The 124,809-nt window shown below is 40.4% G+C and overlaps 1 protein-coding gene across 3 annotated transcripts; it reads right to left on the bottom strand.

Annotated features, from left to right (window-relative positions):
* Nucleotides 1–32,670: 32,670 nt before the first annotated feature.
* Nucleotides 32,671–120,564, bottom strand: LOC124114830 (allene oxide synthase-lipoxygenase protein-like). 3 transcript variants are annotated; one of them, XM_046475612.2, is made up of 16 exons: nt 120,349–120,564; nt 92,297–92,939; nt 60,261–60,305; nt 57,037–57,165; nt 54,465–54,562; nt 53,697–53,829; nt 52,684–52,779; nt 48,501–48,597; nt 45,915–46,032; nt 43,365–43,457; nt 41,430–41,490; nt 40,637–40,742; nt 40,222–40,313; nt 38,502–38,675; nt 36,397–36,560; nt 32,671–35,763 (listed from the first exon to the last, which is right to left on the bottom strand). In XM_046475612.2, exons 2-16 carry the CDS (start codon nt 92,768–92,770, stop codon nt 35,649–35,651), a joined length of 1,995 nt encoding a protein of 664 aa, XP_046331568.2. In that variant the 5' UTR covers nt 92,771–92,939; nt 120,349–120,564; the 3' UTR covers nt 32,671–35,648. The 3 variants fall into 3 exon arrangements, with proteins under 3 accessions (XP_046331568.2, XP_048243254.1, XP_046331567.2); XM_048387297.1 differs by lacking the exon at nt 120,349–120,564 and adding an exon at nt 98,261–98,280; XM_046475611.2 differs by lacking the exons at nt 92,297–92,939; nt 120,349–120,564 and adding an exon at nt 82,220–82,807.
* Between the last annotated feature and the right edge of the window lie 4,245 nt (nt 120,565–124,809).

Here is a 124,809-nt window from a genome sequence, read left to right as displayed (position 1 = left end):
TAATTGTACTGGGCGCCGTGCTCCGCCAGCAGCAAATGGCGGTAGTAGCTTCTCTGCTGTAACGCATTCAGTGATCACAATTTGTCTGTTCCTTGCGTTTTGAGATAGAATGTATGCTTTTTCGCCAATGATCTTTAAGTCGTGTCAGTGCGTTAGATGATTCACCTATAAAGTCGTTAGTAGCGGAAAAACGCCTATCTTTTATGTATGTACATATAGATGTTCCATGTGCTCAATCAGTACAGGGGTGGTCGGGTAGCCCAGTAGTTAACGCTTTCGCTCGTCACACCGAAGACCAGGGTTGGATTCCCGATATGGGTACAATGTGTGAAGCAGATTTCTGGTATTCTGCGACGTGATATTGCTGGAATATTGCTAAAAGTGGAGTAAAACCAAACTCACTCACACACTCAAGTGATTGACGCCTTTGTTTAAAACGCCGACGTCTAGATTTCAATGCCCCAAGGGGGAACAATGAGCTGACTGGTGAGTGAGTTGGGTTTAACGCCGCTTACAACAATATTCCAGTTATATCACGGCGTGTCAGCTTAATGTGGGAGGCAAGCCCGAAGTAATGCAGGTCTCAAACGTTCACCACTTCGGTGAAACCCACGAGCACGGGTATGGCGCTGACAAACCTAGAAACATAATCGGGGAGAAAAGGGATTCGAACCCACAACCATAGGTTTCTAGCATGCCCAAGGGACGCAACTCTGCACAGCGAACCGCGGCGCCTGAGACAACTGGGCTCCCCCATGAGATTATGAAGGTATAAGATAAGTCCAGATTAGTCAAAGGTCAAGGTTAGCTGTGCACATCCCACCGCATATGAGTGTTGGTTCTGTGTCGATCAAAGGTCAAGGTCAAACATAGCTGTATCATTTATTGCCAGTTATATTGTTGTGCGTCTAATTGTACAATCTGAGACTTTGGAGCATGAACAGTTGTCTTCATGCAGGTCAAGGTCTGGAAATAATGTTTCTGTTGGTTGTACAATAAAAGTTAAATTTTGAGGGAATTGAGGCCATGCGGCCGCTACTGTCTGTGTAAGTACATTGTACATGCATCGGCCTCTAGTTGATAATGTATCACATTTCTGCACTAAGGTCATCACCGTACATTGTGTGATGTAAAGTTCTAAACATTGAAATAAAACAATAATCTCTGTCACAAATATCGTGTTTATTATTTCTAGACGTACCAACACGAAAATAGGATACAATCCCTTCCAAGTCGTTGACGAAAGTGTATCAACGTCTGTAATTGAGGCTCCTGGCTTATCACGCAGCCCTCAAAAGGTCACACTTGTTCTTGTTTTACAGATCCACCATGGTTAAGTGGTGCTGAGGTTGGGTCGGGGGGGGGGGGGGGGGGGGGTGTGTGTTTGGGTCGGGGGGGGGGGGGGGGGGAGGTGGAGAGATAATCTGGATTTGCTTGATTTGCCAACCATCAAGTATTTTCCGTAAAGCAAGTTAGAAAAAGTGTGGCCGAACTATATCCACTGCCACCACACTAGTGGTAAGAGCCATGTGGACCAAGGAAAGAAGTGTTTTCTCATGTCTGGTGTGGGATAGTTGAAAAGTCACGTTGTTTGTTTGTTTGTTTGTTGTTTAACGCCGCACTCAGCAATATTCCAGCTATATGACGGCGGTCTGTAAGTAATCGAGCCTGGAACAGACAATCCATTGATTGACGTCATGAGCATCGATCTACCCAACTGGTATACGATGATATGCATCAACCAAGTCAGCGAGTCCCGTTAGTCGCCTCTTACGACAGGCATAGTCGCCTTTTACAGCAAGCATGGGTTGCTGAAGCACTATTCTACCCCGGATCTTCACGGGTTGAATCACGTTTTGAATGAATTGAACTGAATTTACAAAGAAGTCATTGAGAAGCCACATGCTTTTGTTTCAATTTAATTTTTGAATACAGCAAAGTGAGGTGCAATGGTGTTTAATTTCACATCACATTATTCCCATATAAGATGCAAAGATACTGTATCTCAGTAACTATGGTATCAGGGCAGAGAGCTTCATGTGCAGGACTGTAGGGAAAGTCATACACATTTCCAGGAACACCTTTATGGTACTGGTCGATCACCGATGAGAATAGATCAGCAGATCCTGGCAATTAAGGGACTTAACTCTGTGATTTTGGAGAAAGACCTATAGACAGTATACCAGTTTAATGAAGCCCCGGAGGATGGATATGTTGTATTTCACTCAACAATATTCCATCTATGTAACAACCTATACATTATCGAGTCTGGACCAGGACATACCAAGGATTCGTGATTTAACGAGCAATGATTCTCATTGCTGGGGTAGACATGCAATCATCTAGTCTCCACACCTGACCACCCAATCCACTAAGTTGCCTCTTACCAGCATAAGCTGGTGGTGCCCTGTTCTAACCTGGAAACCCCAAACAAATACAATGGATGACAGTTACTAAGGAAATCTTCCCAACACAATATTTAAAAAGAATAAAACTTGTCCCAGTTAGTATTTAATAATCACATTTTTTTATTTTCAAAATCCTATTTTATAAAGATTGTAATCAAGAAGAAATATGCACATGACCTTAAAACACCAAAGGTGTACACTGTTGCTTTAAGAGATTTAGCCAAAGTGTTAATTGTAACATTACAAACCCCTGAAAACATCTCCATCACAAATGTAGTTGGAAGGAGCATAGGGAATTAATTTTTTTTAAATAGTCTTATGATGAAATGTCTCAGAAGTATTAAATATCGTTGAAGTGGGAAAACATGAGAAACTATGTCTTTATACTGCTAAATGTGGACTACTGTTGTAATATGCATATATTGGATAACCCACCGCCTCCGTGGTCTAGTGGTAGAGCGTCCGCCCGGAAAGCGGAAGGTTCGGGATTCGATCATTTAAAGATGGTACTTGTTGTTACCATGCCTGACGCTCGGCATTAATGGGGCTAAAATAAGGACCGGTCGGCTCGGAGTCAGTATACTGTGCCTAAGTGGGGTATTCACGTTAAACTGCGGCATGGTATCTCAGTGGGCTAGCACTATAAATCGGCATCAGTCCGAACAAGTACAAGCAACCACACACAGACTCACTCACACACGTGCAATCTTAATGATTTTGTATCAGCATATGTCAGATTTGCAAATTTTAGAATAGTGCCAACAATCGTTTACACTATCATGTAGTTAATTTCTCTTCACAGTCGACAAATTACTTTCATACAAAATAACTACCTTATCATAACCATCTTTCTAAAAGAAACATGTTTCAAGCAGATGTTTTAGCTGATAATACAGATTAGTGGACATCATTATCGGCTCAACGTGTACACCGCCGACCTGTAATTGTCTCATTATCGAGATCTGTAGTCGATGAATAGCATTCAAGACAGTAATGCCTTCAGCTGACACTGTTCGTGTTCCTGAGTTGCCTCATTCTCCTGCCCACATGTATCTTAGCTGTGTCTTGTGTGCTGGCCTGGTCAGTCTGTTTGTGTTGACAAGTTCTTTTTCTTCACTGAATGACACCTATACTTGCACATCGTGGTCCTGTAATTTGTATGATGCAAAAATACTTAAAGGAAACAGATATGTCTACAAGATGGGATGTTTTTGTGATGATCTGTGTGGTTTCTATGGCGACTGCTGCCACGACGCCAATTTGACGACGCAGAAAGACCTGAATGTTTCCATGCACAATTACATCAGCTGTATCCACGACTGTGACGTATCTACTGATTTGTACTTTCATGCTGTCACAGAGTGTCCACGTGAGTATTTCAAGCTGGACATAATCAGGTTATGCAAGATGGAGACATCACAGGACCTATTTTACGGAATTCCTGCGACTGGGTTGAAAACGGGTGGCCGAACTATATCCCCTGTCACCACACTAGTGGCAAGAGCCATATGTGGACCAAGGAAAGAAGTGTTTTCTCATGTCTGGTGTGTGATAGTTGAAAAAAATCTGTTTGTTTGTTTGTTTGTTTGTTTGTTTGTTGTTTAACGCCGCACTCGGCAATATTCCAGCTATACCACCCGAGCCTGAACACCCGAGCTCGTTAGTCGCCTCTTACGACAGGCATAGTCGCCTTTTACAGCAAGCATGGGTTGCTGAAGATCTATTCTACTCCGGATCTTCACGGGTCAAGTCACAGTCTCCACACCTGACCACCCAATCCACTAAGTTGCCTCTTACCAGCACAAGCTGGTGGTGCCCTGTACTAACCTGGAAACCCAAAACAAATACAATGGATGACAATTATTGAGGAGTGAGTGAGTGAGTGAGTGAGTGAGTTGGGTTTAACGCCGCTTTTAACAGTATTCCAGTCATATCACGGCGTGCAATTATTAAGGAAATATTCCCAACACAATAATATAAAAAGAATAACACTTGTCCCAGTTAGTTTTCATAATCATATTTGTTTATATTCAAAATCCTCTTTGATAAAGATTGTAAGCAAGGAGAAATATACACATGAGCTGGAAAACACCAAAGGTGAACACAGTTGCTTTAAGAGATTATGCCAAAGTTTCAATTGTTACATTACAAACCCCAGAAAACATACATTAGATCATTTCAAGATTTTTTTCAGTTCAAATCTTGTATTTATTCTTTGATAAATTCCTGGCCATATCGGATTGAACTCTAAATTAAATGTAAATTATATAGCACTTGCAGTGTGTGTTGATGAATATTTATATCTCTCAAATGACACTGACTTGAATGCTATATATAGCAAGATCAATTGCGTGCAAAAAGAGACAAATAGGGTGCATCACGTGCACATTACCTACCAATTCATTAACACAGATCAAAGAAAAGAGATAAGATACTTAGTTTAACGACCAGCCAAAGTTAGTTCCAAAAAAGGTATATCAATATTGACATCAAACAAGAGATCGAGCTATGATCTCAAAATACACTTAAAGCACGGACTGGGTGACCTCCTCTGCCATAGATGTCTTAGCATTTTGACTTAACCTAGTCTGAAATATACCATTAGAACTCATGAAAGGTATCTTAGCCAGGCCACGTTAACTCTAATAGTCTGGCATGTACAAATGAAAGTCCTCAATACAGACTTAGCACTTTGACCTTAATAGCTTGGCCTAAACCAATAAAAAAGACAAAAGCAATATTAATACGATGACTTTAAATCCAGTAAAAATTCATAAAGTAATCTAAGCAGTATGACATGAGATCCAGTTGTCTGGTATAAACTGAGGGAGTATTCATTTCATTTGTATGGGTTGTTTTTTCAGAACAATCTATTTTTTTTTCCCTAGTTATATCCAACAAACTATTTATTCACTGAGCACCAACAAACAATCTATTTATTTTCTCTATTAACACAAAACATTTGACATTTGGTTATTTTCAAAAAAACATGTTGTACCTACCAACATATCACATAGACACAGTGATATATAGGGTTAATGTAGGGTTATAGTCTATATATTAATAATTTGATTTTTAAAAATATAACTATTATAGACTGAAATTTAGAATTCAAACGAATTTTGTTTACCAAAAATATTATTCCTTTAGGGCACAAAGCTGAACACACTATTCATTTATATAATCTTCCAAACACCCCCCTCCCCACCAACCCCCAATAGAAATGAAATGGATACTCCATTATGGAAGTCATAAAAGCTGTCTCGACCTTCAGAATATATGAGGCCAGGCTTTTTTTATTTTTAGGATTACGGACTTTCAGCCCAAAGTCAAGGGTTGGAGGAAGGGGGAAAAAACCAGATGCATTTTTTTAATGCAGAAAGCCTCTGGCATACTTTATGAGCATATTCTGTGCTCAAAAGACCTTGTGGCGATAAGGCCCCTTGTAACAATAACAACTCTACCACTTACAACACGGACAAATGTCAAGGGAGGTTATTCATGTTCGGCTTCTTTACTAGTTTACAATGGTAAATTCAGATACTTTTTATTAAAAGGTGATGATATCAAATGAAATAATTGACCACGCGGCTATCAGCGGGGAGACAAAAATGGAAATCTGATTTATATTTCTTTACACTTTCTCAAAAATTAGAGTCGGGTCAGAAGGGTCATAATAGTAAAAAAGTCTCTCTGAATACATGTCAGTAAGTCAATAGTATATATTATATAAAACTTCAAAACATGTGCGGGTGGCCCAGTCGTCTAAGGCGCCGCGATTCGCTGTGCAAAGGTGCGTCCCTTGGGCACGCCAGAAACCTATGATTGTAGGTTCGAATCCCGGTTCGCCCCGATTATGTTTCTAGACTCGTGGGTTTCACCGAAGTGATAAACGTCCGAGACCTGCATCATTTCGGGCTTTCCTCCCACATTAAGCTGACACGCCGCGATATAACTGGAATACTTTTAAAAGCGGCATTAAACCCAACTCACTCAATCAATCACTAGCTTCACATACTGGGTTTGATTCTTCCCTTACTTGTATAGACAGTGTACAGCATTATCTCTGTCCTGTCTCTCCTAGGAGTCAATGGTTTAAGGTACCAAAAGTGTTGCCTCCCTTAGCCATGGCAATTAAAGTCATTCGTGTCAAAGATTATTCCTGCTACACCATCACTTGGATACATGAAATTGTGTTTGTGTTGCTTAATACGTATCATACTGTGTTGGACGCAGGTAAAACCAAAGGGAGGTAATTCTCAAAAGTTACCAAAAAACATAAACTTGCTCTTCAGGAGAAGCTTAAATTAAAATGAAAAATGATTCCACTTATTATCAACATCAGCCTTGAAAGGTCTATAAATATACATGTCATGTTTGTCATGTAATGTAATTTTATCATCCAAAACTGGCTCCAACAGGAGATATCGCTTGGATGAGATCAAGCGATATCTAGGGCGCGTTGCAAGCCACGAATCGCTAAGAGAAAGCAAATTAATCGCTCATCCCGGGGTCTGCAACAGTTGGAAGCGCATGCGCACTCTTCCAAAATGGTGGCGCAACTACCGCTTGGTTGCCTTGACGTAGAAGAACGTAATAAAAGAGGCTCGATGACGAGTTGATGAAATTTATGACTACTTTGAAGATGTGGAGCAGACTGAGGATGATGGGGTGTTAGCTACCTTTGCTCATTTTCTCGTTGATCCAGTGAAGAATTCCTTGTTCCGCTGTCAAAGTAAGCCGCCATTTTGGTTTGAGAAGGAAGCGACCTCAGTCAGCGATTGTTTTGCTTGCAAGCGGCTGAAAGTTAGCGCACTGTACATCGCTTACAAGCGATTGGCGCTTTGCAACGCACCAATATACTGTAGATATCGCTGCAATGAAATTACATCACAATGCTTTGCAGACCATTGTGACGTCACTGGTTACCATGATCGCGTATTCGAGGACACCTGGTGTCATCCCTTTTGGGTAGTGATTCATAAACACATGCTCATGATATAGCCGGAATCGACACTGCTTCAACAGAAATTTCTTATGATAATGGAGATGGTTGTGGTCGCTTTGATGCACACACTCCGGGGGTTCCAGCTCAATTCTGTTTAATCAATACAATACACATTTTAGATAGACAACTTAATGGTACAAAATCTTTGCGTTTATTCATTTTTATAATGACATCGGTAATACATATTTTACATGAATGTTAGTCACATGTTGTTCAACATCTAACAAGGATTAGTCTCTGTATAGCGTATTATATATTTTGAGACAAGTGGAATTTTTACCAGGTGGATTCTAAAAACCTCAAAGGATTTGCTTGACGTTTTGCAATTTCAGAAAAGAACCAGGTTCAATTCTGTCAAAACATTTGGGTTTTTTCCAACTTTGTACACTATTATTCCACATAAAAAATGTAAAGTAAAACTTCCTTTCTAGATCCATTGGGATTTTGTTAAAAATCGTGGTGAGTGTTTTAGGTGGGTTTTACGCCGCTTTTGGCACTATGCCCGCATTATTACGGCGGGGGACACCAGAAATTGTCCCCCCCCCCCCCCCCCCCCCCCCCCCCATATCTATCTTTCAGAGGTTCAGGTAAAAAATGAAAGCATATGCCATCTGAAGCCTACTGAGAAAACAATATGGGAAATGCTGGAGTTCTTCGTTTATAACATCTTCGTACAATTTAGGGGTAGGCATCCCCATGAACACCAACCCCCCCCCCCCCCCCCCACACACACACACACACACACACACACACACGTGCATGTACGTCGCTATATAAGTGCAATTATCTCGGACGCGACGTTAAACCCAATTTCACCTCCCCTACATTGATTTTCATGTTCCGGCGCCTCTGTAATCTGTCTGTCCGTCCGTCTGTAATCATTTCGTTACCAGACCGTAACTCGAAAACCGTTCAATATCTCTCACGAAAACTTGGCAGATATATCAAACAGACCCTGAAGTGGTTCCTTCTGCTTGTTGCGCATTTTTCTTTTTCTCGATTCCAACGGATACAATTTGGACTCGGTCTTAAAAGGGTAAGGGTAGGTCCCGTTTCCGGAGCACAACTTGAAATCTGGGAAAGGCTTTTGATCCAAACCTGGTACATGTGTTAACAAAGGGCTGAAGTGTCTTTTGCCATTAGGAATTTCTCAGTTAGACTTAGCTGAATAGGAGGTTGGTGTCTTTCCGGAGCAGTACTAAAAAACTGTTCAACCATTTTCTTCGAAACTTGGTATATGTACTAATGACGGGCTGAAGTGGTGCCTTTTGCTATTTCGGAAATTAAAAAGATTATTAATTTTTCCAGTTTCCATGGCAACAAGTTTGACTTTGACTCTACATAGTGTTAAAGTGCAAACCATTTCAATACTTATTTAACATTTCATTTATCTGGTTCAATATGTTTCCAAGTGCACCGAAATTCTATGCCCTTTCTTTAATATATTCAGCAAACATTCGGCGTATCCCCTCTTATCCTAAGCCCCTCCGGGGACCCTTAATCTCCAGCGCTATCTATAAGTTTTAATTAACACCTCCTAACGTCGCCGGATCTTACGTGGTTCACTCCCAAAACTTCTACATGCCAAAACATCTACAGAGAGTTGTGATGGCTGATTGAGTTTACCTTTTGTTATAATGGTATAGTCTTCCTGTAATTAAGAAGACTCATTATCTTCTTTACGATGTTGAAGAACATCCCAGCACTCCCACAGACAAGAGCTGAAGTCCAACTTGAAGGAAACTGGACTGAAACAACAGACAGCTGCCCATTCCTGCTTTTCACTGATGGAGATGCCAACAATTGCAAGATTGTTGTATTTTCTACAAATGACCAACTCCAAGCTTTGCAGTCTGCAGACACAGTGTACATGGACGGAACATTTATATCTTGCCCAGATCTGTGGAACCAGGTATACATCATACATGCAAGAAGTGGTTCCTGTATGTACCCACTTGTCTTCGCCCTCCTGCCTGACAGACAGACCACAACTTACACCAGACTGTTCAGAAGTCCAACAGAGATTCAACCGTCCCCTCGCTCCTGCCACTGTCCAGACGGATTTTGAGAAGGCTGCCATTCGTGCCGTCACCATTTCACCATCGCCTTAACAGAACCTTACCCCACCGCCACCCGAATATCTACCGATTTGTAGAAGTGATTAAGAAGCATGAGTGTACAGACAGGACAAAAATCGCACAGTTAGAATTTGGTGCCGCCCCACCCAGCAGGAAGCGAGTTTACAGTGCGACTGAAAATCGCCTGAGACGTCTTAAGGACATGTTGACTCAAGGACAGAAAACCCCTATCGAGTTCCTTGATGCTGTTGGTCATCTTCTCAAACTTGGTTAAGAGACTTGAAATATAGTAATTTTAGTGCTGTATGTGACAGAGTGAGGCAAGTTGTGACATTAAATTAGTTACTTACTTACTTATACTAGGAGATTTTACGTGCGCTTTCCGACTGAAGCGTATTTCGCACACGGGCCCGGCCAGGCCATTTAGTGGTTTGAAAGGGAAAACGAAAGGTTTTGCAACCAGAGAGGGCGGTTTAGTGGTTGCTTATATAAGATTTTGAAATTAGTGTGTGTACTATTTATTTATTCCAGTGCTATATGGGTAAATGGTCTTCATTGTCTTCAAATTGTTTTGTTTTGTTGTATGTTCCTGGGACTGTTCCAATCAATGCCCAACAGGTAATAGCAAGGAGATTAGTGGTGCAGTGGACCATAAACTTTGTTGTTTTAAGCTGTAGAAGTTTTGGCATGTAGAGGACACCTCTTACGTATATACATACACGTGGGACAATGACCTTGCCACACGTTACGTAATACCTCGCTCAACAAAACCCGACTGACATGGTCAGTCAGGGAGGCGTCCTCCCATTAGTTAGACGTCCCAATAGTTAGACAGCTTATAACAACACTTTAAACGGTTAAGTGCTTACTAATGCTTATGCTTGTTACCTCAGACTATAAAATGGAATAGTCCAGATAAGATCTGACAAACAAAGCAAAGCAGCTTTAAATAGATACTTTAATATTATACTTAACATTTAATGACACTTTACATTTAATAAATTTTATACAGTTTGTAACAACACTTTGTGACAGTTTTTGGTAATGTACACTTTACATTTAATAACTGTTACAGTTTATTTATCACCGACAATCGTACATTTCCCATTGCATGTCTTGACGACACATCTCCAATGTGTGCAGGTTTGCCTCTCGCGGTTTCTGTTGTAAATATATCCATCTAATATCAACTGCTTACTTCCACGCTGAGAGGTGATTTACTCTACTTTCCTTAAACCAGCCATATCGATACTGATAATGATACGTACCCCAATATCATATTTTTTTGTTTGATAAGTAGATAATCTAAACTCAACTCCTTCAACTGATCATACAGTAAGACAATTAAGCTACTCCATAGTTTATATAGTTAATCTCATGCCTATTGAACCTGTGCTTCACTTTACTTTATTCTCCGGAGAACCACGCATGGTGGTATTAGAGAACATTTTACATGTCAATCATTATATACAAGCAGTCAAAATGGCGGCGGACTAAAACAATATATTGTAGGTAAACAGTGGTAGATATAATAAGAATGTCTATTATCTAAGTTTTGATATTACAGAGAAGATAACATTTATAAACTTTGCTAAGTTTCTTAAAACAGTGAAATCTGATGATGGAAACAACTGTCTATAAGATGCCATATTTGAAAATTTGGTTAGTTTTGTTGAAATAAATCTTTTTCTATTTTCATCAAAAGCAGGACAACGAAATATATAATGAAACTCGTCTGCAATTGTCGAATAGTCACAAAATTTACAAGTATTAAACAACACCCTGTATCAATAGGTAAACAATGATTTGATGTTCTAAATTTTAATATTGGGTAGTAAATATATTTGGGCAATAAGATAAAGGCATCAAGTGATGGTAGGGTCTTAATGTGTTTATAATATTGCCCCTTGGGACTTACTTCTATTGCATTCCTCCACACTTGCTGAGAGTAAGGTAATTTTGGTTAATTAAACGAAATTGTAACATATATACTCCCTAAACTGTGAGTCCCCTATCCCTACGCAGTACTTTAATCTAATTAGGACTGATCCATTACACCTGTAGGTATACTCCCTCTTTGCCCAAATAAAAATGTCTAACAATTGGGACGACTAACTAATCGGATATAACCGTCAGGGAGACAGCCTGGAGACACCCAGAAGATCGACTCGTGTAAGTGACAGAACGGTTCTCCCACCCGGGACGATTGGCCACTTGGTCCCGGTGTGCGTTCTGTCACGTTATTATCAACATGTACCCTTTCGACTCATTTTAACCTGCATCAATAAATATGGCTGCTGTCGTCTAAACTTCACCCCTGAGTTTTGTCTTCCGTCATCACCCTGAGCTACCATCCGAGGTCCGAAGCATACGCCCTTGGACAGATGATGGAGAATTATCCGGGTAGCGTGAGTTTGCTGTGACTCAAGCACGATCCCCCTACCCTAACTCGCAGCAAAGTAAATGGTGGTTCAGAGGTGATGGGATACAAAAGCAGCGTCAAGCCAGCCGCCATCGTGACGGGAAAACGAAGAAGACGACAGACAGCACCCCAGCCAACCCGATCGTCAGCAACAGACAGCAGCCCAGCCTACCCCATCGTCAGCAACAAAGACATCCAGACAATATTCATGTAACTATCGTTTTAACTCTCATGTTGTTAATTTCTCTTCAGAGTCGACAAATTGCTTTCATACAAAATAACTACCTTATTATAACCATCTTTTTAAAAGAAACATGTTTAAAGCAGAACGTGTTTAGCTGATAATACAGATTAGTGGACATCATTATCGGCTCAACGTGTACACCGCCGACCTGTAATTGTCTCATTATCGAGATCTGTAGTCGATGAATAGTATCAAGACAGTAATGCCTTCTTATTACGACTTGTTTACACCTGTCCGCGCTCTGATATTCTAAAATCACCTTTGTTAATCCGTGTGTGAATACATTGTATATATATAATGCGTGGACGACAGGGATGTTTGTTCGTGTTGTGATTGGTTATTATACGCTCATAGATTCCTTACTGCACGATTTTCAGTTAATCACAAACAGATTTTCATTTTCTCCACGTTGACACAGGACTCTTGATTGTGAATTGGACTTCAGCTGACACTGTTCGTGTTCCTGAGTTGCCTCATTCTCCTGCCAACATGTATCTAAGCTGTGTCTTGTGTGCTGGCCTGGTCGGTCTGTTTGTGTTGACAGGTGCTTTTTCTTCACTGAATGACACCTTTACTTGCACTTCTTGGTCCTGTAATTTGTATGATGCAAAAAAACTTAGAGGAAACAGATATTTCTACACAATGGGATGTTTTTGTGATGATCTGTGCGGCTTCTATGGCGACTGCTGCCACGACGCCAATTTGACGACGCAGAAAGACCTGAATGTCTCCATGCACAATTACATCAGCTGCATCCACGACTGTGACGTATCTACTTATATGTACTTTCATGCTGTCACAGAGTGTCCAAGTGAGTATTCCAAGCTGGACATAATCAGGTTATGCAAGATGGACACATCACAGGACCTATTCTACGGAATTCCTGCGACTGGGTTGAAAACGGGTCTAACCTACCGGAACATCTACTGTGCCCAGTGCCATGACGAGGACGCCATTCTTTGGCAAGCTCATGGTGTTTGTTTTGTTGACGAATCCTTTATTATAAATGATACAACGAAATTGTCAGATTTGCCTGTAAACAAACACGGATATTTGAACTTTCTTCCGTCAAGAAATGACAGGTTTCGCGCATGCCACCCCAACCTTATTACAACCTGCCCGGACTCTGATAGTCCCTATGCTGATGCATGTGTAAACGCCACTGGGTTTCAACTCGCCTACAACATAGATGGCAAGGCGTACAGGAACCCCCACTGTGCAGCATGTAATAGGGATGAAGCCTTGGTGTGCAGGAAACCAAGCACACCACCATGTAACGCCATATCTAGGGCACGTTTGCCAAACGTTCTCATATTTTCATATGACATGTACACCAGACAAGGCAACATGACTCTGTATGGCAGTAGGAGGGCCAAGGTACAGCTTTCGTTTAATAGTTCATGTTTTCCTTTCGAGATGTTTGACCCATTCAATGATGTCTGCCGGGCTGTTCGCTGTGAAGCTGAGAAGACGTTGTTTAATGGAAGGTGCCTCAACATCACCGGCTCCCCATTAACCGGTCTGCCCATGAGAGTTAATAACTCCACAACAGTATGTGGTAATTGTACTGGGCGCCGTGCTCCGCCAGCAGCAAATGGCGGTAGTAGCTTCTCTGCTGTAACGCATTCAGTGGTCACGATTTTTATGTTCCTTGCGTTTTGAGACAGAATGTATGCTTTTTCGCCTATGCCCTTTAAGTCGTGTCAGTGTGTTAGATGATTCACCTATAATTTTGTTAGTTGTGGAAAAACGCCTGTATCTTTTATGTATGTACATATAGATGTTCCATGTGTTCAATCAGTACGGGGTGGTCGGGTAGCCTAGTGGTAAAAGCTTTCGCTCGTCACACCGAAGACCAGGGTTGGATTCCCGATATGGGTACAATGTGTGAAGCAGATTTCTGGTATTCTGTGACGTGATATTGCTGGAATATTGCTAAAAGTGGCGTAAAACCAAACTCACTCATACACTCAAGTGATTGACGCCTTTGTTTACAACGCCGACGTCTAGATTTCAATGCCCCATGGGGTACAATATGCATGAAATCCATGAGCTCATGAGTGAGTTAGTGAGTGAGTTGGGTTTAACCCCGCTTTTAACAGTATTCCAGTTATATCACGGCATGTCAGCTTAATGTGGGAGGAAAGCCCGAAGTAATGCAGATCTCAAACGTTTACCACTTCGGTGAAACCCACGAGAATGGGTATGGTGCTGACAAACCTTGAAACATAATCGGGGCGAACCAGGATTCGAACACTCAATCATAGGTTTCTGGTGTGCCCAAGGGACGCAACTCTGCACAGCGAACCGCGGCGCCTTAGACAACTGGGCTCCCCCCATGAGATTATGAAGGTATAAGATAAGTCAAGATTAGTCAAAGGTCAAGGTTAGCTGTGCACATCCCACCGCATATGAGTGTTGGTTCTATGTCGATCAAAGGTCAAGGTCAAACATAACTGTATCATTTATTGCCAGTTCTATTGTTGTGCGTTTACTTGTACAATCTGAGACTCTGGAGCACGAACAGTTGTCTTCATGCAAGTCAAGGTCTGGAAATAATGTTTCTGTTGGTTATACAATAAAAGTTTAAACTTGGTGTAAAATTGAGGCCATGTGGCCGCTACTGTTTGTGTAAGTACATTGTACATGCATCCGTCTCGACTTGATGATGTATTACATTTCTGCACTGCATTGTGTGATGTGAAGTTCTAAACATTGAAATAAAACCATAATCTCTGTCAGAAATATCGTGTTTATTATTTCTAGACGTACCAACACGAAAATAGGATACAATCCCTTCCAAGTCGTTGACGAAAGTGTGTCAATGTCTGTCAATGAGGCTCCTGGCTTATCAAGCAACCCTCAAAAGGCCACACTTGTTCTTGTTTTACAGATCCACCATGGTTAAATTGTGTTGAAGTGGGGTTGGGAGATAATCCGGATTTGCTTGATTTGCCACCGACCATCAAGTTTTTTCCGTAAAGCAAGTTAGAAAAAGTGTGGCCTAACAATTTCCACTGTCACCACACTAGTGGTAAGAGCCCTGTGGGTCAATGAAAGAAGTGTTTTCTAATGTCTGGTGTGAGATAGTTGAAAAATCCCGTTGTTTGTTTGTTTGTTGTTTAACGCCGCACTCGGCAATATTCCAGCTATACCACCCGAGCCTGACCACCCGAGCCCGTTAGTCGCCTCTTACGACAAGCATAGTCGCCTTTTACAGCAAGCATGGGTTGCTGAAGACCTATTCTACTCCGGATCTTCACGGGTCAAGTCACAGTCTCCACACCTGACCACCCAATCCACTAAGTTGCCTCTTACCAGCATAAGCTGGTGGTGCCCTGTTCTAACCTGGAAACCCAAAACAAATACAATGGATGACAGTTATTAAGGAAATAAAGTATGTACACTGTTACTTTAAGAGATTAAGCCAACGTTTCAAGTGTAACATTACAGACCCATGAAAACATCTCCAACACGAATGTAGTTTGAAGGAACAAAGTGAATAAGTTTTTAAAAAATAGTCTCATGATAAAATGTCTCAGAAGTTTTAAATATCGTTTAAGTGGGAGAGCATACGACAAGCATAGTCGCCTTTTACAGCAAGCAAGTTTTGTAAACTCTGTTATATGACCATTGTTTTGCAAAGACTGATTTTGTTTTTAAAAATTATTTAGGCTAAAAGTTTTGATTTAAATAGAATCTGGTTTTGCAGCTGTAGCTGAAAATATCATCAAGCTCCAAACACCCCGCCCGCAGAAAAATCAAACGATCGGTCCCTTAAAGAAGAAGAGTTACGACCACCTTTACGCTAAGATCGCTTTGTAGGTTTGTACTTAGGCGGTTTGTACTAGCAAGTTAAATTTAATCCAAACGAGACTGAATCTATCCATTTCACCCGTAAAATAGCGTTTAATCCTGAACCATTACTCAAATAAATGACACTATTATCAAGGAAGTTTAATTTGCACAAATTGTTTGAGTTGTTCTCCCACACGAATGTAGTTGGAAGGAGCATACTGAATTAGGTTTTTTTAAAATAGTCTTGTGATAAAATGTCTCAGAAGTTTTAATATTGTTGAAGTGGGAAAACATGAGAAACTATGTCTTTTATACTGCTAAATGTGGACTACTGTTGTCATATATGGGATAACCCACCGCCTCCGTGGTCTAGTGGTAGAGCGTCCGTCCGGAGAGCGGAAGGTTCGGTATTCGATCATTTAAAGAGGGATACCGTTTAAGTGGGAAAACATACGACAAGCATAGTCGCCTTTTACAGCAAGCATAGTCGCCTTTTACAGCAAGCATGGGTTGATGAAGCCCAATTCTACTCCGGATTTTCACGGGTCTTCTGTAATTCGACCAGTGCCTATATAGTGTTATATGACCATTGTTTTGCAAAGACTGATATTTTATTTTTAAATCATTTAGGCTAAAAGTTTTGATTTAAAAAGAATCTGGTTTTGCAGCTGTAGCTGAAAATATTATCAAGCTCCAAACACCCCGCCCGCAGAAAAATCAAATGATCGGTCCCTTAAGGGGGATGAGTTACAACCACCTTTACGCTAAGATCGCTTTGTAGGTTTGTAATTAGGCGGACAACTAGCAAGTTAAATTTAATCCAAACGAGACTGAATCTATCCATTTCACCCGTAAAACCATAACTTAAATAAATAACACTATTATCAAGGAAGTTTAGTTTGCACAAATCGTTTGTGTTGTTGTCAACACGAATCTAGTTGGAAGGAGCATAGTGAATTAGTTTTTTTTTAAAGTTTTTAAGGGAAAATGTCTCAGAAGTTTTAAATATCGTTGATGTGGGAAAACATGAGAAACTATGTCCTTTATACTGCTAAATGTGGTCTTCTGTTGTCATATATGGGATAACCCACCGCCTCCGTTGTCTAGTGGTAGAGCGTCCGCCCGGAAAGCGGAAGGTTCGGGATTCGATCGTTTAAAGATGGTACTTGTTGTTACCATGTCTAACGCTCGGCATTAAGGGGCTAAAACAAGGACTGGTCGGCTCGGAGTCAGTATACTGTGTCTGAGTGGGGTATTCATGTTTAACTGCGGCATGGCATCTCAGTGGGCTAGCACTATAAATCGGCATCAGTCCGAACTAGTACAAGCAGCTACACACACTCACACACACGTGCATGCACGTCGCAATATGATCTTAATGATTTTATATCAGCATATGGCAGATTTGCAAATGTTATAACAGTGCAAACTATCGTTTAAACTCTCATGTTGTTAATTTCTCTTCAGAGTCGACAAATTAGTTTTATACAAAATACCTTATTATAACCATCTTTCTAAAAGAAACATGTTTAAAGCAGAACGTGTTTAGCTGATAATACAGATTAGTGGACATCATTTTCGGCTCAACGTGTAAATGTCTCATTATCGAGATCTGTAGTCAATGAATAGCAATTCAAGACAGCAATGTCCTTTTATTACGACTAGTCTGGTGTGGGATAGTTGAACGTTGTTTAACGCCGCAATCAGCAATATTCCAGCTATATGACGGCGATCTGTAAATAATTGAGCCTGGAACAGACAATCTAGTGATTGACATCATGAGCATCGATCTACCCAACTGGGATACGAAGATGTGCATCAACCAAGTCAGCGAGCCTGACCACCCGATCCCGTTAGTCGCCTCTTACGACAAGCATAGTCGCCTTTTACAGCAAGCATGGGTTGCTGAAGACCTATTCTACTCCGGATCTTCACGGGTCAAGCCACAGTCTCCACACCTGACCACCCAATCCACTAAGTTGCCTCTTACCAGCATAAGCTGGTGGTGCCCTGTTCTAACCTGGAAACCCAAAACAAATACAATGGATGACAATTATTAAGGAAATAAAAAATATTTGGATATAAAGGTGTACACTGTTGCTTTAAGAGATTAAGCCAAAGTTTCAAGTGTAACATTACAGACCCATGAAAACATATCCAACACGAATGTAGATTGAAGGAACAAAGTGAATTAGTTTTTAAAAAATAGTCTTATGATAAAATGTCTCTGAAGTTTTAAATATCGTTTAAGAGGGAATACATACGACAAGCATAGCCGCCTTTAACAGAAAGCATGGGTTGCTGAAGACCGATTCTACTCCAGGTCTTCACGGGTCTTCTGTAATTCTGTAATTCGACCAGTGCCTATATGACCATTGTTTTGCAAAGACTGATATTTAAAAAGTTTTTATTTAGGCTAAAAGTTTAGACAAATTGCTTTCATACAAAATAACTACCTTATTATAACCATGTTTCTAAAAGAAACATGTTTAAAGCAGATGTTTTAACTGATAATACAGATTAGTGGACATCATTATCGTCTCAACGTGTACACGGCCGACCTGTACTTGTCTCATTATCGAGATCTGTAGTCGATGAATAGCATTCAAGACAGTAATGCCTTCTTATTACGACTTGTTTACACCTGTCCGCGCTCTGATATTCTAAAATCACCTTTGTTAATCCGTGTGTGAATACATTGTATATATATAATGCGTGGAGGACAGGGATGTTTGTTCGTGTTGTGATTGGTTATTATACGCTCATAGATTCCTTACTGCACGATTTTCAGTTAATCACAAACAGATTTTCATTTTCTCCACGTTGACACCGGACTCTTGATTGTGAATTGGACTTCAGCTGACACTGTTCGTGTTCCTGAGTTGCCTCATTCTCCTGCCCACATGTATCTTAGCTGTGTCTTGTTTGCTGGCCTGGTCGGTCTGTTTGTGTTGACAGGTGCTTTTTCTTCACTGAATGACACCTATACTTGCACTTCTTTGTCCTGTAATTTTTATAATGCAAAAAGACTTAAAGGAAACAGATATTTCTACACAATGGGATGTTTTTGTGATGATCTGTGCGGCTTCTATGGCGACTGCTGCCACGACGCCAATTTGACGACGAAGAAGGACCTGAATGTCTCCATGCATAATTACATCAGCTGCATCAACGACTGTGACGTATCTACTTATATGTACTTTCATGCTGTCACAGAGTGTCCAAGTGAGTATTCCAAGCTGGACATAATCAGGTTATGCAAGATGGACACATCACAGGACTTATTCTACGGAATTCCTGCGACTGGGTTGAAAACGGGTCTTACCTACCGGAACATCTACTGTGCCCAGTGCCATGACGAGGACGCCATTCTTTGGCAAGCTCATGGTGTTTGTTTTGTTGACGAATCCTTTATTATAAATGATACAACGAAATTGTCAGATTTGCCTGTAAACAAACACGGATATTTGAACTTTCTTCCGTCAAGAAATGACAGGTTTCGGGCATGCCACCCCAACCTTATTACAACCTGCCCGGACTCTGATAGTCCCTATGCTGATGCATGTGTAAACGCCACTGGGTTTCAACTCGCCTACAACATAGATGGCAAGGCGTACAGGAACCCCCACTGTGCAGCATGTAATAGGGATGAAGCCTTGGTGTGCAGGAAACCAAGCACACCACCATGTAACGCCATATCTAGGGCACATTTGCCAAACGTTCTCATATTTTCATATGACATGTACACCAGACAAGGCAACATGACTCTGTATGGCAGTGAGATGACCAAGGTACAGCTTTCGTTTAATAGTTCATGTTTTCCTTTCGAGATGTTTGACCCATTCAATGATGTCTGCCGGGCTGTTCGCTGTGAAGCTGAGAAGACGTTGTTTAATGGAAGGTGCCTCAACATCACCGGCTCCCCATTAACCGGTCTGCCCATGAGAGTTAATAACTCCACAACAGTATGTGGTGATTGTACTGGGCGCCGTGCTCCGCCAGCAGCAAATGGCGGTAGTAGCTTCTCTGCTGTAACGCATTCAGTGGTCACGATTTTTATGTTCCTTGCGTTTTGAGACAGAATGTATGCTTTTTCGCCTATGCCCTTTAAGTCGTGTCAGTGTGTTAGATGATTCACCTATAATTTTGTTAGTTGTGGAAAAACGCCTGTATCTTTTATGTATGTACATATAGATGTTCCATGTGTTCAATCAGTACGGGGTGGTCGGGTAGCCTAGTGGTAAAAGCTTTCGCTCGTCACCGAAGACCAGGGTTGGATTCCCGATATGGGTACAATGTGTGAAGCAGATTTCTGGTATTCTGTGACGTGATATTGCTGGAATATTGCTAAAAGTGGCGTAAAACCAAACTCACTCATACACTCAAGTGATTGACGCCTTTGTTTACAACGCCGACGTCTAGATTTCAATGCCCCATGGGGTACAATATGCATGAAATCCATGAGCTCATGAGTGAGTTAGTGAGTGAGTTGGGTTTAACCCCGCTTTTAACAGTATTCCAGTTATATCACGGCATGTCAGCTTAATGTGGGAGGAAAGCCCGAAGTAATGCAGATCTCAAACGTTTACCACTTCGGTGAAACCCACGAGAATGGGTATGGTGCTGACAAACCTAGAAACATAATCGGGGCGAACCAGGATTCGAACACTCAATCATAGGTTTCTGGTGTGCCCAAGGGACGCAACTCTGCACAGCGAACCGCGGCGCCTTAGACAACTGGGCTCCCCCCATGAGATTATGAAGGTATAAGATAAGTCAAGATTAGTCAAAGGTCAAGGTTAGCTGTGCACATCCCACCGCATATGAGTGTTGGTTCTATGTCGATCAAAGGTCAAGGTCAAACATAACTGTATCATTTATTGCCAGTTCTATTGTTGTGCGTTTACTTGTACAATCTGAGACTCTGGAGCACGAACAGTTGTCTACATGCAAGTCAAGGTCTGGAAATAATGTTTCTGTTGGTTATACAATAAAAGTTTAAACTTGGTGTAAAATTGAGGCCATGTGGCCGCTACTGTTTGTGTAAGTACATTGTACATGCATCCGTCTCGACTTGATGATGTATTACATTTCTGCACTGCATTGTGTGATGTGAAGTTCTAAACATTGAAATAAAACCATAATCTCTGTCAGAAATATGGTGTTTATTATTTCTAGACGTACCAACACGAAAATAGGATACAATCCCTTCCAAGTCGTTGACGAAAGTGTGTCAATGTCTGTCAATGAGGCTCCTGGCTTATCAAGCAACCCTCAAAAGGCCATACTTGTTCTTGTTTTACAGATCCACCATGGTTAAATTGTGTTGAAGTGGGGTTGGGAGATAATCCGGATTTGCTTGATTTGCCACAGACCATCAAGTATTTTCCGTAAAGCAAGTTAGAAAAAGTGTGGCCTAACAATTTCCACTGTCACCACACTAGTGGTAAGAGCCCTGTGGGTCAATGAAAGAAGTGTTTTCTAATGTCTGGTTTGAGATAGTTGAAAAATCCCGTTGTTTGTTTGTTTGTTGTTTAACGCCGCACTCGGCAATATTCCAGCTATACCACCCGAGCCTGACCACCCGAGCCCGTTAGTCGCCTCTTACGACAAGCATAGTCGCCTTTTACAGCAAGCATGGGTTGCTGAAGACCTATTCTACTCCGGATCTTCACGGGTCAAGTCACAGTCTCCACACCTGACAACCCAATCCACTAAGTTGCCTCTTACCAGCATAAGCTGGTGGTGCCCTGTTCTAACCTGGAAACCCAAAACAAATACAATGGATGACAATTATTAAGGAAATAAAGTATGTACACTGTTGCTTTAAGAGATTAAGCCAACGTTTCAAGTGTAACATTACAGACCCATGAAAACATCTCCAACACGAATGTAGTTTGAAGGAACAAAGTGAATAAGTTTTTAAAAAATAGTCTCATGATAAAATGTCTCTGAAGTTTTAAATATCGTTTAAGTGGGAGAGCATACGACAAGCATAGCCGCCTTTTACAGCAAGCAAGTTTTGTAAACTCTGTTATATGACCATTGTTTTGCAAAGACTGATTTTGTTTTTAAAAATTATTTAGGCTAAAAGTTTTGATTTAAATAGAATCTGGTTTTGCAGCTGTAGCTGAAAATATCATCAAGCTCCAAACACCCCGCCCGCAGAAAAATCAAACGATCGGTCCCTTAAAGAAGAAGAGTTACGACCACCTTTACGCTTGGATCGCTTTGTAGGTTTGTACTTAGGCGGACAACTAGCAAGTTAAATTTAATCCAAACGAGACTGAATCTATCCATTTCACCCGTAAAATAGCGTTTAATCCTGAACCATTACTCAAATAAATGACACTATTATCAAGGAAGTTTAATTTGCACAAATTGTTTGAGTTGTTCTCCAACACGAATGTAGTTGGAAGGAGCATACTGAATTAGGTTTTTTTTAAATAGTCTTGTGATAAAATGTCTCAAAAGTTTTAATATTGTTGAAGTGGGAAAACATGAGAAACTATGTCTTTTATACTGCTAAATGTGGACTACTGTTGTCATATATGGGATAACCCACCGCCTCCGTGGTCTAGTGGTAGAGCGTCCGTCCGGAGAGCGGAAGGTTCGGTATTCGATCATTTAAAGAGGGATACCGTTTAAGTGGGAAAACATACGACAAGCATAGTCGCCTTTTACAGCAAGCATAGTCGCCTTTTACAGCAAGCATGGGTTGATGAAGCCCAATTCTACTCCGGATTTTCACGGGTCTTCTGTAATTCGACCAGTGCCTATATAGTGTTATATGACCATTGTTTTGCAAAGACTGATATTTTATTTTTAAATCATTTAGGCTAAAAGTTTTGATTTAAAAAGAATCTGGTTTTGCAGCTGTAGCTGAAAATATTATCAAGCTCCAAACACCCCGCCCGCAGAAAAATCAAATGATCGGTCCCTTAAGGGGGATGAGTTACAACCACCTTTACGCTAAGATCGCTTTGTAGGTTTGTAATTAGGCGGACAACTAGCAAGTTAAATTTAATCCAAACGAGACTGAATCTATCCATTTCACCCGTAAAACCATAACTTAAATAAATAACACTATTATCAAGGAAGTTTAGTTTGCACAAATCGTTTGTGTTGTTGTCAACACGAATCTAGTTGGAAGGAGCATAGTGAATTAGTTGGTTTTTTTAAGTTTTTAAGGGAAAATGTCTCAGAAGTTTTAAATATCGTTGATGTGGGAAAACATGAGAAACTATGTCCTTTATACTGCTAAATGTGGTCTTCTGTTGTCATATATGGGATAACCCACCGCCTCCGTTGTCTAGTGGTAGAGCGTCCGCCCGGAAAGCGGAAGGTTCGGGATTCGATCGTTTAAAGATGGTACTTGTTGTTACCATGTCTAACGCTCGGCATTAAGGGGCTAAAACAAGGACTGGTCGGCTCGGAGTCAGTATACTGTGTCTGAGTGGGGTATTCATGTTTAACTGCGGCATGGCATCTCAGTGGGCTAGCACTATAAATCGGCATCAGTCCGAACTAGTACAAGCAGCTACACACACTCACACACACGTGCATGCACGTCGCTATATGATCTTAATGATTTTATATCAGCATATGGCAGATTTGCAAATGTTATAACAGTGCAAACTATCGTTTAAACTCTCATGTTGTTAATTTCTCTTCAGAGTCGACAAATTAGTTTTATACAAAATACCTTATTATAACCATCTTTCTAAAAGAAACATGTTTAAAGCAGAACGTGTTTAGCTGATTATACAGATTAGTGGACATCATTTTCGGCTCAACGTGTAAATGTCTCATTATCGAGATCTGTAGTCAATGAATAGCAATTCAAGACAGCAATGTCCTTTTATTACGACTAGTCTGGTGTGGGATAGTTGAACGTTGTTTAACGCCGCAATCAGCAATATTCCAGCTATATGACGGCGATCTGTAAATAATTGAGCCTGGAACAGACAATCTAGTGATTGACATCATGAGCATCGATCTACCCAACTGGGATACGAAGATGTGCATCAACCAAGTCAGCGAGCCTGACCACCCGAGCCCGTTAGTCGCCTCTTACGACAAGCATAGTCGCCTTTTACAGCAAGCATGGGTTGCTGAAGACCTATTCTACTCCGGATCTTCACGGGTCAAGCCACAGTCTCCACACCTGACCACCCAATCCACTAAGTTGCCTCTTACTAGCATAAGCTGGTGGTGCCCTGTTCTAACCTGGAAACCCAAAACAAATACAATGGATGACAATTATTAAGGAAATAAAAAATATTTGGATATAAAGGTGTACACTGTTGCTTTAAGAGATTAAGCCAAAGTTTCAAGTGTAACATTACAGACCCATGAAAACATATCCAACACGAATGTAGATTGAAGGAACAAAGTGAATTAGTTTTTAAAAAATAGTCTTATGATAAAATGTCTCTGAAGTTTTAAATATCGTTTAAGAGGGAATACATACGACAAGCATAGCCGCCTTTAACAGAAAGCATGGGTTGCTGAAGACCGATTCTACTCCAGGTCTTCACGGGTCTTCTGTAATTCTGTAATTCGACCAGTGCCTATATGACCATTGTTTTGCAAAGACTGATATTTAAAAAGTTTTTATTTAGGCTAAAAGTTTAGACAAATTGCTTTCATACAAAATAACTACCTTATTATAACCATGTTTCTAAAAGAAACATGTTTAAAGCAGATGTTTTAACTGATAATACAGATTAGTGGACATCATTATCGGGTCAACGTGTACACCGCCGACCTGTAATTGTCTCATTATCGAGATCTGTAGTCGATGAATAGCATTCAAGACAGTAATGCCTTCTTATTACGACTTGTTTACACCTGTCCGCGCTCTGATATTCTAAAATCACCTTTGTTAATCCGTGTGTGAATACATTGTATATATATAATGCGTGGAGGACAGGGATGTTTGTTCGTGTTGTGATGGTTATTATACGCTCATAGATTCCTTACTGCACGATTTTCAGTTAATCACAAACAGATTTTCATTTTCTCCACGTTGACACCGGACTCTTGATTGTGAATTGGACTTCAGCTGACACTGTTCGTGTTCCTGAGTTGCCTCATTCTCCTGCCCACATGTATCTTAGCTGTGTCTTGTTTGCTGGCCTGGTCGGTCTGTTTGTGTTGACAGGTGCTTTTTCTTCACTGAATGACACCTATACTTGCACTTCTTTGTCCTGTAATTTTTATAATGCAAAAAGACTTAAAGGAAACAGATATTTCTACACAATGGGATGTTTTTGTGATGATCTGTGCGGCTTCTATGGCGACTGCTGCCACGACGCCAATTTGACGACGAAGAAGGACCTGAATGTCTCAATGCATAATTACATCAGCTGCATCAACGACTGTGACGTATCTACTTATATGTACTTTCATGCTGTCACAGAGTGTCCAAGTGAGTATTCCAAGCTGGACATAATCAGGTTATGCAAGATGGACACTTCACAGGACCTATTCTACGGAATTCCTGCGACTGGGTTGAAAACGGGTCTTACCTACCGGAACATCTACTGTGCCCAGTGCCATGACGAGGACGCCATTCTTTGGCAAGCTCATGGTGTTTGTTTTGTTGACGAATCCTTTATTATAAATGATACAACGAAATTGTCAGATTTGCCTGTAAACAAACACGGATATTTGAACTTTCTTCCGTCAAGAAATGACAGGTTTCGCGCATGCCACCCCAACCTTATTACAACCTGCCCGGACTCTGATAGTCCCTATGCTGATGCATGTGTAAACGCCACTGGGTTTCAACTCGCCTACACCATAGATGGCAAGGCGTACAGGAACCCCCACTGTGCAGCATGTAATAGGGATGAAGCCTTGGTGTGCAGGAAACCAAGCACACCACCATGTAACGCCATATCTAGGGCACGTTTGCCAAACGTTCTCATATTTTCATATGACATGTACACCAGACAAGGCAACATGACTCTGTATGGCAGTGAGATGACCAAGGTACAGCTTTCGTTTAATAGTTCATGTTTTCCTTTCGAGATGTTTGACCCATTCAATGATGTCTGCCGGGCTGTTCGCTGTGAAGCTGAGAAGACGTTGTTTAATGGAAGGTGCCTCAACATCACCGGCTCCCCATTAACCGGTCTGACCATGAGAGTTAATAACTCCACAACAGTATGTAGTAATTGTACTGGGCGCCGTGCTCCGCCAGCAGCAAATGGCGGTAGTAGCTTCTCTGCTGTAACGCATTCAGTGGTCACGATTTTTATGTTCCTTGCGTTTTGAGACAGAATGTATGCTTTTTCGCCTATGCCCTTTAAGTCGTGTCAGTGTGTTAGATGATTCACCTATAATTTTGTTAGTTGTGGAAAAACGCCTGTATCTTTTATGTATGTACATATAGATGTTCCATGTGTTCAATCAGTACGGGGTGGTCGGGTAGCCTAGTGGTAAAAGCTTTCGCTCGTCACACCGAAGACCAGGGTTGGATTCCCGATATGGGTACAATGTGTGAAGCAGATTTCTGGTATTCTGTGACGTGATATTGCTGGAATATTGCTAAAAGTGGCGTAAAACCAAACTCACTCATACACTCAAGTGATTGACGCCTTTGTTTACAACGCCGACGTCTAGATTTCAATGCCCCATGGGGTACAATATGCATGAAATCCATGAGCTCATGAGTGAGTTAGTGAGTGAGTTGGGTTTAACCCCGCTTTTAACAGTATTCTAGTTATATCACGGCATGTCAGCTTAATGTGGGAGGAAAGCCCGAAGTAATGCAGATCTCAAACGTTTACCACTTCGGTGAAACCCACGAGAATGGGTATGGTGCTGACAAACCTAGAAACATAATCGGGGCGAACCAGGATTCGAACACTCAATCATAGGTTTCTGGTGTGCCCAAGGGACGCAACTCTGCACAGCGAACCGCGGCGCCTTAGACAACTGGGCTCCCCCCATGAGATTATGAAGGTATAAGATAAGTCAAGATTAGTCAAAGGTCAAGGTTAGCTGTGCACATCCCACCGCATATGAGTGTTGGTTCTATGTCGATCAAAGGTCAAGGTCAAACATAACTGTATCATTTATTGCCAGTTCTATTGTTGTGCGTTTACTTGTACAATCTGAGACTCTGGAGCACGAACAGTTGTCTTCATGCAAGTCAAGGTCTGGAAATAATGTTTCTGTTGGTTATACAATAAAAGTTTAAACTTGGTGTAAAATTGAGGCCATGTGGCCGCTACTGTTTGTGTAAGTACATTGTACATGCATCCGTCTCGACTTGATGATGTATTACATTACTGCACTGCATTGTGTGATGTGAAGTTCTAAACATTGAAATAAAACCATAATCTCTGTCAGAAATATCGTGTTTATTATTTCTAGACGTACCAACACGAAAAGAGGATACAATCCCTTCCAAGTCGTTGACGAATGTGTGTCAATGTCTGTCAGTGAGGCTCCTGGCCACACCTGTGCTCAAAGGCTGAGGCTGAGGCTGAGGCTCAAAAGGCCACACCTGTACTTGTTTTACGGATCCACTATGGTTAAATTGTGTTGAAGTGTGTGTGTGTGTGTGTGTGGGGGGGGGGGGGGGGGGGGGGGGATAATCTGGATTTGCTTAATTTGCCCTCGACCATCAAGTATTTTCCGTAAAGCAAGTTAGAAAAAATGTGTCCTTACTATATCAACTGTCACCACACTAGTGGTAAGAGCCCTGTGGGTCAAGGAAAGAAGTGTTTTCTCATGTCTGGTGTGAGATAGTTGAAAAATCCCGTTGTTTGTTTGTTTGTTTGTTGTTTAACGCCGAACTCGGCAATATTCCAGCTATACCACCCGAGCCTGAACACCCGATCCCGTTAGTCGCCTCTTACGACAGGCATAGTCGCCTTTTACAGCAAGCATGGGTTGCTGAAGACCTATTCTACTCCGGATCTTCACGGGTCAAGTCACAGTCTCCACACCTGACCACCCAATCCACTAAGTTGCCTCTTACCAGCATAAGCTGGTGGTGCCCTGTTCTAACCTGGAAACCCAAAACAAATACAATGGATGACAATTATTAAGGAAATCTTCCCAACACAAAAATTTAAAAAGAATAACACTTGTCCCAGTTAGTATTTAATAATCATATTTGTTTATTTTCAAAATCCTGTTTGATAAAGATTGTAAGCAAGGAGAAATATACACATGAGCTATAAAACACCAAAGATGAACACAGTTGCTTTAAGAGATTATGCCAAAGTTTCAATTGTTACATTTCAAACTCCAGAAAACATACATTAGATCATTTCAAGATTTTTTTCAGTTCAAATCTTGTATTTAATCTTTGATAAATTCCTGGCCTTATCGGATGGAACTCTAAATTAAATGTAAATGATATGGCACTTGCAGTGTGTGTTGATGAATATTTATATCTCTCAAAGGACACTGATTGGAATGCTTATAGAGACAAATAGAGACAATAGGGTGCATCACATGCATATTACCTACCAATTCATTAACACAGATCAAAGAAAAGAGTCACAGTTTATATAAAAGTTTTAAAAGGTTTTAAGATACTTAGTTTAACGACCAGTCAAAGTCAGTTCAAAAAAAGGTGTATCAATATTGACATCAAACAAAAGATCGAGCTTTGATCTCAAAATACACTTAAAGCACGGACTGGGTGACCTCTGCCGAAGATGTCTTAGCATTTTGACTTAACCTAGTCTGAAATATACCATTAGAACTCATGAAAGGTATCTAAGCCAGGCCACGTTAAATCTAATAGTCTGGCATGTTCAAATGAAAGTCCTAAACACAGTGTTAGTACTTTGACCTTAATAGCTTGGCCTAAACCAATAAAAAATACAAAAGCAATATTAATACGATGACTTTAAATCTAATAAAATTCATAAAGTAATCTAAGCAGTATGACATGAGATCCAGTTGTCTGGTATAAACTGAGGGAGTATTCATTTCATTTGTATGGGTTTTTTTTCAGAACAATCTATTTTTTTCCTAGTCTCTATTAACACAAAACCTTTGACATTTGGTTATTTTCCACAAAATAGTTTTTACCTACCAACATATCACAAAGACACAGTGATATATAGGGTTAATGTAGGGTTATAGTCTATATATCAATAATTTGATTTTTAAAAATATAACTATTATAGACTGAAATTTAAAATTCAAACGAACTTTGTTCACCAAAAATATTATTCCATAAGGGCACAAAGCTGAACAAACTATTCATTTATATCATCTTCCAAACACCCCCCTCCCCACCAACCCCCAATAGAAATGAAATGGATACTCCATTATGGAAGTCATAAAAGCTGTCTCGACCTTCAGAATATATGAGGCCAGGCTTTTTTTATTTTTAGGATTACGGACTTTCAGCCCAAAGTCAAGGGTTGGAGGAAGGGGAAAAAAACAAGATGCATTTTTTTAATGCAGAAAGCCTCTGGCATACTTTATGAGCATATTCTGTGCTCAAAAGACCTTGTGGCGATAAGGCCCCTTGTAACAATAACAATTCTACCACTTACAACACGGACAAATGTCAAGGGAGGTTATTCATCTTCGGCTTCTTTACTAGTTTACAATGGTAAATTCATATACTTTTTATTAAAAGGTGATGATATCAAATAAAATAACTGACCACGCGGCTATCGGCGGGGAGACAAAAATGGAAATCTGATTTATATTTCTTTACATTTTTTAAAAATGTTGGTCGGGTCAGAAGGGTCATAATAGTAAAAAAGTCTCTCTGAATACGTAAGTCAGTAAGTCAATAGTATATATTATATAAAACTTCAAAACATGTGCGGGTGGCCCAGTCGTCTAAGGCGCCGCGATTCGCTGTGCAGAGTTTCGTCCCTTGGTCACGCCAGAAACCTATGATTGTAGGTTCGAATCCCGGTTCGCCCCGATTATGTTTCTAGGTTTGTCAGCACCATACCCGTGCTCGTGGGTTTCACCGAAGTGATAAACGTCCGAGACCTGCATCACTTCGGGCTTTCCTCCCACATTAAGCTGACACGCCGCGACATAACTGGAATACTGTTGAAAGCGGCATCAAACCCAACTCACTCAATCAATCACTAGCTTCACATACTATGTTTGATTCTTCCCTTACTTGTATAGACAGTGTACAGCATTATCTCTGTCCTGTCTCTCCTAGGAGTCAATGGTTTAAGGTACCAAAAGTGTTGCCTCCCTTAGCCATGGCAATTAAAGTCATTTGTGTCAAAGATTATTCCTGCTACACCATCACTTGGATACATGAAATTGTGTTTGTGTTGCTTAATACGTATCATACTGTGTTGGACGCAGGTAAAACCAAAGGGAGGTAATTCTCAAAAGTTACCAAAAAACATAAAATTGCTCTTCAGTAGAAGCTTAAATTAAAATGAAAAATGATTCCACTTATTATCAACATCAGCCTTGAAAGGTTTATAAATATACGTCATGTTTGTCATGTAATGTAATGTAATTTTATTATATTCCTTACTTGAAACATAATGTCATATCGATATCCACGTGTCTAGAAATCAGGATAAACTGACATTTCCAATTGTTCTCCACCTTCTTTGAGTGAGTATGGTTTTAGGGCGCGTTTAGCAGTATTCCAGCAATAACAAGGCAGAATTGGGCTTCCCACACTGTACCCATGTCGGGAATCGAACCCGGGTCTTCAGCATGACGAGCGAACGCTTTAACCACGAGGCTACCACATCGCCCCCACCACCTTCAGGCTAATGAATGGGTCTTAAATTTACTGTGAATCTTGAAATACTGCCTCTCTGGTATCATTGGATGGTGTTTCACAATATCCTGACATTGGTTGATAATGTTGATACTGAGATCTGTTACCAATGACAGCCCCAGGATAATCCACTAACCTCAACTGCCTGGAATCACAAATACCAAAATAATTCCTAAATTTAGTCAGACCTAATGAGCCATTTCTTAATGACATGTGACATTTACACACAATGAAAATAGTTCGACATGAACTTCAGACCAGATGTACAAGTGAGAGTTACTTCCCTTTGATTTTGATTCACGGGTGAAGGCAATTTTTCATTGATGGTACTTCACACACAAAAATGGTCTGTCTCCTAACATAAACTGTATCAGTTTTGTAATACCAATAGGACCTACAATACATTTTCAGAATGATTGTCAAAAAGGAACTGTTGGTTGCGACAGAGACCTTATAATCTATTATATGGTCTCTGGTTGCGATCATAGCTAGGTACAATTCTCAAGATGTCTCTCATAAAGGGGCTAACCATTTGCTATCCATTGGGGAGCCTGACTTTTATTTTTTTAAATAATAATTTGTTTCTCAAATTGTTGAAACAAATAATTTGTCCACTGGTTTGACATACAAAAATAACCGGACACTCTGAAAGATATAAACAAAAATGTCTTGTGGGTTCCCGTACAAAAGTTTGGCTACTCCTTCCCAGGAAAAATAATTGTATGTTTTGAAAAACTGAAAAAGTATATGGTCTCGAACAAACATCAGGCCCCCACTAAAATATGAAATGGTCAGTTCCTAATAACACATACTACTCAACTGTCGATAGGGAGAATCAGATATGTCACTCCAGTTAAATATACATGTGACATATTAAGTAATACCCCACTCAAACGTGGAGTTGCATATAATCACGATTCATTCATTGAGTCCATCTCTCATCTGTTTCCAACTTCTGCATAAGAGTCATCGGAACATGACACCCCCACCCCATCCCAACAATAACAAAGCACCCCTTCAGCCCCTGGATGATATTTGTACCAAGTTTGGATGAAAATTCTTTTACAGTTTTCAAGTTGTGCTCTGGAAACAAAATAGTCAGACAGACAGACAGACCAGAAGATGACAATATCCCACTGCATTATATGCTGTGGGGAAAATAGTTACGACTGCAGACTGACCCCTGAATATTGTGAAACTTTCATTTCATATTCCTCTCTCAGTTTCTAAAATTACATCCCAAACTGTAATTTTCAAAAATATTTGAAATGGTCATTTGTAACTTCGCTCTTACATTTGTGATCTATACTACTCAAAATAAGATAAGAACCATCCGATTCTTTCCTATTACTATAGTTAATCTGTCATGACTGTACCAATAAGAAAGAATCTGGGGGTCTTCAGCTCTTTTTAAGTGGTATAGAAGAGTCACTACCAGACTTCCTTTGTCTGCTAAAGGTAGTCATCAAGCACTGATTTCATTCGCTGCTTAATTCCACAACGAAGCTTACATTATCATTCTGTTACTAGGATCAATGGTTTTTTTATACACAAAAGTCCTGACTGGTAGTTATATAACACAGCTGTTGTGCACAGATAAGGCATTCCATTGTGACAGTTTGGTCACATGTTACGTTAGGTCTTCCAGCCTCTTGGTATCAATCGATGGCTTTCTTTAATGTGTGTGTGAGACAGCATACAATAATTTGCCTGACAGTGGAACTCAGGAATATAACTAAAGTACATGAATAGAAATAATCTGACAGTTTTCACTGTTGTATAGTACGAAAGTAATCAATTCCAACATTTACAGAAATTAATAAATTTATTTTACATAATGTTTGTATTTTCAATAACAAAAACAATGTAATGAGATGTCAAAATATACATAAAAGTGTCACTTGTCATTCAAAATAATAATAAGCTCAAACAAATGCAGCAATGTTATAAAAAAAACATTACTATAAAAAATGCATCTACATTCGACATAAACAAGAATATGACATATTTCAAAATAGCAGAAATCAAAAGAATTAATGAAAGAATTGAACACACATTATGAGGCTAATATCATTAGTTATGGTGTCTTCCTCGCACAATATTTTTCTGCTAACCTAATATGACACCATATACAGCAACTAAAGACACCATAACAAATTTATTATGCCGAAAAGTTGACACTTTCTGGTATCCATATATCGCACATTTTGCCTTTTATCAGAGATTTCCTCATCGGTGCTACTAACAAAGCATCTGACAGCCATTGCTGATGTCAAAGGGAGACCACTCTTCAAACCTTAGAGGCCAAACCTTGTTGAAAATTTCAACTATAGTCTTTATCAATAAAGTCACGAATGTGATCGAAAAAACGGATTAATGTCCTTGCACATAACAATTAATGATAGTAAAACACAAAACAAATAAGGAATTTCGGTACCAGCATTTCCATGTGAAATAAGTGAGGTGGGTGTTGGAAAATCCAAGATGGCTGTTACTGACAGTATATTATGTCAGTATCAACCATCTTGGATTTTTACTGACGATATACAGGCTCATGTGGTCAGTAGTCCTGCTCTCTGATTGGTGAATCTCATTTATTATGGTGTGGCATAATAAATAGATATATTAAGTTCTAGAAACAGTTTATGAAACTTCGTATTTGTCCATGGAACAAAGACGGGAGAGCTTTAGCTTTGAAAGGCTTTCTTCAAGTCCATACAAAGTGATAGGTAAAGAATAAAAATATAAAAGAATGAATAAATGAAAACATGTACATTACATCTCATTAACATGTAAAACACAAAAGATTATTAATATATACACGACCATGAAAACATATCTTTAACGAATAAAATAAAATAAAATTGAACAAATTGTCATGGCAGCAGTAGCCAGGGAAACTGCCAGGTTTCATTACAAGTTGTAAAATATGGGAAATGAACTATCTGAATAAAATGACAAAGTATATGAAATTCATGACAAGGAACAATGATTATCACAATAAATATAGAAAATCTACATGTCTTAGACAATTATTGAATGACTTATGAAAAAGATTTATGCTATGATTTAATCAATATTTACAACAGGGCTATAGAGAACTTGATGTCATAATCAAAGAAATGTTTGATGTAACTGAAAAAAATATTTAGCAATTCAGTAGCAACATATTAATAGCGTAACACCTCAACATCAAATTATTTACCAGTACACTTGGTATACCTGGATCATGAAGCAAGAATGTAGCAGACATTGCAAAAATTGTCTGTTTTTTAATGCAATGACAATGTCAAACTTCTATATTTCCTTATTTATTTATATATAATATAATGTACACATATGCTGGCTATAACTTATTGTTTCATATTTCCATGGATCTTGACTATATTAAAACACATTTTGCAACCATAAATATTGTTTTACTATCATTTGATACATAAACGGAATTTAGTCAAAATTATATATATCTGATTAGTGTTATTGTTGAAAACAGTATAGGAAAGGCAATGCACATTGATGTAAAGCCGATCTACTCAATTGCATGTACAATTTCCAAATCAATTACCATTCTACCATGAATATGACAAATATTTGATTTGGATGGGTTAATCAGAGATTTCAAATCACAACAACCATATCTGTATTCAATATTAATAGAAAATTAAATTTAATATTGACAGAATAGTTCTTCCCTCAATCATTGTTGGTTGGCATTTTGAAATCATATGTACAATTATAGGTTACAAAATACAAAGTTGTGGTTACTACAATATTTAAAGTGCCAATACATTTTGCGCAAAAAGCTCAATAAAAATCGACTTAGAATGTATATCATGTTTTATCGACAACAGAGAGCTTGAAAGCTGCCATATCTGGCAGCATGTTCAGTTTCAAATTCTATTACGTAAAAACTACAGGTAACCTAGCTTTACATAAAAAACACAGTACGTTAATCTCTAATCTCCTAATCCGTAATCATTGCCCTTACACGTCTGTGGTACAAGGCAGGACCTGACATCCAGCATGGTCCATCAGCACTAGGAGATCGCAGGTGACGTAATGGTGGGAATGGCAGAGGCATGTGCAATGGGATGAAATATAATATATGACAAAATGGTGATAAATGCTTACTAAAGACAGTAATGATCATTATTACAATCACAAGCCTCAATGCTTAGATCAGATGCTACAAATATACACAGTTTAACCTTCATAATCAGGAATTCATTAATCCAAAACCCTACTTTCCTTACAACTTAATGGTAATTATCAGTATGTACCAAGGTCATACTTTTTTGACAATTTGGATTTTTTAATTGATTGTTTTTTTTACTGAGAATGGTACTGTCCAGATTAACAAGGCGCAACTATATCCAGTAATGATCAAATGCTGGGACAACAATGTCAAATATTTGCTGTGTAGACATCCACAAAATGTGAACAGGACAAGTGCTACTAGTATAACAACCACTTCAATGGTCATATAGCTCTAAAAACCCTCACAAGGATACTGAGGAAATATTCTTGTGGAAAAATTCAAAGAAAGTAGTGCTGAAGTAAATTGTCCCTTTTCATCAGACTTTGTAAAAGTGAAATGTAAATTCTTAGCTGTACTCAGCTACATTGTATTGGGCTCAACATGAAGGGTTAGCTGTGGCCAGCTGTTGGGCACAACATGAATGTTAGCTGTGGCCAGCTGTTTGGCACAACATCAACGGTTAGGTGTGGCCAGCTGTTGGGCACAACATGAAGGGGTAGCTGTGGCCAGCTGTTGGGCACAACATGAATGTTAGCTGTGGCCAGCTGTTTGGCACAACATCAACGGTTAGCTGTGGCCAGCTGTTGGGCACAACATCAACGGTTAGCTGTGGCCAGCTGTTGGGCACAACATGATAGTAAGCTGTGTCGTTAAAGAGTATGAAGAGTCTGTGATTAGATGCTGATGGAGTTTGGCACAATGTCAGGGTCCAGATAGATGTAGGGGGGATTCCTTGTCTCATTCCGGTCTTTCACTTCCTTGCTAACTCCTTTCAAGTCTTGACGGAAACTGATGGAAAGAAGAATGTAGTCAGTAATCTTTTCACAAAATGGAAAAGGAGAGAATGAAAAAGAATTTGAGTGAGTTGAAGTATAAAAAGGATATAATTTATGAACCATTACAACAAACTTCATCCTGCATGGGCATTCTCATTGGTTCTCTGTGTTTGAAGAGTTGTCTCCCTTTGCTGTCAGGATCTGCTTGTGATGGGTTCGAATCCCGGATTTGCTAGATTATGATCCTTGGTTTGTCAGACCTTACCCTTGCTTGTGGGTTTCACTTATGTGGTGAACAATCTGTGCATTTCAGCACTTTCCCACATCAGTCTGACATGCTCTGACATACCACAAAGAGTCTTCGAAGCAGTGTTTAACCCATCTCACTCCACTCTGAGCTCAACACTTGTCCAGTTGTCTAAGGCGCCACAATTCGCTGTGCAGAGTTGCGTCCCTTGGGTACACCAGTAACCTATAATTGTGGGTTAGAATCCCGGTTCGCCCCGATTATGTTTCTAGGTTTGTCAGCACCATACCCGTGTTCTTGGGTTTCACCGAAGTGGTAAATGTCTGAGACCTGCATCACTTCAGGCTTTCCGCCCACATTAAGCTGACATGCCGGGATGTAACTGGACTCAACACTTACGCATCAACAATGTCCCTGGCCTTGGGATCAAAGATGTATTGGACCTCAAAGTCCCCGAGATTCTTGGTGCCCCTCTGACTGAGGATCTTGGTGACAGTCATGATGTCCAGGGTCGTGGGCTTGTCAGGCAGAGCCGCGATGATGTCACTCTCCTCCTTCGGAGACTGAAACATAAAACATTAGTCCCTGGTCACACATGAGTTATTCAACAGCTATAAGGTGACAGCAGATTCATAATATTGGGCATAACCAATATTTGTCATAAATATTTGCTACTGTGCTTAAACTATCTGCTTGAGATAGGGTTACCCTTAGGACTTGTTCGGATAGCTGACTGTCAAAAGGTCATCTGTTGAAAAATCTAAAGATTTTATTAAGTGATGGCAAACAAAATACAGGATTTGTGGCTATGATGTAAAAGAGGTAGTGTAATCAAAGGAAGAATCATTTTAAACAAATCTAAATGGTTGCCAAACCAGTTTCTTGTATACAACTCAAAACAAGCTATGGTGAGGCAAGGTAAATGGGGTTTAACATGGCCTCAAGATTTTGGCACTACATATCGCAACATGCATGCATATGAGTGTGGGTGGCTTCTTGTACTAATCCGGACTAATGCTAGAACACTGAGATACCAGTAAGTTAACATTACATGAATACCCCACTCAGACATAGTATACTGATTCCGAGCCGATAAGTCCCTGTTTTAGCTCCTTAATGCCGAGCGCCAGACAGGGTAACAACAAGTACCATCTTTAAATGACTTTTGGTATGACGCAGCTTGGGATCGACCCCCAACCTTCCGCTCTCGGGGCAGATGCTTTATCCACTAGACCACAGAGGTGGTCAAAAACAAGTAATGGCTACAATTGGACGGCTGCGTGTTGCAAAACCCACCACCCATGACAGATTAACTGTATTCATATTAAAAAACAGGTGTTCTTTAACTTCTTTTGAGTAGCATATATCAGCACTTATTATGTCCTAAATAATAATTCCTTCTCAAACTTTCAAGAAATGGTATTTAACTGTTTGTTACATCACAATAATAACAAAAACAGGTGCAAGTTTACATCCATGTGAATATGTCCTAACTTTGACTTGTATTCCTGGCAACAATAGGCACACTTGTGACAGAAATATGGCTATGTGTGTTTAATGTTCTTGTTTCTAGTGGTGCTCCTAAGGCAGGATAGGTCCCTGGTATGCCATGCTTTGATAGCTGATGAGGTAACATGTGACATGGCATCCGACCTTTTGATCATCCAGAGTCAACCCTCTGCATGCTTTTGTAAACTGGTGATGCTCATGTATATTTTATAAATGCTTCAGTCAATCTAACCACCACTCTCTTTCCCCTCCATGTCAGTGGCAAGATAGTATCCAGTATTGTGCAACAGTGTATTTAGTATTGTGCAATAGTGTATTTGGTATTGTGGAACAGTGTATTTAGTATTGTGGAACAGTGTATTTGGTATTGCTGAACAGTGTATTTAGTATTGTGGAACAGTGTATTTGGTATTGATGAACAGTGTATTTACTATTGTGCAACAGAGTACCTAGTATTGTGCAAGTCGGTCCAGTATTGTGTAACAGTCTATCGAGTATTGTGTCACAGTCTATCCAGTATTGTGTAACAGTCTATCCAGTATTGTGTAACAGTCTATCCAGTATTGTGTCACAGTCTATCCAATTTTGTGTAACAGTCTATCCAGTATCGTGTAACAGTCTATCCAGTATTGTGTAACAGTCTATCCAGTATTGTGTCACAGTCTATCCAATTTTGTGTAACAGTCTATCCAGTATCGTGTAACAGTCTATCCAGTATCTTGTAACAGTCTATCCAGTATTTTGTAACAGTCTATCCAGTATTGTCTAACAGTCTATCCAGTATTGTGTAACAGTCTATCGAGTATTGTGTAACAGTCTATCCAGTATTGTGTAACAGTCTATCCAGTATCGTGTAACAGTCTATCCAGTATCGTGTAACAGTCTATCGAGTATTGTGTAACAGTCTATCCAGTATTGTCTAACAGTCTATCCAGTATCGTGTAACAGTCTATCCAGTATCGTGTAGCAGTCTATCCAGTACTTTGCCTCCTCACCTTGTCAACCGGAGGCACGCCCCTCATGAGACCGGGGTAGTTCGGGGGGAAGGCATACTCCTCGTACTGGGGAAAGTTGGTCGACGCGTGAGACACGCTGCACGTGTAGATGATAGTTGTTAGCACCATAATCAGCTGATCTACCGTTGTGAACTTCCCATTGCCAGGAACTCCCTGGAAACAATGCAATTTTCTCATGAAAAGTGAAAACATGAAATAGATACATCTGTAATTCAAGTCAGAGCACGTTAAACAGAGACCTTGGCCTCAGGTCAGGTGCCCAAGTTCAGTATTGGTCCAGACAAGTCTTTGGTCTTAGGATGAGATTGAAACAATGAAATAATTTTGGTCACCACCACTAGGGTGGTTTACTCTATAGTGTGGAGTGTGATGTCATCGTATCTGGCAGTGTGAGACATTGTTCATAATATCAATCACTGTAGGGCTGGGACGAGTAACTCGGGTACCCAGGTCGGGTGGGTACTGAGTAGGACCTGGGTACCCACTAACCACTGGTTAGTCATTTGATTTATAGTTTAATGACAAAAATTATCCAGAACTCTATGGTTACACTACCAGTCATGTTCGCATTTCTTTCTGACTATGCACCCATTCCTTCTCACTTTTCATGTGGTTGAATAAAGATATAGCTTACGTCAACTTCAGTGTATACATGATCAGATCGTTTAATACATGTATCTAAATACATTTTGCAAGTGCTGTGGTAAAAAAAAATTCCACTCAGACATTTTGTATCTCTTGAGACCTACAGTGGGTACCCCATCTTCCCGAGGCAAGAGAGTTAACTGACTTTAAAAGTCCAGTTTCCACCCTTGCCAAACTAGGCTGGTATTATGGAGTTACATTTTGGCTGGACTAACGATTCTATGCATAGTCCAATCAAACTCGCGCACCGAAATCGAAATCCGGTTCGTAAACTGTCCTGCAGATTTCGGTCGATTGCAGGATTTGCAAAGCATGTGCACCACCAACTCGTTGTCAGCAGATATTTTCCAAATTTTTTCATGTTTTTAATCAATGTGCTCACGTGATTTGATACATTTCGCGATGTAAGACCCGTTTTATTACAATATAGATCTTGATTATCGATCAGATCGTCCTGACTGGGCGCCACCATTTTGTGTGAAGCAAACGCAAGTGATACGAGTGGTGGAATCTGATTGGTCCATAGGAGAGGCATAGAAGGGACATAGCTGGTAATAGCCACTGGTGGCGCTACGGTCGAGCCCAGTAATCCCAGCCTAGTTCGGCAAGGGTGTCTTTTAAAGTCAGTTAACTCTCTTGCCTCGGGAAGATGTGGGTACCCGGGTAGGGTTGGGTAATAGGGAGGTGGGTACCTGGGTAGTAAATTTGGACTTGTCCCAGCCCTAAATCACTGGTTTGCTATTCCTGTTTCCATTGTAATCCCCTGTGGAGGTCCTACCAGTAATGACCCGTGAAGATCCGGGGTAGAATAGGTCTTCAGCAACCCATGCTTGCCGTAAAAGGCGACTATGCCTGTCGTAAAAGGCGACTAACGGGATCGGGTGGTCAGGCTCGCTGACTTGGTTGATGCATGTCATCGATCCCAATTGCGTGGATCGATGCTCATGATGTCAATTACTGGATTGTCTGGTCCAGACTCGATTATTTACAGACCGCCGTCATATGGCTGGAATATTGCTGAGTGCAGTGTTAAACAACAAACCAAGCAACCTACCAGTAATCCGACGCCGCCTTCCTCGCGAGCGTTTGTCAGTTCATGGCCCCAGTTCTGTAGTTCCCAGTCTCCACTGATTTTCTCTGGAGAATCTACAACATCAAAACAATATCACATGCAAATATAATTCAAATATCTGACTTCAAAATAACACAGCCCACTGAATATGGATTTTCTGGCTTTTCCAAAACTAATCAAATAACACGCCTATAATGAACTGACAGATAATACAAACTGAATTTTGGTCCCGTGCATATGCTTTATATGTGCTCTTAATGAACTATGGTTATAATGAACTAAAATTAGTGGTCCCCTTGAGTTCGTTATAACTGTATAAACTACATGTACATGTATAACTTTTTAAGTATTTCTTATTCAATGGGTTTATTGTTTCTACTGGGTACTTAGCACTGACCATAGTACAGCTTGATATATTTGCCCGCGTAAGTGTTGATGGCCTTGTACAGCAACAGAGCATCGTCACGGAAATGGTAGCCAGGCAAAACACTTTGATCATCAAGCTGAAAACAAAACATTGCAGAATTCCAATTGCATAACTATAATTATGATTAATATTATGATTATTATTATCATCACCATCATTCGTTTTATTGTTTATAAGGGACTTCTTTTTTTTTCAATCTGAAAATACTGGAACAGAGTAATTTTGCAACATTGTGGATGACCTGAAAAAATGTTATTTGTTTAATAATTGTTCAGCTCCTACTTCCATAGAAAACAATATTAGATCTTGAAGCCGTTTTCGTTTCTTAAACAAGCGTATAGTCGACGAAGTCATCTATATCCCCCGCAATTTTAACACGTTATGGTCCCAAACCAGGTAACTGACCCAACATTTCTCTAAGGCCATGTCAAAATAGCTGCAATGGAAATTCTAAAATAAACATTTATAAAACTCCTTAATATCAAATGGCACCAGTTCAGTATGTGCCTAGTAGACATGCCATTTTCGTTTCTTAACAAAATCGCAGGGTCCCAGAATATTAAATGGCCAGACCCTTACCAACTCTTAACTGTTTACTGCAGAGCTACTGCAACAAGGGCGGATACAGCTATTTTTTATAAAAGGTTTAGATTCTCGCGATCCACATATGCACAAGAATCTCCTGCTCAGATGAGTATATACATGTAATACTTCAAAAAGCTGATCATAAACATCGATTCTAAGAATAACCCAGTATACTGACCCCTCTGCGTCGTAGATCCTCAGGGAGTGTTCCATCAACGTCCAGCCTCCACTGCTCCAGGCTGGGGACACAAGGGAGACAACTCTTGCATTACTATAGTAAATATGGTTGATATTCAAACTACTATTATCTAGTGGTGACAAAATATGCAAAGGCCATTTATTTTTTACTAGATGGTTTACAAACCGATGTAAATTTTAAAAAAGTATATAGATACTTTCATCCAACTGTTTCTCAAGTAGGTGTTGTCTTAAAAGATACAAGGGTTTAACCTATAGCAGCATAGGCTCCTCAAAGTACCTTGAAACCCTATCACTACACTGGTTAATGTTCTCTTTGACTTTCACTGCAAATGTCAGTGGGTGTTCACGAAGATTCTGGAACTTGTGTCAAATAACTGACTACCAACACTAAACATAGGTTCTGCCAATTACCACAAAACTTGTTAGTTTTCATTGTTTAAAGGAAAATTAATTTTGATGTTGAAATATACAACGACAAGCAGTCAACCAAGTCACTGAGGCCTTCCAGTCTTTTTTAACCTATGACAACAGGAAGCAGGGTACCTATTCTAACCTTGAACCCTCATGGAGACTAAACATAACATGGCCATAAAAAGTTGTAAAAAGACACCAAAGGGCCCTAAAATGTTTTTAAAAGAAGGCACCTGCTGGAGACAATCTGCTTCATTTTAAAAGTACCCGAGTTACAGAGGCTGGCAATAATTCAGTGATACAAAGACATGAGGGGTGAGAATGTGATACTACCCCTTAAGATAACAAGGTGAGCTAACCACATGCACAGACAGGAAATATTTACTTTATTTCAATCAGACATACCAAAGAAACTCTGCAGACTGAATTATGGAATATTGTTAATAGAAAAATTGGTTGATTTGTTGTTCAACGCCGCACTCAGCAATATTCCAGCTATATGCACGGTCTGTAAATAATCGAGTCTGGACCAGACAATCCAGTGATTCATATCATGAGCATCGATCCGCGCAATTGAGATCGATGAACTGCATCAACCAAGTCAGCGAGCCTGACCACCCGATCCCGTTAGTCGCCTTGTACGACAGGCATAGTCACCTTTTACGGCAAGCATGGGTTGCTGAAGACCTATTCTACCCCGAAATCTTCACGGGTCGTTAAAAGAAAAAGACACACAAATTACAAACATGACACATTCCTCAGAAAGTGTGCATCGTAGTGATTAAAACCCTGCCACATTTCCACTGGAACCAAACACAGGAAACCACACAGGCCACAAGCTGAGCATGCACAACCTCGGTTTGTTGCAGTCTCCATAGAGTGAGTGAGTGAGAGAGTATGGTTTTACGCCGCTTTTAGCAATATTCCAGCAATATCACAGCAGGGGACACCAGAAATGGGCTTCACACATTGTACCCATGTCGGGAATCGAACCCGGGTCTTCGGCCTGATGTGCGAACACTTTAACCACTAGGCGACCCGACCATCCCCGGTCTCCATAGAAGATGTGGCAGGTTTTAATCACTACGATGCACACTTTATGAGGATTGTGTCCTGTTTGTAATTTGTTATGGGCTTCACACATTGTACCCATGTCGGAAATCGAACCCAGGTCTCTGGCGTGACGAGCCGAAAGAACGCTTTAACCACTAGGCTACCCGACCACCCCCGGTTTCCATAGAAGATGTGGCAGGTTTTAATCACTACGATGCACACTTTATGAGGATTGTGTCCTGTTTGTAATTTGTGGGGTTTTTTCTACTCAAAGGGTGTACAGATTCCATAGTTTGGTTGCTCTCTGCTGCTTTATTTGGTCTGTTAATGAAAGGCACTGAATATTTTGTTATCAAAACACATGGGGGTGACAAGTGAACAGAGAGATAAATACATGGAAGACAGTATCTCCTGCACAACACCCACGACGACACATGCCTATACATACCCTCTCTTAATCAGCTCAAACATTCCAGCAATGCCAGCGTTCATTGTTTTGTCCACCCAGCCTCCTTCAGAAACCAGCATCTCAAGGCCACGTCTGAAACAAACCAGACACATCTATAACATCAAGTCAGCCTGCTACATACATTTATAACCAGTCAGCTGATTGTTATAACTTTCCAATGTATATCTCACCCAGGCATTCTTCCCCCACACATCACACACACTTGTCACCAAGCCACCTTATCTCAAAGTGTGGAGGGACTTGGTGCTGGTTCCCAGACAATGGCTTTTGATGGTCAATGTTGATGGCCTCATTTTATGGCGTAGGCAGTTTGTGTAAGAATTGTTGTCTTCATATTAATTAGGGGTATAGGTGTCCTTGGTGTAAGGTCAAGGATTCTGTATGCAGAGATGCCTCCCTTAGGTGCTAAGATCCAGTAGTCGTGGATACTGGATGATCATGGAGTTGTGATCGTGATCATGATTATCTATCTGCTTCATCTGCCCTAACAAGTTCATCTGTGAATAAACTAGTATTCTTTTTACCAAAAAAGTAACTTTTTGCACCTTTTACATGGAGAGCACAAATATAATTTGCTATTACCAATTTGACTTTCTTCGTATTCAACTAGGGCGTTTCGCCATATATTTGTATATTCATACATTAATATATTGACATAAACATACGTTCAACAAGAATCTTACTTCTAAAATGACCGAAAACATTAAAATCAAATAACATGAATTTGTGAGTGGATAAATAATTTATTGAAGGCTATATTGTATGTACGTGACAAGTCACTAGAGCTGGCAGAAGTAATGCGCAACATGACACGTTCCCACATCAGACAGTCGTCCATGTTAAATGTCAGTCTCCATACTTCATCATAAATCACAGATTTATGAATACATGTGTCAAACAGCCTCATATAGTGTTAATACCACAACAAGAATAATTGCTCCACACAAAACAAACAACGATAACTGTCAGCATAGCCTGAGGTGTTACAGCACTCGGTGTAAAGTCATTTCCAGAACTGGCCAAATGCTGAATCAACAGAGATACATTCCCTGAACCACGCCAATATCCGGATCTAATTGGTCGATTGATCCCACACAGGATGAAACAGACTTATACCACCCTTGAGATTTACTGCTTTTGACAAAGCATGAAAAGTTGCTGTGGGTTATTTGTCTACTAACAATTAGCTCCTGATAAGTAGCAATTTGTAGGGGGATATCGTTTTCATGTGCACACAAATGTAGTCATGCAATATTTCATTTCTGTTGAGCAATTTTTTTTATGAGGTGTGGACTGTTCTCTTAGTGCTATCTGCCTCGTCCTTGTTTGATCTGCAGAGTGACTGTTGCCAGTGTATGTTCATGCATTATGAGGATGTATTCATTACCATATTTAACACAGTAAGCCCTGTCTCAACAAGGCCAAGACTTTTTTATTTCCTGGTTTACATAATTTTCAACATTTAAAACCCTGTTTCAACAATTCCAAGACTTTTTTATTTCTTGGTTTACATAATTTTCAACATTTAAAACCCTGTTTCAGGGAGGCCAAGACTTTTTATTTCGTGGTTAACAGAACTTTTAACATATTAAGCCCTGCCTCAATGAGGCCAAGACTAATTATTATATTTAGTGCTGTTTCAACAAGGCCAAGTCTTTTATATTTCCTGGTCTACAGAATTTGCAGACTGTTTCATTTCATGGTTTACAAAATTTTCAACATACGAACCCCGGTTTCAGCAAGGCCAAGACTTATTTCACGGTTTACAGAATTTTCAACAGATTCAAAACAAGTAAACTGAAAAAATGATATTTGAATCAAATCAAATATTAAAATCAAATCAATTTGTTTACTAGTAACTGTTAACCAAACAATTAAGCTGCCTATTTTTCTCACACTGCATGTCAAAACATAAACTTGTCTATATTCCTGAGCACAATCAGTACGGCAGTATCATCCCAGTCAAGAGTTAAGGGGTTAAAAGATATGGCCCAGCAGTATAAAGTGCTGCAATTCCCTTGCCTTGAACTGACCAAGGGTTCAAATCCAACATGATGATCCCATGGCAAATACCGTATTCGACGTAATAAGCGCCCCACTCTAATAAGCGCCCACGGCGATATTTGCTAATATAATGACTAGTGAACAATCCCAATTAGCAACCCCTTACGATTGATCAATGTAAACAAGACTTATTTATTCGCGTATAATACGCATTAGTGTGTTATATGCTTTCTTAATTATGGGCAATATAAATGCATATAAATATTTCAGTGTGTCAGCATAAGCCACGAAATTTATCTTTCAACTCTCTTTTTTCCACCAAAATAATATTCTAATAAGAGCCGCCTATTTCTAATTTTGAGAGCGCCCCGGACGCTTATTACGTCAAGTACGGTATGTTTATGACTTTGTGCTTTCCTCATTCATAGAGCTGACATGCCATGATATATACTGGTATACTGGTTAAAGGGGATTTAACTTAAATCTCTATAGACCACTGTCAGGAGCGGCAAGTGGGATACTCACGTGTTTATAGCTATCAAGTAGAGGAAGTGTGGTGCAAGGAGCTTGAAGAGAGGATGAGACTGAGACAGGTTCCGATGTGTTGCCACGGTGACACCTTCCATCAGCAAATGCGTGTACCCTGCAACCATTCAAAAGAAAAATATTGCATTTCTTTCCTCTAAACATCAATAAAAGTATTAACAGAACATATTGCAAGGAAATGCGTCAATCTCATCAGTCGAAAAGACACAATTCGTCTGGAACTGGGACACATATGGATAATATACTTAACAAAAAAGGTTATATTTATTTATATTTATTAAATTGTGTGCTCAGTTTTCACTACAAAAAAATATGCCCAAACATGTTCATGATCCCTAACCTTTTTTATTGAGTATAGGTGGTCTGGCAGTGAGGGAACTAAAAAACAAACATTAAAAAATAATTCGGCCTTATGAAATCTAACTTAACACTTAACAGCATAACATGCATAACTAGTTAGGGATGGGTTATGCATTGTTTACCTATGATTAAGCCATAATGTTCGTGATTTCAAAACCCAATGAGCCATTGACCAAGTACCAGGAATTCAACAATAACTCTAGCACTGCCTTCACACAATCGTTGATCAAATTAAGGTGACAATACCCTCAGGACAATAACCGCCTGTCAATACTCCCCACCATCCCTGCTCAATACACATGAACAGCATTACGGCTACCTTCCGTTACAACCCGGCCCACCTGAAAACACCCAGCCATCAATGATACACTCTCGCTCAGTCACGTACACTTCAGATATGCCATGCCCCAAAATGATTAATTTTTGAATAGACACAACTTCAACGCATCAGAAATCAATGCCAACAAATATCCTGTCAATGATCAAAATTTTAACAGCTTAATGTATTGACCGTGCTTAATGGGCCCTGGGAATTGTGGATTCCTGGAGTTGTTGTTGTATTTGAATAAAATAAAACAACTGCAAGACTGATTAATGTCAACTGGGTTCAAATTAGAGTTAGAATGCCTTTACAATGCATGTCCAGAGCAAAACCTATTAACAAGTCATGCTGGCCGCGATACTCTGGCTCCAGGATCAATAATGGCTAGGATTGGTTCCAAGGGACATTAACCAAAGTTTGTAAAGGGCATAACGTTGAGCATGTGCTGAAAATTCTATGAACTTTATATATATTGATGAAATTCATATAAAGGAATTACAATGAAACAGTTGACACAACAAGGGAAATATCTCCCAGGCTCAATTATTCCAAATGCTAAGCCATGATCATCGTCAGATTCGTAGCTATTGCAACCGAAGGTCATACAGCCAATTCTGACACATCCCCGTTTATTCAGTGTATCATTGCTCCATTGCATGTCGATAAATACCCAGCACCATTCACTAACATGGCTTTGTTTGGAGTCCAATGCAAATGACACCCATTAAAATTATCCATCCATTTAAATTACACCAATGTGAGAGAGAAAATCTGGGAGTTGCAAAAAGAGATTGAGATTTCACATTTCTATGGTAACAGATCCAACCTGGGTACTTTGGTAAAAAGAATAGATATATTATACCCTGGATTATTGAAGATGGTTTGGACAATGTGAAACCCTCCAGAAAACCACTTAACAAAAACAGTAATGAACTCTCTGAACATATGACACGACATCCTAGTTTCACAGAAGCGGATGTGCTGGGTACGTTTGATAGTCACAAGAAATGGGTTTCCTTCATTGTCTGTCCACAGCTTCCTTGTTGCAACATGCTAGGAAGTGGAAACATGCCAGAAACCTTCTCATGCAATAGTCTCTGCAGTAGATACATGTCCTTCCCTGTTCCTGACAAATGTTTCCGATGCATAGACACACACTATCAGGCAGTCCAAGCCTGCACCACGAACACCAGTATTCATCAAGAGAACAATGCTTCAGAAGAACCATCACAACACATAACTAAACACAACCAGGCAGTCCGAGACAGCACCAAGAACACCAGCCTGCATTTAGAAAACTATGCTTCAGCAGAACCAATAAAAGGCATAAATGGTCTCTGGCACTATTGTCTAGGCCCAAACACTAGATGGGTGAGACTGATGACTTACCTAGATGGGTGAGACTGATGAATTACCTGGATGGGTGAGACTGATGAATTACCAAGATGGGTGAGACTGATGACTTACCAAGATGGGTGAGGCCGATGACTTACCTAGATAGGTGGGACTGATGACTTACCATGATGGGTGAGACAGATGACTTACCGTGATGGGTGAGACAGATGACTTACCTAGATGGGTGAGACAGATGACTTACCTAGATGGGTGAGACTGATGACTTACCTAGATGGGTGAGACAGATGACTTACCTAGATGGGTGAGACCGATGACTTACCTAGATGGGTGAGACCAATGACTTACCTAGATGGGTGAGACCGATGACTTACCTAGATGGGTGAGACCGATGACTTACCTAGATGGGTGAGACCAATGACTTACCTAGATGGGTGAGACCGATGACTTATCTAGATGGGTGAGACAGATGACTTACCTAGATGGGTGAGACCGATGACTTACCTAGATGGGTGAGACCGATGACTTACCTAGATGGGTGAGAGACTGATGATACATTGCATCGCTGTTGTTGTACCACATCTTAACAAATGCCCATGTGTTGGGGGGGTCTGTGGGGAGGAATACCTACAAACAGACAACATGCTCCTGTAAAATATATACTTAATGAAACTAATTGAAGTTCTCATGGTTATGCTACCAGCAACTTTTTCAACAAGTTCACAAAAACTTGAATTTCCCAGCAAATACCTAGCGGACCGTCTACGCCAGAGGATGACCCCAACCTTGGCATCAAGGCTGACGTTACTTCACAGCTTCAGTTTCTTAAAGGGACACTCCACTCTGCCCGGATGGCATTCCTGGTCAGATCATTGGACTTTGGCGCGCGACCATGGAGGATATATTCAAACTTATTATTCAAGAGTTAATCAACTTTGACAGTTCTGGCAAGCATCTATTAATAATACCTCAACATTACATAAAGAAACATGGCATTTCTTACTCTACATCTATCCAACATGACAAGAAAGAATCAAATAAAATCCACATTTTCTTTAAAAAGCAACAAATTTACATATATCTTACTCTGGTGAATAACCAGATATCTCCCTTATAACTCAGAACCACTGGCCTGTATCCACAAACCCCAATAGAGCTTGTACCGGCTGAATGAGGAGGAACTGCACCATGGGGCAAGGCAGGCAATTGAAGAAGTAAAACTATTGTCACCAACCACCATAGAGGCCTTTCATGTCGGTACATACTGTCTATGATTGCCCAGATCAAAGTCACATACCAATAAAAGTGTCTGATGGAAGAGATTTCAATGAAGGCGTTATGATCCCCATCCAGCTGATGGGGGGTTAATATAATATCAATCTACACAGTGGCAGTCAGTCTATTATGCTAGGTGACATTAACCCTTACACCTGTAACCATGACCTCTATTCAGTACTGTCAACGTCACATCTTCATTGATTAAAAAACAAGTGTCATACCTGACGGATGCTTCTGTTTGGGTAATGGCCATATAAGGTTATTACCTTCATTCAAATTTAAAGGAAAAAGAAATGTTTCTATTGATACTTAGTTGTAACAATGTTTTGATTCCAATTATGGCCAAAAATAACACAACTCATGTCAAATTTCTCTGCTTATTTCATATACTTTTTTCTATAGTTTTGCAGAATGAAATGATATTCTCATCCTATATTACCTATTAAATTAACACTATTATTTTTTATTTTTTTATTAGATTAATAAGTGCTGTATCCTATTTTGTTAATAAAGTATGTGTATTAAATACTGCTCTGTTAAAGTGTTTGTATGTATTGGCTCATTTATAAAGCAGATTAATGGTTATCAAAATGGTACTAATACCTGACAAAATATCTATATTTTTGCCACATTGAATTAAAAACCACTATATTCTATATTTCTTCTGTTTTCAATCAGTTTGCCCCAAGTAAGTTACAAGGTTTGTAAGAACCATACAGTATTCCTGGGTTCACCAAACTGGTAAATGTCTGACACCTGCATCACTTCGGTCTTTCCTCCCACATCAAGCTGGCACACCATGATATAACTGGAATATTGTTGAAAGTGGCATTAAACCCAGCTCACTCACTCACTCTGTGTTTAATACCATTCTTATGCTACAGGTCTGTTTTTACTAACCATCAGTATAATCCTAAATATATCCTACTCAAAAAAAGTTAAAGAACATCCGATTCTTTCATATTGCTGTGTCTGCTGTATTTCAACACTGAAAGGCATCAAACTTGAAAAGGCAGACTTAAGACATTTTCACCTAGAATGCAGGCCATTCACCCTAACAGTTTTATCAAGCACAGTTCCTGGAATACACGACATGATTTATATATTTGAGAATGCCGAACAAACAATTAGAGGGTGTGGTGTAATATTGGGTTATATCGCTGACCTAGGCATAACAACTGCAAATTATACACCACTATGTCAACAGTTCTGCAACACCTCAAGTGCACAATGGTCACAGAACATAACAGAAAATGTCTGGTGTCACAGTTACAACAGCTTAGATACCTGTTTCTAATAGCTCAAAATGAAATATAACTCTCTGTTTCGCCAGTTGGTTATGCAAATCGGCCAGTAAGGTGGGAGAGGTGTCACCAGTTCATTTCCAGAAAAATTATATTCATGAGTTGACTTGTAACATCATAAATAGACTATTAGCCAACTGTTTCCATATCGTAAATAATATATTTTTTCCCAAAATTATCTTCACGACTTATAATGATAAATAGAGATTGTTTTATATCATTAATAACACAATTTTTTTTTTTTTATTCCTACCACATGATATTTACAATATGGAAACACAAACATTCATAATCATTTAATGACTAATAAATAATTGAGGTTCAAGGCACTTTAGAAACTGCAATGCCTGAGTTAACTCCCTAGAGTATTGTATAGTGCGATATGATTTCTATCCTTGTTTGTGTACAAAAGCAAACACACATTGACAAACCCTTATCTAAACTATATGGGAACATAGATTACAGGTTATCAAGCAAGTATGCATACAATGTATCAATATATGGCATCTATTAAAAGTATTTCCTGTTTGGTGACCTCATTTGCATATATATCAGATGTTGATACCAAGTATATCGCACAGGTATATCGCACAGGTATGTCGCATTGATAACACAGTCAGTCCATTACTTGTATCATACCTGTCTGTACACCCTGCAACTTCACTTGTGTATGTACATAACCCTGTTAAAACACCATCAACTCACATTAACAATCACACCGACACCAATCCCTCAAGGATTTATATAGGCTTTTAAACAAAGTGCCCATGGCAGGCAACTTGGGAAAAATCATTCTTTTCTTTCAAATTGGGATCTTTAAAGTTCCTTTTTTCCTAAATTCAGTGGTATTTTAAAATTGAATTTTAACACTGCATGAATGCAATAATGTTAAACTAAGCATTAAAGCCTGTTCGTCTATATTGGTCCTGTTATTTGTCAAATACAAGTCCCCTCCATAAAGCCTCAACATTAGTTACGACATTAACAACATGAATCTGGAAATGTTTAATTCTAGTTTGGGAATCGGCCACTATGCAGATGTAGATATAACCCAGTCCCTATTCCTGGATGGAGGAAAAAACATGTGAAAATGCCCATAATTAAAACAGCAACTCATCAAAATGGCTGTTTAAGTGTAATTGTTGAAGAACGTAACTCATAAATATCTACCACTGCATCGGGATAAAAACAGATGTTAAGTAATTTATTTTTTTAACGACATTGTCAATAAATTCTGACCTTAAATGATTTGTTTTTATGTTTTTTATTAAACTGTGAATCAGCTGCAGTAGGTAAACTGTATTTATTTTACATGATTCCAAGAAAGCGAAACCACAATCACAAGGTTATCACAGTTATCCGTCAAATGACAGGTGTGTAAGGTTTGGTCAGTTTCAATACTGGAACCTTAGAGAGCGGAATTCACACCAGAAGCCACTGTTCATGTTAGTTTCTGTTATCTCTGAATATATACTCGACATACATGCTGGGGTTACTATTTCTCTTCAATTTATCTTTCATTTTTACACTGAAATGTCTGTTTCCATTTCTTGTAACTCACAGAGTCAAGTCATGGTGGGGCAGTTCCAATGTCAACTAGTGCAACATTCCATTGAATGAACCCACATGTTAGTTTTAATGCTGGCTGTAGCAACAAGAATAGGCTCCACATTTTGGAATCAAACCATACCTGTCGGACAAGTGCATGCATTGCCTACTGGACCACCCTGTAAACTGTAACACTGCCTTGACAGTTTTATCATAACAAATCCGTAATTGTTGTTGCTATCACACATTTCATTATATTTTCACATCTTTTCATCACATCTTTTTTTAAAGAGAGGGCTTGAATGGTCTCAGGCGCTTCAATCGCAGCTCATGGCTGCCACCCATAGCTTCCAGGAACCAATGGCCATGGTAAAGTCTCAGATTTGCCCCAAAATAATCTCAGAAGTGCCAGCAGTATAGCGATGCTATTTAGTTTAATCAAAGTTCGAAGTGGTCACATTTGTTGTATTTGTTTCATATCATGGCCAATGGTCTACACTATTCAAATAAAGAAATAAATATTGAAGCCGTCAATGTCTGAATTCGGTATCTGTTCTCCTACAAAGGCACTTTGTCAACTTACAGGATTGTCTGGTGCCGGTTGCTGGAACAGTTGTATAGCTATGGGAACGAGACGTTTGTTGCTGTTGATGAAGAACAGGCCAATGGGAGCACACAGCTGCAAGTAGAATATAGTATTGTCAAGAGCGGACTCATCACTAAACGACATCTCTGACCCAGCCCACTCTTAGTCATACAACACTTCAAAGCATAAGGAAATAAAAAAAAGCAGCAAATGAAAACAAATTAATCAACAATAAATTCACTGTCACAAGGAGATGTATTCCTGGATTACTCTTATCCCCCAGCGGTTCAGCTGCTGCGAGCCATTATGTACACAAACAATATGACATTCAACTCTGCCAGACAAATATACCCTGGAGAGAACACTTAATTGACATCAAGTGGCACATACAGCGTACAAATCCCTGACTATTAATATTGAACAATAGGCAAGATGACACAATAGAGACTTTAACTTTCTAATGCAATAAACGCAAATACATGTATTGCTAAAAGAACTGAAAAATGTCATCAAATGTTATAGAATTATGTATTTGTATATTCATCATATATTTTCGTAACCTAAATGTCAACTTTTATATCCGATTGTCATAAAAACCTGTTCTGCCTCAAACTGCCATAGTGACCTGTTCTGCTTCAAACTGTCATGACAACCTGTTCTGCTTCAAACTGTCATGACAACCTGTTTTGCTTCAAACTGTCATGAGAACCTGTTTTGCTTCAAACTATCATGCTACCCTGTTCTGCTTCAAACGGTCATTGACAACCTGTTTTGCTTCAGAACATTCACGACAACCTGTTCTGCTTCAAACTGTCATGAGAACCTGTTCTGTTTCATTTCAAACTATCATGGTAATCTATTCTGCTTCAAACTGTCATGAGAACCTGTTTTAGACCTGATTTTCCATGAGTATCTATTATAATAAATTATTTTCACTCTCTCACAATAACGTGTTTTACTAAACCCAACTCATTCACTCCTATGTTGCTTTGTGAATGTTAAATACTTACTACCAAGTTTGGTCGATGAGGAAGATCCTTCAAAATTTCATAATCACAGATAAATAAGCGTTTCTTGCGGAGTGCTGTTTCTATCGTCTCTCCTTCCATCAATGGCTTGAGCATTTCATCATCTACAGCTAATCTGGAAGAGATGAACGTTAACATTTACATCAGAAGAGCCATGCTAAATCATGAGAAATCTAAAAAAATAATGTGTTCTCAATTCATTATCTCTACATTATTAAAATTTAAATTTTTCTGAAAATTATATGTAATGATCAGTAGGGTTGAGAAAATAAAAAATGCCCCAAATTCAAGAACATACTCATGTGCTTTTTAAAGATTTCAATGATTTCTCTTCACTAGGCCAGATCAATTAAATTACTTGTTTTACTATTGTTTTAGGCCAATAATCAAAAAGTCAGAATGCAAAACAACAAATTCAAAACCCTGTCAGGGTTGATTTTAGGTTTATTTTCAAAAACAGAACCCCTGACATAAATCCTTTCATTAAAAACACACACAGAAAATACTTTATAAAAAAGCATACTTTTAATCAAACACTCTTTTTTGTTTTCTTCTATATTGCAAAATACATGGGGGATAAAAATACGAAAATAACTTATCATGTGCTCTAGATTATATTAATTAACGACCAAGATGAAATGTAATTTTGTGTCCCTTGGGACTTAACTCCTGTTCTTATGTTCTAATCATGTGTTTTTAGATGATTATGCTACTTGTTTGGTCTTGGATTTTTTAAAAGGTTAAACTTACTTGTCTGGAATGCTTTTACACAACTTGATGAGCGAGTGATTGAGACTGGCGATCCTCTGATGACCAAAGTAGATGTCATTGCTCCATCGGTCAGCCCCCTGTAAAAGCAAAGAAACACTGCAGAGAGCCCCTATATGTTACATACACGATACCCTCTACACAACAGTAGACGTCATTGCTCCATCGGTCAGCCCCCTGTACAAGCAAAGAAACACTGAAGAGAGCCCCTAGACGTTACATACACGATACCCTCTACACAACAGTAGACGTCATTGCTCCATCGGTCAGCCCCTTGTACAAGCAAAGAAACACTGAAGAGAGCCCCTAGACGTTACATACACGATACCCTCTACACAACAGTAGACGTCATTGCTCCATCGGTCAGCCCCCTGTACAAGCAAAGAAACACTGCAGAGAGCCCCTAGACGTTACATACACGATACCCTCTACACAACAGTAGACGTCATTGCTCCATCGGTCAGCCCCTTGTACAAGCAAAGAAACACTGAAGAGAGCCCCTAGACGTTACATACACGATACCCTCTACACAACAGTAGACGTCATTGCTCCATCGGTCAGCCCCCTGTACAAGCAAAGAAACACTGCAGAGAGCCCCTATATGTTACATACACGATACCCTCTACACAACAGTAGACGTCATTGCTCCATCGGTCAGCCCCCTGTACAAGCAAAGAAACACTGCAGAGACCCCCTAGACGTTACATACACGATACCCTCTACACAACAGTAGACGTCATTGCTCCATCGGTCAGCCCCCTGTACAAGCAAAGAAACACTGGAGACAGTCCCTAGACCTTACATACACAATACCCTCTACACAACAGTAGATGTCATTGCTCCATCGGTCAGCCCCCTATACAAGCAAAGAAACACTGCAGAGAGCCCCTAGATGTTACATACACGATACCCTCTACACAACAGTATTTTGTTTGTTTGTTGTTTAAGGCCGCACTCAGCAATATTCCACCTATATGACGGCAGTCTGGAACTAATCGAGTCTAGACCAGACATTCCAGTGATTGACATCATGGGCATCGATCCACACAATTGGGATATGATGAAATGCATCAGCCAAGACTGCGAGCCTGACCACCCGATCCCGTTAGTCGCCTCTAATGACAAGCATAGTCGCTTCTCACGGTAAGCATGGGTTGCTGAAGACCTATTCTACACAACAGTAGAGACTTACATCATGTACACCTAGGATTAACATGTGTCACGACACAGTTGCGTCACGATACGCTTGTGTCATGATACGCTACCCTCAATATCAATCAATCACAACAGTTAGCTTACAATATGATACTTGTCTTTTTACAGACACCATCAAGTCAATTCTAAAACAAGAGTCATCAGAAGATAACAAATCCCCCCGGCCCCTACAAATTCTAAAGAACAAATTATCTGCCTGTTAGGTCCACTTATTGAAGAATTTCTATCTGATCTGTCTGTCAGTGTACTAGAGTAGTTATTGAGCTATCAAAACAATACCATGGAATTGGGATTGGGAACTTTGTATTTCTATGTCAGGTACACACCAACATGAACAGTAAAAGTCAAACTTGTTGCCAGGGAAACGGAAAAAATATAAATTCTAACAATCCCTTAATAGCAAAAGGCACCAGATGACAAACTGGTCATATGTGTGCATGGTTTCATGGAAGAATACCTATTAGTTTTAAAGATGTAGTCAAAGTCAAACTTCTTGCCATGGAAACAGGAATAAAATATCTAAATCTTAAATAGTAAAGGCACCACTTCAACCCCTGAATAAAACATGTTCCAAGTTTGATTCAACACTGTTGAACAGTTTTTAAGTGCTGCTCCAGAAACTACACCTACCTCCATTTCAGCCAAGTCTAACTTGTGTCAATGGATACACGGAAAAATGAAATTTTGAAACATTCCCAAATAGCAAAATTAATTTTTTCTAAAATTACAAAATAGCAAAAGGCACCACTTCAGCATGTGACTGATACATCTTTCAAGTTTCAATCAAATGTGCTGAATGGTTTTCGAATTCTGCCCGGAAATGAACCCCATCCCCAATGGAGTCTATGTCAACTTCTTTCCATAAAAATTTTAAAAAATAAAAATTCGAAAAATCCCAAAATATCAAAAGGCACTACTTCAGTATGTGACTGATAGATTTGCCAAGTTTCAATCAAATACACTGAATGGTTTTCGAGTTCTGCTCCGGAAATGGAAATGATTACGGACTGACGGATGGACGGACAGACAGACTGGCTGATCACTATATCCCCCCGCATTATATGATGGGGGGATAATTACAAATTGGATAGAAATTTACATGGAGATAATTCATACCCTGATTCCATATTAAAACAATATCTTGGATTGTAGCTGAAGCATTGGAATCAAGGACGCCTAACTTGTTATTTATAACGAGTTACAACAAGGGCCCTAGTCTGTCATACAGACCCTGAAACAAATATATCCAATACAGACCATATAAGTCTATAATATTTGGCAAGTCTAGATTACTGTAGTATCTGATACTTCAGTATTAGTGCAACACATGTACACTTACTGCTGGTGTATGGAATATTTTTTTGGTGTAGACGTTCGTGAGAGCTGTGAGGCTGTCCCATTCTCCTGCAGACAGGGAAACAATCTTGCTTGTCGCAATCAGCTGGACTTTGGTTGTCAAAATGTCCCACTGCAATAAATGACAAATATATTTCATAACAAAGAAAAAACAACAAATGACATCTATTTGGGGGTGGAGTGGGCAAGTGGAAAAAAAGCGCCATGCTTTTTGAGCAAGCGCCAGGTGCTGAGATCGTATCCCGCCAGTGACCGGGTTGTTATTCAGCCTTGGGACCAACAATGTTTACAGGTCTTTACATTGATGTCACTACCCCTAGTGTGCAGTACATACACCCTGTGCACTCAAAACCCACTCGTCTGACGGTAGATGACCAGATGAGGGAAACACGAATACGACATACACCCGTAACACTAGTGTCAAAACTTGTGGTGTCACCCTGGGCAAGTGACTTAGTTAACCTGTGCCTCTGTTCACCCAGCAGGGAATGGGTACCCGATATGTGAGGTGGATGTAAAAACCCTCTAGCGCACATAGGCAGCTTGGGTTGTATACTCCCCAGGGAGTTGAGAATGATAAGTGGAATGCGAACGGATCCACTGGTCGGGCATCAAATAAAACCGTATTTGAGCAGATACTAGTCACCTGCGGTATATATAAATGTATAGTTCAATAATAAAAAAAATAAAATTATATGTCCATAGATTTGGAGCTGAAGAGATCTTAATAAGTGCATTTATAATACGTCAAAGTCCAGTCAGCAAGTGAATGTTCATGCCACTACATTATCATTACCCCGGTCAATGGATCAGTGTGCTTTCATTCTCAGCTTCCTGAGGAGTATACAACCCAAACTGCTCGTGAGTGACTAGAAGGTTTAAACAGTCACATTACATAAGGGCGACCTCATCCAACCAGGCACTCATTGACTGGTGAGTCTATTTCAAACAAAGCACCTTGCCGAAGGTAACACCACCTGTCTGTGTGCTACAAGTTGTGTTTCAGTGTGGGGCAGGACCGGAGCCCTGAGAGACTCTCGGGAGCCAGGCTGTCAAACACAGACACCCATCCAAGGACTCCACGAACACTCCACCTGATCTTCCTGTGGGCTGTGCACAGGACCACAGTTGCTTACTGTCAGGTTACTGTGCTTGCTATTTAGCCTAGTCTTGCTTCTCTCGTTACCAGATAAAACGTGACAGCTGAAATGTACCCTTGTCAGGTGAGACAGACCAAATACCTTAGTTTGTCATGGGTACTGGCATAGGTCATCTTCTAAATCCCAGGAATGTAACACAGTTGCTATGTTTTGACAAGACATTTACTTTTATACATATAGAATGAAAAAGAAATTTCCAACTTACAAGTGACAAATCTCAAACTACCCTCTCCACATGAATGAGACTGCACTGCCATTCAAGACAGCAAGCCTGTCCCATCCTGTGTTATCACATGGCTGGACCACAAACATGTTATTGTTACTTGTCAAGTATGTATTCATAAGAAATTGTGCGTGCAACCTTACACTGCTGTCAACAACATGCCAGCTAATTTACCGCCTGTACAAATCTGAACAGGCAAATGATAATTCTCCACAGGCCGACAATCACGGGCATCTGAGATCCTACAATGCTCCAGTACCTTTATGTACCTAGTATTCTTTATGATATGCAGCTGGTAATCAATATACTTTTGGACACCAAAATGGGATAAACACATTGAAATTCATGACCCTATGAACACACTTCGTGCACAGTATGATTCACAAACTACCTCCATTTCTCATTACATTTCAGACCGCCTCCGTGGTCTTGTGGTAGAGCGTCCGCCCGGAGAGCGGAAGGTCCAGGGTTCGATCCCGGGCCGCGTCATACAAAAAGACGTTAAAAGATTGTACTTGTTGTTACCCTGTCTGGCGCTCGGCATTAAGGGGCTAAAACAAGGACTGGTCGGCTCGGAGTCAGTATACTGTGTCTGAGTGGGGTATTCATGTTAAACTGCGGCATGGTATCTCAGTGAGCTAGCACTATAAATCGGCATCAGTCCGGACTAGTACAAGCAGCCACACACACACATACACGTGCATGCACGTCGCTATATAAGTGCAATAATCTTGGACGCGACGTTAAACTCAATTTCACCTCACCTCACCTCACATTACATTTCAATCCCAGAAATGATTTCTGAATTAATACATAAAAAGGAGATGTTTATTGTTGCACATGCACAATAATTATCATTCCCCCTGATCTCCATCACAAACTGTTTATCTGGTTAATGTGTCTGCATGATATGTACAGCAGGAAGTTGTATTGAATCAGCCGACACTCCGCCTGAGACACCAGGGCATGGCAACAATGCTCTCTGAGTGTCTGCCTGTTATCTGACACCCAGACAATGTGGACATAGACGCGTTTCCTGCAGCCAGGGTGCACTGATAACATGGCAACTGTATCACAGGGAGGTCAACTCCAGTTGCCTAACGATGAACTCATGGACAACTGCAAAGGGCCTGTAGAGCAGTGTTGGAAATATTTTGAAACCAAAGAAGACAGTCGGGGAGGTGACCCATACGAGTTGCCTGCCCATCTTCAAAGTTACCTGCCCGCATTCAGACATTATAAATATTGAAAACATGCAAAAAATAAGAGACAAATCGCATCTTGATTCAATTCAGTTGAAATAATGCAATCAATTACTTTAGAATCTACAAGGAGTTATAAAACAAACTGAAAATGTAAGCAGTCTTAAAATTATCTGCCAGACAGTCATGTAGGTGAAGGAATATTTAATGCAGCCAGAAAAGTTACCAGCCGCGGGCAGGCGGGCAGGCGGGCAGGCGGGCAGGCAGTTATTTCGGACAGTCTGTAGTGTAGACGAGTGGTTGGGGACGATTTTTCAAACAATTTGTTCTTTAAACTAGAGGTTTTACAAAATAAACAAAATGATTTGCTTGACATATTGGCTTTTCAATTCAGAGAAAAAATGATAGATCTTGGAGCAAGGACTGAAAAAAATTCTGTCTTGGCATAAAACCCTCTCTACAATATCGGGTGTATAGATTCTTATGATGAATTTTTCATAATTCTTTGAGTGTGTGAGGAAATGATGGGTGGGTGGGCGATCTTGTATCTTATTGTATCTAATCCAATGTTCCCGAATGGTTTCAGTTTTGTATGTATTACTGCACAGCCGGACAATCTCACCTTGTATTCAAAGGAAAACTGTTCATCTGGAGGCATCAACTTTATCTGAAAAGATAAAAAGTAAATATTTAGTATCTCATGCAAACATTTGAAATCAAAGACAACAGTTTAAATATATTAACTCCCTACACTGAGCTGACGAGGCCCCTTTAACACAATGCTAGATCAAACCACTGAATAGACATTGTATTACTCCCTACACTGACACCACAACACCCCTTTAACACAGCAATAGATCAAACCACTGTCTTGACATTGTATTACTCCCTACACTGACACCACAACACCCCTTTAACACAGCAATAGATCAAACCACTGACTTGACATTGTATTACTCCCTACACTGACACCACAACACCCCTTTAACACAGCAATAGATCAAACCACTGACTTGACATTGTATTACTCCCTACACTGACACCACAACACCCCTTTAACACAGCAATAGATCAAACCACTGACTTGACATTGTATTACTCCCTACACTGACACCACAACACCCCTTTAACACAGCATAGATCAAACCACTGACTTGACATTGTATTACTCCCTACACTGACACCACAACACCCCTTTAACACAGCAATAGATCAAACCACTGACTTGACATTGTATTACTCCCTACACTGACACCACAACACCCCTCTAACACAGCAATAGATCAAGCCACTGACTGGACATTGTATTACTCCCTACACTGACACCACAACACCCCTTTAACACAGCAATAGATCAAACCACTGACTTGACATTGTCTTACTCCCTACGCTGACACCACAACACCCCTTTAACACAGCATAGATCAAACCACTGACTTGACATTGTATTACTCCCTACACTGACACCACAACACCCCTTTAACACAGCAATAGATCAAACCACTGACTTGACATTGTATTACTCCCTACACTGACACCACAACACCCCTTTAACACAGCAATAGATCAAACCACTGACTTGACATTGTATTACTCCCTACACTGACACCACAACACCCCTCTAACACAGCAATAGATCAAGCCACTGACTGGACATTGTATTACTCCCTACACTGACACCACAACACCCCTTTAACACAGCAATAGATCAAACCACTGAATTGACATTGTCTTACTCCCTACGCTGACACCACAACACCCCTTTAACACAGCATAGATCAAACCACTGACTTGACATTGTATTACTCCCTACACTGACACCACAACACCCCTTTAACACAGCAATAGATCAAACCACTGACTTGACATTGTATTACTCCCTACACTGACACCACAACACCCCTTTAACACAGCATAGATCAAACCACTGACTTGACATTGTATTACTCCCTACACTGACACCACAACACCCCTTTAACACAGCAATAGATCAAACCACTGACTTGATATTGTATTACTCCCTACACTGACACCACAACACCCCTTTAACTCAGCAATAGATCAAACCACTGACTGGACATTGTATTACTCCCCACACTGACACCACAACACCCCTTTAACACAGCAATAGATCAAACCACTGACTTGACATTGTATTACTCCCTACACTGACACCACAACACCCCTTTAACACAGCAATAGATCAAACCACTGACTGGACATTGTATTACTCCCTACACTGACACCACAACACCCCTTTAACACAGCAATAGATCAAACCACTGACTTGACATTGTATTACTCCCTACACTGACACCACAACACCCCTTTAACTCAGCAATAGATCAAACCACTGACTTGACATTGTATTACTCCCCACACTGACACCACAACACCCCTTTAACACAGCAATAGATCAAACCACTGACTTGACATTGTATTACTCCCTACACTCACACCACAACACCCCTTTAACTCAGCAATAGATCAAACCACTGACTGGACATTGTATTACTCCCTACACTAACACCACAACACCCCTTTAACACAGCAATAGATCAAACCACTGACTGGACATTGTATTACTCCCTATACTGACACCACAACACCCCTTTAACACAGCAATAGATCAAACCACTGACTGGACATTGTATTACTCCCTACACTGACACCACAACACCCCTTTAACACAGCAATAGATCAAACCACTGATAAAACTGTTGACCTACTGAACGGTGTTAGGCAAACATGCACAATATGAAATATCAGTCAGAACACAGACAATCAGCGACCCCCAACATCCGGCAGCTACACATGCCTGTCATTTAGTCGGAGCTGCTCACACAAACAGAACCCCCAGAAATGTAAGGGGTCGCAGATTGTGTCACAGGATACTGTTCTGCTGAACAAGACTTCAATGCAAACACTTCATTGCATGGCAGTCCTGTCCACAGCTTATTACAGAGATTTACAGCCCCTCTACCTTCAACTGCCTTCTCTCCACACAACTGTGTTCTGGCTGCAGTATGAGTGTAGATGGCCTGTGTCTACATGTAGACAGGTAGAGCCGATATAACAATGTATTAACCAACATTAAAGGTTTGTTTCGCTATTTTTAACAACCAAACAAGATTATGTATTATTTTTCTCTGTTCTGTTTATAGCTAAAGGATCATTTCCCCCCGAGTTGATCAAATAACTTAACATTTTACAAATATGTGAGTGAGTGAGTAGGGTTTTACGCCGCTTTTAGCAATATTCCAGCAATATCAAGGCAGGGGACACCAGAAATGGGCTTCATGCATTGTACCCATGTCAGGAATCAAACCCGGGTCTTCGGCGTGACGAGCGAACACTTTAACCACTAGGCTACCCGACCGCCCCTTACAAATATGTAAAAAAAAAAAAATCAAATACAAAGGGAAAAAGTTAATACTAAATCACTTGCTGGAAAGGAAAATATTAAGGATCATCCTTTTTGATATAATTTAAAATGAACTCTTCCACAGTGGTAATATCTGAAGAATGTGACTCCATAAACTAAGATCACCCTACAGCATCATTCAGAACTAGGTCCCACCTGACATGTCACCTGATCAATAAGGGTCGCCTACACACATTCCCAACTGACCCCATTCCTGAATCAGGTGGTGGCCAACCTGGGTGTAGCTCTGTGTAGCAATAGTCAGGCCAGGGTAGAGTCACAGCTGACACCATATATCAGGTGGACGGTGATCTGGGTGTAGCTCTGTGTAGCAATAGTCAGGCCTGGGTAGAGTCACAGCTGACACCATATATCAGGTGGACGGTGATCTGGGTGTAGCTCTGTGTAGCAATAGTCAGGCCTGGGTAGAGTCACAGCTGACACCATATATCAGGCGGTGGCCAACCTGGGTGTAGCTCTGTGTAGCAATAGTCAGGCCTGGGTAGAGTCACAGCTGACACCATATATCAGGCGGTGGCCAACCTCGGTGTAGCTCTGTGTAGCAATAGTCAGGCCTGGGTAGAGTCACAGCTGACACCATATATCAGGTGGACGGTGATCTGGGTGTAGCTCTGTGTAGCAATAGTCAGGCCTTGGTAGAGTCACAGCTGACACCATATATCAGGTGGATGCTGATCTGGGTGTAGCTCTGTGTAGCAATAGTCAGGCCTGGGTAGAGTCACAGCTGACACCATATATCAGGTGGACGGTGATCTGGGTGTAGCTCTGTGTAGCAATAGTCAGGCCTGGGTAGAGTCACAGCTGACACCATATATCAGGTGGACGGTGATCTGGGTGTAGCTCTGTGTGAGATGAATCATGTGTGTGGGGGGGGGGGGTTGGGTGGGTGTCTGTCGGTCTGTCTGTCTGTCAGCCTGGACTAAAGCCGGTTTCATAGTACCATCCCACTTATAGAGACACCATGCCACAGTTACACATTGTTACCCAACAGTCTACTGATTCTGAGTCACGGGTAACAACAAGTACCCATCTTTTAACGGCTTTTGGTATGACGCGGATGGGGATCAAACCGTCCAGACAGACACTCTATCCACTAGACCACGGAGCTGTGTACCAACAGTCTACTTGGGTTGAGTCGCAGCAATGGTCATTGCAGAAGGTGTTCCAATAAATAGTGTTCCAGTACTGATGAAGTTTTCATATCTGACTGAAATCTGGTCAACAGGCATGCACACAAACCCATGTGTCCACAATGACAAGTTTCCACAATAACAAATGTCAACTGTTGTTATGAAAGATCACGAGTCATCCAACATAGTGACTCCATGAGACACGCCCTGTCTCCGTCTTCCCTAACCGTGAGACATCCTTCCATTTTGGGCAGAAAAGAGTTATCAACAATGACATTCATTCCTTGAATACTTCCTTGATTGTATCACATTTCACCATGACATGAAATTCTTGGAACTGAACATGACTTCATTACATTTCCAGCATCAAAGTGCAATATGTTATGTTTATTTCTATTCTCAAATGACAATATACATATTTTAAACAAATGTATGACAAGTTCAAAAATAAAACAATGACACTTTGAAAATTCAAACCAAGATTCCATAAAAATAACGGGTGTGTCAAATTCAAAATTAACGCCAGATTTTCATGTTCACTATGTTTGTTTATTTGTTTGTTGTTTAACGCCATACTCAGCAATATTCAAGCTCTATGACGGCTGTTGTAAATAACAAGGTTTGCTGATGGTTGATGCATGTCATCATATCGTAAATGAGCAGATCGATGCTCATGATGTCAATCACTGGATTGTCTGGTCCTATCGATTTTTTACAGACCGCCATCATATAGCCAGAATGTGTGGCGTAAAACAACAAACAAACAACATGCTTCAACCAAGTCAGCGAGACTGACCAACCGATCCCGTTATTTGCCTTTTCTGACAATAATGGGTGGTTGATTGTATTGAACAAGGTTACTTCCGCTTCTAATAGTGCAACAATAGCTCTGATAATCATTTGAAGGCCTTAGATCATTCTATGTCACAAACAAGAACCAACAAAAATGTTCACAAAGTTTTGTTTGTTTGTTTGTTGCTTCACGCAGCACTCAGCAATATTCCAGCTATATGACGGCAGACTGAAGTATAATCAAGTCTGGACCAGACAATCCAGTGATCGACATCATGAGCATCAATCCATGCAATTGGCATACAATGACATGCATCAACCAAGTCAGCGAATCTAACCAAAAGAAGTTTAAGAAAACTCAATTTTTTCATATGACTATAATCTGTCATGGCTTGTGGGTATTGCATTTAAATTATTACAAACTGTGGGTTTCCGTCAACTAATTTTGAGTAATATATGCATCATTGGGTATTTTGTATTGGAAACACAGCACCACATATAAATGATACACATGAAAGTTTTACTTTCTTAAGAGAGATCTAAATCATGTTAAATCTGTTAAATAAATAGTTTCTGCCAAGTTTGATGTCATTGTACCACATAGGCATTTATCACTGCAACACAGCCCCAGGCTGTGCAAGCTGCTGTAACAGGCTGGCGTGTGTGGCAGGTGGGGAATACATCCTTATCATCCCATCACTTGTGACATGTTATGTGTGTCTTATGACCTTCTCCCTAATCTTAACTGCAAAAAAAAACACAGCCATGGTCCATTCTGGCTTAGAAAGAATGTCAACAAAATTCCCTAATAATTCAACAGTTATATCATATTTTCAAAACAAATGATTTTTTTCCCTTTTGTTAAATTGAATTAATGGATACAAGTGCTAAAATCAACTTATATATGGATAAAAAAAACACAATTCCACAGCAACTGTTACAGAACGTTCTTGGCGATACATTTTCAAAAACTCTATTATACCTTAGTGTTAAAAATACTCCCTCCAGTAAAGAGAGGAATGTCCTTAGATCTTCTGGAATTTAACCTATGAATGAGTGTTAAGTAGTTTATGTACTTGAAGTCAGGTACTATAGACCTATTCAAATCCTGATCCTGAGTAGACTGCACTGTCAAGTAGTTGTCACAAAAGTATTTAGACTTGTGTACATTGTTATAAATAAATTGCAAGTGATTCTGTTGCATTAGATTGGCTAATTCAGAAATTTCTTTTGCATTTGTTTCCATAAACCCAAAAAGTATTAGGCCACTGACGGACTTCTGTTTTTTGGCAGAAAATACAATAGACTGGGATTGTGTTGCATTATTGCACTGAACGAAGTCACTGATTTCATAGGGATTACTATACAGTTTTTTAATGCTAATGATTAAATATGCAGTCTGTGGAGGTATCATTGGTGATTTATTTATTAATAAGAAGTGTCCTTTTGGGTTTATAGAATTACAAACACAAAAAAACAGTGTGCGCACTTTGAGTAAATCCGCTACAAATGGGTATCTGGTAGGATGAGATGGCAATGTGAAAGCTACCCTTCTAGCCCCCGACAGGCTGCTTGGGTCGTATACTCCCCAGGGAGTTGAGAATGACTGTTGAGTGCACACTGATCCAGTGACTGGTGTAATAATAGCACTTTGAGCTTGACTGTGTGGTGTGGAAATATGCTCAATATAAACAGCCTATTATTATTATTATTATTATTATTATTTTTATTATTATCATTATCATTATTATAATTATTTACAGTCTGCACACTCGGTTTTATTTTTATACATGTTCCTCCATAAACGCAAAATATATTGAAGTCAGTCTTTAAACAAACATTTGAGTATTGGATATACCTTGAGAAGGTCAGACATAATAATTGTTTTGCTTAGGCTTTCAAAAACATTAAGGCTAACAATATTACAAACATAACAATGTCAAAAACAAACTCTTCACTTTAGCAAAATGTCGGATACTCTCATCCATGTGATGACGATGATCTGGTCTGGTGCAAGGGTATAGTTTATACGTGTCTATCAATATTGATGGAAGCAGGTTGTCGTGACAGACGGTTTAGTGTTGAACATACTTCAATCCAGTTAGATAGTTGTGTCATCCTTATCAAACAACAGCTGGTCAATTAACCCTTTCAACTCCATGCTAACTTGAATCAGTTTTAACATACTGTCAAGATTTTCAGTTGATACAAGTTACATTTATTACAATGCTTGATTAGGAACAGACACAAATGCTGTCAATCTGCTGTCAAATCCTTTCAATGATGTAATGGTAGTGCCATGGTAGTATTGCATGTCAGACAGGGCAACTGTATGGAATTAATATATTGTGTTTGTTTGTTTGTTTGTTTGTTTGTTGTTTAACGCCACACTCAGCAATATTCCAGCTATATGACGGTGGTCTGTAAATAATCCACTCTGTACCAGACAAACCAGTGATTGACATCATGAGCATCGATCTACGCAATTTGGATACAATGACATGCATCAACCAAGTCAGCATGTCTGACCACCTGATCCAGATAGTTGCCCCTTCTAACAGGCAGTCACCTAAATGACAAGCATGGGTTGCTGAAGACCACTTCTTACCTGGATCTTCATGGGTAAATTGATATAAACATGATAAGAGAGAAAGCAAAATACAGAATTATGCTCCATAAGCAGGCAATCAATTTATTTGTGATCAAATTTTCTTGATCTTCTCCAAACATGATCAAAGACTTTACAGTCTCATGGCTAGTAATTGAATAGATCAGCATATTTAGCTTTTGAGAAACTGCTCGCAATGGTTTCTTTAGCTGACAAAGTCATAGATAAAATTATAATATTGGTTAATTGTGTGAGGGAATCATTGATGGAGTTTGGCCTTGGAAGTTTCCCACTTTGGTGAAACACATGATCATGGGTGTCACCGTGCTGACAAATTTAGAAACGTAATCGGGGCAAATCTGGGATTTGAACCTTCAATTATAGGTTCCTGGGACATCAAAGGGAGGCAACTCCGCACACAGAAACTGCTAAACTATACACAACTGGGCCAGCTGATCCTCATAATAATATAAAGGGTTATGGTTCATGGAGTTCACTTCCCCTTTGAAAATAACAATATCACACACATTTTAAATTTCCTTATGTCATATCAAAGTATTTGTAAACATTGTAAAGAACCCCCACCCCCTTCCAACCACCCTTTTTTCGACAGCGACTGTGAAAGGGTTAACACAGGACAATACACTGGGAGGATGCCACATGATCTGTGAATGTCCGATTCAACTTCCCCCTAACAGTAGTGCTTGGGTAGACACCATCTTCTCTTCACCACAGCAATGTTGTCCCCAGGCTGACATTTCACGACATTTACCCACTGAATCACTTCTTCTAGGATGGTCTAGACGACTGTACAGGACCTTCCCAAGACTTACTCCAGCCATTCAGTTCCGATCTCGGGGGATTATCATATACATGCTAAGGGTTAAGAGAGATGGTCAGTTCTTGACTTTGGGAGAACTGGTTTAGTGGGAGATTGTGGTTTCATTAATCCATGCTTTAATGAAGAGATTAGTATGTCCAATTACCACTTTGGTGAAACCAAAGATCTGGTTTGAACCCGGATTTGAACCCACAATCATCGGTTTTATACGATGCAGATATGTGCATCCTGTATGCACTAATGTATAGAATGGACAAAGAAAAAATAAATTCCATCCCGATGGATGCACAATCTTTGTTGGTTTGTTGTATAACACCACACTCAGCAATATGCCAGCTATATGATGGCGGTCTGTAAATAATCGAGTTTGGACCAGACAATCCAGTGATTGACATCATGAGCATCACTCCACGCAATTGGGATACGATGACATGTATCAAGCCTGACCTGGCGACCCGATCCCGTTAGTCGCCTCTTACGACAAGCATAGTTACCTTTAAGAGCAACCATGGGTTGCTGAAGACCTATTCTACCCTGGATGTTCATGGGATGCGCTATGATATACATTGTATACATATACCAATTCTTGATAAGATATATAAAGGTCCTGTAATTAAAGTAGTTATCTAATCCTACAGGACACTACATTGTTTCAATCACATGCACGCACCCTGCACATGGCAGATACATGCTACAGACATGCTGACACACACACACACACACACACACACACACACACACACACCACCCCACACACACCACCCCACACACACACACACACCCTGCAATGTAAGACACACACAGGAATGTGCCGGTTCACTGAGTTCATATACAGGTGACCACCATACTGCCGCATGTCACAGCAGGAATGCACTATCAATGATTAATCAAAGTTACTTCCTACGTCTTGGATATATACCTATCAGTAACCATCTATATACAGACTTGCAATACCTGCACAACCTGTCCTTGACTGATAATATCTTTGTGGAATGTGGAAGGAGTGAATTCTTCATCACACTATTAAAGTCAGAACAATCACATTTTCCATATTTCCTAATGCTAGAAAAAAGCATTATTTCATAGAGCTGTCGGCAAATATGCAAAGGTGTGGAACAGAAACCCATTGTTAGACGTCCAGTGTAAAGTTATAGCCTCAGTGAAGGCAGGATATACCTGAAATAGCTAATCAATGGTCAGGGTACTTGTAGTCGATTCATCCAAACATAAGCTGTTTCTAAGATGATGGATAACATACACTCTGGTCTAGAGGCTGACAAAATGATTGACAGGACAATAGAGGCAGCAGTTCCTTTCATTCTCCCAAATTTCAGTAGATGATAGATAACGTTGGCTTCCCAAAGGATTGTATGAAAAACTTTGTACTGTACATACCCTTTTCACCTTTAAAGAGTATTTTATAGTGGTTAGGCGGACGAGTGAAATCTGGAGGCACTGCTTGTTCCCACCCACAATCTCAACAGGCAGATGCAGCATTTTTTAAAGGGGTTCTGTTCTAACTTGAAACTTTAGTAGGGGGATTCAAATTTTGAATTTCTACCACGATTATGTGTGTTGAAGGGATTGGGGTGGATTTGCTACATTCAGTGGGTGGGGTTTTACTTGACAATGTACACATGTATTTCAACAAGGGTATCTTTTGTAATAATGCTTTATTATCTTCAAAGGGTTTTTTTGTTTTGTTTTTTGGGTTTGTTTTTTTTGTTTAATGCCATACTCAGCAATATTACAGCTAAATGACGGCGACGGTAAATAATCGAATCTGGACCAGACAATCCAATGACTGACATCATGAGCATCGATCCATGCAATTGGGATACAATGACATGCATCAACCACGTCACCGAGCCTGACCACCTGATCCTGGTAGCTGAATCTTACGACAAGCATAGTCGCTTTCTACGGCAAGCATGGGTTGCTGAAGAACTATTCTACCCCGGTCTTCACTTTTGAAGGGTAGTGGAGGGAGACAGAGGTGTCAGCATCCACGGAAATCCAACACTGTGACCACTGCAACTTCAAAGCAGATTCCCAACTAGGATCTCATTACAAGTTATTACCATAAACCTTTAGTCTAAGGAGCTATATGGACTTCACTTGTTGTGTCTCAAGTTCTCAACATGCTCAATTAACTACACAACAGGGCACTAAATAATTCATCTGCGGCAATATTTCTTCAAAGGTGGGCATCAGTTGTCTGTTGTAATAAAGACCTGTTGTTGCATCAACTAGGCACATGACAATGAATGCTTTTGTCAACAACCTGAATAAGATAATACATTCAAAGGCCCCATTGAATACAATCCATATACTCCATGAAGGAGACTATTTTTTTATGACAACACAATGAGAAGACTGTACTGTGTCTATGTCAATACATGTCCAACTGTGTTGTCACCACATAACACCACTGGAACTAGACATTAACAGCTACAACGACTTATTAACAGATAGAAAAAAACATGCAGCAAAGAATGTGATACATAGAATAATGGCACAGTCGGTGACTGTCTCATACATATTTTAACCTTGTTTAACAAAGGAAGAAACCTTGTTTAACAAAGAAACCTAACTATGTGGCCACATTTTTTACTCATGTGAAACTCTGCTGGATAGAACAGCATAAGAGAATAGATCAAGATTTCCCTAGTAGGTCTCCCAGACCCTAAAGGAAAAAAATATATAGTGTTGATGCAAGAGAATAACAGTCTAGATTATCCACCCAATGGATTCCATTTGACGTAAGGGGAAAATAGCTGTTAAAATTATATAAATGGACCACTGAAAATAAGTGATAACATCAGGTGTTCGAGAACAGGGTATGCATGTCCCTATGCAAGCATTATTACATATGAATCCAACTAGAATGATTTGGCAAGTCTAATTGCCTCAGCTGAAATTAAGCATTGTTCTAGGTTCCATTTGTATTTTACATTTTAATTTGTAAATATACATTTTTAAATAAGATTTATTCCGGGGTCTAAATGTTAGTCCAGGGCTTACCCCTTACATCCAACATAAATGTCAACTGTGAAAATCTTGGCATCCTCAAAGAGATTTCAAAAATCACTGAATCATTGTATGAACAAGATAAATGTCAGCAAAGCAGTCCTGAGACGGGTAACTCGGGTACCCGGGTCGGGTGGATACTGAGTAGGACCCGGGTACCCACAGGACTACCCCGACCTGTGGTTAGTCACGGGATATATTGTCTAATGACTAAAACTACCTGAACTCTATGGTTACACTACAAGTCATTAATCTTTGCTTTTCTTTCTGACTATACACCCATTCCTTCTGACTATTCATGCGGTTGAATAAACACATAACTTCAGTGTATACATGACCAGATTGTTTAATACATGTATCTAAATACGTTTTGCCAGGGCTATGCTAAAAAAGTTCCCAATCGGACATTTTGAGACATCTTCTGAGACCTGGAGTAGGTACCCGGGCAGGGCCGGGTAATAGGGGGGCGGGTACCTGGGTAGGGTCGGGTAATAGGGGGGCGGGTACCCGGGTAGGGTCGGGTAATAGGGGGGCGGGTACCCGGGTAGTAAATTTGGACTCATCCCAGCCCTACAGCAAAGCTTAGCATAACAGAAGATGTGGACCAACACAAATATAAGGAAACTGGCATGACAAGATGTCATAAAACATCATAACAAGCGCTGTTATTTATCGACTTGATCTCATTTTGGCTGATGAAAAACTTGCAAAATAATGTTAAGCCCCCACATTTGACTAATTATTTACACACTAACACCATGAAGAATCTAGTGCATTAGCTGGAGCCGTCACATAGCTGGAATATTGCTGAGTGCGGCACTAAACAACAAACCAACCAAAGCATTAGCTGACACAGTGCCTGTTATTAAATAAAGGGCAAAAAAGATTCCCCAAGAATATTACGTTGATGTGAATAATGAACATCTCAGGTAGTTTGACAATAGGAATTTTTCCTCAGGCAATGGCACTGACAGTCAAATCTTCAAAACCTTAAATAAAATCTGAAAATGGTTCTGGTGGGGACGGTACTGTTCCTGGTGGCAAGAAAACATTAAGAGTACACACGAACAGGCCTTTGACTCAACACTTCATCGCTCATTGCTCCAAGCACAGGACCATATGATTAACAATTCATACCAAGCAACTCGCAGACTAGGGAAGTATAGATAGAATATGAGTTACATAGTCCTGAGCTCCAAGGAAAATGGTAGTCAGCATCTACGAAGGGGCTCCAGGTCGAGGTAGAACTATTTATATCGGCTGAACTGTTATAAGGTGTGGGAACCTTCCCCCTGAACTAGGTCACAAGTCTACACCTGTCCCGAGTCAGTCCCAAGTCTGTAACGGTTTTACCTGAGTAAACACTGCATGATTTCATAACATCTGTAGGTTCATGTCAAGTGTCAATAGACTCGAATCTGTCTACTCATGTAACCCAAGATAAGATTCTAGCATTGAGTCGACATCAGGCATTTGACTGTAAAAAAATTTAAACATTTGAATCTACTTTAACCTTTCAGAAGCAGGGAGACAAGTTGATGGAGTGGTGAAATAAAAATATTTGCTACCTTTTTCAATTTCAGAATGTTCAAGTTTCAGAATCTCGCTGCGGTTAGCCTTGGTATTACACAACTGATACTGAGCTTTAATAGCTGTTGTGCTAACTGAATGTAAAGAATCAACCAAAAAATGAATTAAAGTATTAACGACACTGAACTTAAAAAACGGTGAACATATTTTTTTTTAATTCAACAAAATACTGTGTTTTTACTTTATTGATATACAGTGTAAGAGAACGTCAAAATAAAATTTACACCCCAGATCAGAAAGGGGCACCAAGAATGAATTCATACATTGCACCTATGTTGGGAAGGACACCCAGTCTTTTATAGGGTATTATATTATATTATATTATTTTATATCACATTTAAGATTATTGGGCTTACATAGCAGCTTGTGTATGTGACTGTGGGTATTTGTGCCTGGTTGAATGTGTGGTGGGCTGCTCTTACTAGTCTGACAAATGCCGGTCTTATAGACCTGAGATAGCATGGATACCCCAATCAATGACCAAGCTGACCAGTCCGAGTTCTATCCCCTTAATGCCAAGCGCCAGGCAGGGCAACAACAAGTACCACCTTTAATGTCTTTTGGTTTGACACAGCTGCAGATTGAACAACCAACTCTCTCTCAGTCAGTTTGACTGACTACTACTACTTTTGACTTCCAGTCTGAGTTCTATCCCCTTAATGCCAAGTGCCAGGCAGTGCAACAACAAGTACCACCTTTAATGTCTTTTGGTTTGACACAGCTGCAGATTGAACAACCAACTCTCTCTCAGTCAGTTTGACTGACTACTACTACTTTTGACTTCCAGTCTGAGTTCTATCCCCTTAATGCCAAGTGCCAGGCAGTGCAAAAACAAGTACCACCTTTAATGTCTTTTGGTTTGGCACAGCTGCAGATTGAACAACCAACTCTCTCTCAGTCAGTTTGACTGACTACTACTACTTTTGACTTCCAGTCTGAGTTCTATCCCCTTAATGCCAAGTGCCAGGCAGTGCAACAACAAGTACCACCTTTAATGTCTTTTGGTTTGACACAGCTGCAGATTGAACAACCAACCATCCACTCTGAGCAAAGTCTCTCTATCCACAAGACCACAGAGAGGGTAAAAAACACGGAGGAGCTAGGGTTCTTTAATCAGCGCATGACCCGTCATGAATCATACACACAAAAAATATGTAGACTTGACACTTGCACACAAATATGTCAAAGCAATTCCATAATTACACATAAACACTGCCCCTGGCTACGGAGCGTGTCATCCATCAAATTCAGCCATTAGGATCCACGTGTCAAGCAGCTGCTTAATTATTTATAAGTAATTAACATCAGCATCAAATCAATGACTAAAATACATGAAGCCAATCAATACATGGGAAAATACATTTGACTCACAAGGGCGGAACCAGCATTTTTTTAAAGGGAGGGGTCCAAAATATAGTAATCCTTTGTCAATTTTACAGCAAACAACTAACTACATTTGGTTTTTAAAGTTAGGGGGGAAGAGGCCCCTTGGGACCCCCACCCCTCTGGACCCGCCTATGTCTCATGACATCAGATGTTTTCCTCAGTTCCCTAATCATCATGTTAATAATTAATATGACCTGATACAATATATTAATTAATTACAATCATTCAAACCTGGGATAACTGTAATTCGTGTCCTCGAAAAAACAACTTAAGTATTGTAAATCATGTATTCTTTTTATAGTTTTGGGATTATTTGGATACGAGAAAAATAGACACAACTTCTATCAAAACAGGGGCATTGACACTTATCCTAACAAAATCATTTACCGTTGTGCATTTAACGTAACTAAAATGTCATAATAAATTACAATAAATCTCTTAAAATGAAACTTTAAACAGGTGCTTGTTTGAAATATTTAGTCTAGCAGATAAATTATCTTATCATCATAAGGGTTAATGATGCTGTCACATACAACATGTGGAAAATATCACCCAATTTTCATGAATAACTGACAATACTGACTCACAATCAAGTTGGTTATATGAAAGGTTTATCTACACATGGCGTTCTCGTTAACCCCTCGGGTTGCAACAGAATGAACACCCATTCCTTGTCATGACTTGGAAAACATACAAACGTTACGAAATGGAACTTGTCATTGAGGTGCTCCTTCTCGGATTCTCTCAGCTTGTAAAAACACACCGCTGTCGATGTTGTAAACGTGTATGGACAAACCAACGAATCCATTGTTGCCATCATCAATAGTCAATCACCTCATGTGTGAAAGTTCAATAGAGCTAAACCAATAAATGATAGAAAATATTGACCTAAATTGTGGGAAAAGTCCACACTGGTAAAAGCTTGCACTGACATAAAATAGCACTGCTCCAGTAGGTCCTAAGTAAATACAATTTCTCCATGAATATTGGGTTTTTTTCAATGGGAGTACAAAGGCATCTGAGACCACAGACTTATTCAGCTTTGTGCAGACAGGTTAACACATTATAAAGCCAGCATTAAGAATTAAAGCCCCCTTCACTCATTTTCATGACAATAAAAACCCGCGATGTGCCACAACCAAACATCTGGAGTTGTGATGAATAATTTAATTGTACATGGTCTATAGGAGACATTCCTGCAATCAGCTTGGCACGTATAGGATATTCCCAAGATAAACATACATTGTAATGTCTCTTGGCAAACACAACAGTGATGGGCAGCCAAACCACAACCCATCTATTAGTCAGGTCTTCCTTGAGTTCAACCAAGTTTGTTTGTTGTTAAACGCCACACTAATAGTAATAAAATAGCAATATTCCAGCCATATGACAGCCGTCTGTAAATAGTCAGGTCTGGACCAGACAATCCATTGAATGACAAAATGAGCATCGAACCATGCAATTGGGACACGATGACATGCTTTGTTTGTTTGTTTGTGGTTTAACGCAGCACTTAGCAATATTGCAGCTATTTGACAGCGGTCTGTAAATAGTCTGGACCAGACAATCCAGTGATTGACATCATGGGCATCAATCCATGCACTTGAGATAAGATGACATGCATCAACAAAGTCTGCAAGCCTGACCTCCCGATTGTATGGTTCTGAAAACCAATTGTAATCTAGATGCGATCCAAGTAATACCTTTCTATTCAGTTCATGAGTGAGTTAGGGACGCCGTTTACCATACACTGACAGCAAAAATCCAGCCATGTCGAAGTAACCTGTACATTCGTGAGTCTGGGTCAAGCAATCTGGTGATCAAAAGCATGAGCAATGTCATCAGGTATCAGGGATTGATGTTGCAATATGCAAGCTGCACCTGTGCAGGAAAAACACTGCACGTGCAGGTAACTTTTATTGTCAGGTTGCACCCAGCGCAGGTAACATTTTCCACCAAAAGTTCGCGGCAGCAGTTACATAAATAAAAGTGGAAAACTGAACTCTTTTACAACAGGTTGCAAATCTTTTAGAATCCAGGAAACAAAACTTCATGAAAATAGTGAAGTCTGAATGCAGTGAACTTGCAGAACTAATTCTTCACAATTACCACTTGAACAGTCACTCATGAGGTTACAGTCACATCAAACGATATCAAGATGTGAAAAGCCTGATTGCCTAATACTGATTTCCTCAAAATAAAATACTGGAACACATTCTTAACCTTATTTTCTCTTGGAATTTATTTATTATTCAAAATAACTTAATACAGTGTTTCAATTTATGATAAAACAGTGCAGCCAATATTTTGGTGGTTCAACCTGATTAATTCACATGGTTACACCTGATCAAGCAATCTTAGCGCTAAGGTGATCGTAACTCCCATACCTTAACAACGACTTGCGACAGTCGTAGCGCCAAGTTTGTTTTTGGCCTAAAGTGTACCGTATTGAGTATAGTGCACACTTTTTAAAACAACAACAGAGTTATGTAAAGGGGGGTACGCATAATACTCGCCATTATGAGCTTCTCACAGCACAAAGACTTTTCAGTGTCCATGAAGGTACACGATGTACTTTCTTCTCCGCATAATGCTTGAATTTTTTTTTAATGTACTGAATTCCCTAAAAGGGGATGTTTGGGTGTGAACTATACTCAAGAAAATAAGGTAAGCACATCAGCGTCAGTATATATTTAACAGAACAATTACCTGTTATCCGTTTAGATATCATACCGGATACAGCTCTCAACAATGCTCAGGGTTTATTGACAATACTACTTTTACAGTTAACTAGGGGATTTAAGATACACTTGTCCTCAGACATGATAAATCAATGTGGTTTCCTGTGGGGGTTTGGAGGTGTTGGAGGAGGAGAGAGAGAGGGGGGGTCATGTGTGCCAAGAAATCGGACACCATCAACTCATTGTCACATTTATCTTTATTTAAAATTCCCATTTTAATCTGCTTTTCATGTGCGACACATTGTAAATAGTTGCTCTGGAAACAATCTTATAGACCAGACCAATTGGATTTCTGCTATTCACAACTTTTTTGTAAATTTTTTATAAGGATACAAGAGACGCAGGTAAAAATAATTCAGGGTGAATTTTTTATCTTAATGTTGGTGATTATATTTATAAGGATTTTCATCAGGATTACTAGCATATTTAATTCTTAATCACGTTTTTTAATACTGAAACAGTAATATATACATTGAGTAATATATTCATTACTCACGACAGTATGTAAGTAAAATTAAGGATGGTACACTTTATCATCCAATCGTACCTAATTCCAACATACCACACATCATACCATCATACCATCTCCAATCATCACTACCAATACATACAAGCCCATGTTGCAGTTGCTAGGAAAAATATAGTAGAGAATTTCAGCACAGGGTAATAAAACTCATATCTCCCAATATAAATTCATATCTCCCTATAAGCTTATCACTGATATTGCTTCATCATGCATGGATGTAGGCATCCCTGGCCACGTTATCAGCAATGTAAGAGATGAAGATAGGGACCTTCCACACCCTGTGACTCCTCCACTGAGGGGGAAGCAAGGCAGGGCTATTATTAACATTCCGCCGCTGGTAGTTGCTCCTTAAACAAGTATGTCACACTGCATCCACACAAGGCAAATACATCAGAATATTTAAGTACATCACGTCTCAAATGTTACTATGTGAACATATTATGCATTCTGTAATTCTGGAGTGAGTTAGGTTTCACACTGCTAATCTGAACAGTATTCCAGTTATTATATCACAGTGTGTCAGCTTAATGTGGGAGGAAAGCCGAAGTGATGCAGGTTTCAGACGTTTACTACGTTGGTGAGACCACGAGCACAGAAATGGTGCTGACCAACCAAGAAACATAATCAGGCTGAAGTGGGAATCGAACAATCATAGGTTCCTTGCATGCCCAAGGGATGCAACTCTGCACAACAAATTGTGGAGCCTTGACGACTGGGCCACCTGTGACCCTGTAATTCTGTGATTGACATCATGAGTATCGATCTACCCAATTGGGATACAACATGCATCAATCAAGTCGGCAAGTCTGACCACCCTATCCTGTTAGCATCGCTTACGACAAGCATGGGTTGCTGAAGACAATTCACGAGGAATCACTGAAGACCTTTATGAGGCCAAACACTAATTAGTTTCATTTAGCAGTTTACTGAATATTACTTCTAGTAGTGTGTAAACAAATGTATACAAAAGCAGCATACATTATACGACTTAGTTTTCATAATGTACATGGGCGAACGTGTAACCTAGTGGTTAAAGCGTTCGCTTGTCACAGGGAAGACCCGGGTTCGATTCCCGACATGGGTACAATATGTGAAGCCCATTTCTGGTGTCCCCTGCCGTGATATTGCTGGAATATTGTTAAAAGCGGCGTAAAACCATACTCACTCATTCATAATGTACATGGCATGACAGATTAACTATAACAATTGAGTGGTCGTTAACATTTTTTTCCAGTACATGTTAAAGGCTACGGAGCAATGATGATATAAGTTCTGTTCTTGGAAGTGAAGCATGCCTTCTGTCGCCACCCTGGACCCCTATATTCATGCTTTGGACCCCAAAATATATTACTGAGAATCACCTGGACTTGACGCCAGACAGCCCCAGGTAGATAGATACCTGGTGTGACAGTCATACAGTAACTCATATATGGCTTACAATGGTAAACGTCCTGTTTCTTCCTCAATTGCAGTGAATATGGGTTGTTGTTGTTTTTGTTGCCATGGCAACCTTGATCCATGACCCAACATTCTATAAAAATCTACACACCTTGGACGCATCCTTTCCTTGGGCCAAATGTATGTGTGTCATCTCCGGCGAGGCGTGAAATAGCTTGCATTACTGGGGTTCCCAATTCACTTAGACTTTAAGTGGATCACAGGATCCGTTTCACAAATAAGTTTTATGGCAGTGACACAGGTAGATTATTGTCCTGCTAATTCATGCACTCTTAACAGAGTGTGGCGTCTGGCATCAAGTAGAAAAAGTGGTCAAATCAATTCTTACATCATTAGGAACTTGTTTATACGTTAGGATACATTCATTTTCATCCCTCGAATGATACATTCATCTGTCTGCTGTCTGCCCATCCATCTTACTGTTACTCCATCCAATTTTTCAACTTCCTACAGAACTATCAATCTATCCTTCAAGCTATTCAACCATCTATTATCCAACTGTCTATCCATCTATCCATTCATTAATCAATCTATCCTACCTACTGTTATTTATCTCTCTATCCATCTATCCATTAATCAGTCTATCCTACCTACTATTCATTTATCTCTATCCATCTATCTATGCATTAATCAATCTATCCTACATACTATTCATTTATCTCTCTATCCATCTATCCATTAATCAATCTATCCTACCTACTATTCATGTATCTCTCTATCCATCTATCCATTCATTAATCAATCTATCCTACCTACTATTCATTTATCTCTATCCATCTATCCATTCATTAATCAATCTATCCTACATACTATTCATTTATCTCTCTATCCATCTATCCATTCATTAATCAATCTATCATACCTACTATTCATTTATCTCTCTATCCATCTATCCATTCATTAATCAATCTATCCTACCTACTATTCATTTATCTCTCTATCCATCTATCCATTCTTCAATCAATCTATCCTACCTACTATTCATTTATCTCTCTATCCATCTATCCATTCTTCAATCAATCTATCCAACCTACTATTCATTTATCTCTCTATCCATCTATCCATTCTTCAATCAATCTATCATACCTACTATTCATTTATCTCTCTATCCATCTATCCATTCATTAATCAATCTATCCTACATACTATTCATTTATCTCTCTATCCATCTATCCATTCATTAATCAATCTATCATACCTACTATTCATTTATCTCTCTATCCATCTATCCATTCATTAATCAATCTATCCTACCTACTATTCATTTATCTCTCTATCATCTATCCATTCATTAATCAATCTATCATACCTACTATTCATTTATCTCTCTATCCATCTATCCATTCATTAATCAATCTATCCTACCTACTATTCATTTATCTCTCTATCCATCTATCCATTCTTCAATCAATCTATCCTACCTACTATTCATTTATCTCTCTATCCATCTATCCATTCTTCAATCAATCTATCCTTTCATCAGTCTGTCACACAGACCCTGAAACAAATATACCCAATAAAGCCCATAAAAATGATATAATGTATAACTCCAACTTAACAGCTGTTTTTTTCTGTAAAATATGTTCATTTCAGAGACCAGATGTTAGCCTACCATTCCAGCTATTCATCCAAGTATCTATCCACCTACTTACTCATTTATCTATCCATCTATGTACTTGTCCATCTTTTCATCCATCACATTCAAATCCATAACAATGTGATGCTGAAAGAAGGATCTATAAGTTGGTTTAACATTTGTAATTTATGATAGAAAAGAGAATATTTTCATTCAGTTTCTGTCTATACCAAATATATCAAATACACTTCTCTGTCATCACTGCAGCAGAATACCCTAACAATATTAATGTTTAGTTCAAATAATTGCTGTGGGTCAATTCAGTAAAAAGTACAAAACACATCTTCAGTTCAAACCTATCACTAACCACATAATATATCCTGAATATAACAGTATCGTTCTCATGAACTGAAGTAACGAAATAGTATAGATAATCAGTGCTAATACTGAATAATTGAGAGGGTTTTTGTCGGTAGGATACCTGTAAAAATGTAATATGTTTGACATTATTGATGATTATATGGTAAAACAGATCCATGTATTCCGTTAATATGTATGGCTGTCTATATAAACACGCCCTTTTAAACAATATAGGTGCAAACGAAATATGTCAGTGTTTCTGGTAGTAAGTGTGAAGACAAGAGAGTTAAACGGAATCCAACACATGTTTGGACTCTGACCTGACCAGCATAAACAAACCAACAGGTAAGGGAGTCATGGTAACTTGTCATCACCCTCTACCCAAACAGATCCCATCCCCACACGAACGGGTGTCATATACCAACAAAGGTATTTGGGCTGGTGTTGCTGTAAAAATATCACCTTGGGCGGACCCCGAGTCAATGGCCCATTGATATAGGTGGAGGGTGACACCCACCTTAAGGACTGAACGAGAGGTCAAGCCAATAGGTCACACACCCCAATTCTAAACAGTTTGGTACAAGATTGTAGTGAAAAGACCTGATATGATGAGATCACCTTACTGATCCAATGTACACTGCATGTATACAAATGTAGAAAATGTATCTTTGTAATCAAAATGAACTCATAAATAGAATAGAATTTACCAAGGAGCATTATTGTCTTAAAACATCTTTTTTACATAACTCACTGGATTTACCTTTTGAAGTAACTCATAATTTACTATACTTATTAAAACCATCACCAACCTTAAAATGAAGTCTTCAATTTACCATTTCATTGAACTCATCGTATACAAGTTATCAACTTGTCGTCTTATAAAATCTTACATATTATATATGTTGATCGTGATCTAACAACTGTCATTTTTTTAAAAGTTACTTTTCAATTACTGAAATGAACAATAAACACATACACTGATCAAGTACTGATAGCGGTTATATAACGGGCTCGCGACCGTGACGGCACGTGCGCGTTAATCGCTTAATTGACACAACCAAGTCTGCCGTTAAAGGGTTAACTCAATGAAGCTTTTACCTGAGCAGGCATGCCTGGCGCACGCTGAACATACTCGTAATGTTTCTTTTTCAAATCCAATTCCATTTTCCTCTGGTCACTTTGATCGTCAAACTGCGGCAGCGAAGTGTCTAAATGTTTGATCACGTAATGGTAATCTGCTTTAATCCATCGGAATACCGGAAACACAAACATATCGTTCGTAACTTTGTTTTCTACCATAATCCGTTCAACATACCACGCACTGGCAATGCCAGCATTGTCACGCCAGAATTCCACTTTAATAACTTTTCCCAACCGATCCAGTTTACTTTTTGGCACGGGAAAGGTGTCGAGTCTTCCCTTCTCGAAGTCATCCCTAAGAAAGTTATCCAGCTCAATCTTTCCAGTGCTGTGGCCGGCATCGTCGTGCAAGATGATGTTCACATTAGCGTCCGTCCCGGCGTTTTTCTTGTCTCCTGTCCGTACATACACAACATATTCGGAATGTGGTCCACTGAAACACCCTCCCATGGCGAAATGATTTGCTGTCACAAGGGTACATGCGCTGCCATGTGCTAACACGACTCACTACGAGTCAATCAAACCAGTTAGAATCTAAATAAAGCTATATACAGTGGGTACGCGTCACGTGACGTGACGTCACACGAGGCAGCCACGGTTTGTGGGCAGTGTGTGGGGGAATTTGAGTCATCGGAAGTTAACCCGAACCGATTAACTTTGACAGAAAATGGCCATAGGTTGAACTCGTTGAAATAATTGATCGATCTTGCGGTATGAGTAAGACAAGGTGTATTTGTTTACATCGATGTGGCAATGGTGGTTATACAATGGTGGAAAATGTACCCGTTTAAAGTGATTTTGAGAAGAATATAAACATAATGTGTACACTTCACAAGCATAAGTGATACTATTTCCGATTCGTGACTGATCTAGTTATGAATATATTATTGAAGGATTCAGATAATATGTATTAGTTGTTAAGGTATAATAATAAAAACTGTGTTTCACCAACATACATTGTCATGTGTAAGTCAGTTTACTCTGTCCTCGAGTTGCTAGTCATAATTCACATTCATGAAACTCAAGTATAAGGTTTTTCAATGCCTGACTGTGGGGGTTTATATTTTTATATCGATCAAACTGCACTGATTTCAAAAAATGAATTCAATGCTCTTCAGACTCATATCCAGCTAACATATTAACATATATAGATATTTGTTGTTGAACACGGCACGCAGCAATATTAATGACGGCCATGCCAAACCTGTGGTCAATAGCGTGAACAACGTCCCCCGCCTTCGAGGTACGATGAGTCTTGTCTGTAGAATAAAGTGCCGGGCAAAAAAAGTATACGCTTGATAACTGGAATTGTCCCAAAAATCACCAACATCATCAAACTTTACTAGGCTGAAACACTGCAAACTTAAGGTCCAGAAAACAACACTGATACAAAACACAACAATGATACCCGTATCAAACAAATCACCATCGAATAACTATTTCCTGTTTGTTTCATTTTCAGCCGCTATCATACATAGGTGTATAACTTTCTTTTGTCCGGGTTGTTAGTTCATGCTCTCGTTAAACAGAATTTAGAAAACTGCGATACTTAAACAATTTGTTTTGTTTGTTGTTTAACGCCGCATTCGGCAATAGTGCTGCTATATAACGACGACTTTAAATAATCGAGTCTGGACCAGACAATCCAGTGATTGATATCATGAGCATCGATCCACAGAATTGGGATACGATGACATGCATCAACCAAATCAGCGAGCCTGACCACCCGATCCCGTTAGTCGCCTCTTACGACAAGCATGGGTTGCTGAAGACCAATTCTAACCCTGATCCTCACGGGTCGATACTAAAACAATGTTCCCCATGATTGAAATATTGTATATTACTTATATTACCCCATAATTATATGATGATAATACCATTCCTTAACTCTATACAAGCCCTCTGTGGGTAAGACCAGGTCCTGGTGCTAATCAGCAACGCATGAGCTGACTGCAATGGGGAGGCTCATGGTGCAGGCCTATGGGGAGGCCGGAATCTTCGACTTGGCTGATGGCGAGTCAGCGCTTACAACCAACATTGCTCATGATATCAATCACTGGTTTCTCTGACCCAGACACGATTATTTACAGGCCGCCGTCATATAGCTGGAATATTGCTGCGTGAGGCGTTAAACAACAAACAAACAAAGTCAGGAATGGAATGAGCGAGTTTTACGTTCATTTTAGCCACATTCGACCCATATCAGTTGGGGGACGCTATGAATGGGTTTACAAAATAGTCTACCTATGTTGGAAATTGAACTCTGGTCCCCTGTTCGACGATAGAACTCTGTGACTACTTGATTAGCCAATCCCGAGGAGAAATTTTGAAGTGAGGTATCATCGTTAATTAGACGGGACGTGGTGCAGATCTTAAGTTGTCATACAGTTGTCATGTAGTTTTCGATGTGTCATGGACGAGGATCGGGTTGTCAAAATGTGTGAATTGACTGTCACCGTGCTACGACGCCGTGGGTCGTTGTTCATGTTATCAACCACAGGTTTACCTGGTCCAAAATGTATTATATACAGGCCGCCTGGACAGAGATGGAAACAGTGCCGATTGCGGCGTAAAATAACAATATATCACGCCTTTTGTGAATAAGTGAGTTAGTGAGTTGTGTTTAACGCCGCTTTTAACAATATTACAGTTATATCGCGGCGTGTCAGCTTAATGTGGGAGGAAGTGATGCATGTCTCAAACGTTTATCGCTTCGGTGAAACCCACGAGCACGGGTATGGTGCTGCCAAACCTAGAAACATAATCGGGGCGAGCCGGAATTCGAACCCACAATCATAGGTTTCTGGCGTGTCCACGGGACGCAACTCTGCACAGCGAATCGCGGCGCCTTAGACGACTGGGCCACCCGTGCCCCCTGTCGTGTGCAGTTATGTTCATTTATGCGTGAGAAGGTTCTTCAAATGTTAATGTAATTGACGGTGAAAAGAACCCGTTGAGATTCCGGGTTAGAATATGATTGTCGTGAGAGGCGACCAAAATGATGGGTTGTCAGGCTCGGTGACTTGGTTGATTGATTGTCGTCGTAAACCAGGCGTGGATCAATGCTCAAAATATCAATCACATGATTGTCTGGATCAAACTCGATTATTAAGGACGCCGTCATCTGGTCGGAATATTGCTGTGGTCGGCGTTAAACAACAAACAAACAAACAAACAAACAGTGAAATGTACGGGTACAATGCTATAAGCACGAGACGCCAAGACGTCCAACGTATTGTATTGTTCTACTTTCATTTTTTCTCGGTTTTGAACTATGTGAGAGCGCATTATATCCTCTCTTTATGATTACAAAGATACTTCTCTTCAATAAAACCTATACAATATTTTTTTTAAAGTGACATCTTATTTAAACCAGTTCAAATTATCATGTAAAGGGTATCATTTCAGTTAGACACTGATAAGGAGACGTATATTTAACAACGACTGAAAACGGATTCTTCAAAGAGACGTTATGTCACGCCATGACTAAATCGTGTTTGTTATGAGAGATCAAGCCATTATATTTGCACGACACATATTTCACAATTTCAAGCGCCTGCACTAGAACGGATGCACCAGTCGACAAGATGTGTCATTTGTTTCTCTCTTCATTTAGTGGTTCAAACTGGGCCATTCATATTAAAATCCGTCTCGGTTTTCGTCGAAGGAAATGTATATATATCTAAATTACTTCCGGGTGCGTATGTGTGTAATTGTTCGATGCGCACATAAAAGGGCAACACACGACAGCATTTTGTGGATGTGTCGAACTGAAATATACCTTTAAAAAATTTATAAAAATTTTAAAAGACTTATTGATTGTTTGTGGAAGTCTTTTTTTGTAACAAAACACGACATGAAAAATAATTAAAACAAAATTACATATGTTATATATGTATTGTATCACAACTTTTTTCACCTGAAATTGAGTATTGCCTTTGGAAATGTGTCTACACGGGTTTTTTGTAATAAAAGTTTCTAATTTCAGTAAACCACTGTTATAACGAACTCAAAGGGACCACTAAATTTAGTTTGTTAGAACCGTCGTTCGTTATAAGCATACAGTATATACAGCATATATACAACAAATGACCGGGACGAAAACATAATTCGTTATATCGGTCCGTTCGTTATAAGCGTGTTCGTTATAAACGTAGTTTACTGTATTCACATTTCGAAAAAAGACATGTTTGTGAAATCCACAGCTTCTTCCCGCACAACACATTGTAGCAAGAGCCCAAAGGTCACTTGGAGAAAAACCCTTTCCTTATCCTGCTTCAGTACTTTGGATTCATTTGGCACTGGATCTCAAGACTTTCTGTTTGCTTTCAAATCTGGACTAAAGACACACCTTTTCCAAATTTTCTTCAATCAGTGAACTCTCAGTTACTCCACAGAACTGTATACAGTCAAGTCTCGTTAATCCGACATACTCGTTAATCCGACATAATCATATGCAACCAGCCATGTCGGATTAACGGGACTTGACTGTATATATGCATATTGAATTATGTTTTTTAACTTTCTCATCATGTAGCTGTGAGCAACCACTCAGTGGATGGAATTTGGCGCTTTAAAAATGGTATTGGTATTATTATTATTATTATTATTATTATTATTATTATTATTATTAATGGTTTATTATTATAATTATTGTTGTTAGATGAAGATAAACCAGTCTACGGAAACGTGAAGCTGCATGTTCCGGATAAAGAGACACCATCCTGGTATCATCTTCCCGAGGCAATGGAGTTAACTGACTATAAAAGTCCAGTTTCCACTTTTAAAGTCAGTTAACTCCCTTGCTTCGGGAAGATGTCCTGGTATCTGATGGTGCATCTTTGATATCACATGCTGATGAAACACGAGGCCGCTAAACATACATTCAGTGTGAAACCAAGTGACAATAACGGGGATCCGAAAGTTCTAGGTATCAAAAACAGAACATCTTGTGATGCACGCACATATCCGTACTGTTTCGTCAACGACGCAGTCAGGTATATCACGACAGCTTGTATATAATCGCGTGTGTGTGTGTGTGCATGTGTGTGTGTGTTCATGTGCGTTTGCATGTGCGTGTGCGTGACAACCCAGTTGTTGATATTATCAGCAACGTGCCGCGCCGTCGGTTTTTACACCCAATCAAAGAGGTCACCCAGTCTGACCACCCTACCGCTTGCGACGAAATAGGCAATTGGGGACCTATTCTAACCCAGGATATCAAAGGGGAAATAACTTTTAAATGTAATGCAAATCTCCAATCTTAGCTACATGCTCTTGTGGTTTGTATGTGCACATATAACGGGAATATACAGGGTTATCAAGATTAGAGGGGGTGAGTGAGTATGGTTTTACGCCGCTTTTAGCAATGGGCTTCACACTTTGTACCCATGCGGGGAATTAACGAGACGAGCCAACGCTTTAACCTCTATGCCTCCCCACCGCCCCATCAAGATTTGAGAACTTGTATACGTACGTAGACCTTACTACCTTGACAATCTCAATTGAGAAAACCCGTCGCATTAAGCAAGTCCGACGATCCATAATTGACACAATCTGGTATGTTTTTACTGGACATTCGGCATGTCCAGCCAACTATTTTTTTCTAAAATCTTAGACAAAATTGTTTTTTTCTGGAACAAAATATTTGTCTAAAAAGAATAGAAACCCATCTAGAATGTCATATGTAAAACTAATTAATGACAATTGCACGCTTGTGCTCTAAGCCCATAAATTAGTAATCATAATTACATATAAATCAAATTAATCAAAATGATGGCGACAGTTAATGACTTCATTATGTAATAGCCTATTGTGTAGTAAATTACTTTTCGCAGAAAGAGGAAGTAACGTTATACTGTTCAGTGTCCTCATCCAAATTACCGCTCAAAACCCACTATCATTAAGTCCTTGTGTTTCCCCTTACTTGACATTAACATGGAGCATGATTTGCCTTGCATGTATAAAGCCAAAATATCATCTCATACGAGTTTATTTACGTTCTCGACCGCCTCCGTGGTCTAGTGGTAGAGCGGAGAGCGGAAGGTCCAGGGTACGATCCCCGGCCGCGTCATACCAAGAGGCGTTAAAAGATGGTACTTGTTGTTACACTGTCTGGCGCTCGGTATTAAGGGGCTAAAACAAGGAGTCAGTATACTGTGTCTGAGTGGGGTATTCATCTTAAACTGCGGCATGGTATCTCAGTGAGCTAGCACTATAAATCGGCATCAGTCCGGACTAGTACAAGCAGCCACACAAACACACACACGTACATGCACGTCGCTATATAAGTGCAATAATCTTGGACGCGACGTTAAACCCCATTTCACCACCTCACCTATTTACATTCTCATTTCAAAAGAAAATGAACACGTGCATGGATTTTTAATTGCTAGTCAAGCTACAGAAATACAAAACATTATGTCCCAATATTAAGTCTTCAGAATCGCCAACACCGGTAACTAGAACATGTGAGCGTGTGTGTTACAAAATGAAACGTTTCCACTGCATAATCAAATTACCAAGTCATTATTTGCTTTGCTCTCCCCGAGGCATTTCATTGAATGGGTGCTAGGAAATAGGCCTAATAGTGACTAATTGATTGTACGTGATACTGATTTCCAAGCATTACATAACATTGCATAATGTTGTAAATCGTAATGCGTAAATACAGTAGGATATTACAACGTCTTTCTAATTAAGCGGGCGACGTCATTAAACGTGTAAGTGGTGTAGAAAGGCGTGCTCTCAGCCAAGGAATTGTTTAAATATATAATAATACTGCTTGATCATTAGGGTTATCTGCTGAATGACTAAAAACCACGATCTAACTCGGTATCCTGTTGTCCTGTCATATTGGAGAAATCCGCGACATACGCAATAACAGCTGTGTGGTTGGTATACGTGCTGTCATTGTTTGCGCAGGAAAACGTCCGCTTCTGTGAGAGCAGCAACTTCCGGTTTTCCCATCGCCGCGAAAGAGTGTCTCTCATTCATGCTTGACATCATTGTCTGTGTGAACGGATGGCGGCGAGGGTTTGTGAATCCTTGTCAAACTCCGTGCTACATATACATGCACACCATCTTGAGAAATATCAACCCCGATTCCCATGCCCCTCAAGAACAGTTAACTCTTAAGGGCAGTTAAGTAACATCTAGATCCGAGGTAGAATAGGTCTTCAGCAAACCATGCTTGCCGTAAAAGGCGACTATGCTTGTCGTAAAAGGCGACTAACGGGATCGGGTGGTCAGACTCGTTGATTTGGTTGATGCATGTCATCGTTTCCCAATTGCGTTGATCGATGCTCATGATATCAATCACTGAATTGTCGGCGTTAAAAAGCAAACCAAGTAACACCTCAACGTGTCATAGTTTTACTCATTTCAAAAGACGCTAAAATAAAAATAAATTAAATTATGAAACCCGAGGCGAGATTATTTGCCCATATTTTCGGGGCATACGCCGTAATCACCGTGGCGATGGGTATGTGACACCACAGTAATGTATATGGACTAGAGACCGCCTCCGTGGTCTAGTGGATACAGCGCCTGTCCGGAGAGCGGAAGGTCGGGGGTTAGATCCCCGGCCGCGTCATACAAAAAGACGACCACGCACTTGATATCCTGCCCGGCCCTCGACATTTAGGGGATAAAAACAAAGACTGGATGACTCAGAGTCAGTTTAATGTGTCTGAGAGAGGTATTCATGTTAAACTGCGGCATGGTATCCGCATGGGCTAGTACTTTAAAATCGGACTAGTGCAAGCAACCACACACACACACACACACACACACAGACACACACGAGACGAACTTTTGATAAAGAACTGCTCCAAAATATTATATACTGACGCCCTAGCTATAGTGCGAACCAGTGCCATAATTTTCGGTTTATAAAGTAATGACCATTACACATTGGCTAATTACGAGGAGGGTCGTCATAACACTGAAGGTTTTTCGTAAATACGCAGCATATATGGAGCGCTCAGACTGCTAAATTCGTGTTTTCAGTGAAAGCTAAATGCATATACATTCCAGTCTACTGATGAAAATTTGTGTTTTTGTCCGAATTTGATAATGCGTGAATTAAATACTATATGGCTATTTGCATGGCCCATTTCGAGTGTCCCCACCGTGATATTACTGCAATATTGCTAAAAGCGGCGTAAAATCATTCTCACTCACTCACTTTTTCGTGCGACGCTCTACTGTAGCAATCAGTCATGTTCCGACCCCACACCATTACTGAGAATATCTCTATCCAAAGTGAATCAGTGGTATATCATTGATTATGATAAACACTTTGGACCATTTTATGCGTCGTTCCATTCCAACCGTGCTAAAGAAGGTGACGATTGGATCCAAGGTATTTCCCATAGTAATACTGTATGGATTTATAATACGTTGGATAGTCGAGGATGGTATTATAAATATATAAATATACAAATATAGGTTTGTCAGCACCATACCCGTGCTCGTGGGTTTCAAAATATATTATTCAAGTTCACGATTAATTACTATATTGTGACCAGGTAAAAATAAAGGTTACACAATATATAGTGTTTCAGGGAGAACCCTCCATAAATATATATTTAATTTCATCGCAACATGTTGCATGTTACCACTGTTTCTTTGGGAGCCTGCTTGCACGGCACCATTCATAACGGAACCACCCTGAATTATGGCTGATTAGCGTCGTTTAGCTGAAGACAAGTCGACATTGTACGACACGAGAGTGCCTGAGAGTGCTCATTTTTGTGTCCGAAGATTTTGTGGCCCTGACAAGGTGGTTTGTGTGTGTTTTCCCTTAGATTCGTCATGTTTGATAAGCTGTCTGATATAGAACGTACACAATCATAATGGATTCTCGACAGCCATTGGCATATGCATCGATGTAGATGCATAAGCTAGCCTTGTATCGATGTTGTCATACCCAAGGTGTTTGACTGAAAAGACATTTTGAGGTACCTGTTTTTCATCTTACTTTGACCAATCAAAATCCAGCATTCTTCATAATAGAACCCACAAAGCGTTCGTAGAACTACGATATTCATTTGCCTTTGATAATCTATATAGTTACGACAGGTTGCTGAACAGCTGTATTGAAGAAATAATTTTCGTTTATATTGGAAAACCGTGTACAGACTCAAATCCCAAAATTTTGCGTATGTCAACAGTAAACTGGGACGTCACCATATACTGTGATGTCATTATATATTACGTCAACAATGACTTGCGTATTACCACATCAATTGCATATCCGCAATACGTCAACCCAACTTTGTCGCCTTCGTGTTGAACAATATGGATAATGGACGTTAGTTTGTGTTTTGTTTTGCTTGGTGCTTATCTCCGTACTCAGCCATGTCCCAGCTAATGACGGCGGCCTGTAAATAATCTGGAGCAGACAATCCAGTGATTGATATTGCGAGCGATGATCCACGCTGTCGGGGTACGATGGCGCCAAGCAGCCAAGTCACCGAGCCTACCAACATGATCCGACTCTTCCGACCAGCATTACTTAGTGAGTGAGTGAGTGAGTTGGGTTTAACGCCGCTTTTAACAGTATTCCAGTTATATCACGGCGTGTCAGCTTAATGTGGGAGGAAAGCCCGAAGTGATGCAGGTCTCAGACGTTTACCACTTCGGTAAGCACGGGTATGGTGCTGACAAACCTAGAAACATAATCGGGGCGAACCGGGATTCGAACCCACAATCATAGGTTTCTGGCGTGTCCACGGGACGCAACTCTGCACAGCGAATCGCGGCGCCTTAGACGACTGGGCCACCCGTGCCCCCTCATAAGTTCCTGAGAGGTTATTATCAACCGGAATCCCACAGGGTGGCAAGAGTTCGGGAGATTGAGAATACAACATGAGTGAGTGAGTGAGTATGGTTTTACGCCGCTTTTTGCAATATTCCAGCAATATCACGGCGGGGACACCAGAAATGGCCTTCACACATTGTACAACATGAGTGTTTCATACTGAATTGAAGACATTATTAACAATGATTATTATATATAAAAAAGTCTACCTGCGATGGCATTCCTTTCGCTTTTTGACTGTATTCGTAGACCTTTCTCTTCTTGCTGAGCTCTTTTATTCTCATTGCTTTCTGTTCGTCAAATTGCGGAAGTGACGTGTCCAGGTGCGTGATGACGTAATGAAAGTCACTCTCGATCCAGCGCAGAACCGGAAACTCGAACGTTTTTCCGGTTGTCATGTTCTCCACAGTGATTAGCTCGAGGTACCAATCAGAACCAATCCCCGAACTATCGCGCCAGAACTCAACTTTGGCGATCACCGGCCCAATCGCGTTGGTTTTGCTTTTTGAAAGAGAGAATTTATCAGTTTGCCCTCTCTCGAAATCGTTTCTCAAGAAGTTGTCAAGATCGGCAGCTTCCGACTTAGCACCGTTGCTGTCATGGAGCGTAATAGTGACGTTGGCGTCCGTCCCTGCCCCCCGCTGGTCCCCCGTTTTCACATATACCACAAACCGAAAACTCATGGTACTGAATGTTCACTAACGAGTGAGCTATGCACCGCGGTGAAATCGGAAGCTAGCGTAATTCAGATGGAGTTGTGCTTGAATTTGGTCGTCAAAAATCTGGTCGAAGTTCCAAGCCGACTTGCAATCACGTGACCAGAGATGCTTGGGATTCAGCTTTCTTTCTACTCTGAAACATAAAAAAATCTTTAGCTGTACTATTGACATATAGTATTTAGTTTACTAAAAAAGTTCTTCTCAAACCATCTAATTTTATGTGCACATTGTACCTCTCGTACACCTGGAGATTCGGTCTCTGAAATAAATTTGATTAGGCATTATTTTGATACGTAATACACAAGAGAAACGGGCCAATCTCTTCATTTTCCTACTTGAAACTGAAAAACATCTCGACCGATATTTGTTTCAGGTTCTGTATGAAACTAATTTGAACACTGCAATGGCCCCCCGTGAAGATCCGGGTCAGAATTAGTCTTCAGCAACACATACTTGTCGTAAGAGGCGACTAACGGGAACAGATGGACAGACTGACTCGGTTAATTGATTCATGTCATCGTATCCCATTTGCGTAGATGGATGCTCATGATGTCAATCACTGGGTTGTCTGTTCCAAACTCGGTTATACAGAGAGTGTCATCATATAGCTGGAATATTGCTGAGTATGTCTCACTGTGCCACACAACGGATCCAAGCTATGTCTCACTGTGCCAAACAACGGATCCAAGCTATGTCTCACTGTGTCAAACAACGGATCCAAGCTATGTCTCACTGTGCCAAACAATGGATCCAAGCTATGTCTCACCGTGTCAAACAACGGATCATAGCTATGTCTCACTGTGCCACACAACGGATCCAAGCTATGTCTATCTGTGCCAAACAACGGATCCAAGCTATGTCTCACAGTGCCACACAATGGATCCAAGCTATGTCTCACTGTGCCACACACCGGATCCAAGCTGTGTCTAACTATGCCAAAGAACGGATCCAAGCTATGTCTCACAGTGCCACACAATGGATCCAAGCTATGTCTCACTGTGCCACACAACCTCGGATCCAGATAATGGTTGATCATGAGCCCCATGTTTGTGCCACATAACGGCTCCAAGAAAGGTACACTACTGACCATGTGCCGCAATGGATCTCCACGTTGGTAATGTACCATGCCCCACTAAACAGATCAAGGTCATAAATGCACCATGTGCCATACCTTCCACTGGAACTCCTACCGTTAACGTTTCACAGTCCGGAACACTGATTTCTACCACATTTGTATGACGAAAATGGAATTTGCCTGAGATGTCAACTACCAGCATATTCCAAAGGCCACTTAAGGACCTTTCAAGTAGAAATGGTTTCACAGCCTGCAAAAAGCTCAGCCACTCTGGTTTCGAGATAAGGATGCTATATACGATTAGATGGAGTATGTAAATCCAATACTTGTCTGTGCAGTGCAGACATCTGACTCGGGTAACGAGAGCCCGTGGCTCGGGATGCTGAGCTCTGAATGGTACAGCCCATCATGGTGTCGACACAGTTTGCCTCTAGTTCAGACTCCTGGCTAACGGTCCCTTCGGGCACTGCCAGTAATGACCAACACATGCAATAAAGCAGGGCATCTCTTGATTAAACCCACCATAGCTTCTGGTATATACAAAGACTACTATAAGGTTCGTTGGGACAAATTCATACTTGTCAGAGCGACGAGTGTACAGTTTCCATTGCATTGATTGTAACACTGCTAAAGTTCCATCAAAAGCGAACATACAGATATATCAAAGACGTGTAGTGAGAAACCAACAATACGGGAAAGATACATTCAATACTAAGATATAAACAGACCGGGACAGATATATTCAATACTAAGATGTCAACAAAACAGGATCGATATATTCCACACTAAGATTTCAACAAAACAAGATCGATATATTCCACACTAAGATGTTAACAAAACAGGATCGATATATTCAACACTAAGATTTCAACAAAACAGGATCGATATATTAAACAGTAAGATGTCAACAAAACAGGATCGATATATTTAACACTTAGATTTCAACAAACCAGGATCGATATATTCCACACTAAGATTTCATCAATACGGGACAGATATATTCAACACTAAGATTTCAACAAAACAGGATCGATAAATTCAACACTAAGATTTCAACAAACCAGGATCTATATACTCTACACTAAGATTTAGATTTCAACAATACAGGACAGATATATTTAATACTAAGATGCTGAGCATTTGATATTCTAGAAGGGGCCTGTGATTATTTGTAAAAATATATTGTTCCAGATTAAAATGATTATTAAATACTGGTTTCGAACAAATGCTGGTAGACGCTACCGTGTGATTTGTTTGTTTGTTTGTTGTTTAAAGCCGCACTCAGCAATATTCCACCTATATGACGACGGTCTGTAAATAATCGAGTATGGACCAGACATTCCAGTGACTGATATCATGAACACCGATCTAGCCAACTGGGATACGATGACCTGCATCAACCAAGTCAGCGAGCTTGACCACCCGATCCCGTTTGTCGCCTCTTAGGACAAGCAAAGTCGCCTTTTACGGCAAGCATGGGTTGCTGAAAACCTATTTTACCCCGCTACCAAGTGGGGTGAGAGGGTGACTGATTTTAATGCCTCACTCGGCCATGTTAAGCTAAATGCCCGCCTTTGTATATATAATCCCTGAACATACGCCGAGGAAACGACACAGAGAAGCCACTCGATCTGACCCAGAAACTTGTTTAGTGTCTCTTCTACATCCTGCTTTGTAATGATATCATGTCTATTTCTGATCGAGGCGTTTCCAGCTGATAGTTTTTCATAATTCAAGAATTGTTAAAAAGGAGAGTCCGAAACATTAATATTGTCTCTCTAGAAATTTTTATTGCTTTCAACATAATCATTTGGTTTTCAAAAGGGTGTTGGCCTATATGAATCATCACGAGACATACGTCTGTAATGGGTAGATGTGCTCACAGCGGGGTGTCTCGGGACTCAAGACGCTGGGGATCGAGTGTCATATGAAGAGCTGTCACACATTCCATTTACTGAATGAAATGCGGGATTCCCCAGCCTCATATTCTCAACCTTGATCTGGCACCATCTCGGTCAGCAATTGTACGGCTTTGTATGTCCTCTATATGTACGTTTACATTTAGGACAACTTGTGTTATAACTTGTGTTATTTACCTGTCCTTATTGTAAAATGTGTTATTTAACATTGGTCTTGCAAAACAAAAATGGCCGAGACGCTCGAGGTAAATGTTATTTTGAGCTGATCAAGTATGTCAACACTAGTTCGTCCCACCAGACCATATTGTTGATATATTAACTATTTATAATCTGAAGTTTTGTTAGTTAGTTAGTTTGTTTGTTAACGCCGCACTCGGAAATATTCCAGCTATATGACGGCGGTCTGTAAATAATCGAGTCTGGCTCAGACAATCCAGTGATTGACACCATGAGCATCGACCTACGCAATTGGGATACGATGACATGCATCAAGCAAGTCAGCGAGCCTGACCACCCGATCCTGTCAGTTCCCTCTTAAGACAAACATAGTCGCCTTTTACGACACGCATGGGTTACTGAAGACCTATTCTATTTCGGATCTTTACGGGTATATAATCTAAAGAGAATATACTCGATTATGAAAATAAATTCTATCCAATTTTACTTAAGAATCCTCAAATGAATGGTGCATCTATGTTATTTCCAATTTCAAAAATAATGAAAGAAATTATAAATATATATGCATAAATATATACACAGGGAGAAAAGTATTTTTACCACAGTTGCAGATCATCAAGTGCGTTCATAAAAAACTTTATGTCGTCATTAAGCAAATAGATTAATGAATTAGTCATACAGGCTTAACCGTCTCTCTGACGCATCTTTTCGTCATAGCATCCTCTTAATCGCGTTACATTCCCTCAATGAAGTGAAGGGTAATTGCTAACAACATCTGATGGGTTCGTATCGAAAATCGAAGCGCTTTAGCATATATATAGAGTTGGGAATCCTCAGCAGGTTATGAGTGACAAAGTGCATCACATTTCTACATCAGAAAACAGAAAACAATGAGTCATGAGTAAACTTTGATGGAAAAAGCCACGATTGCTCATTGTGTCAAAATACTTGCCCGTCACGGATGACTAGTTTCTTACCTTCAGAGAGTGAGTGAGTGAGTGAGTGAGTGAGTTGGTAACTGTTTTATTGGCATTCTAGAAGTTGGCGTGTAAGAAAACATACGAGGATTGGGCTTTGTCAAACTGAATATGATTACTAGGGGATCCTCTCAACCAAACATGAGGACTTCAACAAATGAAAATTCTCAGAAGCTATAGAAATCCACCATCACAAACCTTTGATCAAAGATCAAGGGTATTACGTCTCGTCTGTTTATGAAGATCTAATCAAGCAATATACTCTTTTAATTAGGGTCCAATCAGCTTGTCACAAGACATCTGTCTTCATTACTCGTATGCGTCATTACCTGTGTGCTATTTGTTATTCTTACTGTACATTTGAGGGGCACGGGTGGCCCAGTCATCAAAGGCGCCGCGAGAGTTTAGAGTTGCGTCCCCTAGGCACGCCAGAAACCTATGATTGTGGGTTCGAATCCCGGCTCGCCCCGATTATGTTTCTAGGTTTGTCAGCACCATACCCGTGCACGTGGTTTTCACCGAAGTGGTAAACGTCCCAGACCTGCATCACTTCGGGCTTTCCTCTCACAATAAGCCGACATGCCGCGATATAACTGGAATACTGTTAAAACCGGCGTTAAACCCAGCTCACTCACTCACTACTGACCCAAGGAGACACCACGTGTGCTTCTTGTGAGGCAGGGCCGAAGCCCAAGCCCCCAAGGAACTCCCAGAAGCCAAGCGGTCAAACGCGGTAACCCATCCAAGGACTCACCGCGAACCAACTTAAGATAAGATAACACTTTGTTATCCCGAAGGAAATTTGGGTTACATCAGCACAAGATCTCCGTTTATTGATAAACACATATTTAAATAAATAAGAACATCACGAACGTAATTAACATTAAATGTGGCACGGCGAATAAGAGCTAAATAAATTATCATCACAAGATTTATTACAAAACATGGTACAAGCTGGTATGAATGAATTCCGGGCCATGTTTGTTCTCTATAAGGTCAATTTCAGTCGGTGGCCGGAAGTAAGAAGTTGATACTCCGAATGTAAAACATCGAGATGTCCTAAATATTTTATGATGCCAATAATTGTATTCGCCGTTTTACTTCGCCTGATTCATGTCCACTGGACCACGTGACACAGTTAGGACTACGTGCCGGACTCCAAAACTGAAAGCCTTATCAACAACATATTTTTATGTTTCTCATTCGTCTGACACGCTTACTGGTTAGACATGCCGACGTGCCTACAAACACACGACTTCCGGAATATATATTACTGATATCTGAGACTAGTTGAACGTCCACGTACCTTCCCAGCGATGTTCCTTTACACGCGCTCCTTCCCGCTATCAGCTAGCCTGCTGAACATGTTACTCTGGAAACCAGCGATGGCCCACTTGCACAAAACGATCTTAGCGGTACGACTATTGTAAGCCTATGTTAAAGTATGGGAGTTACGATCATCTTAGCGCTAAGATCGCTTTGTGCAAGTGGGCCCTGAAAGATAGCAGTTGTCGGCTTACATAATCTTAGGTGTAGATGCAACACGATATAATTACAGAAAATAACCTATTTTATGTTCTACCTGTTCACGGCGAAAAGTTTAAGCATTAAAAAAAACTTTTTTTAGGGTCCAGCTGTTCACGGCGGAAAATTTACCGTTATTAACGACAGAGTACGCTTGTAGCTGTCAGCCTAGCGCGAAGTTCATGCCGACTACTTTGGAATTGGAATACACGCCATGCACGCTGCACACGCCACATTAACTTGGCGGGTTATTGCCTAACACTGCTATACAACACTAGCGGACAGGCAGATGACTTATTCCAGTACATAAACAAACATACATCATGTTAAGATGTAATCAGCCACCCTTTACTGAGTTAAGAGAGACCATAAAAGCTCTAATAAACACAACATATTTCAAGTAAACAATTAAACTGTATTAACATACTTATATATTCATACAATAGAATTATATAGGAGGGGCTTCCTCAACAAACAGCAAACACAAACTCGTATTGTTGTCTTGGTTCTAAGATTCTTGTTTAGTTTAATCAAAAAGAAAAAAAATGGGCTTCGCACATTGTACCAATGTCGGGAACAAAACCCGGGTCTTCGGTGTGACGAGCGAACGCTTTAACCACTAGGCTACCCGATCGCCTCCGTCCGGCTAATGAAATGCCCAACAAGAATTAGCCAATCAAAAAGCAGCTTTCTCGAACTTTACGGCGCTTGTTTCAAACTGGCGACTTCCATTCCGGGCAGCGCTTTGAAAATATTGATTCAAAATTTGAAAACTGAACAAAACTAATTCTGGAATGTCTAATAGATGGTCGATATGTACAGTCTCTTCCGTATCCCATTGAAATCAGAGACAGACGTACAACCCGTAACTGTCGTTCGGAATACACCGTGTTAATCTTTTCGAGGTTGCAATATGAGAAACACATTCCGATTGTCACTTTCCGATCTGGTAAGTAACGCTCTGATTGGCCGGATAAAAGGTCGTTCTGACGTGACGCGAAATGGGATGTCCTCAGATCTCTATTTAATGGTAGCGAGAACGAAGATCTGATTTTAATGAGACTGACCAAAAACTCGGTTGAGTTAAATATCGAACTTTTATCTCCCTGCTTAAATTCACATTCCAATTCAATGTCCGAGGCCATACGCGGGTTTTGAAGAGTTTACCATTATTCATTCTTATACGGAACATTCCTATTTATTCGTCATCACAAGAAAAATTACAACATTATTAAAGGCGCCACTCGATCTCTTTACGGAACTATTGATGAATGAACTTTTAATAGACTGGGCTCCTCATTACGAACATCTGCAAGATACTTGAGCCCGCGCGTCTGCGCATTTCAACAGGAGAACCAGCGACGAGGCAAAACGACGACATTTCGTTTTCAGAAGAAAAGCGTAAAATGGATGACGAATGTTCCAAACATAGCAAAGGCGGCGTACATTCTCAATTACCATCACCTGTTTGAAGAGTACGTTTGCTTTGCAGTATTTAACAGGAACATATTTTTTTAGACCCGTTGATAATTGACGAACTGGTGGTGGCCGAACCCATCTGATCTGTTTCCTGGAGAGTCATACAGAACACAGGGCCTAAGACTGGGGATGATATCCCAGCTTCCTCTGACTATAAAAAGATCATTAAATAACTGAACGATGCAACATAACTGACGTGACTGGCGAAAAAAGTAAACCTCTCAATTTCCCCATGACTCAGTATCGTTGTATTGTCTGTCCAGTTTCTGCCATTGCTCATCTTCAAGCAGCATCATATTTCGTTGCTGTCAGAATCTAATTCTGGTTTTTGTTGTGTTTTGATCACCTTATTTATATCATCCTATAGTGCCACGGTACTGCAGCTCACCTGATCATAAGAGAGTGCGCGCTGGTGGAAGTCTACTGGTTAAAGCGTTCGCTCGTCGCCGTGATGGACCGGTTCGATCCCCCACATCGGATATATGTGTAAAGACCTGTTGCTGTTGCTGGAATATCTCTGAACGCGACGTAAAACCACTCTCACTTACTAACATCCGAAAACATTTTTTCCAGACCTTGAAAGTAATCAAGATAACTTTTAAAGATGCAATAATTATCTAAGGATTGTGTAAGTGAAGATTGTACTTCCGTAAGTGGCAATGAATGTTACACACACACGCACACACGCACACACGCACGCACGCACGCACACACACACACATACGCACACGTTCCATGCCTGTAGAGGAAAACATCTAATCTGTACAAGAAGCCTGACTTGTCTGACTTGTCTGTCATCCCAGAGGGAGTATAATCCTGCCAATGGAATAATGTAACCACTAACCTTTCATGACCTTGACCTTTTTGTGAGGTGAAATGGGGTTTAACGTCGCGTCAAAGATTATTGCACTTAAATAACAACGTGCATGCACGTGTGTATGTGCCTTTCATGAACTTGACCTTTCATCTCATGACATGTGGCCAAAACATATGCAAGAAGTTATGGACATTGAAGGATGTCATCTTATTTCCTTTGTCCACTGACCAAAGTGGACTAAAAGCGGCCAGTGGTACCATGACACAGCTTTCCAAACAACACACGAGTAATGTCAATATACACTGTTTATGCTGAAAATATTCCACGTGGACTTGATCAATTATTGATAATACCATGAAGTGTCAGAGTTTGTGTCTGTTCTGACGTACTAATCTATATCAGCCCTGATTTAACCTTATCAATGACACTGATCTGATACTTGACTAGGCAATGACAACTGGACATCTGTTGGAGACAGTCATGGTGACCTATCGGACCAAGAGACCTTGGTCGGTTATCTCGAGATACATTGACAAACACCAATCCAAACCAACACGCTTGGAACGACTATTGCGACTACTGCGTTGAACATTTTGCAGGCATGCTACTCTGAACAAGTAAAGAGCACCCGATGTTTTCACATGACTATATAGTTACTCTGACATGGCTGGTGGGGATTGCAACACAGAGCCTTTCAATTGTGGGTGTTCGTTAACTTGTTGTGAGTAGTACATATTGTCGGGCAGTTTCTATCATGTCGAAGGTGAGGTGAAATGGTGTTTAACGTCGCATCCAAGATTATTGCACTTATATAGCGACGTGCATGCACGTGTGCATGTGGCCGCTTGTATTAGTCCCGACTAATGCCGATTTATAGTGCTAGCCCACTGAGATACCATGCCGCAGTTTAACATGAATACCCCACTCAGACACAGTATACTGACTGCGAGCCGACCAGTCCTCGAGCCCCTTAATACAGAGCGTCAGGCATGGTAACAACAAGTACCCTCTTTAAATGATCGAACCCCGGACCTTTCGCTCTCCGGGCGGACGCTCTACCACTAGACCACACACAGGCGGTGGGTTATCCCATATATGACAACAGTAGTCCACATTTAGCAGTATAAAAGACATAGTTTCCCATGTTTTCCCACTTCAACGATTGCCCTTGTTTTAGCCCCTTAATGCCGAGCGCCAGACAGGGTAACAACCAGTACCATCTTTTAAAGTATTTTGGTATGACGCGACCGGGGATCGAACTCCGCACTTTCCGCTGTCCGGGCGGACGCTCTACCACTAGACAACGGGGGCGGCCCATGTCGCGACATGTACATATCCTGACTACACTAGTCAAGGGATATTTATCAATTATTGACCACCATGAGGGTAGTATCATGTTTTATTAATCCAAGAAACTGATGTCGACCGAAGCCAACAATATTTCAATTTCATTAATAATTGAATCACACCAGAGTTGACCGGAAGTGACAGGAGATGCTGCTTCACAAGCTTTGAGTTACGCTCTCGCTGATTGGCTGAAAATATGTGTTTCCTTTGAGTCTATTGGGCAATACCACTTTCTCAACCAATGAAAATATAGATGTAATTTGTTAATGTAATACATCACGACATTACAACCAGTGTGGCACATTAAACGTGTTATAGTTTGTAACTTATCAAATTTCGGCGGCGTGACCAGTTTTGCATTGGAAACAGGGTAAATTGGGAGTTAAAAAAGGCACTTTAATGATTTCAACTAGTTTTTCTATTAGTAAAAACAACCTTTCTGTGTATATTATGCCATCTGAACCTTCAAATGTTTTGCCATTTTAGATGTGATAATCGAAATACTGTCAAACTAAATTTACTGGTGTACTGTAGGTCAAACGTATCACAATATAAATCATAAAGAATATATCACTGGGGGTTTTGCGCACAATAAACTGCATAATGATACATGAAAACACCGGAACATTGACAGTGGGTATGTTGGATTTGCGCCATTCCCGTTATCTCACGGCGTGTCAGCTCGATATGAGAGGAAACCCACAGTGATGCAGGTCTCGGGCGTTTACCACTTTGGTGAAACCCACGAGCACGGATATGGTGCTGACAAACCTAGAAATCGATATTCGAACCCACGATCATAGGTTTCTGGCGTGTCCAAGGGACGCAACTCTGCACAACGAGTACCACGCCAATATCAATATTACAGCTTGTATAACGTCCACATATCACGTTTTGTAAGGAGATTACGGTTTGGATTCTGGTTGTTTTGCGTTTAGGCCAAATACTTTCAGAGCGCAAATAACAAATCTTTACCCCTTTGATGGCACCACGAGCACGGTGCCGTAATTAGATCAAGGAAAGAGAGGGAGCGAATCATGTGTCATACGAGCAGCAGATCCTACAGGTCGTACCACGAATATAAGCATGGACCATAGTCAGATTTAGCAAGGCTCTTACCACTGATCTGAAAGATAGGACCCACGAAACATCACTCTGCTTTCGTATTTGTTATGTCACCGCTAATTATTATTTATCATTTATCATTAGTGAAAGAACAGGCCGTTTTGAAATTATCCTACCTTCAAACGCCACCTGGATGATAGGTCAGTTGACGCTCAGACTCCGATCTCTTACTTTATATATTTATCTGGTCATTGTGGGATCAACTTTCACCTTATCGCCTTGCTGTTGTGATTATTCCGTGCTTATTTACAAGTAATAACCCGTCTACATGTGTATGCGGTTACAAGTTTGTACAGATTTACGAGATCCCTACTGCTGTTTTTTTTATCTTTCTTTCCAAATATATTAACACGGTGCGCGGTGGGTCAGACAAAATTGTGGCGCTGATGAATGAGAGGAGCATATTTGTGTAGGCGAGGGTAGGGACACGGTTCTCGGCCGGAAGTGACATCACTTCGAGAGCTTCCGGAATATACATATACTATACAAGAAGCACTATGGGAAACATGGGGAATGTTGACAAAGTGTTATTATATTACCATACATGCGATATGTTAAGGATTGGGTTTGGTGAGTGACTGCATACATTGTGAAATAATATATATATATATTTATTAAATGAGTGTGTAACTATATACAAATATACAAGGGAATTTCTACCTTTTAAGACGGCGTGGCAGGTTCTGACAGCTATTTAACATATATATGATGGAGCTTGAAAAACCATTAAACCAATTTTGTTTGCATCCTGGCTCTCAGCGAATTATCAATCATTGTATTACAACAGGAAATTAATTTAACTTTAATAAAGAACGTATCACGTAAACATCCTCGACATACAAACACCTGGTCACCCATTCCTCATACTAAACTTCTCTCGTAAACTTTACACCTTTATTATCAATAAATCGGTCAAATTAAATGATTCTGTCCAGATAGCATCACAGGATGACGTTCCCAAGAACAGCTTCATCGCCATGGTAATCAGCACATAAGATGATCTGTAGTAGCTAGAATTTCATACACTGCTAATTTATATATTTTCTCGCGCGTATAAATGCAATATTGAAATCCTATTCTCATGGCGCAAATATATTATAAATGAAGCTATACGCAGTTTAGAATTTGTAAATATGTTAAAATAACCATCAGTGAAACGCTGTACATGTGTAATGCTACATTTTCTGTTCATGTAAACCTCACCAGGAAGACGTAACGTATGAATACCGCTCGATCTAAATAGGATCAACCAATATATGAACAGTAATTTAGATAAGGCGGGAAAAAGTTCTAAAGGCTCATATTCTTATTGTATCATATGAAATCGTGTATTGTCAGTGCCAGACAGCTTACGTTTAATTACGTACATATTCTTTTCCTATTCACTGCACAGTATCAGCGGAATCAACTGACAGCAAATATCGATCCAGTTTGAATACAATATCTAGCCAGGGGGACTACTGAAATATGACAAGGAAACGAAGGATACTGTTGTCTCTGACTACGAAGAGTTAAACAACATGTTTGCGCACACACATTCTCATGTAATTTAAATGTTTTGGAAATTACAAAACACGTGATTCCCTTCAGTAAAGTCAAACAAGACTGCTGTGGTTTGTTTGTTTGTTTATGTTTAACGCCGCACTCAGCAATATTCCAGCTATATCACGGCGGTCTGTCCCACCGGTGGCACCCGTCACAAACACATGCAAAGGCAAGTCAATTGTTCACCTAAAAAACATTGGAACATATGGTATAAGTCAAAATAGGGTATTACCTCTGACAAAATATTTGTCATTTATGCGTCAAATAAAAACTTTTTGTCTTATCAAACAACTGACCAGGAGTTTTATGACGCTCTTTGAAATCTTGATAGAAAGAGCATGCTCGCTCGTACCTCACGATGTAGACACCAAGGCTGGAGCTGCAGGAATATTGCAGGAATGTAGTAAAATAGGTTTACATTCAGATAGGAATCAAGACGTTGGTCAGTTTCAATGACTGCATGCTGACATTTCCAAACCCAATGCAATGGTTTACGTCTTTCAGTTTCAGTACTCGATCAGTCATCGTTTCAAACGTGTGATGTGATAGGTCGTCGGGAAATCATTAGCTTCTCAAAAATAGCTTACGGGGTGACAGCAGTTGGTAGGTAATGGTGATGCGCAGTTACTGCCAGGTCACACTGTCTGGTGAATTAATTTCTATATTACCATAGAAACGGAATGTTTTTAGTCACGATCTGAAGTGTTAACGTCATTTCATGGAGTTGTCTCTGTGCGCAATATGCAGCATACAATGACAATACTGACATAAAATGCACCGTTACTGATATTGCATACCTCTAACTGACTAGCAGACGTCACGACCCAATATAGGGCTATGGTTATAGCCAAGGAGCCTATTTTAGTATATAAGTATATCTTTGTATAGTCTCCCTATCATGATTAGTCGTCAGTGAGGTGGGTTTGACGCTGCTTGGAACATTATTTCAGTGAAGTAAGGGCGTATCAGCTTACTTAACTCCCGGGAAAAGAATGATTTGGGTTTTATATTGTTTAACGCCACACTCGGCAATATGCCAGCTTTATGATGGAGATCTGTAAATAAACGAGTCCGAACCAGACAATCCAGTGATTGACATTATGAACCTCGTTCTACGCAACTAAGTCAGTGAGTCTGAGCACCCGATCCCGTTAGCCGCCTTTTACGACAAGTATGGGTTGCTGGAGACCCGTTCTACCCAGGATCTTCATGGCTCCGCCTTTTACGACAAGCATTGGTTGCCGGAGACCTGTTCTACCCCGGATCTTCATGGCTCCGCCTTTTACGACAATCATGGGTTGCCGGAGACCTGTTCTAGCCCGGATCTTCATGGCTCCGCCTTTTACGACAATCATGGGTTGCCGGAGACCTGTTCTAGCCCGGATCTTCATGGCTCCGCCTTTTACGACAATCATGGGTTGCCGGAGACCTGTTCTAACCCAGATCTACATGGGACCTGTATTTGTTGTTGTGGTTTAACGTTGCGTTCATGATTATTGCACTTACAAAGCGACGTGTGCATGTGCATGTGCATGTGTGTGTGTGTGTGTGTGTGTGTGTGTGTGTGTGTGTGTGTGTGTGTGCGTGCGTGCGTGCGTGTGTGCGTGTGTGCGTGCGTGCGAGTGTGTCTGCTTGTACTAGTTCTGACTTGTGCTGGTTTTATAGTACTAGCCAACTAAAATACCATGTCACAGTTAACGTGGATATCCCACTCAGATACAGAAAACTGACAAGACCAGTCCTTGTTTTAGCCCCTTAATGCCGAGCGCCAGGCAGAGTAACAACAAGTACCATCTTTTAAGGTATTTTGGTATGACGCATTCAGGTAGGCACTAAACATGTTTATCTAGAAATGTGCATGAATTGGACGCCATATACAATCTATAGCAGCTGCAGGATAGAGAGTTTGGGGCAATGTTCGTATAAACACTTTGACACGTGTATGAAACAGAGAGATTACTACAAGTGGAGTTTCACCTGTCCCCTGAAGTAAAAATGAGCTTCACATTGCGCAGTTTGGATATATAGGAGTTAAACCCGGGAAATATGAGGTGTAGCGAGCGAACACTTTAACCATTTAGCCACTGAAGACATCCTATATCGCGATATCCTAGCGATTAAAACGTTCCATGATCACGCCGAAATGTCGGGATCTATTCACATCTTGGATACAGTGTAAAATCCCCTTTAGTGTCCCCCGTCATTGTACTTGTCATTGGAATATTGCAAAAATGTTTTTTTTTAGTTTAAAAAAACAAACCATGTTTTTCCCCTTTACATATTGCCCAAGGAATGCATGACTGAGATATATAACGGTAACTGTCATGAAGAAACTATTTTTTTTATTCCAGTTTGTTTGTTGCCATATTTTGTAGAGGTGGATACGTAACCCGAGTCATTAAAAGACACGTTACAGCTTCATCTTTAAGTCTCATAGGTAACTCTTTCTCCGTTCGTTTACATCAACTCCATCACATCGCTCAATTTCTACAAGAGTCGCGTCATTTTTGCTGCTGTGGCTTCAAGGAGGCTAAGATTAATTCCACATTTTCACTTCACCTGAAAACGAACTCCCTCGCTAAATCCTTACTTCTACTTAAAAACTAGTTCGGGCAAGTAATTTACACTTGACACACAAAGGTTGGTTTCGGAATTCTTATGGCTGGAAAATCATTTCTGTCTCATAAGACATCCACACGGGATCTCGCTCCAACCAATGAAAAGGACTCCTTCACAAAATATGCTAATTAAGGTAATCCAATCAACGAGCTCTTTGAAACAGAGCAACCAATGGGAAGCGTTCTTACAATTACATCTTAGGTTGATTAGCAAACCATGTGAGGCTTTCTGTAACCTCAAAACGCACCGGCCCCATTACCGGGGCTGAATAATTAGATTAAACCATCTGACAACAGAAGCGACAACCCCTTAAGATGTGTGTTGAAGCGTGTTAAATAGTGCGTGGGTAATTCAATACCGAGGTGGTTGGAGCGTTATGCCCCAATGTTAATTGGATTTGGATCTTAGAAATTTCATCACCAACCTGAGAAGCTGTTGAAATGGCGACAGGTATATGCTTGTGGTAACCGCAGAGAGAATTGTATATGGGCTTAACAGCGACGCCTGTTACCAACGATGTCGTAGGCAGTGACCGGGTTTTTTTGTCGTCTAGAAACAGAATGCGCTGGTGGATAACTAACCAGTTGGTGTTTTGTTTATGTGAGTGAGTTGGTTAAACGCTAGTCCTGCAACATGTCTGTGCAATATATTTATTTTATGGAAAAAAAACACAATCTAGAAACGTATACAAAAGCAAGTCTAGCCAGGTCTCGCTAGCTCTATTCCACAGCATCGGGCATTTTTATTTTATTTTTAGAGTCAAGAAGGGTATTGTGTAATATAAGATTTCATAGACTAAATGTTAGTCTAATTGAACGCCGCTTTGAACAGTATTCCAGTAACACCACGTCATGTCACCTTGATGTTGGGGGAAAGCCCGAAGTGATGGGTCTCAGACGTTTACCATTTTGGTGAAACCCACGAGTACGTTATGGTGCCGACAAACCCAGAAACATAATCGGGGCGAACCGGGATTCGAACCCACGTACCCGCGGTTAATCTCAACATGCATCTACTGGTATTATGAATCCATTTGGGCATCACAGTCCATATGATATGACCACGAAGTGAAACGCGTTGAACCCTCCCTTACTATGTACGGGAACTGTACGTATTGAAGTCATGTAGAACATAGTTGTCGTCAAGACATACATATTGCAATGCAAGCTTAATTCAGAACCGTAACCCCCTCCGTGGTGTAGTGGTTCTACCCCGACCGCGTCATACCAACATACCTTAAAAGATGGTAATTGTTGTTACCCTGCCTGGCGCTCGGCATTAAGGGGCTAAAAACAAGAACTGGTCGGCTTGGATTCACTATCCTGTGTCTGAGTGGGGTATTCATGTTAAACTGCGGCATGGTATCTCAGTTGGCTAGCACTATAAAATCGGCATTACTTCGGACTAGTACAAGCAGACATACACCGTGCATGCACGTCGCTATGTAAGTGCAATAATCTTGGACGCGACGATAAACCCTATTTCACCTCACCTCAGAACCTTAATCATTTTATACAGATTAACATATGTATCACTGGCATGTGGCCTATTAGGTGATTGAATAAAGATTGGTTGTTTGACATTCAGGTTCACGGATTGTTCAGTCATCAAGGGGGTCGCAATTTGCTTTCAGAGCTGCGTCACAGGTGGTGGGATAGCCTAGTGGTTAAAGCGTTCGCTCCTCACGAATCCCCACATGGGTACAATGTAAGACCAATTCTGGTTTCCCCACCAGCTGGAATATTGCTAAAACGCGGCGTAGAACCATACTCCCTAAGGGTACGAGAAACCTGACCATTAATACAACTGCACCTTTTCGTGGCAAGACGGTAAAAATCCGGACATCATTGCTTCCGGACATTCCGTATTAAAGATTTGATCACTCAGTCAACACCCCCACCGTCACTGAGCCACCGTAATCCCAGAACAAACCATATCAATCCGAATCAGTTGAAAGCAACCCCGTTTTATCAATGACCAATTCATGCCGATAATTGGACGGGACAAGCATGCCACTAATTACTCGATTCAAAAGAAAGAACCTAGTGTTGAGTTTTACCGGTGACTCGGGGATTATTACCTTCCTTGCCTTGACACAGACGCATTGTAGAACTGTAGCTAATTGGCACGAGGTAATCATGAATAATTAGAGGCAACTTAAATTAAACGCATTTACCTTTAAAAATTCTCTTTGCTCTTTAAGCATGTTACAATTTAGTTTCAAGATATAGACCCGTAAAGATCCGGGGGAGAATAGGTCTTCAGCAACCCATGCTTGCCGTAAAAGGCGACTATGCTTGTTGTAAGAGGCGACTAACGGGTCGAGAGGTCAGGCTCGATGACTTGGTTGATGCATGTCATTGTATCCCAATTGCGCGGATCGATGCTCATGACACCAATCACTGGATTGTCTGGTCCAGACTCGATTATTTACAGACCGCCGTCATATAGCTGAAATATTGCTGAGTGCGGCCCTAAACAACAAACACACAAACAAAGTTTCAAGATATAAGACATTATATACTTGTTTAAGTTTGGAAATGTTAAAATAGCGCTTCTCACTTCCACGTCCCTACCGTTTCCTTTTGTATACGACATATAATATTAAAGGTTTATTTGCTTTATTAGGTTACGAGGTACAACATGATTATATTACTACATATAAGCATGGTTAAACTGTATGTGTTTTATCTTTTCTTATTTCTAGCATTAACCCGATGCGAAACAAATGGTATTTTATTTATTTATTATATAATAACATGAATGTATTTGAAGATGGAACACGTGCTCATGCAGCAAAAATACTCGAATCCTATATTCTACACAAGGATTTGATCAGAATTATGTGTAAATTTAGATGCTCTTCCCACCACTTGAATATTCAAAAAATTACGACCCTCAAATGATTTTAATTCCTCAAATGTATCAGAAAGTTTATTTGAAAACTGTGATTTGGCAGTTAAAGAAGATGAGTATCATTTTTTATTGGTATGCCCGGCATACAGAAATAGTCGCCAACAATTTATTCCATCATAGTTTCATAAATTTCCTTCAGAGGATAAGTTTAAATTGTTAATGGCAATTAGTGATGTACATGTACAAAAAAAGAATTGCTCTGTTCCTTAAGAGGAATTAAATTTCTTTATAGTCTGAAACTGAACAAACAAATCATTGTATGACATTTTGTTCCCCGCATGCATGCATGTTGTAATTGGATGAAATTTCACATTTGTTCTATAAAATATGAATGGATCTTTTGTACTGTAGGCCATGAGGCCCATTGTACAGAATTAAACACTTCGAGTTACTATCAATTCCACACCAGACTTTCTAAAACAGTGGAACCTCGTGTGTCGAACTCTCGAGGTCCTGGAAAAAGTTCGCATTATCCGGGTTCGAGATATATACACATATATACTCAGACTTACCTGTAGAAGCGTCTGCTGGAATTGGCAGGAATAACCGACTTATAACAAACCGGATCTTAAATACACGTCTCTCTGGCCGAGTCCACTCGACAGTATAGGGTGGGGTAAAGACAAATAACGATTATAACGTACGTTTTTCAAAACACCCCTGTAATTCTATAATAACCTGCTCCGGTTCAGTTACCGGTGCTTATAGCCTATGTCGGTTAGTGAAGTGGATAACTGTATGCATGCTTAACTCTGTGATTGCGGGTTTGAAAAGGGGGATTATTAAATGAATTAGTCCACACTACAAAACCAAGGCAACCAAACAAGACTGGTCAGTCAGATTTGCAACAAGAGGGAAAAGTAAACAGACCACTCATCGGTGTAGATTGATGTCATGATTTTTTCGATAATATCATCTAATTACTGCAGGTATTAGCAACTACTTGGCGGCAATCACCGCTCAATTATGCCGCACAAAGAGCTGCTGATACAGGTAATATTTACCAACCTTGCCTCCGCGCGTTAAGGGTTGTCATAAACACGCATGTAATCAGTTTAGACAATGTGACGTTAAGCCAGGCGGTCATACTTATTGGTTACCTAGCAACGTATTACAATCAGCATAGGAAGACGATATGTCACTACAAAATACCGTATTCGACGTAATAAGCGCCCACGGCGATATTTGCTAATATATTGGCTAGTGAACAATCCCAATTAGCACCCCTTCCGATTGATCAATGTACACATGACTCGTGTGTATTATGCACCCTTAATTATGGGCAATTAAATTCTAATAATATTCTAATAAGAGCCCATTATTTCTAATTTTGAGTGCGCCCTGGGCGTTTATTGTGGCGAATACGGTATAACATGCTTCTCTTTCCCTGTTTGCAGTTTGAATACCATTGCCCGTCTCGCTAAACACGAGGTTTTATTTCACTTGGACACGTTGACCATCGGCGTCTGTTCTGTCAGTGGGCATTGACTTGTTTCGATAAAGCATAAATAAACATAAAGTATTAGATTATAAAACAAAGATATTGTTCCACCTTGCAAAAGCCTCAAGTACTGAATCTGAACCCTAGCTGACCCGCTCTAGTCAATAGCATACGTTGTTTGTGGTAGTGTACGTCGCGATATGGCTGAAAAATTGCTGATGTGACGTTAAACTTTAACTCTCTCACTCGCTGACTGCCCGCTAGCCAAATGCCAGTGACTATTAATTTGGACTAAGGGCATGTTGTTGAAAATTATAGTCAATACATATTTATTTCTACGAATCATCAAGTCAGTTTAAGTGTTATTTAACGTCAAGTCTGTTATTATTTTGTTTTCATTTCGCATTTTATCGAAAACTGGGTGCTTGATCATAACTGATATAGACATGTGCATGCGACCCTTAAAGATCCGGGGTAGAATGGGTCTTCAGCAACCCATGGTTGTCGTAAAAGGCGACTATGCTTGTCGTAAGAGGCGACGAACAGGTCGAGTGGTCAGGCTCGATGACTTGGTTGATGCATGTCATCGTATCCCAATTACGTGGATCGATACTCATGATATCAATTACTGAATTGTCTGGTCCAGACTCGATTATTTACAGACCGCCGTCATATAGCTGAAATATTGCTGAGTGCGGCGTTAAACAACAAACAAACAAACATGTGCATGCGTTATTAGCGGTGCGTGTGAAAGTCGAAGAACCACCACAAACGTCAGACAAACGTATAGCACCAAGCCGTCAAGCTGTTTCAGCGCTTCACCGCTGTTCAGCCTAATGGTCTTAAAACGCACAACATACATTTAGGTTAAAACAAAGTATGTTGGCTGTAGCCACAAAGTAGGGCTAGTAAAATATTATGAAGGCTTGCAACATCTTTCGTCAACAGCCCTCCTTGCCAGTGAACTTTGTAAACTAATTCCTGTGCTGTGGTATAACATGCATATCGCCACAATGATTACAGGGTATGACTCAGAAAATACCGGCAAATAATAGGGTATTAAACCCTAAAGAATTGTTCGCTAGATATGAACAAAATGTGTTGCAAACACTTAATTGTTCGGCTCAGACACAGTATACTGACCCCGAGCCGACCATGCCTTTATGCCGAGCACCAAGCAGGGTAACAACAAGTGCCATCTTTTGGTATGACGGGGATCGAGCCACTGACTTACTTCTGCTTTCCGGACAGACACTTCTAGCCACTAGACCACGAAGGAGGTCTAATAATTTTGCCATAGAGTTTAGACAGTAGAGTTACGATCGGATCCGATCCACAAAGCGTTCGCAGTGTTACGACCTGTCGTAATTCTATAGTTTGCCATTGGCATACAGTGTCCTATCGCTACATGTTTTATATGATTCACTCTTTACTATCAATGCCTCTTACAGTTTTCAAAATTTAGAAGAGTAAGTATTTTTCAAATAAATCCACCGTTCCATTCTTGTCATTTGCGCATAAAGTCACCGTTGAACGATTTCGGATGAGCAATGCTTGATAAATCTTCCAAATTCAGTTTAATACTGTCAATATTCAAATGACACTATTTCCCGAACAACCAATTGCTGTAGTCTCAAATGTTTGCAGCAAAGACGTAAAAAGATCTATAGATATAAAAACGTTTTTGTTGCCATCTTCCAGAGGCAAGCGTGTCCACTAGCCTATATCAAAACTTGCTATCATCACAAATCTCTGTTGGCACCTGTGCCTATTTGAAATGACTTCTGAAGGACTTACAATCTTATTACAATCAGATCTTAGTTCTCGCTACCGCTAAACAAAGATCTGAGGACATCCCATTAGGGGTCACATCATAACGACCTTACATCTGACCAATCAGAGCGTCGCTTACCAGATCATGAAAGTGACAGTCGGAATGTGATTTCTAATCATGCAACCTCGAAAACTTTAACACGTGGCATTCTGATCGATAGTTCGATCGAATCCATACAATCAAGACTATCTATTAGCCATTCCAGAATGTTCTTTTGTTGCAAATTTTTGATCGAGAATTTGTCAAAATATTTTTCGAAGCGTAGTCGCCAATTTGAAATTAGTGCCGTAAAGCACGAGAAAGCTGCCCTCTGATTGGCTAATGTCGACTTCTTGTCAGTCATTCAATTGGTCGGTCAAAGTTCGCACGTGACCCGTGTCCTCCGATCTTTGTTTGGCGGTAGAGAGAACTAAGATCTGATTTTAATGAGATTGGAAGGCCTTATAACGCGTAATCCAAAAGGAAAAAAACCAAACCAACAATTGAAAAGCTGGCGACAACTAAGCTTACAACAGTATTCTATAAAATTGCACCAATAGCAATATCACAAAGGATAAAATATGTCTTAAACCTCCTAATTAACGAGGAGCAAAAAAGATTTATGGCTGGAAGATACATGGTAAAATACCAAGACACATACATGATCTACTGGAATATACCGATACCGATCAGATACTACGTTTATTATTACTTGTAGATATATATATATATACAAAATATGTTGTGATAAGCAGCAGATTTACATTAACCTGAGTGTTATTTGTTATTCTAACGGTACATCTGTAGGCTTCACCCAATTATATGTATGCTACTTGTCATCCATTACTGTTATTGTTAATGTAAATCTCCTGCTTTTAACAACATATCAGGAAAATATGCCTCTCATCACTTGGTTGTAATCAGCCCTGGGCGACTCACGTTACACCAGTTCATAGGAACTGAAACTGTAATATGCCCCTTAATTTGGAAAATTTGAATATCCATCATAACAATGTTTAAACCATGAAATGACCACGTTGTGTGTAAATGATGTCCTCACACGAACGTTAATTAATATTTATCGGTGATCGTTAGATTCGTTGAAGCAGAATTTGCTATATGTCCTTTTTCATAAGTTGGTCAACCGATCCTGACGTCATTCTGATGGCCTAGAAGGTCGCCTCTAAGACAGCTGAACAGATTTTGAGAGACGCATCCATTTGGGAATGAGAGAGTGAGCATGGTTTTACGCCGCTTTTAGCAATATTCAAGCACCAGAAACACCGGACACCAGAAATGGGCTTCACACATTGTACCCATATGGGGAATTGAACCCGGGTCTTCGGTGTGACGAGCGAACGCTTTAACCACTAGGCTACCCGACCGTAAAAGATCTTGTATCATGAAATGGCAAATTTCACGACTCTTTATCTAACTGAAGAAGTGACTGTGGTTCTAACAACTTTAATAGACCCACATCATAAATGGGCCTGGCCGTATTGTCCGGAGAGTAATTATTGACCGCTGCCCACCTGACGACTGGTGTACGCGCCTAATGACACTGGGCACCATGTTTAATCTCTCTTCATTACATGATTAGGGTCAGCCCCTGCGTAAGTAGTGGTCTAATCGTCTATACTAATTGTCCTTTGTGACTTTACTTATTCCTCGAATCTGTAATCTCAGGCGTACTTTACCATAATGCTCATTTGGAGGGTTACCGAAGGGGGTTGTTCAGTTCCCCGTTGGCAAGGCAACCAGGTTATATTTAAAGCTTTCAAATATATATTTACTGTTATAACTGTCTGGCAAAAGAAAGTATACACTTGAAAACCGGATCTTACTAAAACATTACAAACGTTATATACTGTTACTAGGCTGAAAACAGTCGCTGAAACACTGCAGGCCCCATAACTATAATACCCGTATCAAATACATCCCCATCGAATGCTAGTAACCATTTTATGTTTAGCCAGTATCAAACATGGGTGTATACTTTCTTTTGCCCGGAAGTGTAGTTGTGTTTGCTACATTGCTAGTTTTTCTGTTACATTGAAATAGGAACATGGTTCTGCAAAGGACCCATTCAATAAATATGCATACATAAATATAACCTGTAGGGCTTTATCCTGCGAAACTAGGCAATTCGACAGCGGCATCTTTAAAATGCTTGTCCATAGGATAGGCCTGCCATCAGTTATTGCAGACAGTAGTCGAGCTTCCCCATGACCCAAACGCTAAAGTTATCGTTCTGTATCAATACTTCAGTGTGAAAAACTGAGTTTTCCGAAGTTTAGAAAAGTGATATTTTTTTCATTGCAGTGAACATAACACATGATATTTCACTGCTGTGAACATGACACTATTATCATACAAGAGTTATCTCAACTCAAATTATCTCCCTTTATCGTGGGTGTCTAGCCCGTACACAAACTGTTGACTGCCTTTTAACGTTAGTTCCACACTGACAGGGCAACATAATGACACCTCGTCATTTATGCAGTTAATATCGCTTCATGCTGTTTGTTATTCTCTTGAAAATATTTCGTTATAAACTGTAAACTTCTCATTTAACTCGTCAATCGAGACTGTTCGTTTCGCAAAGCGCCATTATTGTTACTTGACCAGCGTGTATTCTTTCGCTTCCAACAGCGGTCTCGTAGTTTTCAGGAAAATGTTTTGTTGAAGTGATTTTGTATATGATCATAACTACATGTATGATAAAGAATTTTCGTGACCCTTAATACTGGTTACTTTTGTTTATATTTTTTAAGATTATGCAAACACGAAACTAATTTTTAATCGCAAATACAATACCTTTCAAGGTTTTACATTTGTTATGAAATAATTTAATTTTTCCCGTAGACAACTACACAAAAAGTATATAATAAATATAGGATATTCCGTGTGCGTTGTGGGGGCAGTCGGGTGGCCCAGTCGTCAAAGGCGTCGCGATTCGCTGTACAGAGTTGCGTCCCTTTGGGCATGCCAGAAACCTATGATTGTGGGTTCGAATCCCGGTTCGCCCCGATTATATTTCTAGGTTTGTCAGCACCATACCCGTGCTCGTGGGTTTTACCGAAGTGGTAAACGTCTAAGACCTGCATCACTTCGGGTTTTCCTCCCACATTAAGCTGACACGCCGTGATATAACTGGAATATTGTTAAAAGCGGTGTTAAACCCAACTCACTCACTCACTCACTCACTCACTCACCCATGTGCGTTGTAACGTCATTTGGTATGACAACGGCGGGGATCGAACCCTTGACCTCCTGCTCTCCGGTCAGACGCTCTATCCATTTGCTGTCCATTTGCATGGCTGATGTTATCTTCTCAGATTCGTGGATCGTTGCTTATATGACAGTTAGCTGTTATGTTGTTGTTGTTTTTTTGTTGTTGTTTAACGCCGCACTCATCAATATTCCACCTATAATGACGGCGGTCTGTAAATTATCGAGTTTGGACCAGACAATCCAGTGATTGATATCATGAGAATCGAATCCTCGCAATTGGGATACGATGACATGTATCAACCAAGTCAGCGAGCCTGACCACCCGATCCCGTTAGTCACCTCTTACGACAAGCACAGTCGCCTTTTACGGCAAGCATGGGTTGCTGAAGACCTATTCTAACCCGAATCGCGCGTCACTTTGAAAGCCGGAAGTGGTTCAGATCTCAGACGTTTACCAAGAGCACGGACATGGTGCGGACAAACCTGAAAACATACAGATTATGATGGCGAAGACTGGATTCTGGCACATCTAAGGGACACAACTCTACACAGCCAATTGTTGCCATAGACGTCTGGGCAATTCCGCGACCCTGTCATGGGTGGATGTACCCTCTGTTAGTTTATGTACCCCGAGCCTCGAGGGTAATACACCTGTATCTCCCGAGGGACAACGAATCTATCTTACCACCCACCTAATTATATTGCAGCTATGTCTTATGCATGTATGCTTTGGTCCGAGTCGGTCAGAGTACCACAGTTAGGCTTTTATCCAATTCCTTCATCAGCAGACGACAGAAAACAAATTAGAGTTATTCCCCTTTAGATCTATATTATTCGGTAATATGCGTCAAACATAATTAATTCGAGATACAAAATTGAGGTTGGTTTGCTGCAAATATAATGCGAACAGTTCGGCAATTCGAGCGGGGAACATGCGAAATGTACCTTACATGTTAGCGGAGTACGTTGAAAATAATAGAATGGGTCTCAGCCAATCAGAATCCGACATTCACGTGTAAAGTAAGATAAACTGCTTGTATTTTGATAGGCTTTCAACACGTACTTCTGACAGTTTTCTTTCTAACATTGCACGAAGGATGTTATTTGAATAGTTTCTGTGAGACTGTAAACTATTACACATTTTTTCAACTCCAATAAACAGGAATATTTGTGTTGTAGTTTTGTTGATATAATCAACATAAACAATCCAGATCTGTTATGTTAACTGGTACTGTTCGAGTCTGCCAGTACATGTGCTCATTTAGATTCGGCCAAACATCACTCAAATGAAGCTGTGTTAGTGATTTTCTGTCCCTGTTTTCGATCACTGTCTCAAATGCAAAATATTTGGCTATGCTGTAACCCCATGTGGATCTTGTTTTGAAACATCGTCATACACAGCGTCTCGTTAGGTGGCTCTCTTCACGCACTGGGGGGCATGGTAGAACAGCGGTTTTCTTTTCACAAACTCAACATTGCCCGTTTAGGAACTGAACAATGAAACGTGATGAAGTAACCATATTGGAACCATTAGGGCCTTGCAGGAATTACACCGACCTATAATCCGCGTCACAGTTAAACATCAGTATTTAATCATGAAATTATTCAGAACCTCTAAGTCATCGGTTGATCGTATATATATTCCTAAAACATATGCACATTTCTGTCTCATTAAAACATCATAGATCATAGACTACACAATGAAAGGCGACAAATTCAGTAAGGGTCCAAACTGGCGCTCGGCATAAGAGAATAAAACAAGGACTGTATAAACAGTATACTGAAACTGAGCGGGATACCCATGTTAGACTGAGGCATGGTATCTCAGTGGGCTGGCACCATATACTAGTAACCGGTAAGTAGACACAGGCGCATGCGCGCGCGCACGTGCATGCACGTCGCTATAAGATCAATAATCTTGATCACGACCTTAAACCCCATTTCACCTCACCTCTTAAGTTGAAACCCTCATAGAATTTTTCTCTTCCATCTTGTTTGAGCACTTTGGTTATTTGGTTATTGACGCAGATATACACATGCGAATATACTATATCCGCAAATTATGATAATGAAAGTGGTCGCTGAAATGGGAGACTGAATCCTCGATCTTTGCCCATCAAGACGAAGAGTAAATACCCATATTATATTGCTGTAAGCGTATCACGGCGGAAATGTGAAATAAGGAAGTTTATAAGCATGATGTTGAAAAAATGACTGACACAGGATATGTTCATGAAACAGGATATCAAGCTGACAGGTTTTGCATTTCAATGCTGGTCAAGTCAACTGTAATTTGAAGCGAGTTTGTGGTGTCATCATGTCTCCATGTAGTACTCTTCTACATGGAGTGAAAAGGTCGCTCCCCTGACGATCGCGAGTATACGAGGGTACGAATTGTGTAAGCCACAAGACTTGTACAGAATGATATACACTGCATCTGGATATTTAATCCTACTGTAAACATTCAAAACATTTATATATTTTTTCAATACGCTGAATTAATTTTAACTCTAGTGCTGTTGGTTTTGAATTCCAATTTGACGAATCCAAAAGTAAGAGCCATCTTGGTTTAAGAGAGAATATAAGAGTTTTGGTTATTCTTGGGAGCGTCTTTTTTCTCCTGGACATGTTGGTAGTGGGTGTCTTGTTTATTGTTCAACGCCGCACTCAGCAATATATCCAGCTATGTGTCGGCGGTCTGTAAATATTTGAATCTGGACCAGACAATCCACTGATTGACATCACGAGCATCCATCTTCGCAATTTGGATACGATGACATGCATGAACCAAGTCAGAGAGCCTGACCACCCGATCCAGCTGGTCGCCTCTTACGACAAGCATAGTCGCCTTTTACGGGTTGCTGAAGACCTATTCTACCCCGGATCTTCGCGGAGGTTTTACAAGCCATCATCGTTCTTGGTGAGAACTATTTTTGTTGTTTGAAGAACTCTTCATAGGTTGCTGAAGACCAATTCTAACCCGGATTTCACGGGGTGGGTATTGAGTGAATTGAGGTTTCGCCTTTTTAAATTAATGTATCTTTAGATCTCTGTCTCGTATGCGCCTGGTTCTGTTCACGCATACGTTCTGCACTGCACTCAATACACTTTAGCCCTGCCCTACAGCGTTTTCCCTCTGACATTAACCATTCGGTAACTCGGGGAAATCCAAGAACCCTTCCTCTCGCCTTACACATTTATGTAGAAACGTCCATGCCAGACTTGAATATTAACATATTGATAGAAACAGGTTCACAGACAACCAAGGTATCGTGGTCTCAACACTTCCTTCTGAAAGCCTAACTGTCGGACAGTTAATTACCTTTACACTATACATATACTGTTTCGCTTGTCAGAAAACCCTTTTGATAAAAGTGCAGCTTAAGGCCGGTGCCACTGGCGACCAATATATGTTTTTGATAACAAATCTGATGCCATACTTTTGCACTGGCTTGACACTGCAAGGTTGACATAGTCTAAATCTTCTCGACCATCATATTCAACATTGTTATAGAGATACAATAATGATCTTACCTGATGTGTGTACACCTCTGCTGGTATCACAGAAGTGCTACCGCCGCTCTAGCGTTGAGCAAAGTGGCCTAGCTTACAGCGCGAGATGGAGCCACGTGCGTCGATGCGCGTTCTGATTACCCGGATGTAAAGTAAGTGAGGATCGCGTGAACTGAAAAGACAAATTTTGGACGTGGGCCAAGGGAATTAGAGCCTCTCGTATGTCAAATTTCTAGGACTCGGCACTGAATAACTGCAGCTGAGTTTTTCGTCCTGTGTCGGTAACGGCTATTGTGACGTAGAATACTGCCAGATAGTTTGTGACGCCTTAAAGTCTACCCGAGTTACCATAATGTGTTTCAATTATCTATATGACAATAAAGGCAAGCGAGATACTACGAACGTCATCAACATATTTTTATTTTTCATAAAGCCTTGTTGTGGTTTTCAGACCACCAGAAGGAATGCTGTTCAGGTATGCGCCAGTCTTGCCTTGTACTGATTACCCTAAAGACTTTACAGAAGTGGAACAAGGCATCTGTAATATCCAACACTTTAACTACCCAAAATAAATCCTTCCCATATGCAGACTTTCTTTGATTTAGTGGCGCAACGTATAAGATTGACGTTGTTCCTACTTTGAGAATATTCTATTTATTTGCATGTTGTGTAAATCGGGTTTAACGGCGCGTTCAAGATTATTGCACTTATATAGCGACGTGCATTCACATGTCTGTTTGTGTGTGTGTGTGTGTAATGATCCGGACCAATGTGGGTTTTATAGTGCTAACCCGCTGCAGTTTAACATGCACAACTCAGACACAGTATACAACACGTACCGCTGTAACGTCAGACACAGTATACAACACGTACCGCTGTAACGTCAGACACAGTATACAACACGTACCGCTGTAACGTCAGACACAGTATACAACACGTACCGCTGTAACGTCAGACACAGTATACAACACGTACCGCTGTAACGTCAGACACAGTATACAACACGTACCGCTGTAACGTCGGACACAGTATACATCACGTACCGCTGTAACGTCGGACACAGTATACAACACGTACCGCTGTAACGTCGGACACAGTATACAACACGTACCGCTGTAACGTCAGACACAGTATACAACACGTACCGCTGTAACGTCGGACACAGTATACAACACGTACCGCTGTAACGTCGGACACAGTATACAACACGTACCGCTGTAACGTCGGACACAGTATACAACACGTACCGCTGTAACGTCAGACACAGTATACAACACGTACCGCTGTAACGTCAGACACAGTATACAACACGTACCGCTGTAACGTCAGACACAGTATACAACACGTACCGCTGTAACGTCGGACACAGTATACAACACGTACCGCTGTAACGTCAGACACAGTATACAACACGTACCGCTGTAACGTCAGACACAGTATACAACACGTACCGCTGTAACGTCAGACACAGTATACAACACGTACCGCTGTAACGTCAGACACAGTATAACGTCATTTGGTATGACGACGGCGCTGGTCGAACCTGTGACCTTCCGCTCTCCGGTCAGACGCTTTATCCACCGAGGCTGTCCATTTGCATGGCTGATGGTATCTTTTCGGATCCGTTGATCGTTGCTTCTAGGGGCACGGGTGGGCCAGTCGTCTGAGGCGCCGCCATTCGCTGTGCAGAGTTGCGTCATTTGGGCACGCCAGAAACCTATCATTGTGGGTTCGAATCCCGTTCAGCCCGAATATGTTTCTAGGTTTGTCAGCACCAGGCCCGTGCTTGTGAGTTTCACCGAAGTGGTAAACGTCTGAGACCTGCATCACTTCGGGCGTTCCTCTCACGTCAAGATGACACGATATAAGATATAAGTTGAATACCCTTGAAAGCGACGTTAAACACAACTTACCCACCAACTCACCGACCCACCCACCCAACCACCCACCCACGCACTCACTCAGTCACTCACTCACTCACTCACTCACTCACTCACTCACTCACTGTTCAAATACTGTGCACTTACCCTATCCAAATATTTTCAAGGCGTCATTCTTTCGCCCCTCATGGAGCTTGAACGCCGTGATATAAATGAAATACTGTTGGAAGCGGCGTTTAACCTACCTCACGAACATACAGTGAACAATCGTCATATGGGATAGTTTAGGTGCTAAAGCATTGGCTCGTAATACAGAAAATCATCAACATTAGAACAGACATGCCAACCCACTCACTCACCTACTCCTTCACGGCCTCATTGCTAATCCCATCCTACCTTAACCTACCTAGCATCCGAGCCAACAGCCCCCTCCCTCAGTGATAAGAGCCAGAATCTTTCCACGAGATGCTTCCACGTCATGTTGATGTGTTTTCAAGAAGGGCTGCCGCACACATTCTATATCATCAGCATCTCCGGGGATTTTAATTATTTTGAATATTTCATTTTATGCCAGTTCTGGCTCCTTGCGTCTACCCTGGGAGGTACCTAGAACGTACGCGATAGACATTAGGTATGTTTAAATACAAAACTCTTAAGAAGAAACTTAGCTCTGTTCAACCTCTATTTATACGTGCGGTGCTTTTCTCACTTAAATCGTATGTATTAGGATATCATTATTGCAGAATTATGTTCACATACGTTCCTAACAGTAATCGTTCGGAATATGGGGTTTCCTGACAAAAAAACCGGGTCCAGCCTAACAGGGTTTCCGTGGTCCAGTATAACAGGGTGTCCGGAAAAATGGCGTCCAGTCTTGCTGGGTTTTCGGACAAACGGGGTCCAGCCCAATATGGTTACGGATTGACGAGGTCCAGCCTAGAAGGGTTTCCGGACCAACGAGGTGCAGCCTAACAAGGTTTCCGGACAAACAGGGTCCAGAATAACAAGGTTTCCGGACAAACGGGGTGCAGCCTAAAAGAGTTACCGGACAAACATGGTCCAGTATAACAAGGTTTCCGATCTAACGGGGTCCAGACTAACAGGGGCTTCCCTGTATAAATATATATATACAAATAAACATTTCTGAATTATGAAAAGTCAATACTAGTTACGTTCATTTAATAAAGAATAATTTGTAAGCATCAAGTATTAGTCACCATATCAGATCCATGTGGCTTTGTTCCGTCACGAAATCAAAGCGAAGCCGAGTTCCGATATGACTACCACCTGGCCATGTCCAGTCTCGGGCGTCTACTGCTTATGGCGCCTTGTTTTCCAATATGGGCTATTTTTCTGGAAACACGTCATCGGTTTCAATAAGGTTGTTCAGTTTGTTAACGTCGTTCTGAAACACATTGTTTTGCATCTGAAGAGCGAGGTATAAAATGACTATCACGTGCTGCTACAAGTGAGAAATCCAATATGGCCGTCATTCGCCATCTTTTAATAAAACCCAGCTGTCATTTATTTGTTAAGTGTCCTTGTTACAGTAAAACCTCGTTAGCTCGAACTTCATAAATTCAATCTACCATTAAGACGATGTGATATCATGATTCCGGTAGAATACCCGACGGTACCATGTTCTTGTTTCATCTCTCTGCTTGTCTCGAACATTTGACAACCCGACACAGTTCCCTTAGTCCCGAGGAGTTAAATATTACATAGTGTATATGTTTTCAGTGAGTGAGTGAGTATGGTTTTACGCCGCTTTTAGCAAAATTCCAGCAATATCACGGCGGGGGACACCAGAAATGGGTTTCACACATTGTACCCATGTCGGGAATCGAACCCGGGTCTTCGGCGTGACGTGCTTACGCCTTAACCCCTAGGCTACCCGACCGCCCCGTATATGTTTTCAAAACATCAGGGGGCACGGGTGGCCCAGTCGTCTGAGGCGCCGCGATTCGCCGTGCAAAGTTGTGTCCCTTGGGCACGCCTGAAACCTCTGTTTGTGGGTTCGAATCCCGGTTCGCCCCGATCATGTTTCTAGGTTTGTCAGCACCATACCCGTGCTCGTGGGTTTCACCGAAGTGGTAAACGTCTGAGACCTGCATCACTTCGGGCATTCCTCCCACATTAAGCTGAAACGCCGCGATATCACTGGAAAACTGTTAAAAGCGGCGTTAAAACCAAAACTCACTCACTCAAACCATCAGACTAATGCATAATGCGTCATTGCTGTAACCCGTGATCTGATTGGCTGATCTGAGGTATATCCCTTCATTCATCATCTTGACCATATTGGACAAGCCTTGATCTGCATACGAAAACTCGGACTTTAAATACCCAAACTAGTGATAAGTAGTGACCCCATATTTGACGAGATTTACAAACATTAGCATTAACGTTACTAGGGTGAAAACAGTCGCCGAAACTCAGCAAACCTGAGGACAAAAACTATGACACCCGTATGAAATACATCTCCATCGAATAACAATTTCTTGTTTGTTTTACTTCTGTGTGCTGAAGTAGATAGATAGCTTACTTTGAAATGTGTTTACTATATGAGGGCAAGTTATCGAACAGAAAGGAGGAAGGAAAA

Source organism: Haliotis rufescens, unplaced genomic scaffold (assembly GCF_023055435.1).
Source record: "Haliotis rufescens isolate VD_foot unplaced genomic scaffold, xgHalRufe1.0.p SCAF_7, whole genome shotgun sequence".
NCBI classification, from domain to species: domain Eukaryota; kingdom Metazoa; phylum Mollusca; class Gastropoda; order Lepetellida; family Haliotidae; genus Haliotis; species Haliotis rufescens.
The sequence above is the reverse complement of the archived record's forward strand: the minus strand, read 5'-3'. Positions and strand labels throughout refer to the sequence as shown.

Coding starts and splice junctions, on each gene's coding strand:
- LOC124114830 (XM_046475611.2), bottom strand. CDS start 82,711: ATGGGAGGGTGTTTCAGTGGACCACATTCCGAATATGTTGTGTATGTA. Junction 57,166..60,260: donor AGTTTTCCTTTGAATACAAG/GTGAGATTGTCC, acceptor CATTTATTGCAG/TGGGACATTTTGACAACCAA. Junction 35,764..36,396: donor GCCAGGGACATTGTTGATGC/GTAAGTGTTGAG, acceptor TCTTTCCATCAG/TTTCCGTCAAGACTTGAAAG.